The 144,179-nt window shown below is 36.6% G+C and overlaps 2 protein-coding genes across 6 annotated transcripts; both read left to right on the top strand.

The window, feature by feature from the left end:
• The first annotated feature begins 21,261 nt into the window (after positions 1 to 21,261).
• On the top strand, positions 21,262 to 21,614 carry LOC129512422 (apolipoprotein C-I-like). Its single transcript, XM_055329627.1, is given in 2 exon segments — positions 21,262 to 21,400; positions 21,403 to 21,614. Coding segments are annotated over 2 exon segments (351 nt in total).
• Positions 21,615 to 31,535: 9,921 nt separating this feature from the next.
• HACE1 (HECT domain and ankyrin repeat containing E3 ubiquitin protein ligase 1) lies at positions 31,536 to 142,486 on the top strand. Of its 5 annotated transcripts, XM_055329966.1 has the most exons (25): positions 31,536 to 31,788; positions 39,451 to 39,505; positions 40,626 to 40,715; positions 41,497 to 41,601; positions 48,584 to 48,659; positions 57,544 to 57,675; positions 70,002 to 70,084; positions 79,666 to 79,762; positions 81,020 to 81,121; positions 81,936 to 82,042; positions 88,611 to 88,761; positions 95,644 to 95,978; positions 96,422 to 96,490; positions 96,733 to 96,820; positions 100,485 to 100,550; positions 111,850 to 111,961; positions 112,051 to 112,148; positions 112,356 to 112,443; positions 116,720 to 116,869; positions 117,389 to 117,585; positions 123,603 to 123,734; positions 130,758 to 130,856; positions 131,143 to 131,213; positions 140,013 to 140,126; positions 140,674 to 142,486. In XM_055329966.1, the coding sequence occupies exons 1-25, from the start codon at positions 31,713 to 31,715 to the stop codon at positions 140,774 to 140,776; spliced, it is 2,796 nt and encodes a 931-aa protein (XP_055185941.1). In that variant the 5' UTR covers positions 31,536 to 31,712; the 3' UTR covers positions 140,777 to 142,486. The 5 variants fall into 5 exon arrangements, with proteins under 5 accessions (XP_055185941.1, XP_055185943.1, XP_055185942.1 ...); XM_055329968.1 differs by lacking the exon at positions 57,544 to 57,675; XM_055329967.1 differs by lacking the exon at positions 100,485 to 100,550.
• Positions 142,487 to 144,179: the final 1,693 nt, after the last annotated feature.

Genomic DNA, 144,179 nt, shown 5'->3' with positions numbered 1-144,179 from the left:
AAGACATGACATGCTATTTTCTCCATCTTTGGCCTCTGGAGTATGGATGGCTGGGGGTGGGGTGGCACGGTGCAGGGTGGGTTTTGCCAGTGTAGGAAATGGGGGTGGGGGAAGCAAGTTAAAAATCAGGTCCAGATATGTCTAAATGCTGGAGCTTTCTTCTTAATGGTTTAATTTAATTTTATGTATTTATTTTTCTTTTTTAAAGATTTTATTTATTTATTCATGATAGACATACAGAGAGAGAGAGAATGGCAGAAGCAGACTCCATGTGGGGAGCCTGACATGGGACTCGATCCCAGGACTCCAGGATCATGCCCTGGGCCAAAGGCAGGCACTAAACCACTGAGCCACCCAGGTATCCCCTGGTTTAATTTTATTTAAGTAGTCTCTACACCCAATGTGGGGCTCAAAATTGCAATCCCAAGATCAAGAGCTGCTTTTCCAACTGAGCCAGCCAGGCCCCTCTAAACTAGCTGGTTTTAACTCACTAAGGGCCCACTACATCCAGTAGGTAAGTGAGTAACCTTCAGTTTTTTCCTACAGCAGTAAAAACTGGTCTTATTTAAACACTTTGACCTAATTCTCATTACAGAGATGAGATATCAGAGCAGCGCATACGGAGATGGTCTTTGGTTGCCTAAGGAAATTAAAACAAGTATTGAATCATATTGCCTAATAGCTTAACTTTTTTTTTTTTTTTTGGTCAATTATCTTTCTCATTCTATTTCTGAATCTGGTATTTTTGCTTTTGTGAAGATTGAGAAAGGTGCATGTGAAAGGCAGGGAGAAGTACAAAATAAAGAACCCTGTCTTTTTCCTTCTTTGAGATAACTTTACCATTAACTGAGGCATAGACACTAGCATGTGAAGCGAATTTTATAAAGAGAAAAGTGAGGTGCTGAGAGGCTAAATGTCTTATTTCACAAAGCCTCTTAAAGGCAGAAATGAACTAAGGGTCTATGTCTCTTAGCTCCCTGTATCAGTAAACCCTCTGTGTTGGCTGCTTATCACCTTATTTTATCTACTCAAATCATAAAGTCCTACCTGCTCATAAATATTATGAAGGACCATCTTCGTGTTACATTTTGGTATTTGTTCATGACTGCAGCCCATGTAGTTTTTGAGGGTTTTCATGTTCAGAGCCTTTTTACGATGGATATTAGGGAAATCATGAAAATCTTACAGAATGGGAGAATCTTTGGCCAAATCACAAACCTCTAGGAATGCAGTTCTGTTAGTGTTTTTACATCTTTTATAATTCTCCAGACTGTAATTATATTCACATCTGTTATAGTTCTTGAAGACTAGCAAATATATGAAAATTAAAAACTTCAAAGGTTTAAGTTCCAACACTGCAGAAGCCATTGGATGATTTAGTTCAGGCGGGGGGTTTGTAGGGCTTGGTTCTAATATTAGACAAATCAGTTCACTCATCTCTAGCTGACCTATTTGTTCATCCATCCAAGTCATTACCCTAATCTCTCTATAGCTTCCGTGTTCTGTAAGGTAATTAGCACATATGAAAATCATTCGTAGCAGGCAGTGTCACCTCCTTGACAATATTTTTTTTATTTTACTTTTGTTTTTCACATGAGCTTGAACCCACAACCCTGAGATCAGACCTGAGCTGAGACCAAGAGTTGGATGCTTAACTGCCTGAGCCACCCAGGTGCCCCTCCTTGACAGTAAATTTAATCTAAACACGTACATTTATGAAAAACTTCCTCTTACAAAAGGAGCAGCTGATTGATTAATAGAAATGGGTGTTACATACCCTGACAGTAGTTATCAAGCAAGTGTAGAACCCTCATTGCTCTAGATATGAGTACTACTCTATAAAATGACACTGGTGACCTCTTTGCTACATGAGTGTGTATGTCCAGTACCTTATGGGCATAGGAGGCAATAATTGACAAAACTAGTTAATTAGATGGCTGAGCAATGACCATTCCTACTCATTCAATTATACTCTATTAGTTCCCTTATATATATTTTGAAATTTATATGAAAGCTGAGTTCTGCAAAAATAGGACCTAAGAGCTAGAGAAATATATTTGTAAATTTATTTATCATCTATACACATTTTATAAATTATTACATATGTAAATGTGCATACATTTCATCTATTTCCTAAATGCACGCACACACATATCACATACAAATATTTTATACATAATATGGAAGGAAAGTTTTCTTTCAAATCATTGCTTTAAAAAGCTGTTATGGGGATCCCTGGGTGGCGCAGCGGTTTGGCGCCTGCCTTTGGCCCAGGGCGCGATCCTGGAGACCCGGGATCGAATCCCATGTCAGGCTTCCGGTGCATGGAGCCTGCTTCTGTCTCTGCCCCTCTCTCTCTCTCTCTCTCTCTCTCTCTCTCTCTCTCTCTCTGTGACTATCATAAATAAATAAAAAAAATTTAAAAAAAAATAAAAAATAAAAAGCTGTTATGAGGAGGAAAATCAAAGTGGGTAGTGGATATTCCACTTGAGTTTGTCAGAAGTCTTTCTTACTGGTTTACTTCTATGAACATCATTGCTTGTATGGCATGGACAAATCATATCCTTTTCCAAAAACAAATTAATTTTAGTTGTCCAAAAATTAATCAAAACCTAATTTGTCAAAAACCAAAACCTAGATAGCATTCCTTTGAAAAAAATATCACTTTTTTTTAAGGAAGTTATTTATGTTTCTCTGGTTTCATTGATGTGCCCTCATCCTATTCCTTTCTGTAGGTCAGGCAACTCTGATCTTCTGACCTTTTTCTTTGCATGAGTTGGTAAACTATGTCCTATGGGTCAAACTGGTTTGTAGTTTAAACTAAGAATGTTTTTTACATTTTTTTAATTGTTAAAAAAGTTTTAAAAAGAAAGAGATTACGTGGTGGAGAAAAATATGTGGCCCACTAAGGGCGAGAAATATTTACTATTTGGCCATTTACAGAAAAAAAAATATGCTGACCCCTATTCTAGAAGTTCACTCAAAGCCCCTAATCATTTTCTTCTCTGTAGAGAAGAAAAATCTTTATGGTCCATGTGTGGCCCTTGATCTTCCTAAATATCAGGCAAGACCTGAATGTGCTTTAAGCAGAATATAGTTTTTTGTGTATTTCTGAACAAAGAATAAGTCTCTTGTCTAGGAAGGTATTCTATAATCAACAAAGCATTAATTTGGAAAAAGTGCACAGGGAGGGCTGAATAAGTTTGAGAGCATCCAAGTAATCAACTCATATCAAATCTATTATAAAGTTTGATGAGGAGACTTACCTTAGGGTCAGACAACATTTGCATCCATGACTATTATACCAGTGATGCAACAAAATCAAAAGGGCATATGATCTTCCACTACTTCTGTTTGCTTATTTTCAAACTTCTATTTACAATTTCTTCCCACTAATTTGTCAGCATTGTCAATCTCTGAGAAAGGAATCTCTGATGTTAAGAGTCTGACCCACTATATTCTTGGGTTGTTTTTCTAATGAGTCTGTCCTTTATTTCGTATATTTAAAAATAAAGTGTAAGGAGTCTCTTACTCTTAAGTAAGAGGTGCTTTTCTTATTGCGTGGGAAAAATGTATATATTGTGCTTAATTGTCTATTTCTGTCCATTGTGTTGGCACCCCTTTTCTGTTTTGGATAAAATAAAAACAAAATTTCTCAATTTATATGCACATGTACATATACACAGACACACATGTGGTTTTCTTCCTAAAGGAGGTCCATATAAAGTCACTTTTTGTCTAGAGACATTGAAAAAAAGTGTTAAAATGAAATACCTAATAACGGGGGGGGGTAATCATGTCAGTACTCATCAATCTCCCCTTTCTCACTGACCTCATTCTTCTTTTCATTCTGTTTTCTTTATCCTCTCTGAGTTAGTACTAAAGAATTGTTAGTGAATTAAAGTACTTCTTCCAGATGTCAAGATCTTGAGGCTCCAGAAGAGCTAGGTCACAGGTGTAATCAGTAGCATCTGTTCAATCTTGTTTATGCCTCTGAGCAGCGAAAATCTGTTCTCTTTTATCTGTCCAGACCAGGATTACTGCCTAAAACCACTGTCTCACTATCTGTGTACATTGAGCGCTTGTGCATTTGAATGAACTTGAATTGAATTCAGATCCAAAGGCAAGAAGACCTTATTCAAGACTTGAAAACGCTATTTCTAGTCCCCAACTTTAATGCTTTCCCTTCTCTATTGTATTTGGTCTTAGCTTATACTGCAGTCCTTTTTGACCTTAATTTTTTTATTTTTTAAGATTTGGTTATTTATTCATGAGAGACAGAGAGAGGGGCAGAGACACAGGCAGAGGGAGAAACAGGCTCCATGCAGGGATCCCGATGTGGGACTCGATCCCGGGTCTACAGGATCACGCCCTGGACTGAAGGCAGGCGCTAAACTTACTCTGAGCCACCCAGGGATCCCCCCTTGACCTCAAATTTTACCTTTTATTTCCCTGTGATTCCTGCATTTTTCTCTTTGGATTTTAAGGCCTTTACCATGCTTCTCCCTGGGCTCTGTTAATGCTAGATTGGCCTCTGCAGTTGGCCTCTGAACCTTGTCTGTGGCTTGGCTCTAGCCACTCTGGACACAGAGTAACGACGGCTTTCTGTAGCAGGAACCTACTACCACAGGGATGATAAGGGAGGGAGCACCACTGTCCATGGTTCTGAATCACCACTGAACTGAACACCCTGACATTCCATTCCATTCAACTTGCTCTCCAGTCTAATTCATGGTCTTGATCTCTTGAGTTCCGCTCTGCCTTGTATTAGAAAAGAACACTATTTTAACTTGCAAAGCACTCCAGGAGGATGCTATGTGGAGCCACTGAAATCATGAACTGGGCTTGCATTTTCCACCTGGCTTATTTTCATTTACCTAAAAGATGCTTAAAACCAAAGACCTTGGAAGAAAATGTTAAGTGTGGAAAAAAGCTTTTAGGTCACTTTCCCAAATTATTTTCTTTTCTGATCCTATTTTGTTCAAATCAATCTGTCAGTGTGTACTGATAGCTTTAAATACACAATTATCATTGTAGTTCTTTGCATGGGTTTTTATATTTTTGAATTGTCAAAGAACAGAGAAAATCTTCGGGGATTCAGATTTTAAATACGTTCGCCCCAGATAGTTGTGAAACTCTGATAAATAACCATGTTATTAATGTTATTAATGGAAGATGATTCTAAAGGTTAATTAAAGTTGTTGAGAATGGTGAATGGACCAGAATCCAGATATTCATTAAATCTCTTCTTCATCTTTAGATAAAGATGATTACAAAGAGAAAAATGTTATATGAGTAGAGAAAGCCAAGTTTTCATTTAGCAAAACTGGTTGGTTTGGCCATAAATTGATAATCATTGAAGCTGGGTTATAGATACTTTGGGATTTCTTATATATATGCTATCTAATTTTGTTTTTTGAAAACTCCATGATAAAACGTTTTAAAAATTGTTTTAAATATTTGGAAACAAATTTTAAAAACTTATGAATAAAATTATACTATATATAATAAAATACCAGAAACATTAAATTACTTCTAGACTATGTTATTTAAACATGCTCATAATATAATTGTGTCATAGTAACAGAGCTACTAAGGGCATGGGAAATTTTATCTTGTCTGAGTCCAATTCTGCTCTACGAAGTCACAAATTTTTTGTTGTTTTATTTTTTTTCTTTTTTTTCTTTCTTTTTCTTTTTTTTTGTTGTTGTTTTAACTGTCAAGATTAATACTTAATACAACTTGTGAAATTTTGGCAAAAAAAACTTTAAAAATATAGAGATATGTAAAGCATAAATTGCTCCATGTGACCTTAACTTTTCTTCTCTCAATATGATGTCTCGCCTCAGAGGTGATGCCATTATCAGGTTTATGGGTATTATCCGTGTGCCTTTTTAAAAAATGAATTAAGATTGATGTATACACTTAGGAATATGTAATTACATACATATATGTTATATGTTTTTCTTCCAACTGATTTTTAAATTTAACTGTATTTGAGAGCTAGTAGTAGTCATTAAATAGGTATTTACTCCTCTATTTAAAATACCTGTTGCATCCGTTAAATGACAAAATTCAGCCAAGTAAATTTGAAGATCTAATTTGCTTTATTGAATGAATTTATTAATTGGGCAGCACCCCATCTAGGAAATAGGTGTTCCAAGGAGTTGTAGAAAATGGAAGGCTTTTATAGAAGGATGGTAGAGGCAAGAAAGTTATTAGCAAAAGAAAAGGATTGGTCCAGAGGAGACCACTTTTAGGGGAAGAAGCAAAGTGTCTAAATGTTTTATGCAGATTACCTCATCTTTTTTCTGGTAAGTGAAGAGGACCCAGGTGGCAGATTCATGGGTGCAGGTTGAAAAATTTCAGGCTGACCAGTTAGGAGTACATTCCTGGAGGAGGTTGAAATTGCAATTAGATTATATATTAAGCTCTGGTTTGGGAACTTGGTGTAAGTGACATCATATTGGGCCTCTGGGTTTTTTTGTTTGTTTAAACACATTTTAGGACTAAATCTGTTGTCTCATTCTTTTTTTTTTTTTAAGATTTTATTTATCCATGATAGACCCACAGAGAGAGGCAGAGACATAGGCAGAGGGAGAAGCAGGCTCCTCAGAGGGAGCCCAATGCGGGACTCGATCCCTGGACCAGGGATCACGCCCTGAGCTGAATGCAGATGCCCCACCGCTGAGCTACCCAGGTGTCCCTGTGGTCTCATTCTAATGACAGTCTTCTGAGCCTTCCTGCTGTAGAAAACAAAGGATGAAATTTCAAAGGTAAAAGAAAATATTTATTGCCCATTATTACTGCAGACCATGTAGGTATGATGATTTGTTACCGTGAGATTAAATCACTGAGGCAGTAATAATTTGGAAATACTTCTTTAATTTTCCAGGAGCTATGGTACTGAGCTATAATTAGACTTCTAGTCATGGTGGATTCTGCTCTGATCTTATAATTATAGCCTCACACGCAAAATCTAACAACTTTGTTCTGGATCATCCATATGCTTATGGCTGCTTGTCAGTTGCTTAATCACAAATAGTGATTAAGCTGATATATGTGTATAGAATAAGCTATGTTCCTTTTATTTTATTTATTTGTTTGTTTATTCATTTATTTATTAAAGTAATTTCTACACCCAACGTGGGGCTTAGACTTACAATTCCAAGACCAAGAATCGAATGCTCTACCAATTGAGCCAGCCAGGCACAACTCTGTTACTTTTATTGAACAATTACTACAATTACAGCATCTAAGGACTGGAGGAAATATAAGCACTTGTCTGATTTGCTTAACAAGAATGATAGAACAAAGCCACACCATTTTATTGACATGTCATTGCCTTAAAACTTAACTTGCCACATTAAAACCCAGGTTTTTTTTTTCTTTGCATCAGCTTTTTTATTCCTTTATTGAGATATAATTGACACATAACATTGTGTAAGTTTAAGGTGGACTGGATATTGATTTGATATATTTCTAAATTACAAAATAATTATCACCATATTATTAGCTACCACTTCCATTCCATCACATAGTTGACCATTTCTCTTTCGTGATGAGAATATTTAAGATCTACTCTCTTAGCAGTGTTCAAGTATATGATATAGTATTAGATCCCCAAAGTTGTTAATTTTATAACAAGAAGTTATATCCTTTTACCGGTATCTTTTCAATTTCCTCATTTCCTATGCTGTACATTAGTTCCCTGAAGCTGTTAATCTTTTATCTAGAAGTTTGTACTCTTTGACCAATATCTCATTTCCCCCGCTCCCCAAAGTTGTGTCTCTTCCAATCAGATGAGGGCCCCCAAAAAGGGAGGCGATCCCATCAGGTGGAAGCTGGTAGTGTGGGCAATGAAAGGATTCACTGAGGCAGAACAAAAGAAATAGAAATTTACTGAATACAGTGCAAGGGGGCTGTGGGCAGGACAGCAATAGAGAGACTGCCACAAGGCAGTTTAACAGAATATTAGCAAACTGAATTTCACAATACAGCAAAAGTTCATACATGATGATCAAATGGGATTTATTCCAGGGATGCTTATGGGTTGGAAGAATTAATATTGTTAAAATGTCCATACTCCATGGGTAAGGGGTATTTTTAAAGGGAGAAGGTGAGTAGGTATGGGGACAATTGGAATTTTCCCTTATTTGGAAACTGCCTGGTTTCCATTGGTTAGTGCCTATGGATATTTTGAGGTGGGTTGCCTGATGAACTTGTCTGTATTTAGCCAGGGGGCCACCATGGGTCCTTTCTACTTTACACTGCTCAAGCCTATTGCCTAAAAGAGCCTCTACACCCAACACCTGGTATTCACCACTCTATTCTCTATTTCTCTGAATTTGTTTTTTTTAGATCACACATAACTGATATCATACAATACTTGTCTTTTTAAGAACTCAGATTTTTGCCTTCACATGAGTACCATCATTTCAAACATTTCTAAGGCGGATCAGCTGACTACATTATAAGATGGTGACTTTTAAGTATTTTATGGTGGAAAGAATTTCTATGTATGAAATTAATTCTATATTTGAAATTAATACTATTTGGATAACTTTTCCTGGGGTACTATATAGCTTCTTACTCATAAGAATTGTTTCTGGGGCAAGATCTTTGAATATTTTCTACTTAAAATCATACATATCCCTTCTGTATGTCCAATGGAAACTCTTTTCTGCTTCCAATAATGTTTTTTATCTTATCACCAAATATTTATTGAATATTCAAGACAGTGAGGATATAGAGATAGCAAGTCTCTATCTCAAAGAAATCACTAGTAAGGGAGACAAACAGTAAAATAACTAACAAATAATGATTAAACTGATATACGTGTATAGAATAAGCTATGTGATCAGAGAGGGTGGGTCCCTAACTCATCTAGGGGAGGCATGAGCTGAGTCTTGAAGAAAAAGTAAGACTTAAGCAAGTAAATGAGGTTGAAAGGACATTCTGGAGAGAAGCAATAGTATATGCATAGATACGATGTGTGAGAAAGCACTATGTATTTGGAGAACAAGTATTTTGTCATGACTAAAGTGAAGGGTTCATAGAGCTGAAAGGAGATGCAGCTGAAAATGAGACCTCAGAAGGGCCTTGTGTGCCATTTCCAATAGTCTGAACTTTATTCTAAGCGTGATGAAGACTACTTGACAAACTTTAATTAAAAGACTGACATGATTGAATATTATTAGAAAGACATTTGTGTAATGTCTTTACAGAGTGTAAATGACTGATTGAGGGGGGTAAAGGCCTGGCTCAGGGTAACCAAGTAGGACACTATAAAAAGAGTATATTGCAGAGGAAATGATGAAGCCTCAATTGTGGCCATGGTAATGGGGATAGAAGTAAAAGGCAGGTAAAAGAAGGGCTTGGGGGGTGGGGGGTGGGCAGGAGGATGGTGAAGGTGGTCAAAACATACAAACTTCCAGTTGCAAGAAAAAGAAGCTTCCGGGGTATAATGTATGGCATGGTGACTATAGTTAACAATATTGTGTTGTATAGTTGAAAGTTGCTAAGACAGTAGATCTTAAAAGTTCTCAACATAAGAAAAAAAATTTTTGTAACTATGGAAGATGATGGATGTTAACTAAACCTATTTTAGTAATCATTTTGCAATATATACATATATCAAATCATTATGTTGTGCACTTTAAACTAAGACATGCAACACATCTCTTAGTTTTCCCAATAAACCTGGAGGGAAAGAAGAAATGCTTAAGGGGTGGTGGTCAGTGAGATACAATGAGACCTGTTGGGTATAGGGGTGAACAATTCAGAGATGCTGCCATGATTTCTGGCTTATGCATTTGGATAGATATAGATAAAGACTGAGACACAGGTAAATAGCCAAATAGTGGGCATTTCTTGTTTTTGTGGTTGCCCAGCATCAGAACTCCCTTTGTTTGGTGGGGGTGGGGTGGGCAACTCCCCATAGTAAAGTCTTAGCTATAGTCAGCACTCACTTTTCACCATAGATGCGAAAATGACAGATTCACTTTCCTAGCCTTCTTTGCAACTTGGGCAGAACCACATATTCTAGGCTCAACCACTGGAAACCTATGACATAAAGAATTGACTCTCTAATCTATTCTTATAGTAGGCCTGGCAGTAGCAGAAGTCCTGGTGTGGCATCCAGTATTTGCTCTCAGCAGCTAACAGCTGATAGTAGCTGTGTGGCTGTGATGCCTGGCATTCATCAGCAGTCATGTCAGACTTGTTCTGTGGAATGATCTTGGTTGTAACCCTGATTGCTGTTCAGACCTCCTTGCCTGGTTTTCAAGCCTGGCCGTATGCTTCCTCATGACTCTTTAGCTTAAATCAGTCGGAGTAAGATTCTGATGCTTGCAATTAAGGTTCTTGCTGGATGCTAGCAAATTTGGAGGGTAAGATGGTAGGGGCTGTAGAGAAAACATTTTTAGGTTTCTGCATAGCCAGGGATTTCTGAACAAAAGTTACTGAAGCATGGTTCCAGCAAGCACTGAAAGGTAATTTATGACTGATTAGATAATGAGAGACTTCCAGATTTACCTCACAGAGGCATGTGTTTATAGTTGTGTGTGTGTAGGGGGGAGTGAAAGCCAGAACCATGGAGGCATGGCTGTGTTGTAAAGCTGAAGACAACGATCTTATCTTCCCCTACCTAAGAGATTTATTTATAAGAGAATCCAGGATCCTCTCCATCCCATCTCCAAGGAGATTTTCAGTGGGGAAGGGGACAGCGCCTCTCCCTTTTATATAAATGCCCAGATTCTTTTTTGGGGGGAGAGGGCATTAGTCTGCTACAATATAAGCCCTGTATTTGTAGAGTCATATATGGCTTTTGTTGTATCATTCCAGGGGGAAGAATTGAGACATGGAACACCATTGGGAGGTTATTTGCTTTTAAGTGAATAATAACAATCTGTCTCTACTCTAGGAACCTAGAGTGTGTGCATTCAGGATAATATTAGTAAACACACAGAAAGAGGAAGAAATAGTCAATATGTTAATGTATCTTGGACACATCAATGAACTGGAAGTAGCAGTTTTTAGGAGGTCACTGAGGAAGGACAAGGGGACTACAGATTTAAAATGGTGTAAAAGATAAGAAATTGGATCAAAGTTGCGTTAAGAAAAAAGTTGTGCTGATCAAGAACTGATAGATGGGGAGAAATAGAGACAAAGGAGTAAGGGCTCAACTCCTAGAGAATGTACATCCTCAGGGTCAGAGTCTAATCCATCAACCAGGAAATTAAAATAGGAGTGCATTTCCCCCTGAACTTCATTCATGCCAACAAATATTGTGCTGCTACACTTGCCAAGTATTATGCTAGATTCTGAGGATATAGCAAAAACAAAACAAAATATACAAATGTCCTGCCCTCGAGGAGCATACATTCCAATGGGGGAGGGGAGACAGATAAACAACAATATGTGTCAGGTGGAGATAAATGTAATGAGAAAAAATAAAACAGGATAAAGTATCTAGAAAATGGTAGGAGGGGTTGGACAGGTACAGTTAAAAGATAAACTGAAGTATATTACAATTTTAAGGTTTATTTGAGCAAAAATATATTCAAATTGGGCAGCATCCAAAGTCTAAAGGTGGCTAGAAGTACTCCACTAACAGGAGTTAGGGGCAAGACTTTTATAGAGAAGACATAGGAGAAAAGCAAGGAAATTATTTGGCTATAGTTGCCTTAAGTTTGGGGCAGCCTCGTTGGCTGCTCGTGACTGGTTGTCCTAAGGTTTTTATTTCTTAACTTTGAGACATTTACAGGCTTAGTATCTGGTTTTCTTACATAGGCTGCTAAGATATAAGAACGACCTCAGCTTAAAGGCTGTCTTATTTAATTAATATAACACCATTAATTTATATATGATGGTGGTCAAAAAACACCTCTTTGTCATAGAAACAGAAAATAGAAGAGTGTTGCCAGGGGCTGAGGGAGGGGATTGGGGAATGATGGGTACAAAGTTTCAGTTTGGTAAGACGAAAAATGTTCTGGAAATAGAGGTGGTGATGGTTATACAACAAGGTGGATGTACTTAATTCCACCAAACCGTTGACTTAAATATGGTTACGGTGGTAAGTTTTGTTACATAAATTATACCATAGTCTTTAAAAATTACCTTTAAATGTTATTTTACACATATTCAAGTATATCTACAGGATAAATTCCAAGTTGAATTGCCAGGTCAAAGGCATGTGAGTTTGAATTTTGCTAGCTATTGCCAAACTGTCCCTTAAATGAGTTATACGAATGGACACTATATTGAGCGATATAGGAAAGATGTTTCATTTCTCACTAAACCCATTCCAATCAGGTCACAACTGGAGTCACACTGGTCACTCCAATGAAATTGTACTTACAAATAACACAATGACCTGTGTGCTGCCTCATTAAGTAGTCAGTTTTGAGACTTTCTACTCTCTCAGGTGCACTGTAACTACTTTCTTCACTTCTGGCCTACCGGCTCTCACTACTGCTCCTTAGACTGCTTTGCTAGATCTACACCGTCCTATCCATAATATATTACATGGCTTATTACCTCAAATTTCTTTATTCTCAGTCATTTCCTAAAGGGTCTCATCCAGTTCTGTGGTTTTAATACTACAATGCTGATGAGATAGTTACTGTACATATGGTAAAAAATGGAATGTATTGGGCAGCCCAGGTGGCTCAGCAGTTTAGTGCTGCCTTCGGCCCACAGCGTGGTCCTGGAGACCCGGGATCAAGTCCTACATCAGGTTCCCTGCATGGAACTTGCTTCTCCCTCAGCCTATGCCTCTGCCTCTCTCTCTCTCTCTCTCTCTCTCTCTCTCTCTGTGTGTGTGTGTCTCATGAATAAATAAAATATATTTTTTTAAAAAATGGAATGTATGTAGTATTGACCTCTTAGCTCCATGCCAGATTCATCTATCCAGCCTCCTACTTGACATTTCTTCTTAGATATCTAATAAGCATCTCAAAGATGAAGGACTGGTAATTAATTATTCCCCGCCCCAACCAGCTCCTCCTCCAGAGTCCTCCACATCATTAAATAGCAACTTCAGTCACCCAGTAACTTGGGACAAAATCCTTAGGCTCTAAATCTTAGACTCTTGACTTCTTTGTCTTAAACCCCTCATCCTATGCACCTGCAAATCTCAAAAAACATACATCTCACCACTGTCACTGAAGTACTCTTGGTGCAAGCCACCACTATTCCTCTACTGCATTGTTGGCAATAGTCTCATAACTGACGTCCTAGCTTGTGCTTTTGACTCCTACAGTATGCTCTCTACTCAGTAGCTAGGCAAATATTTTAAAAATATACATGAGATTATATCACTCCATTGGTTCAAACCATTTGGTTCCTCAGACTATGTCTACCTACCAATACCTCTTTGACCTTATTTCCTACACTTTCTCCTAAACTCATTGTATTCTAATGACACTGGGCTTTGTGCTATTCCTCAAACACCCCAAGCTCTTTTCCACTTAATGACTTTTGTACTTGTTCCTTCTGCCTTTTTTCCTCAGCACTTTTATATGGCTAATATCATATTATTTATTTTTAATTTTCATATTTTAAGTTTTCTCCACTAGAGTGTAAACCCATAGGATAGGAATATTATTTGTTTATTGCTATATCCCCAGTACCTAGAACAACACCTGGAATGGAATTGATAGACAATAAAAACGTGTTCAGTGAAATAAAATATGCATGTCTTAATATGTTTTCCACCATGTGTTTGACTCTCCTCTGTCTCCACCACCAGTTTTCATTTGTTATTTTTTTTATAGACTAGGACAACACTTACATTTATCATGATCTCCTTTAGCATGAAACACAAGGCTCTTGTACTTGTTTCATCTGTTGAACATATGAAATAGGGATTTGGAGAGATAAGGAGATGTCAAAAGGATGAAGGGCTATTTCTTTTAGCCTTACAGTCTTATGATATCTTCCAAAAATATTTGAATTATAAAAAGCTATTCAGAATAGACTAGTTACTATAGCTAATACTATAGTATTATAGTATAGGAGCTATTCTATAGCTATAGTAGAATAGTGCCAGCCTAGTGGCACTTATCTGAGTATCACTGTAAATAGTACGTGGACATGTAGGTTCCTCGGTGAGAATCAGACCTCTTTCTACCTTCAATACTTTTGGGAAGAATTCCTTCCAAGAATGAGGGAATCAGGGCCATGTAATCCTCTAACAGAAAGCTCTTCCAAGTATCACTGGGTCTTAATAGAGGAATGATCAGCAGCCCCAGATGATCTCTCCCTCTCCCCACTATTTCTCAGGCATCCAGTCTAGAGCAACCGCTTCCCCCTTTATGTGCCTTCTGGTCCCATCTCACCAAACTTTTCTCTGTAATAACCCAGGGAGTATAACTGGATCTATTGCATTAAAATTCAGAGAGAGAAACTAAGGATCCTTCATAGATTTTTTAGGAAGATGAAAAAAAAAATCACCCCTCTCCAATTGATTTAATGATCGGCTAAAAAAGAACTGTTAAGCAACAAAGATTTGCTACATTCTATTTCTAAACCAGTATGCTCGCATTCCCAGGTATCTACATTTCAGGTAATTGTGAAGAAAAGATAGATCCAATCATCTTTATTGTTTTTCTTCCAGGATTTCCATATGAAGCCAAGCCCTGCCTTTGTGAATGCTATAGGCTATACTAGGTTATAGATGTAATTTGAAGAACCGATGCCCCAAATGTTGAAATGCAGAGGTTAAATTGTCACAGTAGGATAGGGTAGGAAGCAGGTTGGGGCTCCAAAATCAATGGTTAATTAGGTAGAGTTGAGGTTAAATAAGGACTTTGGAGCTGTGATGAGTGTCCAGGTCAAATAAAGCTCTAAGTTCAAGTTCTACTCTTCCCTTGATAACATGAATTCTATGACTTCCAAGGCTCAGAGTGGAGAGGTGGATCAAGTATTCTTGACTCTGTCCCAAATGGCCAATTTGGGTCAAGAGAGTGGTGAGAGGGCACAGTCTTCTACAGTGGCTATTGTGGAGGAGAGATCTCTTAGATCAGTTCGGCCTTCTTGTTTTCCTAAAAGCCACAAATGCTAAGATACTAAATTAATTGAGGATTCCTGGGGGTGTGGTAATGCTAAAAATGAAGAAGGATTCAGGAGATAAATGTAGGCTGGAAGTACAAACAAAAGAAGCAAATACTTTACAGAACACTTCGAAAGAATACATGTCAAGGATGTGCCAAAAAAAATGTTATTTCCCAGACACAGACTTTTAGAGTTGAAAAAGTAAGTTCACATCCTCTGTATTGGCCAAATTATTTTTTATCTCTCAGCTCCCATTTTTTTGGGGGGAACTACATCTCTCATGTACATGGCTCCTGAGAGAGCAACCTATTTAAATAGCTTGACTCTGTACCCTGGTCCGAGAATGGGCCATCAAGGAAAGCTGTAAGATGTGAAACTAGGTATCTTTCTGTGAAATACAGAATGAAGTAATTGAAAAAAAGACAGATACTGTAAATGAGGCTTCCAGGAGTTAGGGAAGTTTTTTTTGCAAGACATACGGTTAGTAGGAATTGACCCATGAATTCTAATCCCAACTTATTTCCCTCTAGGACAAATCCTGGTTGCAGTGAGTGCTCAATAAATGCAGGACTGAAAAAGTGGTTTGAAAACAGATTGTGTCAGGTTTTGAACAGTATGCTTAGGAGTTTAGACTTTAAATTATGGAGAATGGGAAAACAACATAGATTCTGAGGTGGAAAGTGAAATGTTTCAAGTTGTTCTCTAGAAAAATTTATCTGACAGACCAGAGAGCGTTCTAATGGTGCTTCCTCCCTTGGGGAGTTCATAAGGCATCCTATTCTATTAATAAATTCCTTTTTTTAACATAAGATGGCTGAAGTCACACTTCTGTCACTTGCAAGTGAAAAAATCCTGTTAATAAATTTCAGTTTGCAGATGAAGAAACTTGAAACTGGACAGTTTGAAGGAATCACAGTGTTCCAGTGTCAGTGTCGGCACTAGAATGCCCACCTCTCCATTCCCAGTCCTAAACCACTCTACTCTGGTAAATTAGACCCTTTACTTTTTCACTGCATGATTTGGCTTAAAGAAAAGGTGAGCAAATCTATTCTTCTTCATGGTTATTTAAGGTGATTTTATGTAAATTAAATGCAACTGAAACATGGGTGTGGAAAACCAGTACTCAGATGACAGATGCACTTATTAAATGTCTCTTTAGATTGTCCCATACTCCAGGCTCAGCCTTGAGAAGGCTCTTCCAACTCTGCAGTCTATGATTTAGAGTTGGAGACACGGCATGTGCACATAAATAGTAAGAAACATGGTGACATGTGTTCACCAGTAAGTCTGCTGCACCAAGTGGAGGGGAGACAGAACCAAACATTCATAACACTAAATTTGAATGTCTCAGACCTAGCTTTATGAGAAACGGAGGACCTGAATTTAAAACGATTGTCAAGGGATCCCCGGGTGGCGCAGCGGTTTGGCGCCTGCCTTTGGCCCAGGGCGCGATCCTGGAGACCCGGGATCGAATCCCACGTCGGGCTACCGGTGCATGGAGCCTGCTTCTCCCTCTGCCTGTGTCTCTGCCTCTCTCTCTCTCTCTCTCTCTCTCTGTGACTATCATAAATAAAAATAAAACGATTGTCTAAATAAATAAATAAATAAAATGCCTTCCTTTATGGAAATCTGTTTATTGTTTTTTAAATTTTTTATTTATTCATTTGAGAGAGTGAGTGTGAGAGAGGCAGGAGCAGAGGAGAGGAGCAGAGGGAGAGGGAGAAGCAGAGTCCTCACTGAGCAGGGAGCCCGATGTGGGGGCTCCTGGGACTCCAGGATATTGACCTGAGTGGAAGGCAGACATTTACCCGATGGAGCCATCCAGGCACCCCTGTTTAAAAGTCTTCAACAACTTTTAAAAAATATTTTATTTTTAAGTAATCTCTACACCCAATGTGGAGCTCAAATTTACAACCCAGAGCCATCCAAGTGCTCTCGTTTTAACTTTGAACAAGCTTTTCTCCCTCAAAAGAACTTACTCCTGACTACCACTAAGTTTGGAGTCATCTTTAACTCTTGCCCATGTAGTCCACAGCCCCTCTAGATTCTAGATTCTGCATCCTGTTAATCCGGAGTATCCACATCCATCATTTTTCTTCACTCCAACCTTAATACCATGTTTTGTTTGCACTCACCTGTATAATTGTAGGGCCTATTAACTTACTCACTTGTTACCATCATCATCTACTACCATCTAATTATGTCGTTCTTCACTGCTCGCAGAGCTGGCCTCAAGCTCCTCCACAGCATCAAGGCTAAGTAAAATCTGGCTAACAAATGTTAGCCTTAATGCTCCAATTGCCCATAAGCCTCAGCTAAATGAGCTATTAATGCTCAACAATTATCAGCTGTTATTATTTGTTGTTAATCAGATTGTCCTGCTTGTTTCTATTCCCCATGTGTTAATGTGACCTCCTTTTGGGCATGAAAATTTCCTTGATTCCACTCCCTCCCTGCTATGAAGTGATCATTCTCCCCCCTCATATCTCCAGGGTTTTTATCACAACTTGAAGGAAACTCCACAGTTTGCCATGTATTACTATTATATTTGCACATGTCACAACTTTCTAGAATTTGTTCTCCCTGAGAGTAAAATAAAAATGGCTATTCTTTATTGTATGTCCACCTTCACTTTGCATATAAATATTTGTTTGCATCGCATTTGGGACTAAGCTACTGATGACGACATGGACTCATTAACATATTTTATCTAACTCAAACTGAATGTTTAGAAAAGGCAGAATTTTACTGAAATAGGAAAAAAGAATATGTATAATTTCAAATATACACAAGTTCAATAATACTAATTTTCTTGACACTATTATTTTTTGTTAGGAAACATCTTTCACGCTATCAAGTGATCACTAAGGGCACTAAACCTGCTACAAAATTCACAAAATTCTTTCATAGGACTGATTACTGATTTCATTTCGTTTATAATGAAATTCAGAGACTTCTGCTAGTGCTTTAGAAATTTAAAATTTTGGGGTGGTTGGGTGTCTCAGTCGTTTAAGCGTCTGCCTTCTGCCTAGGTCATGATCTGGGAGTCCCAAGATGGAGCTCTGCATTGGGCTCCCTGCTCAGTGGGGAGTCTGCTTCTCTCCCTCCCCTGTTCCTGCTCATGCTTGCTCTCTCAATCACTCTCTCTAAAGTAAATAAATAAAATCTTAAAAATATATAAAAGTTTAAAAATTTAAAATTCTCAGAATGAGTCTCACTTTGGAGGTTGCCTATCTCTATATTCTAATGCATCACTTTGTAAGACCTTTTTCTTTTTAAAGATTTTATTTACTTATTCATGATAGAAAGAGAGAGGCAGAGACAGAAGAGGGAGAAGCAGACTCCATGCAGGGAGCCCGACATGGTACTCGATCCTGGGTCTCCAGGATCAGACCCTGGGCTGAATGCGGCGCTAAACCTCTGACCCACCGGGGCTGCCCTAAGATTTTATTTATTTATTCATGAGAGACACACAGAGAGAGGCAGGCTCCCCGTGGAGAGCCTGATGTGGAACTTGAACCTGGGATCCTGGGATCACGACCTGAGCCAAAGGCAGCCGCTCAACCATTGAGCCACCCAGGCGCCCCCTAGGACTACTTTTAATATTAGCGTAAACCATGAAATTTTTGCAACAGTAATTGAGATTTTAAACATCAAAATTATTTTAGTCAGCCAAAAGCTTCTACTTTACACAATCACTATTTATGAGATTTATGGAAATCCCATGATTTACATCTCTCCCAAAGTGAATACATTTAATTTAATTTTAATCCTAAATTTCATGTAGGTTTGCAATAATCTACTCCCGAGAAAGTAGATTGCAATATGTACTTTGCAATTTGTATCTGCAAGCATTGGCTGCTGTTGGCATGTACTTACTATGGTTGATACGTGGGGAAGAGAATTGGTATCTATAGTACTTTGAATTCATAGAGTTAGGTATGGATTTTTTTTAATGTATATGTCCTCAATATTTGTAGTATGTTATCTCAGGACTCAAAAAAATTATTTTACTGCAATTAGGTTTTTCCAGGACTAATTCTCTCCCATATGTTAAGCATGAATGTTGTCTGGAAAGGAGAACATCTTCCAACCTATTCCTATATTATTTCATTTTAGTCTTAGAGAAAAAGGCTCATGCTTTACTAGAATAATACTATCTTTGTGTGTCATAAAAGATATTAGAATGTCGGGACACCTGGTGGCTCAGTGGTTGAGCATCTGCCTTCAGCTCAGGGTGTAATCCCGGGGTCCTAGGATCAAGTCCTACATCAGGCCCCCCGCAGGGAGCCTACTTCTCCCTCTGCCTGTGTCTCTGCCTCTCTCTGTGTCTCTCATGAATAAATAAATAAAATCTTTTTAAAAAAAGATACTGGAATATCTTTCTGTCTCAGGGGTGATACATTTTCTGAGAGTACTATAGCACAAATATCTCCAATTTATTAGGTCATCTTTTATTTATTGCTTTAAAAAACTTTCTTTTAAGCAAGCTCTATGCCCGATATGGAGCTTGAACTCAAGCTCTGAGGTCTAGAGTCTCATGCTCTAGTGACAGAGCCAGCGAGGTATCCCTACTAGATTGTATTTTTTTTTTTGAGATTTTATTTATTTATTCATGAGAGACACACAGATAGAAGCAGAGACACAGAGGGAGGAGGAGCAGTCTCCATGCAGGGAGCCCGACATGGGACTCAATCTCAGGTCTCCAGGATCAGGCCCTGGGCTGAAGGCAGTGCTAAACCACGGAGCCACCCAGGCTGCCCAAGAAATTCTTTATAATATATGTACTTTATGATTATTCTTTCCCATGGATAATTTGAGCACCAGCACGATGCTCAAATTCACCACCCTGCGATAAAGATCTGAGCTGAGATCAAAAGACAGAGACTTAACTGACCAATCACCCAGGCGCCCCTCCCATGGATGATTTGCCTATTCATTTTCATAATGGTATCTTTTTTTGTTTGTTTGTTTATAATGGTATCTTTTGATGAGCATGAGTTTTTAACATTGAAAACTAACATCAAATGTCTGCTTTTATATTTTTTTGCTCTCAGTGACCTGTATAAGAAATCTTTGCCTTCTCCTAGACCACGAAAGTAGTCTCCTGTATTTTCTTCTTAAACCTTTATAGTTTTAGCTCTTATGTGCAGATTTATGATCTTTCCCAGATTAATTTGTATGATGTGACATAGAGATTGGGATTCTTTTCCTTTTTCTCCAAATGAGTATCAAATTATTCTAATCTCCCTCTGCCCCTCCCACTCATGCTCTCTCTCTCAAAAAAAAATCTTAAAAAATTGTCAAAAATGTCTAAGATATACATATTTATTTATGCATACACACAATGGAATATTACTCAGCCATAAAAATGAACAAAATCTTGTCATTTATGACAACATAGATGACCCAGAGAGTTTTATGCTAAGTGAAATAAGATAAAGAAAATGCCATATGATTTCATTTATATGTGGAATCCATGAAAACAAAACAAATGAACAAACCTGAATTTAGAACAGACTCATAAAAACAAAGAACTAACTGGTGGTTGCCAGAGGGGAGGGCAGAGGAAGAGATGGGTAAAATAGGAAAAAGGGATTAAGGGTTACAAACTTTTGGTTGTAAAATAAGTCACAAGGGTAAAAAATACAGCATAAAGAATATAGTCAATAATATTATAATAAGGTTATATGGTGACAGATGGTAACTATACATACCGTGGCAAGCATCAGGTAATGTATAGATTTGTCAAATGTTTTATACCTGAAACTAATGTAAAAGATACCTGGGTGGCTCGGTTGGTTGACCATCTGACTTTGGTTCTGATTGTGATCTCGGGGTCCTGGGATTGAGACCATGTCCCCTCATACTTAGCGGGGGAGTCTGTTTATCTTCCCCCACCCCCGCTTGTCCTCTCACTCTCTTGCAAATAAAGTCTTTTTAAAAAAGATATGACTAAAAAAAAAAAGATATGACTAAGACAGTTGAGAAAATGTGAACATCATCTGGATATTTGACAATATCAATTTGCAAACATTTTATAATTATAGTAGTATAATTATTTTGGGGAGTCCTTTATCTTTTGAAGATACATGAGAAATGTTTACAGATAAAATGCTACAATGTCTGCAATTTACATTAAAGTAATCCAGTGTAACCCCGTGCTGTCCTGAGACTGAACCAGACTCTCCCTTGGACCTAACCATGAGGCTCATCCTGTCGCTCCCGGTTGTGGCGGTGGTTCTGTGGATGGTCTTGGAAGGCCCAGCCTTGGCCCAGGTGGCCTCACAAATAACCAGAACTTTGGAGTGCATCCCAGATAAGCTGAAGGAGTTTGGTAACACCTGGAGGACAAGGCATGGGAGGCCATTGAGAGCATCAAGCTGAGTGGCATTCCTGCGAAGATCAGGGACTGGTTTATGGAGACTTACAATAAAGTGAAAGAATGGCTTAAAACTAACTACCTTCTCTTGAGTGCCAGAAGAGCTGCCCCCTCCTCTGTGGCTGTGCCCCAGGAGGAGGCTCCAAAATTTCCTATACCCTGGCTCCTGTGCTGAGAACTTAATAATGCCCCCATGTTCACCTCCATCCCCTAATAAAAATCACATAGAAGGGGGAAAAAAAAGTAATCCAGCATGAGGGTGGAGTGTCAATGGGAATATTGACAAAACAAGATTGATTGGATGATGAATATATAGGATTTTATTTTGCTATTTTCCTTACTTTAAGTAAAAAAAAAATCCTTAATAATAATTTTAAAATCCTCTACCCTTGGAAAAAAATTAAATAAGGATTCTCATAAAAGTATAGGGAGGTTGAATATTTTGGGGGAAACCGCAAATACTTTATATATTAATGCTTTACATATTTATCATTGTTTCTTGTTTCACATTATTTACTATGTTTATTTTCACAGTGTTGAATAAGAAATGAATTCATAGAGGTGAAAATTAGAAAGAGTTGTAGAGGGATAAAGTGATAAGTCTCACTGCCATTGCTGACCTTTGTCACTTAATTGTCTATCCCCAGAGCCCCCTCCCGCCTTGCCCTTCCTGGGATCAATGCTGTCCTTTTCTCATACACACCATTTGTAATGGCTGCAAAACATTGCATTATGTAGACATACTGCAATTTGTTGGACAATTTTCTTATTGTTGAACATTGAAGGAGTTCTCATTTATTTACGAAGCTTCCCATGCTTTAGATCTTACATTATTAATTATTCCTCATTATTGACCAAATGTTTGTGTTTCTCCAAAAGTTATATATTGAAATCCTAACCCCTAAAGTGATGGCACTAGGAAGTGGGGTCTTTGGGAGGTGATTAAGTCATAAGGATGAAGCTTTGTAAATGGGATTAGTGCCCTTAAGAAAGAAGCTTCACAGAGCTCTCTCGCTCTTTCTGCTGTGTGAGGGTACAAGGAAACAGCAGTTTGCAACCTGGAAGAAGGCATCATCAGAATCCCACCATGCTGGTACCCTGATTTGACCTTCCTGTCTCCTGAACTGAGAAATAAATGTTTGTTGTTTAAATCACCCACTCTCTGAGATTTTTGTTATAGCAGCCTGAATGGACTAAGACTTTCCTTTATTTTCTGGATTATTCTATGAGTTTCAAGCAGAGCATTTAAAACATCTTCAGGGACACCGGGGTGGCTCAGCGGTTTACTGCCCGTCTTCGGCCCAGGGCGTGGTCCTGGAGACCCGGGATCGAGTCCCACGTCAGGCTCCCTGCATGGAGCCTGCTTCTCCCTCTGCCTGTGTCTTGCCTCTCTCTCTGTGTCTCTCATGAATAAATAAATAAATAAATAAATAAATAAATAAATAAATAAATAAATAAATAAATAAAATCTTTTAAAAAATTAAAAAAAACCCATCTTCAATTATTTGATTACTTGAAAATACAAAACAGAAAAACCTCTTAACCCCACATCCCATTCCAGCTACCTCCCTCTTACTCTTCACTCTTGCACACCCTGATCCAATACCTCGATATTCTGTTGGAATACACTACCTTTACCGCTCAGATTTGTCCAGTTTCCATCGAGCTTTTCAGGAAGATTGCCTCCCCTCTGGGAAGTCAGCCTGCAGGGATCAATCTTTGATAATTTAGCTCTAGTTTTCTATTTTATACTCTTTTTCTTTTCTACTTTATACTCTTAAATTGGGTTTCAAACACCATCTATCCAATGATATCTCCAAGTATTTATCTCTAGCTCAGAATAGCTATGTGTTCACATATCTACCTGATATCCCCACTTCACTACCTCAGAGCTACTTCAGACTCTCATGACATGATCTACTCTTTTTTCTTTTTTAAAATTTTATTTATTCATGAGAGACAGAGAGAGAGAGGCAGAGACACAGGCAGAGGGAGAAGCAGGCTCCATGCAGAAAGCCTGATGTGGGACTCGAACCCAGGAATCCGGGATCACGCCCTCAGCCAAAGGCAGGCGCTCAACCGCTGAGCCATTCTAGTGTCCCATGATCTACTCTTCTAAACTTGGTTCTGTCCTTGTGTTTTCTGTTCCAGGCAATGATACTGTCAATTACGCAGTTGCATGATCCACCTTTCTCATATTTTCCATACCAATCCATCATCAGTTATTGATTTTATCAGCAAAATATTTCTCAATCCAGTCTGTTCTCTCCACTTACAGAGTCATTATGCTAGTTCAAAAGACAATCATCTCTCACTTAGACTAACTAGTACCCCTAACCAGTCTTTCCTTATGTACTCTACCATGAATCCAATTCATTCTTCGTACTTTGGGAGGAGAGTTTTTATTTTTTCTTTTTGAAGATGGATCTGATCATATTATTCCCATGAGCTTCCAATTCTTTAATTCCTTTCCACTGCTGGAAACTGTTTCATCTCACAGGGTACTCCCTTTTACTCCTTAGCTTTTAGTGACATAACTGAAAGACTTTCTTTACGTTTCTTAAACATTCCTTGCACCACAAGATATTTGCAAATACCTTTCTCTCTGTTCAGAATGTTCCTCACCACCCTTTCTCCTATGTGTAGGTATCTCCTATTCATCTTTTTTTTTCCCTGTTGATCTTTTGATTCTTAGATTAAAAGTCTGTTTCTTGGGAAAGCCTTTCTAAATGTTCTCAGTCTGTCACAGAATGGTTTTCCTTTCTTTCAGAGCATTTATCTCTATTTATAATGATATATTCATAAGTGTAATTATTTGAAAAATATTTAAGATATGCAGTATAGTGCTTGGATCATGGGAGGTACTCAAAACATACTTCTTTATTTATTTATTTATTTATTTTTTTATAAATTAATTTTTATTGGTGTCCAATTTACCAACATACAGAATAACACCCAGTGCTCATCCCGTCAAGTGTACCCCTCAGTGCCCGTCACCCATTCACCCCCACCCCCCACCCTCCTCCCCCTCCACCACCCCTAGTTCATTTCCCAGAGTTAGAAGTCTTTATGTTCTGTCTCCCTTTCTGATATTTCTCACACATTTCTTCTCCCTTCCCTTATATTCCCTTTCGCTATTATTCATATTCCCCAAATGAATGAGAACATACACTGTTTGTCCTTCTCCGGTTACTGTGGCCAAGTTCTAAAAGGGTGTTGCCTGAGTTCTTCTCTGGGATTTTGATGGGATCTTGTCTCACATTTAGATCTTTCATCTATTTTGAGTTTATCTTTGTGTATGGTGCAAGAGAGTGGTCCAGTTTCATTCTTCTGCATGTGGATGTCCAATTTTCCCAGCACCATTTATTGAAGAGACTGTCTTTCTTCTAGTGGATCGTCTTTCCTCCTTTATCGTATATTAGTTGAGCATAAAGTTCAGGGTCCACTTCTGGGTTCTCTGTTCTGTTCCATTGATCTATATGTCTGTTTTTGTGCCAGTACCACACTGTCTTGATGAACACAGCTTTGTAGTACAACCTGAAATCTGTCATTGTGATGCCCCCAGATATGGTTTTCTTTTTTTAAAATTCCCCTGGCTGTTTGGGGTCTTTTCTGATTCCACACAGATCTTAAAATAATTTGTTCTAACTCTCTGAAGAAAGTCCATGGTATTTTGATAGGGATTGCATTAAACGTTCAAAACATACTTCTGAATGAACAAATTAATATATTTATTTTGGGGCAGCCCTGGTGGCTCAGAGGTTTAGCGCCACCTTCAGTCCAGGGTGTGATCCTGGAGACCCAGGATCGAGTCCCAGATTGGGCTCCCTGCATGGAGCCTGCTTTTCCCTCCGCCTGTGTCCATGCCTCTCTCTCTCTTTGTGTGTCTCTCATGAATAAATAAATAAATAAACTCTTTAAAAATATATATATTTATTTTTAATTAAAAATTTTTTAAAGAGTTTATTTATTTGAGAGAGAGAGAGACAGAGAGCATGAGCAGGAGGAGGGGCAGAGGGAGAGCAAGAGGGAGACAAGCAGACTGCTGAGCCCAATGCAGGGCTCGATTCCAGGACCCTGAGATCATGACCTGAGCCAAAGGCAGATGCTTAACAAACTGAGTCACCCAGGCACCCCAGAATATATTTACTTTTAAATCCTTGTCTTTATTTTAGATCATTTCTTCGGGCTATATTCCCAAAGGTGAAATGAATGGATTAAAATGTGCACAATTTTTTTTTTTTTTTTAGTGGCTTTAAACAACATTTATCATCTCGGTTTCTCTAGGTCAGGAGTCAGGGTAGAGCTTAGATGAGTCCTCCGCTGCAGAGTCTTTCACAAAGCTGCAAGGTGTCAACCAAGGCTGTGGTCATCTGAAAGCTTGACTGGAGGAGATCTGCTTCTGAGCTCACTCATGTCATTGCTGGCAGGATTCAGTGCCTCACTGGCTCAAGGCTGGCCTCAGTTCTTACCACACAGGTCCTTACTCTTCACAGGGCCAAAAGGTGCACAATCATTTTTACATGGCCTTTAATAGATGGACAATTAGATGTATTCATAAATGATGAAACATTCTCCCCAAAAGAGCCCATTAATGAATCAAAGATAATCTAGGAAAAGTCTTAAGTGGCAATTCTAATAACTTTTTTCTTTGGCCTCCTGTCATATTTGTGCTTTTATTTGACTTAAATCTCTGAAGAGTTTGTCAAATCCACATATGATATAGATGATAGGATACTGAACACCTGAGTGGTAGTAGATGCAGGATCCAGAAAGGTCTTTGCAGGTATAATAATGGCTTCAATATTCTGAAGTAGTGAAATCCCATATGGCAAGTGGGGGATCCTAAACCTTTTTTTTTTTTTTGAAAGATTTTTCACTTATTCATTTTAGAGCAAGAGCGAGAGAGAGCGAGCGAGCGCACACATGAGCAGTGGGGAGGTCCACAGGGAGAGAGGGAGAAGCGGACTCGGATCCTGAATTTTAATTTAAGAATTCTATTTCTTGTAGGGGCACCGGGTGGCTCAGTTGGTTAAACATCTCCCTTTGGCTCAGGTCATGATCCCAGAGTTCTGGAATCAAGCCCTCCATCAGGCTCCTTGCTTGACCAGCAGTGTGCTTCTCCCTCTTCTTCTGACCCTCCCCCCTGCTCGTGCTCTCTCTCTCTCTCTCTCAAACAGATAAAATCTTTAAAGATTCAGTTTCTTGTATACTGAATGAGAGAGTATGGTTTAATGAAACCTGTCGCTGCTTCTTGTGGCTCAGCTCCAGAGTTTATGTTTTTCTAGTTCCTATGTCCCCTGCATCCCTTGACCGCCACCGCCCACCCCAACCTTGCTTCGTTTTCCTTTGATCCTGCCTCTGTCCACTTCATTCCTTGGGGTTCCCACTATACCCTTTTTTTTTGTTTGTTTGTTTGTTTGTTTTATCAATGGGTTTTATTTCCTGGAACTGAAATAGTTCAGTTCTCAACTTCCAAAGCTACAGTCAACAATTTTTCATCAGAGCTCATGGGAGAGGGGCAGGAGTGAAGGAGACAACAGGGGAAAGGTACGTGTTACATTTCAGGTCCGGTGACAATGCTGAGGGGGCCATGGTGTGGAAGGTGGATGGGAAATGGCACTGCCCGGGAACACCAAAACCTTAACTACAAAAAGAAAGTCATTAAATCCCTAACACCCCGGCTTCTCTCATGGTATCATTAGTTGTCTCCTGCCTGATACTGTTTGGAAGACAAGCACTACTGCCCTTTGTGTTTTTTGATGTAACTCATACACTTTAAAAGAATGTGTTGGGGACCCCTGGGTGGCTCAGCGGTTTGGCACCTGCCTTTGGCCCAGGGCATGATCCTGGAGTCCTGGGATCAAGTCCCACATCGGACTCCTTGTATGGAGCCTGCTTCTCCCTCTGCCTGTGTCTCTGCCTCTCTCTCTCTGTGTCTCTCATGAATAAATAAAATCTTAAATAAATAAATAAAAGAATGTGTATTCTATGTTAGGGGGGTGAAGCTTTCACACATGCCCTTGATGAGGCTTGTATTTCGATGTTCTGAATCTTGTATCTCCTTACATATCTTTTTCTTCCATCTCTATCAGTTTCAGAGAGAAAGGTATTAAACATCTACTGTTTGGGGAGTCTGCTTACAATCCTCTCTCCTCCTCTTGTTGTCCCCCATCCCAAATAAATGAATAAATAAATCTTTTTAATTTAACTTAACTTTTAAAAGAGGGTGCTTGAGTGAGTGTCTGACTCCTGATTTTTGGCTCAGGTCATGATCTCAGGGTCATGGGATGGAGTCCCGTGTCAGGCTCTGCGCTTGGCAGGGAGTCTGCTTGAGATTCTCTCTCTCTCTCTCTCTCTCTCTCTCCCTCTGCTCCTCCCCGCCCCCCCCCAAATAAATAAATAAATCTTCTGAAAATTCTGTTTGTGGTAGAACTATTTTTTGTAATTCTGTCAAATGTAGATTTATTTTTAGTCTCTGTTGTCAGGTATAGACTATTACAAACTATTGGTGATTCTTCTCTTTGACTCTAATTATGTTTTTTTGCTCTAAAGTTTATTTTGCTAATCTTAAATGTGTTTGTAGATAGTTCATTTTATGTGTCCATTTGGAGGATTTTTTGGATGAGATGAAAACTTAAATCAGTGAACTCTGAATAAAGCAGATTGCCCTTCATAATGTGAGTGGATTTCATCCAATCTCTTGCAGGCCTGAAAAGAATGAAAAGACTGGCAAGAGGGAATTCTTTGGCAGACTCCTTTCAGACTTGATCTGCACCGTCTGCTCTACTGGGTGTCCAGCCCCCTTGTCCACACTGCAGATTTTCAACTGGACAGCTTCCATAATCACAGGTGCCAATATTGTGTAATAAATCTCTATAAATGTACACACAGTTTATTGGTTCTACTTCTCTGGAGCACCCGGACTAATATATAACAATATTGTTTCTTTAAAATTTATTTGGTTTGTCTTTTTTACCATTTTTCTCTTGGCATGGTGGTCTCCTGTGAATGGTGGTCTTTTAGAAATAGCAAATAGTTATTTTGTTTTACATGTTTATTCAATCTAAGACTTCTGTTTTTTAACCATTAAGTTTCCTCTTTTTATTTTCTGTGACTATGGCCATGGATGTATTTGGACTGATTCCTACTGTCCTATGTTTATGTTTTTACAATGATGTTCCTTGTTCTTTACTTTTTCCACCCCCTGCTCTCTTCCTGCTTTTTGTCACATTGATAGTTTTCTTCTTTCAAATGGAGAAACTTAAGCTTTGGTATCTCCATTAGAACCAATTTCCAGGTAGAAAAAAAATATTCAGAAATAGAAAAAAAGAAAGCTAAAATGGGGCCACAGAAAAATCTGCCTATTTATTTATTTACTTACTTAGAGAAGGAGGAGGGTGCAGAAAGGTAGATGGAGAAGCGAGAAAATCTTAAGCAGTCACCATGCCCAGTGCAGAGCCCCACATAGGGCTCCATCCCACAACCCTGAGATCATGACCTGAGGAAAAATCAAGAGTCTGATGCTTAACCAACTGAGCCATCCAGGTGCCCTGAACATTTCTATCTTTGTAGAAAATTCTATTGGACAGGAGGTGATAAGCTTGTAATAGGAATGTAGCTTCATACACCTTGGAGCCGAGACTCTGTATCATGTTGCAGAATTTAGACCTGATAATCCATAGCAGCATTTTTTTTGAAAGATTTTATTTATTCATGGGAGACAGAGAGAGAGATAAAGACACAGAGGGAGAAGCAGGCTCCCTGCAGGGAGCTTGACACAGGACTTGATCCCAGGAACCTGGGATCACAACCTGAGCCAAAGGCGGACGCTCAACCACTGAGCCACTCAGGTGTCCCTATAGCAGCGTTCTTCCAGTATCTTCTGCTCCTGTGGTGAACAGTGACCGGCATAGGGAGCAATGCCCACTACGGAGGCTGCTGGGCAATCTTGCCTCTGTACTCAGACGTTCAGGCTTGGTGCTCACAGGACGCTGGAAGTAATTTGTATGGACTAACAGCTTCGGGAGTGGTAGTGCTAACAGGGGCAGAGGTGTTAACTTCTCTACAGTAGTGGTCTTGACCTGAATGGAGGAAGAGAAAGGCTGAAGCATTTCCAGTTGAAACCAGGTTGCAAAGGGTTGGGTATGACCCAGACTGGGCTGTAGCATTTGGGATTCCTTTGGAACTTTGGCCTCCCAATCCTGTTGTTATTATTTTTTAAAGATTTTATTTATTTATTCATGAGAGACACACAGAGAAAGGCAGAGACACAGGCAGAGGGAGAAGCAGGCTCCATGCAGGAAGCCCGATGTGGGACTTGATCCCCGAACTGGGATCACGCCCTGAGCCAAAGGCAGATGCTCAACCGCTGAGCCACCCAGGCGTCCCTCAATCCTGTTGTTAGACTGGTTTAGGTCTCATCTGAACCAACTAGTTAGAAGGTCTGCCCTGAGCCTGTTGCACCGCTGACAAAAGTGCCTCACAGTTGCAGTCTAGACTGAAGCTGATTTAGGTTGGTATTGGCAGGGAACACCATGCAGCTACCATGTGCCCCAGCGTATTCTGGATGGGCAGGTGAGACTCTTTACTGCTCTCAGTCAGTCAACATACATCATCAGCACACATCTGCCCCTTTATTGCAGCAACAGCTTTGCCCCTTCCTTCCTTCCTCCCTCCTTCCCTCCCTTCCTTCCCTTTCTTTCTGGGAACAGCTTTGCTTCTTTGAAGAAGGTGAGAAAGTCCATGCTGTTTGCTTCTTTATTACTTCAGCATCCAAGAAAATCCCTCCCTCAACTTTTCACTGTTAGAGGCGTAGCCAGGTTTGTATTTACCTGGATTGGATTCTTTCATGTTTCAGCTGCTCAAATTTCTGTTTTTCCCTTGGCTTGTGCTCAAGTTCTGTGCAGAGCTGACAAATATGATTTTCCCCCACTGATTTCCTCATAAGTCGTTTCTTCCACACTTGGTACTGTCAAGTTTCTTTTTCTTTCTTTCATTTTTCTTTCTCTCTTTCTTTTTTCTTTCCTTTCTTTGTTTTTCTCTCTTTCCTTTTTCTCTTTCTTTCACTTTCTTTTTTCTTTCTTTCCTTTCTTTTTTCTTTTTTTCCTTTCTTTTTTCTTTTTTTCTCTTCCTTTTCTTTCTTTCTTTCTTTCTTTCTTTCTTTCTTTCTCTCTCTCTCTCTCTCTCTCTCTCTCTCTCTCTGTCTTCTTTCTTTCTTTCCTTTCTTTCTTTATCTCTTTCTCTCTTTCTTTCTTCCCAACTCACAAAGTCAAAGTCTGCATTCCCCACCGGGATCTGCCATCACTTTGACACTTCAGCACTGTATCAAAGAAACCACAATTCTCTTTCAGGATGTCATCATCGGGATCCCTGGGTGGCGCAGCGGTTTGGCGCCTGCCTTTGGCCCAGGGCGCGATCCTGGAGACCCGGGATCGAATCCCACGTCGGGCTCCCGTGCATGGAGCCTGCTTCTCCCTCTGCCTGTGTCTCTGCTTCTCTCTCTCTCTCTCTCTGTGTGTGACTATCATAAATAAATAAAAGTTTAAAAAATATTAAAAAAAAAGGATGTCATCATCTAGATCTTCCTTAAAGTGTCGTCTTCTGTGTGTCAGGTGATAAGCATGGGAGTCCAAGACACGAGACAGAGTGGTGCTTTGCCCTCACGAAGCTTTGCATTTGTTTGAGTTTAATCTTAAGTTTGATGCACGAGAATAAGCTCTTTGGAGAGTTTATGCATCTGGAAAACCAATGCACCCCGCCTAGGGTGGGGAAGGGGAAGGATGGATTCGAAGAACAACTGCGCAAAAGCCCAATCGGCTGTACAGGAGGGGGAGAGAACTGGAGGAAGCTGCTCGTCTGCAACCCTGGAGGGCACCGCGAGCCTCGCCAGGAACTCGGGGGCTCGCGGGGTCCCGGCCTCGCCTCCCGCGCTCCGCTCTCTCCCCGGCGTCCGCGCACCCAGCGTGGCTCCGCCTCCGGCGCGCGGGTGGGCGGGCTCTGGACTACAGTTCCCAGAAGGCCGTGCGAAGCGGGAGGGAAGCGGCGGCGGCGGCGGCGGCGAAGGCGGCAGGAAGCGCGCGGGCGGCGGCGGCGGCGGCGGCGAGTGGCCCGTCAGTGGCCGGTCCGGCAGTGCCCGGTCCTCCGCGCAGCCCCGGGCGTTAGGCGGGGCGAGCCCGTGCCTCCGGCCGCCGAGCCGGCCCGGGGCGGGATGTAGGGCGCTGGGCGCGGAGGCCGCCGGCGCGGCGGGGTGGGCGCGGAGGGCGCGCCGAGGATGGAGAGAGCGATGGAGCAGCTCAACCGCCTGACGCGCTCGCTGCGCCGCGCGCGCACCGTGGAGCTGCCGGACGGTGAGCGGGGCGGGGGCGGGGGCGGGGCCGGGGCCGGGGGCGGCTGCCCCGCGCGGGGGACGCGCGCCTTCCGCGTCCTCGCGGGGAGCTCGCGGCCGTTCCGGGCCTGCGGGCCTGCGGGCGGGAGAAGCGTCTCCCCACGGGCGCCGTGCGGTTTGGCGAAGGGACAAGGCGGATACCAGTCGGGTGGCCCGGACCCGGAGTCGGAGAACACCCCGGCTGTGGGGCACTTGACGGTCGTCGCTAGCCCGGGGTCCGGACGTTCACCGAAACACATTTTTTTTTTTTTTTTCGAAGTTTAAGCTGCAGAGTGGGAATTAAGCCTTTCTTTTCTTTTCGGAAATGCAGAGCATTATTGTGTTTTGATATATATATATATGTATATACTTAATTTTATTTATTTATTCATGAGAGACACAGAGACAGAGGGAGAAGCAGGCTCCGCGCAGGGAGCCCGACGTGGGACTCGATCCCGGGTCTCCGGGGTCACGCCCCGGGCTGAAGGCAGACGCTCAACCGCTGGGCCACCCGGGCTGCCCAAAGAAATGTTTATTTTATTATATCTTTAAGGGTTTTATTTATTTTTTCATGAGAGACACACACAGAGAGAGAGAGAGAGAAAGAGAGGCAGAGACACAGGCAGAGGGAGAAGCAGGCTCCGCGCAGGGAGCCCGACACAGGACTGGATTCCCGGTCTCCGGGGTCACGACCCGAGCCGAAGGGAGGCGCTCAACCGCTGAGCCACCCCGGGTCCCCGTGTTCTGGTATTTTGACGATGAATAGATCGATTAAAAGGGTGTCAAGTATGTACTCGTCCAGTACTGGGGTGGGGGGTGTGTGTGGGTGCGTCCGCGCATACACGCTTTGAAACGGTGCCGGCCTGCCTTCATGCCTCATGGATTCGTCAGGCGGAAGTGCAGGTTGGGGACCTTCCACAAAGGAACCAGGCATGATCCCTGCAGCTGAGGGATTATAGTCCATCGTGCCAGGGTTTCTTTAGAACGGGCTAGAGAAGGCACCAGCTCTAGAAGGAGGTGAGGAAGCCGTTTTTGTTCGCAGCCTCACGAAATCCCCCCGTGCGAGTGGCAGCGGGACACGGCAGTGCCGCCCTTTGGTTCTGAAGGCCCAGTGACAGAAGGGTTCGCGGGTTATGGCTGCTGATTTTTTTAATACATTGTGTTAGTGTATCTTTTTTTTTTTTTTTTTTTTTTAAGATTTTATTTATTCTGTGAGAGACACAGAAAGAGACACACACAGGCAGAGGGAGAAGCAGGCTCCATGCGGGACTCGATCCCGGGTCTCCAGGATCACGCCCTGGGCCCAAGGCGGCGCTAAACCACTGAGCCACCGGGACTGCCCTTCATTCTTCAAAACTTTCTTTGAACTGCCGCTGGAGAGGTGATTTGCAGGTTATAGGAGGCCTTGGGAGAGAGTCATCAAATAAATGTGGGACTGGGAACTTTGGGGATAATTTTCATGAAAAATTTACCCCCTGGTCTCTACTTCAGATTAAGAACAGGGATGGTTTGTGTGACTTTCTGAAAAGTGATTTTCTCCTTGGTGCTCTGCTGGTGTGAAGTAGTTGACCGAAAATAGTGATTTTAGTAACTGGACTTGCAGCTTGAATGTCTGCTTTCAATATTTTCTTTGCAGTTTTTATGTTTGAGTCCGTTTGGTGCATGCTGGCCTCACTCGTTTTCCACAAATTGTGGGTGTAGGTTGGTGAAGACCACAGCACGCAGTTTCATTGACTTGGCAGTTGTGTTGCTTAGTTTAAATCCCACTATTTTTTTTTTAAAGGTTTTTTTTTTATTTATTTATTTACGATAGTCACAGAGAGAGAGAGAGAGGCAGAGACACAGGCAGAGGGAGAAGCAGGCTCCATGCACCGGGAGCCCGATGTGGGATTCGATCCCGGGTCTCCAGGATCGCGCCCTGGGCCAAAGGCAGGCACCAAACCGCTGCGCCACCCAGGGATCCCAAATCCCACTATTTTTTACACAAATATGATTTAGAAGACTTTGATAATGTTTCCTGGTCCTAAAAATATATATTTTCATTGTAGAAAATTTCAGGAAGAAAGAAAAATTTAGAAATCTGTTTTTCTATCATTCAGTAATACACAGGTGTTAGTATTTTATGTCTATTTTTTCTCTTTGTCTACCAAATTAAGATCATACTGCATATAGTTTTTTATTTTGCTTTTAGAAAACATTACTTTTATTTTTTTATTTTTTTAAAGATTTTATTTATTTATTCATGAGAAACAGAGGAGAGAGAGAGAGGCAGAGACACAGGCAGAGGGTGAAGCAGGCTCCATGCAGGGACCCCGACGTGGGACTCGATCCCTGGTCTCCAGGGAGGGTCACACCCTGGGCTGAAGGCACCCGCAAACCCGCGGAGCCACCGGGGCTGCCCAGAAAACATCACTTTTAAAAAAATATCTTTAAATATGCCAGATGACCTTGCAGCATTTCATACGATAATGTAACAAATACTGGACTTGATTTTTTTTTTTTTTTTGATAATAGATTTTATGAGGAGCAGCTTTGTAGTTTTTAAGACTTAGTCTTCTAAGTTTTTCTTTAGGATTAATAAGTGGAAGAAGAATTATAGATCTAATTAGGTCAACATTTTTAAAGCTCTGAGTATCGGCCTTTCTACTTATTAGAAAGTTCCACCAACAGTCTTGAGAGTCTCCAGAAACTAGAGTAGTAAATAAAAATGAAACATTTTCCCACATCGCTAGGCAAAAGTGGCATTTTGCTTCCCTTTGTTTTTCTTTCATTATAATGGATTTGCTCATCTTGTCTTTGTCCCTAATTTTTTTTTTTTTTAAGATTCTATTTATTCATTCTTGAGACACACAGAGGCAGAGACAGGCTGAGGGAGACGCAGTCTCCCCACAGGGAGCCCGATGTGGGACTCAATCTTAGGACCCCCAGGATCACACCCTTAGCTAAAGGCTGACACTCAACCACTGAACCACCCAGGCATCCCTGTCCCTAATTCTGATGGATCTTTCTTTCTGAATTCTTTGAGATTGGCTCTTTCAAGTATGTATGTATGTATATGTGTTATAAAAAAAATCTAGCTATAAAACTCCAGCTTGTTGTGCTTTCATTTTAAAGACTGCACGGAAATTCTGAGGTCTCTCTAAATTTAGAACATAATGAGATATTTATTTTGCCATGTTATAATTCAGTGATTATCATCTAATTGGAACACATTAGAATGTTATTTAATCAGCTTTTATTCTAAAATTAACTTGTTGCATAGGATTAAACCTCAGATTTGATTTACTGGATTGGATTCTGGTAGAACACATTCGTGTTTCTTTGGTTGGCTGTTTCTTTTGCTGTGCAGAAGCTTTTTATCTTGATTAAGTCCCAATAATTCATTTTTGTTTTTGTTTCCTTTGCCTTTATAGATGTATCCTTTTTTTTTTTTTTTAAGATTTTATTTATTTATTCATGAGAGACAGAGGCAGAGACACAAGCAGAGGGAGAAGCAGGCTCCATGCAAGGGAACCTGATGTGGGACTCAATCCCGGGACTCCAGGATCACACCCTGGGCGGAAGGCAGGCACTCAACCGCTTAGCCACCCAGGGATCCCTTTATGGATGTATCTTGCAAGAAGTTACTGTGGCCAGGTTCAAAAAGGGTGTTGCCTGTGTTCTCCTCTAGGATTCTGATGGATTCTTGTCTCACATTTAGATCTTTCATCCATTTTGAGTTTATCTTTGTGTATGGTGTAAGAGAGTGGTCTAGTTTCATTCTTCTGCATGTGGATGTCCAATTTTCCCAGCACCATTTATTGAAGAGACTGTCTTTTTTCAGTAGATAGTTTTTCCTGCTTTGTCAAATATTAGTTGACCATAGAGTTGAGGGTCCACTTCTGGATTCTCTATTCTGTTCCATTGATCTACGTGTCTGTTTTTGTGCCAGAACCACACTGTCTTGATGACCACAGCTTTCTGGTACCACCTGAAATCTGGCATTGTGATGCCCCCAGATATGGTTTTCTTTTTTAAAATTCCCCTAGCTATTCGGGGTCTTTTCTGATTCCACACAAATCTTAAGGTGATTTGTTCCAACTCTTTGAAGAAAGTCCATGGTATTTTGATAGGGATTGCATTAAATGTGTAAATTGCCCTGGGTAACATTGACATTTTCACAATATTAATTCTGCCAATCCATGAGCATGGAATACTTTTCCATCTCTTTGTGTCTTCCTCAATTTCTTTCAGAAGTGTTTTATAGCTTTTAGGGTATAGATTCTTTACTTCTTTGGTTAGGTTTATTCCTAGGTATCTTATGCTTTTGGATGCAATTGTGAGTGGGATTGACTCCTTAATTTCTCTTTCTGCAGTCTCATTGTCAGTGTATAGAAATGCCACTGATTTCTGGACATTGATTTTGTATCCTGCCACACTGCCGAATTGCTGTGGGATGTGACTTTTAATGGGATTTAAAAAATTGGTTTATATTGTCAATTATGTGGAAAAAGTAGTGTTAAGTTACTGATTTTAACGGTAAATGTAGCTTGTTTTGTAAAATAATAGAACTTGAGCCCATATTAGCATATGTTTGAATGCTGATTAGGTTTTTTTTAAAAAAATTGCTCCCATTTGATGGTTTAAAGAGAAATAGTATATAATATAATGAATCAAAGCTCCTTGTTTAAAGTTTTCCTTTTAGTTGTAGAGTTCTGGAACTTCATCAACTAATCAAAAGTGGGCAACACTGAAAATCTGAAAAAGTGAGAGATTAAACATTTTTTATCACTCTGAGAACTTCAATTATATACCTAGTTCTTAAGGTGTCTTCCTGAGTGTGGAGAAGGAAGCAGGTGACAACAAATTTTATTCTATTCTTCCATAATATACTGTTTCCTGAATAGTCTCCTTTTAGCATCATAGTTATGGTTATATTTATTTCCTCATACCATTTAGTATATGTGAGCTATGTTTTTACAAAGTTATATGTGACTTAAAAAAGTGAGATCTAGGGACACCTGGGTGGCTCAGCGGTTGAGCATCTGCCTTTAGCTCAGGATGGGATCCTGGGGATCCTGGGATCCAGTCCCTCATCAGGCTCCCCGCAGGGAACCTACTTCTCCCTCTGCCTATGTCTCTGCCCCTCTCTGGGTCTCTCATGAATAAATAAAATCTTTAAAAAAAGGGAGATCTATATCTAAATTTTGTCTAAATAAACACCCTATAAATAAAACCCATGTGAACCTTATAAAACTTTTGCTCATTTAAAATTATGTACTAACTCGATTTATAAGTTTAAATTAAAAATAAGGGTACTTCCTTTTTATGACTTTGTTTATTATGGAGCAACTTAATGAAATTGTCATGGTTTGGAAGTTCAGATGTTTAATGAGGTGTGTATCATATGAGAGATAAAGAATGTTGCCATGCCCAGGGAGGCTTAGTGCAGTATTTTTCAACTCCTGGTGGTAACTCACTGGTAGTTAATGAGAACAATTTATTGTAGTCAGCATTAAAAAAAAAAAAAAAAAAAGAAAAAAAGAAATAGAAGAGAATAAAACAAGTTAGAGTGTACTGCATATAAAGGACTAAGTATGGTATTATAAACCTTTTGGTTACTTTATGTAGTGCACTGTAAGATTTTTATTGTGTGGGCCCTGGGATCAGCCACATTTGAATTCAAGCTTAACCACTTAATGCCACTATTGTGCAGCTTGTTACTTAGTGCTCAGTTTTTTCATTTATAAAATGGGGATAGTAATAGTACCTACTTTTATAAGGTGATTGTGAGGATAAAAAAGATGATACACATAAAGTGTTTAGAGAAATGCCTTTCAGATAATGATTTAAACATGTGGGCTGTGAGGACTAGGATTTTTTTGGGGAGAGTTTTTGTTTTGTAGTGAAAGAGTTGTGTCTGCATGCTGAACTTGTATATAGTCATGACTAGGACTAAATTGCTTTTCATGGATATACTTACAAATAGTGAAATAATGAACAAACTTGAAGAAATGGTGATAACTTTTTTCCTTCTCTCTGTTATATATTTCTTCAGTTTGTATTTCAGAATATGTAAACTGCTTTTTTCAAACATAATTACAATACTATTGTTGGAGCCAACACAAATGACAGTAATTTTTATTATCATCAAATACCCACTCCCTACGGAGCTTTTGTCTCTCAGAAACATCCTCTTACAGTTGGATCAGTACCCAAAGTCCACACCTTATACTTGGTTGATCATCTCTTAAGACTCTTTTAACGATAACAATTACCCTTTTATCTTCTTTTGTTAAAACTTTTTATTTTTAAGTAATTTAAGACTTACAGAAAAGTTGCGTAAATAGTATAGAATTCCCATGCATCCTTCTCCCGACTTCCCATAATTTTCCCATCTTGCATAACCATAGTACGGTTATCAAAACTAAGGAATTAACATTGGTGTAATACTATTAACTGCATTACAGGCTTTATTAGAATCTCACAAGTTTTCTCACTAATGTCCTTTTTCTATTTTAGCATCCAGTTGATAACATCACGTTTCATTTAGTTGACCCTGTTTCTTTACCCTCCCCAAACTGTAATGGTTCTTCAGTCTTTTCTTGTATTTCATGGCCTTGAGACTTTTTAAGGGGACTGCTCGGGCATTTTGTGAAATTTCCCTTAATTTGGGTTTGTCTGATGTTTTTTCATGATGTGCTGTGCTATGTGGATCATATCAGAGGTCACATGATATTACATGATATCAGTGTGTATTACATCTGGTGATGTTACCCTTTATCAATTGATGAAGGAGATCTGCTGGTTTCTCCACTGTGGTCAGTATTTTGGGGAGATACTTTGATGCTATGCAAATACTCTTTTTCTTCCTGAGACTTTAATTTTAGCATTGGCACTAATGTTTTAAGAGTATCAGAGTTACTTCTCTGTAAATGACCTATAAAAGATCATAAACCTCTAAAATGCATTGAATTGAGAAATGATCGTTAGTAACCTATAAAAACAAATCCAAACAAAGCTGAATTTACATAAGTATAGTCTCATTTCATAGATATTGTTGACTTTTACCCTTTTCTTTTAGATCATATATCTGTGAATTCTATAAAAGATATAAGTTACAATGTTAATAGTGTAAAGTAACAGGGAAAACTAAGACTTTAATGCTGTTCCATAAAAGTTTCTAAAATAACTTCCTTTGTTATAATATTGGCAAGAAGCAAGTACTATGTATATTTAAGGTTTTAAAATTATTTTACCATATATATCTATTATGCCCATATACTTAAAAATTCCCCAAAACTACATGTAAGCCTGATAAATCATGAAGTTGATAAACACTCTTCTGGAAGTAAAAGAAATTTCTGTTGTTAAAGCTACAGAAAATATCAGGCCTCTCATTTTCCCCATCAAATCCGGAAGCTAAGCACTTTGGTGATGATGTAAAGCAACCTAGCATTAGGATAGGAAATTCTGCATTGCTGCAAATTTTGCAGTATCTCTGGTATCCTGCACTATCTTTAATCTCCTTCCACCTCTTCTCATCTTTTATATGAAATTAGGAAAACTCTAAGGTGGTTTTAAGTATTGCCCTTTGGGAAAAAATAGGACAAATTAAATATTTTTCTGTTTTTTGTTTAGTTTTTGTTTTTTGTTTTTTACTCAGATAATGAAACTGCTGTTTATACATTAATGCCAATGGTTATGGCTGATCAACACAGGTAAGTGTCTATTTCGAATTTATACTCTTTGTATAAATATACAGGACAGGGGTGCCTGGGTGGCTCAGTTAAGTGTGCAGACTCTTGTTTTCAGGTCAGATCTTGATCTCAGGGTTGTGAGTTCAAGCCCTGTGTTAGGCTCCATAGGGAGCCTACTTTTAAAAAAAGAAACGAATAAAAGGACTCCTCAAAAAACAAAACAAAACACCAAAACCCAAGAGAAGTACATTTATCTATGTTGTGTACACATACATATACACACACAAACACACACACAGTTTGGACACAGATGTTGTCCTGGGACACATTATTTAACCTCTCTTATAGTTTACTGCCTGTGAAATAAAAGCCAACGTTTTCCAAGATCCATATCAATTGTAAAATTCTTTGGTAAGAGATTTTCTAATGAATTATCAGATATTAAGTCAGGTATTTTGTTGGTCACTGATGATTTATTGCAAAAGGTTGCGGCTGATGGACAGCTTACTTCCCTAATGTTCTATTTTGATGTTCTTTTTATTGATGTAGTGTGGACACTTTTTTTACAGGGTGCATATGCGATACAGTTATCTGGCTGGATGATGAGATGTTTATACTTGTAGCAGGCTGCTCCGCTGTGGTTAGCCAGTGGGTAGTTGGTATAATAAGAAAGTGACAAGGAATCTATTTTGAAACAAGTTTAAAATATAAGTAATTTTTTGCTTTAAACTTCCTGTGTGATACAACTAAAACATGTTTAAATCTGCTTTTCTTATTTGGCCGAAATTAATATACGTAGGCTATACTTTTTGCAGGGGGAGCAACCATCCCAACTCTCTTTGTTCCTCAAGAACCTAGGGAGAACTGAAGCCAACTTAAGTATCTTCAGAGCAGATGATAATATAGATCAGCAGATGAGGAAACCTTTAACATCAGTTTATAGGTCAGTGCAGTTGTTTTTTGGATGAAACTGTGCTGGCTACCATGCTGTGCTCAGAAAATAGTGCTTTGTTTTTTGGTTGATGTGGGACAGAACTTTTTGGATCATTGGTTAGAGTAACTAAAGGGATATAGACTTGAGTTACTGTGTTTTTAAAAACTTTTTTTAATGTATTGACTCATTAATTTTCTTTTGGCTTAGGTCTGTTTCTGAGCTACTATCAAATTCAAAATTTGATGTCAATTATGCATTTGGACGTGTGAAAAGAAGCTTGCTTCACATTGCAGCAAAGTAAGAAGAAAGATTTTTGAATTAAAATCTGTTCTAGCACAGTGATCAGTAGGCTTTGGGCCAGTGTTGTCCCACAAGAGGTATGGGAATAGATGAGAACAGACTGCTGAATGGTTCATTATTCTGTTGAGAGCATAGTGTGCTGTGTTTGCATCCTTTCTCTAGATATTGTTAACCTTGCGATCAGATTCAAGTCTCACATCTACTCTTTTAACTTGCTCTAGATCAGATCAGTAGGTTTGTCTTTCCTGGATGTACTTAATAAAGGGTACATTCACTGAAATTTTTCTTTTATCCTACCAGTATGAAATTTTACACGTTAACTGCACATGAAGCCATTGGCTTTATATATTTTAGTTAGGTGTGAGAATGATTTTTACCCATAATCTCTCAGTATGTACTTAATCAATTAGTTGATATCTAACTTCCTTTCAGGATTTAGATATATGTTAAAATTAATTTTTCATAATAAATTTGGCTTCTGTAAAGCCAAAGGATTGAGAGTACTATGTGGTTTCTTTATGTATTAATACTTTATATGAACATCTCAAATACTTCATAGCTTTCATAGTAGAATGTACCTTCTTGAAAGTAGAGGAATATGCTATTTTTTTTTTTTTTTGGAATATGCTATTTGTGACAGAAGTTAAATCAAATTGTAGATTAATAATGGACCTCAAAAATAATATGTTTAGTAGAGCTTTTTTGTTTTTTTTAATTAAGGTATTTCAACTGTGGCTGTTTGTTGAATGTATGTAAACTGTTTTTAATATTGTTTTAGTTGTGGATCGGTGGAATGCTTGGTCCTGCTATTAAAGAAAGGAGCAAATCCTAACTATCAAGATATTTCAGGATGTACACCCCTTCATTTGGCAGCTAGAAATGGGTAAATATTTTGTCTTCTTGAGTAGCTTAAGTTGTAGTATCAGTGATGACTGACGGTATTCAAGGCACTCTTGATTGGTGATTTTTTTGACCAATATTTGCCTTGGGAAGAAATTTGTGGGTCATTACATTCAATTTTGAAATAATTGTCATATTTATTTAATTGTTTACTAATATTTTTTTCTTGAAAATATACTTGTTTAAGTTTGTTTTACTTGTATCATAATGATACTTTTTTTCTGAGAAGTATCATTGTTACCTCTTTGTTTTGGTGTTCTTTTTCCTGCTCATTTTTTTTTCCTCATCTAATTCCTGGTCTTATTTTCCACATTGCTTTTCAGTTAACTTTATTAATGGAATTAAAGACAGTGAATATATTATACCCAGCTTATTTATGACTTTGAGAATGAGCTATACTATAGTAAGCTTTCTAAATAAGAGTAGCTTACTCCTTTCAGTGCCAAAACTTATTTTTCCTTTTAATTATGACATGAGGTTTTCTAAATAAATAATTTGTTTACTACCCTTCCTTTTGAATTTTCTTAGTAAATTTTTTCCCCCTGGGATCCCTGGGTGGCGCAGCGGTTTGGCGCCTGCCTTTGGCCCAGGGCGCGATCCTGGAGACCCGGGATCGAATCCCACGTCGGGCTCCCGGTGCATGGAGCCTGCTTCTCCCTCTGCCTGTGTCTCTGCCTCTCTCTCTCTCACTGTGTGCCTATCATAAATAAATAAAAATAAAAAAAATCTTAAAAAAAAACAAAAACATTTTAAAAAAAAAAAAAATTTTTTCCCCCTTATAAAAGTATTTCCAAAATGTAAATATATTTTTGCCTTTTTTTTGATTGCTCTGGTCATCTTTATGAACATCTTCATGTTATTGTTTGCTGTTTTTTTTTTTTAAGATTTATTCATTTGAGAGAGAAAGAAAGAGCGCTTGAGAGAGTGGCAGGCAGGGGCAGAGGGAGAGAATCTCAAGCAGATTTCCTGTTGAACATGGGGCCCGATGACATGGGGCTCTGTCTCAGGAGCCTGAGATGTTGACCTGAGCCGAAACCAAGAATCAGATGTTTAACCTACTGAACCTCCCAGGCACCCCCATTGTATGCTATTTTATACCCTACTACACTTCTTAAGACTTTCTTTCTCCCTTTTTTTTTTTTTTTTGAGAATTTCAGATGTTACATCTCTGTGTCTGCCTCTACTTACCACTATTTTTATGTCTTAAGATTCCGTTGAACTGAGGGGCGCCTGGGTGGCTCAGTCGGTTAAGCATCTTGACTCTTGATTTCAGCTCAGATTGTGATCACAGAGTCCTGGTTTTGAGCCCCACATTGGGCTCTGAGCTCAGTGGGGAGTCTGCTTGAGATTCTCTCTTTTTCCCCCTCTGTACCTCCCCCTGCTCTTGCGCTCATGTGCTCTCTCTTTCTCTCTCAAATAAATACATATTAAAAAAAATTCTGTTGGACTGAGAAACCATACCAAATTGCTGGAATTCTGTTTAAAATGAAAAAATAGTTTTTGACTCAGGGCTTGAAGAACTTATATTTATAAATATGTTTCAAATGCTTATAAAACTTCCATATAGAAGCATATTCCTGGGGTACCTGGGTGGCTCAGTTGGTTAAGCTTCCAACTCTTGATTTTGGCTCAGGTCATGGTCTCAGGGTTGAGATCCAGGGCTGTGTCATGCTCTGTGCTGGGCATGGAGTGTGCTTAAGATTCGCTTTCTCCCTCTTCCTTTGCCTGTGCTTAAGATTCGCTTTCTCCCTCTTCCTTTGCCTCTACCCCCCCCCCTCAAAAAAAAGGTATATTCCTATGTGTCTCTTTTTTGAATTACTCTTTTTAAGATTTTATTTATTTAGTTGATTCCCATGTGTCTCTTTTTTGATTACTCTTTTTTAAGATTTTATTTATTTGAGGGAGAGGGTGTGTGTGTGTACATGAGCTGGGGGAGGGGGGCAGCATGCCAGAGGGAATGGGAAAAGCAGACTCCCTGCTGTACAGGAAGCCAGATATGAGGCTCAATCCCAGGACCCTGAGAACATGACCTGAGCTGAAGGCACACACTTAACCAACTGAGCCACCCAGGCGACCCCCCCCCCTTTTTTTTTTATTACTTTTGAAGATACTTTTGTTTCCTGTTTGACTTGGAATTCTAGGTAGTTGAGATAGATGCCTACCTGAGATAGTTATGGGGCTAAAATTGTGCACTGTGTCATTCTGAGACCAAATTTTTGCATAAGAGGATTAAAGTGGAGCCAAAAGCATAAGAATCCTAGTGATATCTAGGTTGGACAGAGGAAGGCATACTCCTTTGACCCTGACTGGTCTGATCCAGTTCTTGATTTAGCATGTGAACTGTTCTGTTCACAGAACAGAATTCTAGGTAGTTGAGATAGATGCCTACCTGAGATAGTTATGGGGCTAAAATTGTGCACTGTGTCATTCTGAGACCAAATTTTTGCATAAAAGGATTAAAGTGGAGCCAAAAGCATAAGAATCCTAGTGATATCTAGGTTGGAAAGAGGAAGGCATACTCCTTTGACCCTGTCTGGTCTGATCCAGTTCTTGATTTAGCATGTGAACTGTTCTGATAGGTAACAAGGTAACAACATGCTGATTAAACAACTTTTTTATAATAATGAGCACACTGGTTATGTTTGTAGGGTGTTATACCCAAAGTCCTAGATTTGGTCGAATTCCCTTCCTTTCTGAATTGATCTCCAATCTGGATACATTATCCCAAGTATTGGTAGGATAGTGACAAAGCTTTTTCAAAAAATTACACATAGAAAAATACCTTAGTACTCTATCTCAGCAACTATAAGTGAAAGGAGGGATCAGTGTACAGCTGGGGTAAAATGCCTACTGCCATTTTGGTCAGAGACTTAAGTCATTTAGGAGATCATAACTTTTTTTTTTTTCGTAGCTTTGTTGAGGTAAACCAACAAAATTGTAAGATTTTTAAAGTGTACATCATTATGATTTGATAGACCTATATACATTGTGAAAGGATTCCTTTCATTTGCTATCCATCACTGTCACCTTACACATTTATCTTTCTTTGGGTGGGGGATGTGAGAATGTTTAAGTTGGAGACCGTTACATTTAAAGATGAAGAAATATGACCGAAATCACTTGATCACATGGTAAGTCAATGAAGAGAAAAGGAATAAAAAGAGTTTGTAACTCTAACATAACATCCAATTTGGATACCTTTCTGTTTCTGTAAAGATTAATATTGATATTCAATACTTGACTATTTTAGTTTTTATTATTGGGTGCCTTGTACAACTTAGAGTTGCTCCATAAATGTTTGCTGAGTGGTTTTGAGTACATATTACTTCCTGTAGCTTCTGATGTTTTCAGAAGTAGCTTTTTATTTTAATTTTTTATGAGTTCAGATTTGTCTAGAGGGAAGCAAAAGTCATAGGGGGAGTTCTGCCCCTTTTGCTTGTCCATGAGTTTTTGGTAGTTTTTTGTTCCTCAGTTATTGTTAGATGAGTAGTGTAATTCTCTTGGCCTGCTTTAGCATTCCTCTCTCTAACCATTAGTGCTGGGTTGCATTGGTACTGAATTGCCCTCCTTTCCAGTAGAAGACCCATTAAGCTACCACAGAGCACTAGGATGATTTGCTCCTGTGTCATTTGGGTTACCATAAGCTTCCTATAATTGTTGCAATATCTGGGCAGGAAAATAGTTGCTTCCTGTACAGGAGGATCTAGTGTTTCTCATGATTAAATGAGATTGTTAGAAGAGAAGACTTTACAATTGTTATGTATTCTTAGGCTGGCTGCATGTTGGTCAAATTTGAAACATGATTTTTTTCTTTATTTTTTTGGGCTAGATTGTGACCTCATAAAGGGTGGAGCCCATGTGTTAATATTTTAGCTCTAAATCTTGGCAAAATAGTGCCCATTTAGATTGTTTTGACAGAGTGAGATTCTCTAAAGTAGCAATAATGTGGGGCGCCTGGGTGGCTCCGTCGGTTAAGCATCTGCCTTCAGCCCAGGTCATGATCCCAGGGTCTTGGGCTCGAGCGCTGTGTTGGGTTCTCTGCTCAGTGGGGAGCCTGCTTTCTCCCTCTCCCTTTGCTTCTGCCTGCCACTCTGCCTACTGGTGCTCTCTCTCTTTCTCCCTCTGTCAAATAAATAAAATTTTGAAAGAGTAGCAATAATGATTGTTAAATGATAAAAAACGATATATTTCTCTCATACCACTGTCTTTTGCAGTTCATTTTTGGGATGAGGAGCATTACAGATTGTTGCTTTACCTCAGCAACCTCCCCAAGTACCCCTCTAGGACTATTCCTTGGCGCATTCCCAACGGAGTGTTTATTTTGGCAATAGGCCAGTGGCCTAAGACAGCTTTTAAAGAGGTTTTTGAAATCCAGCAATACGGATAAAGGCACACACATACATATCTTAAACAATGTATTCATTTTAATAGGGCTGTCTGGTCTGTTGTCTCAGGATTATTGAAGGTTTATATTCTAAAGTTTTCAGAACAGTGTATTAGATAAGCTTTGTAAATGTTTACTCAGAACTTTTTCTTTCTTTTCTTATTATGCTGATTTTAGATGATGTTTAATTTCATTTCGGATACAAAACCCAAAGCTAGAAAAGTAATTTGTTCTCTTTTAAAAAGATTTATTCAGTTATTAAAAATTTTAGCTGTTAACTTAAAAAATAGAATAATTAATAGTCAATAAAGTTTTATTGAGAGCAGCTAACTATGCTCAGTACTGAGTTTATTAAAGAAATACACAATTCATGGCATGAAGAATTTTGTGATCTAATTGAGTAAATAGTAATATATGCTATCTATTCTTGTATATGTTATATACAGTACTATATATGTAGTATGCCCGTATATTAATACTGTATATATACTATATGTACCACACAGTACATAATTTGTTATTACATATACACTGTTACATGTTTTTTATACTTATAACTGTTTACTCAGCCAAATCACGAACTTCTTCATGCCATGGATTATATCTTGCTTCCTTAATTTAGTACTGAGTATAGTCAAGTATATATGTGTGTGTGTGTGTAAAATGTATATCATAAATATATGTATAGTGTGTATCACTTGCAGTTTTTGAAGCATGATTTTTCATTATTTAATGAAGCAGACATTGAAATGAATATTGAATAGTGAGTAGGAATGGATCAGCGTAAAAGGAAACATTGTGAGCACAATGAAATGGATAGGCAATTCACAAGGAGTCAAAGGACTTGAACAGACTACTCCAAAGATGATGTACAAATAGCCAATATGAACATGAATAGATGCTCAATATAAATAATCATTAGGGAAACGCAAATCAGAACTACAACAAGATACCAACACACACTCATTAGTATGGTTATCTTTTTTTTTTTTTTTTAGTATTATCAAAAAGTAGAAGAAAACGACAAGTGTTGGCAAGGATGTAGAGAAAATGGAGCCCTTCCACATTGTTGGTGGGAGTGTAAAATGGTACACTGAAAAACAATTTTTGATGGGTCATCAAAAAATTGAAAATAGAATTAATGTATGATCCAGCAATCCCCCTTCTTGGTGTATACCCAATAAAATTGAAAGGAGGGTCTTGAAGAAATATTTGTACACCCTTATTCATAGCAGCATTATTCACAATAACTAAAACAAGCAATAGAAGTGTCCATTGATATATGAATAGATAAGCAAAATGGTATGTATATATATATATATATATAATGGAATATTATTCAGCCTTAAGGAAGGAAATTCTGATGTATGCTACAACATGGATGAACCTTGAGGACATTATGCTAAGTGAAATAAGCCAATCACAAAAGGATAAACACTGTAAGATTCCAATTTTGTGAGGTACTTAGATAAATTGTAGAGACAGAAAGTAGAATGGTGGTTGCCAGAAGCCAAGGGGAGAGGAAATTGCAAATTACTGTTTAATGGGTATAGAGTTTCAGTTTTGCAAGATGAAAAGAGTTTTATGGATGGATGATGGTAATGCTTGCACAGTAATATGAATGTACTTAATACCACTGAACTGTACACTTGAAAATGGTTAAAATGACAAATTTTATGTTCTGTGTATTTTACTGCAGTAAAAATTATCAAAAAGAGAAATGAAATAGGGTAGGAGGATGGTAGACATGCACTTCATTAATTCTATAGTTATGTTTTTACGACTCATCTAAGTATTAATTTTTAAGTATTTTGCAATCAAGAATGTAGGATACTACAGCACTGAGACATTTTGCTATATCCATTCCCCTTCCACCTGACTTACATTGTCTTATATTTCTTTTTTTTTAATTTTATTTATTTACTCATGACAGAGAGAGAGAGAGAGAAAGGCAGGGAGAGACATAGGCAGAGAGAGAAGCAGGCTCCATGCAGGGAGCCTGACGTGAGACTTGATCCCGGGACTCCAGGATCACACCCTGGGCCCAAGGCAGGCGCTCTACCGCTGAGCCACCCAGGCGTTCCATGTTTTATATTTCTTTCTTTTTTTTTTTATAAGATTTTATTTATTCATGAGATAGAGAGAGGCAGAGAGACAGGCAGAGGGAGAAGCAGGCTCCATGCAGGGAGCCCGATGTGGGACTGATCCCTGGTCTCCAGGATCTTGCTCTGGGCTGAAGGCGGCGCTCAATTGCTGAGCCACCCAGGCTGCCCCATGTCTTATATTTCTAAGGAAGATTACTATTTCAAGTATTTAGTCAACACTAGAAATTTCTTGGCATTTTGAATGATGAATTTGTCTTAATGACATGAAAACCTCTCATTGTACCTTTTCTTTATCCTGTTATTTTGAATTATAGAAATGATTTTTCATCTTATTTCAAATGTTATAGCATTTGTTTAAAAACCTACAGATGGACACTTGCCAGCAACTAATGTTGATTGTAGTCAGTATTTCAGTAAAATAATTGTCATTTGCTTATTTTTCTCATACCGGTTATCTGTGTCTCTTTTCTTTTCAGGCAGAAGAAATGCATGAGTAAATTATTAGAATACAGTGCTGATGTCAACATTTGTAATAATGAAGGCCTTACAGCAGTAAGTGCTAAGACTTTGAGAGTTTTAAAATACTTCTTAGAAAATAATATTGAAGGTGAAGTAATGCAAAGGGCAGTACAAGTGTTTCTGCTAGTTACTTCTTTGTGCAGAAAGATTTGGGGCATAGTTCTCTGCTGTATTAAGAGAAGTTATGGTTTCACTGTGTTTTTCCTTTCTCTTTTTTGTTTGTGACCTTTCATTTATTTTGAGGACTTATTCCTCTAGCTTTTGTCACTGACTTTCAGGGGATTTTTAAGGAGCATTTCTGCTGTGTTATGAGTTCATTAAAGGAGAGCTATTTTTTATTACATTCTTTAAAATTATTTTAATAGTTACATTTTAGGAAAATTGGATGGCTAGGCAGAAAGGAAAAGTAATGAATGGAATGATCACTCACTGTATCTTCTGCACTCAGAGATAATCACTGTTAATATTTTGGTCTGTATCCTTCAGACTTGTATCTCACCTAACCTAGTATTTTTATCCATTTTGCTGTGTCACTTTTTGTTCAAAAATAAGTTAATATATTTTTGATCCATATAGATGTTATTTGGAGGTGGTGTGGGACCTTTCTGAAAAGATTGTTAAAATCCACACATTTTAAAAAATTTATTTATTATTTTTTGTTTGGTTTGGTTTATTTTTATTTTAATTCTAGTATAGTTAATATATAGTGTTATTTCAGTTTCTGATGTACAATATAGTGATTCATCAGTTCTGTACATGAAATCTAAAAACTTTAATCATTGTCATTATTTAATGGAGCATTATTCATTTTAGAAGTAGAGATAAATTGTGATTATTGAGAAATTGTTTTGAAGTTGTAATGAATGTCAAATTTTATATATTAACTTCTACCTTCCTGTTTGTGAGGTGAGGTATGTATTGAGTGGATGATGAGAATCCTTTTCCAGTGTCTATCAGTATGTTGTATACTTCAAATATTCTACAATTTTGTCAGTTATAACTCAAGCTGAAAAATTTTTTTTTTTTTTTTAATTTATGTTAGGCACACAGTGAGAGAGAGAGAGGCAGAGACACAGGCAGAGGGAGAAGCAGGCTCCATGCACCGGGAGCCCGATATGGGATCCGATCCCGGGTCTCCAGGATCGCGCCCTGGGCCAAAGGCAGGCGCCAAACCACTGCGCCACCCAGGGATCCCTGAAAAAATTTTTTAAGTTTTTAATTTTAACTCCAGTATAGTTAGCATACAGTGTTTCTTAGTTTCAAGTGTACTCTATAGTAATTCTGCAATTCTATACATTATTCATTGCTCATCATGATAAGTGTACTCTTAATCTCCTTCATCTATTTCACCCATCACCCCCCAGCTTCATTCCCTTTGGTAGCCATCAGTGTGTTCTCTGTAGTTGAGTTGGTTTCTTGATTTGAAAAAAAAATTTTTTTTTTTACCTTTTTTGGTAGTATTTATAGATTCTGAATCATTTAATTTGTAGATAAAGAAGAGTATTATTTACAGACCATGTCAGTTTTCAGGATTTTCTGTTAAAAACATTTGGAAGGTAGAGGGTGGTAGAGCATTAAAAAACAGCTTCCCTAAGATTTGCTTTATTCTTTCTAAAGATAAAGAATAAGCTCAGTCATGATAATTATTTGGAATCCACAATTCCTGTGATAGTCTAGATTTTGTTATATAATTAACAAGATAATGCCACTGACTCTAAAAAGAAAAACTATAGTCTTGATATGCTTAGCTACTGCTGAGGATTATAAAACTGGAATTTACATAGACCTGTCCTTAGGACACTCTTTAGTATAGGCAAGATAAGATGTTCAATATTAACATAATTTGTTTAACCACATACATTTTTATCTGCTAATTTCTCTTTCACTCCTGAATTTTAAGGGAAGTAGAGTAGAAAAGTTTTAAAAATCAAATTTTTACCTAAAATATTAATGCACATATTTAAAGAGTCAAGATATTCTACAACGCTTGTTAGAGAAAAATAGTCTCTATACTCTTTCTGCCTGGGACCAACCTTGGTGTTTTCTCCTATGGCCCTGACTGGTATAGTGTGTCTCCTGCTCTTGAAAACTGTTGTGTCCACAAAGCATGATTCCACCTGCTCCCAGACCACCATGATGGGATTAATTCAGCAGCTGAGCCCATTGACCCCATCAGCTGAAGGAAGGTGGGATGGTGAAAATGTGTTGCTGAAGAACTGAGTAATTGCCACCAAACACGTGGGACAGTAAAGCCACTGGCTCCTGAGTTGGAGGAAACCTTGAGTGAGGAGCCAGGAGCCCCAGGATTTTTCTTACAAAAGGAGAGAACTGTTGACTGCATGCATTCTAGGCTGCTTATCCTCACAAAGGACTCCTCATATTTCTTCCTTCATTTGTTCTTTCAACAGGAATTTCTTGAATACCTACTATGTGTTAAGCACTTTGTTGTTGTGGGATAGAGCCATGAATATGACTGATTGGTCCTTGTTGTCCCCAAAATTCTAAGGAATTTTGTTTGTTCCTTCCAGGAAAGTTTGTTTGTTTTTTTCCTTCCAAGTTTTTATTTAAGTTCAAGTTAACATCTCATGTGATATTGGTTTCAGGAGTAGAACTTAGTGATTCATTGCTTACATACAACATCCAGTGCTCATCACAAGTGCCTTCCTCAGGGGCTCTTGGGTGGCTCAGTTGGTTGAGCATCTGCCTTCAGCTCAGGTCATGATCCCATGGGATCCCTGAGCAGGGAGCCTGCTTCTTCCTCTCCTTTGCCTACTGCGCCCCCTACAAAAAAAGTTCCCTCCTTAAAGCCCGTCATCCATTTAGACAATCCTCCCATGTAACCCTCTTGTTTGTTCTTTACTATTAAGAGTTTTTTATGATATGCCTCCCTCCATGTTTTTATCTTATTTTTCTTTAGAAGACTGGAAAATTACCAGGCAGTGGTAATACTGTAATGAATATCAAGATAGGAGAAGGAGATGCTATGGAAGTCCTTGCAGGGCTCACATCCTCACCTAGGGCATTGGAAGTGGTATCCCAGGGACATATCACATGAGTTGAGGCCAGAAAGACAAACAGAAGTTAGACTGGTGAAAGTGGTGGTAGTAGGCTTGGGAGAGGAGGTGAGGAAGAGAATTTTGGCTCTACAGAATAGATTTTGTGAAGGCTTGGAGATGAAAGAGAGTGTGTTACATTAGAGTGGTGAGCTTAACTGGTGTTCAGGTACCTTGGGATTCATGGAGACTTCCCAAAGATCTTTGGCATGAATAGTTATGGGGATCAGTTTCCAGATCTTTAGCTTCTATATGTGCTTTTTCCTCAGATGATATGTTCAAGAACATCCTGCAGTAGAGAGCCTGCCCTTTCCACCTTCACCTTCAAAATCACTGTCCTAGTACTTTTTAAATAAAGTACATTTTATGCTCATCCATCCTGAATATTATTAAGGCACATTGTCAAGGATGGCCTGGGATAGTGGCAAATAAAAGAACAAGCCAAAGGATTGGTGTCTGCAAGGCTCTGTCATTCAGCATCATAAACCATAAAATCATGGCAGGATTTTGTAGACTTTGCCTTGCCTTGTACATACTGCTGTTAGGGGCGAGGTAATTAGACTTAAGTTGGTTTGTTTTGAACCCAGCAAAATTATAAAAAAGTGAAGCAATAGGAGTGATGGGATATTTGATTATGCTACCTCTATCATCCACCCACTACTGTCAGAGAATTCATTGCCTCTAACAGGTTTACAAGAACAAAGCAAAAACAAAAATCAGTTAAACATATTAAAGGTGTTGTTAATTTATTTTACCCATTTGCAAAATCAGGGTGAGACATGTATCAGGACAAGGGAGGAAATAGACAGTGACTGCTAATGGTACTGGGTTTCTTTCTGGGGAAATGAAAATGTCCTATAATTGATTGTGGAGATGATTGACAACTGTGAATATACCAAAACCCACTAAGGTGTGTACTTTAAATAGATGGATTGTATGGGATGTGAATTGTATGACGTTATACCTCAGATAAATACACATCTATATTGTTACACTCCCCCCAGAAAAGGAAATACTCTCTTGACTTTGCTCCCCAGGCTCTATAAACTTCTAACTCTGTATTAGCTCTTCTCAGCTATTTTAATGTATGTAAAAATTTTGTTTCCTCACATCTAAATAACATGCTACTATTATTTTTTGATTTTTCAGTTTTAGGCATCACCAGTTGACTTTATGGAAGATAAGGTTATTTGCTCTCTTTTTCAGCTCCATTTCCCCTTATCCCATCATGTACAAGCACATTTCCCTCACACCTTTCCAAAAATATAATTGTAATTTTAATTAGATCATGTTTCAGTATTTTAATTTTTTGTTTATATACATACTATTCATAGGCCAAGTAGTTTGCTATAGTTACTTTCCTTTACATAGCATTTTTCATGTAGTTAATAATTACATTCTAAAAAAAGTTGAGACTATTGTACATTCATTTATACCTGTAAGAATACAGAGGAATGCCCTGTATATATATTACCCAATTTCCTTCAATGGTAACATTATACAGAATGATAGTATAATATCGTGACTAGGATATTTATAATTTGTCTTGTTCTGATTTCCCCAGTTTTATTTGTTTATTTCTATTTATTTATTTTTAAAGATTTTATGTATTTGAGAGGAGAGAGAGCACGAGCTAGGGAGAGACAGATGGAGAGGGGGAGAGACAGACTCCCTACTGAGCAGGAAGCCTGACGCTGGCCTCGATCCCAGGACCCTGAGATCATGACCTGAGCCAGAGGCGGACGCTTAATAGACTGAGCCACCCAGGCGCCTCTACTTGTTCATTTGTACCTGGTTTTATTTGTGTGCGTGTCTGTATAGTAAGTTCTGTACAGTATTATTACCTGTGTAGGTCCATGTCTCCACTACCACAGTCAATATTCTGAACATTTCCAACTCTGCAAAGATGTTTTTGTGTTGCTCTTCTTTTGTAACCACACCTTTCCTCCTCTTCACTGCATGCCTAACCATTGGCAGCCAACTAATCTATTCTCCATTTCTAAAATTATGTCTTTTTTAAGAATGTCCTGTAAATAGAATGATATTGTATGGAACCTTTTAGGATTAGCTTTTGTATGTTCCTCATATTTTGTGGAAATTGGCCTAGGTTGTTGCATGTATCAGTCGTTTGTTCCTTTATATTGCTGACTGATATTCCTTGGTGTAGATGTGACTGTTTAACTGTTTACCTGTTGAAGGACCTTTGGGTCATTTCCTGTTTGGGGCTATCTTGAATAAAGCTGCTATAAATGTAAACATTAGTGTACAGGTTTTTGGGCTGTTTCCATAGTTTGGCTGTTGTGATAATGCTGCTATAAACATTGGGATGCACATATCTCTTTGAATTAGTATTTTTGTGTTCTTTGAGTAATTTTGCTATCTGTGTATCTTTCTATGTGAAATGTTGGTTCATGTCATTTGCCCATTTTTTAATTGGATTACTTTTAACTTTTAACTGTGGGGATTCTTTATATACTGAAGATAGAAGTCCTTTGTAAGGTATGTGATGTGCAAATACTTTCTCTAGCTTGCCTTTTTAATTCTTAACAGGATCTTCTGTATAAAAGTTTCAGTTTTGATGAAGGCCAATATACGAGTTTTTCTTTTTGTGGATTATGCTTTTGGTATCAGATTTAAGAACTCTGCCTAACTCTAGATCTTAAAGATTTTTTTCCAAATATTTTCTCAAAATTTTTATAATCTTATATTTCACATCTAAATCTATGATCTATTTTGAGCTAATATTTGTGTGACCTAATATTTGTGTAAGATGTGATGCTTCAGGTTCATTTTTTTTTTCTCATCAAGTCCAATTACTTGAGCACTGTTTGTTAAAAAGACTATCCTTAAAAAAAAAAAAAACTATCCTTTCTGTATGAAATTGGTTTCACATCTTTCTCAAAAATCTATTGGGAATATTTATATGGACCTTTTTATGGGTTCTTATTTCTGTTTCACTGGCTTTTGCCTATACCACACTGTCTTGATTAGTGTAGATATACTAAATAGTAAGCCTTAGTATGTGGTTGAGTAATTCCTCCCACTTTATTTTTCTATGTCAGGATTGTGCTAGCTCTTCTGGTTTCTTTGTCAGAAATTTTTTTTTTCTTTGTCAGAACTTTATAGATAGAATAAACTAATTTATGGAATAAACTTGACTATGACAAACAAACCTTGCTGGATATTTACTGAAATTGTATTAAACCTATAGATCAGTTTAAGGAGAATAGACTTCACTACTGTAAATACAGTATGTCTCCCCACTTATTTAGGTCTTTGATTTCTTTTTATAAATGAAATTTTACATCTTGTACTGTTCATAGAGATCTGTGCATGTTTTATATGTATAGCTAAGTTTCATTTTCTTTGGAGCAATACTAAATGATACTATGTTTTTAATTTCAGTTTCTGCATGTTCACTGATAGTATGTAGAAATGGGATTCCTTTCTTTGTGTATTGATCATGTATTCTTATGACCTTCTTGAGCTTACTTTTTATTAGTTCTAGGAATTTTTTTGTAGATTGCTTAGGGTTTTCTATGTAGACAGTCATGTCATCAAGTAGAGATAATTTCGTCTTTTCCAGTTTCTATGTTAACTGCAGCTTAAAAATTAAAAAAAAAAACTTTTCTAAGCTAAGCTCTCTACTAAGCTCTCTCTGAGCTTTGTTTATATCCTCATGATAAATATTCACTGTCTTTCATCTTCTTGATTAATTTTGAAGGACTCTTTTAATGGAGACTTCTGTCCTCTCTAAGATGGATTGGGTGATTTGTAGGCTCCTTCACAGTTGTTTGGAATGTCTCTTCACCATCATCCTAGAGATTTCTTTTGCCTTTCTCTTGTTTTGGGTTCTTTTTTATGTGGATTCTGTGTCTGTCTTTGTAGATAACTATTCTGTCACTTTGCTGGAGCACATTTCCAATAGTTAACTGAGAAAGAGTTAATGGGAGGAAAATTTGTTGATACTTTGTATTGATTCTTGTGTTGATACTTGCATTACTTGAGTTTTGAGTCTGATTATGTAATCATTCATTTGGATATTGGACCTGTTGGGCTAACCTTTTGATTTTCTCACCTTTTCTCTTGCTCTTCTCCATTTCTTTGTCTTTTTTGTGCTTCCTGGAAGGCTTCCTCAATATTATCTTCTAAATCTTCTTTTGAGTTTGCATGTCTCTATCACAGTATTAATTTCCAGGAGTTTGTTTTTCATTGTCTTTTTAAAAAATAATATCCTGTTCTTGTTTGAAGGATGCAGTCTGTATGTTTTCTCTCTGAGAGTATTCAATATATAGCTTTTTCTTTTGAAACTTTTTTCTTGAATATTCATGGTTCCTTTTCTTCTCTGCTATTTGCTTTTTGTTGTTGCTGTTGTTTGGTCTTTCAGACTAGATGCATTTGTCAAATGTTTGGTGGAATTAGGAAAAGCTATTTGAAAGCTCTGTTTGAATGAATAAGATTATTCATCATGGGCTTCAGTGTAGGGTGATCTGCTTGGGCAATTGCCTTTAGGATCCTTCCTGATATCGGTTTCTTCAGGCATTTATTCTCAAGCTGGTTGGATTCCTCAGAGAAAGCTCTAACAATTGCCAGGAGGGTGTTAGCATCCTGGATGCTAGGTAGAGGAGAACGGTTTGGGATTTCAGTATCATATATAAACTTGCACTTCATCTCCCTTTTTAATTTTTTTAAAAAATATTTTATTTATTTATTTGACAGAGTGAGTGAGCACAAGCAGGCAAAGCAGCAAGCAGAGCGAGAAGGAGAAGCAGGCTCCTTGTTGAGCAGGGAGCCCAGTGTGGGGCTTGATCCCAGGACCCTGCGATCATGACCTGAGCTAAAAGCAGACGCTTGACTGACTGAGCTACCTAGATGCCCCTCATCTCCCTTTTCAATATGATATTCTTGCTTCATTGTGCCTGGTGTCACTTATCTAAAGATTGTTTTCAAGCCTCTTGTAGTCTCTCAGATTGGGAAGGGGCAGTCATTGGCCTGGAAGAATTGAGGAGGGTTGGGGATTTAAGGGTCTAAATCCACTAGTTCATCTCTACTTCAAGAGATGCAAGGTGCACTGATTCTTGAGCGTTTTAGGATTTCAGAGATCTGAATCACCTTACTAGTTTAGGATTCAGCTTTCTGTTCTGACAATTCAGACAAAAGCTTTTATCTTGTAAAACTTGTTGCTATTATAGTCTCTTTTTTTCTTTATTGTAATGGGTCTGTTCTTTTAAGAAAAAGTATTCTTCATTGTGGTGTTTGGGGGTAGAATCAGAAGTTGATGCATGTGTTTAAGCTGCCATCCTAAAACAAATTTCATGATGTATTTTTTGATGGAAAAAAAGTCAATTGAAAAATGCATGGATAGCATAGTCCAAAGTTTTAACATTGATTATCTTTGAGTGGTAGAGTTAAGATGTTTTATTCTCCTTTTATATTATTACTTATGTATGATACATGAGTTACTTGGAAAATACAGGAATTAAAGAATATGTCTATTGTATTAATTACCTTTTTTTACTCATGTTTGTTTCTGGGGAAGGAAATGTATCCAGTACCTTTCCTTTAGAGACAAACTATGCATAGAGTCCAGAATCATCTAGGAAGTGGAGTATTTGGTGGTCCTAAGTCTAGGATATTTAACTGTAATGATCCATGAAATGCTTGATTTTGAAGTACATGGTGGTATAACCTACATCTTGATGCATATTTTTCCCCATTAAAAAAAAAAAGGAAAAATACAGGAAATATATGGGCTTTTATTTTAATCTTTAGTATGTGTACTATGCTCACATTTGAGAAATAATAGCATTATTTATCTGCTGTCTTTATGAAACACAATGTTAAGTAACTAAATGGCTGTACAGATACACTGGCTCGCAGTGAATGGGCGGACAGAACTACTCCATGACCTTGTGCAGCACGTCAGTGACGTCGACGTTGAGGATGCGATGGGGCAGACAGCACTGCATGTCGCCTGCCAGAATGGTCACAAGACGGTAAATTCAGCCATGAGGACTTTAAGTTGCATGTATTTATTTTGAAAACTTTGAATTCATGAAAAATTTTCCACTCTGCATAATTGGCAGCATGAAGCATTGTAGCAAAATCTCAGAATGTTTTCTGCATCATATGGGTTCATGATTACTATATATTCTTTGTGGATAAAAGGAATAGAAAACAGTGCTTTTAAATCTGTTTAAAATATTTGGATTTTAAATTTATTTCTCTTCCATAGATTTTGATAGCTGAATATACTAAAATTTAAATGTATGTTCACATGTAATAATGATCTTATTCTCAGTCTTATCACATAACTTTTTTATATTTTACTTTTTACCAGTAAGCCTCAGTTATTGGGATTGGATAGTAAGAAAGTGAGCACTGACATTGCTTAAATATTTCAGCTTGGATTATCATATTTTTTTTTTTTTAAAGTCTATTTAATTTTTTTTTTTTATTTTTATTTTACGATAGTCACAGAGAGAGAGAGAGAGAGGCAGAGACACAGGCAGAGTGAGAAGCAGGCTCCATGCACCGGGAGCCCGATATGGGATTCGATCCCGGGTCTCCAGGATCGCGCCCTGGGCCAAAGGCAGGCGCCAAACCGCTGCGCCACCCAGGGATCCCGGATTATCATATTTTTCTGCTGTTTTGGAACATGATGCAAGATTAGAATGGTGGTGGTTTTCTTTCTTAGATTTCTAAAGTCTTATATTTGTTTTATGTCAGTACTTCCTTGTTACTCCCATGTAAAAACGTTTAGCTTTAAAAAATTGCTAACACTTTTCTCTTTCACTAGGAGATGGCTGTTTTATATAAAAATTGTTAGTTTAGGGCAGCCCGGGTGACTCAGCGGTTTAGCGCTGCCCCTTGGCCCAGGGCCTGATCCTGGAGACCCGGGATCAAGCCCCACGTCGGGCTCCCTGCATGGAGCCTCCTTCTCCCTCTGCCTCTGTCTCTCTCTGTGTCTCTCATGAATAAATAAATGAAATCTTTAAAAAAAAAATTGTTAGCTTAAAATTGAAAATCTGCTTTGTTATAATTTCCTATCCTGGTTAGTTTTGAGGTTTTTTTTTTTTTCACACTTAACATTATTGATAATAGAAAGTTACTTATTTACTTGTTTACCATAACAATAACAACAAAACCCAGCCAAAAGCAAAAAAATATCAGTAACTGCAAGATATAGAAATTTGTGTGTTTGATATGTATTGTTTTGTACACTCTCTGAGTCTTATCTTTGTGTTGGGAAAATTCTACTGGAATCTAGATTTTCACCTCTGCAAACACTTTTTCCCTAATCTGGGTTCAGAATGTAGGATCCTATATGTTTAGATGCTTTATGTAAGACTTACAATTCACAGAATATTGTACTACTTTAAGATAGTGAGGCCAGGAGTACCATTATCTTATGTTTAATGAATTGGATAAGAGGAAGGATATAGCATTTTTTTCCCCCAGAGTTTCTTCTGAACACCAATTATTCATTTATTATTATTTTTTGTCTTTCATCATCTGAAAACTAACCCAGTGTTTTCAAGAATTATTTTCCTTCTCATTAGTTTTACTTTCTGAGAATCAACATTATTAACTTAAAAGATATTCCGTGTGAAGAAAAATTATCTGAAATGTCCTAATCTTGAATGGCCCAGGTTATTTCATTTTTAAGATTTTATTCATTTATTCATGAGAGACACACAGAGAGAGGCAGAGACACAGGCAGAGGGAGAAGCAGGCTCCATGCAGAAAGCCCGATGTGGGACTCAATCCCGGGATTCCAGGATCAGGCCCTGAGCCGAAGGCAGACGCTTAACCACTGGGCCATCCAGGCTGCCCAAAATGGCCCAGGTTTTTTTTTCTTAAGGATTTTATTTTTTATTTATGAGAGACGGAGATAGAGACACAGGCAGAGGGAGAAGCTGGCTCCATGCAGGGAACCCGACATGGGACTCGATCCCGGGTGTCCAGGATCACGCCCCTGGCACCCAAGGCTGCCCAGTGGCCCAGGTTTTTAAACAACTGTTGCATATTAGAGAATGAGTCCTGCTGGTAGTTGTTATAGGACAGAAAAACACCCACTTTAATATAAACACTGTGCCATAACAGGAGTGGAGTGTCATTTACTAAGATTATAAATGCTACCTGTTGCCCAAGAATTTTCTACAAAAAACTAGGATTTAGATTAGAAGTGATCTACAAAAGCTCATTTTAGCTGCCTTGAGCCAGTGAAGAAACAAGAATTGCTGAGAAAACCTTATTTCAAAACATGTGCATTACAGGCTGCATTAAAAATTTAGAATTGTCCTCTGAAGTTATTGAAGAATAGTTAGTATAAGTATAATATACTCCATATGGTTTACAACCTAAAGCAGGTGTGGTGAAGTAAGGGAGGATTCCTTATAGTCAGATGCCTTTGAAGAATTGTATTCTCAGAAGATTTATAAGGGGGCTTGACTTCACTGCAATGATGAGTTTCACAGAGTGAGATTTTGCAGATATAGCAGTGGAGGAAGGGTACAAAAAGCCATGTTGACTTGCGGTTGATTGTATTAGTGAGTGAGATTTCATTGTCTTTTAGTTGGTCAGTTATAGTTATCTGTGAGGATCATGAACAGATAAAGAGTATGTTTAGCACTAGCTGTTTTGTGAATTATTATATGCATCTTTAATTCTTCATTAAGGCAAAAAGAAATATTGAAAAGTTAGTCTATCTTTGTTGGTAGTTGAGCTAATATTACCAGTGTCTTAAAATTACTTGTCTATTTCTGGGACATGGTCAGATCTCAGCAGTTGAGCATATGATAGAATAAATTTTTACAGGGTAGGGATTATTGATTTGGTTTTTTTTTTTTTAGCTCTTTGTATAGCTCTCTGTAAGTTGAACACTGAATCTAAAATGCTTTGTCCAGGTATCCTGGTGACTTATTTTAGCAGCAAGTAAATACGGCTTTTTCATGGTCTCCAAGTAGTCAATTCATGTATAAATTCATTAAAAGGACCTCAAAACTTAGTTCCATGTAGACATACAGCAGTGCTCACAGGTTTCAAGATTTTTTTTTTTTTAAAGATTTTATTTATTTATTCATGAGAGAGACAGAGAGAGAGAGAGGGAGGCGGAGAAGCAGGCTCCGTGCAGGGAGCCCAATGTGGTACTTGATCCTGGACCCCAGGATCACAACCTGAGCCAAAGGCAGATGCTCAACCATGGAGCCACCCAGGTGCCCCAGCCCCTTAGTATTTTAATTTTTTTTTATAACTTTCCCAAGGTCAGCTGTTATTTGCTGTACAATAGCAAAACTATGGTTTGTCTTGGGATATTGATTTTAAAAATCCCTTCAGAATTTGGTTATTCAGCTGGCCTGTTATATAGTCTTTCGCAAATTTTTCTTCCCCTGCCCTTAACTACCTCCTAAGGTATATTCTGTTTACTGTTTATGTAATTTATGTTAAGTGTTGTGAACACCTTGGAAGATACTTAAGAGCAATAACAATGAATAAATAAAATCTTTAGAAATAAAGAACAGTAATAGTATTGGTACTCTTTCTTTCTTTCTCTACTACCATTATTAATGTGTATGATGTGATTTTGCAAGGAAAGTACAGAAAGCACTCTCTGGACCCTTAATTCCTTTAGTCTTATATAGTGACCTAGAACCAGTATCTTGTTTGAATCTTAATCTCATTTTTAGAAAGTATAGTAAAACCTACATAGATATAACAACTTCAGTTTTTCTGGCCATAGGCTGAACTTACTTTTTGGTGACTTTTTTCTTTGCTATTAGTTCTTTAAGATTTAGTAATGTGTAAAATTGCCACAAATGGTTGATTACTGTTTTCTTGGAATAACTTGAGTTTAGAAACCCTAGCGAGTTGTCGAATGGTTTAGTCATAATTTATTAGAATAAATTGGAATACACAGAGGGATTAGTTTATGGACTAATTTCACTTCATTAAAGAAGAAATTTTATTTTTATGAGAATAAACTTTATGTTGCTAAATTTATAGAGCTAAATATGAAACTTCATAGACAATATAAAATGATCGTTACCCTGCTTAGAGTAGATTTAAGCTCCTGAATCTTAAAAGCATTACTTGATGCTGGTATTATAAACTGTCTTTGGTAGAACTGACTGCATGTTTTACTGAAATTGTGGGCTTGGTAAGGAACAGTGCTTACCTACGTTGTCAGCTCTCTTGATATCTTTTAACCAGCTTTCAAGCTTTTCATCTGGAGAATTACAGGACAGCCATCCAAACTTAATTGAATGCTTTTGCAAAATCATTTGTTGGATTCAGCCTTGAGGCTCAAAGGTAGATAGACTAACATTTTGGATTGTATTTTTAGATTCAGAATAATTTTATTTATTCTAATGTTAGAATTCTCCTTTAATAACATCTGGAAAATGTGAGGAAATAAATAATAGAAAGTTGTTACTGTGATTTTCAAACACAAGTGGGTAATAATGATTTTTATTAGATGTAACATAAGACTTCAAAGCTTTGGTAAGCTTAGAGAAACATATAAAACAGTCATTGATTAGTGAGTTGGCCATTTTCCTTAGTGCATAAGTAATTTGTGCGCTGCTGTGAAGTCGTGTCATCAGAATTATTTTTAATAAAAGATAAAGATGCTTTTTTGTTTTGTTTTGTCTTTTAGCAAGTAATAATGCCACAATTCGTATTTTTACTTGTAATTTTAATATTGAATATCTATTCCTTTTTACTTTGATCAGTGTCGTTTTGATAGTTGATATTGATAAAGTAGAGCTGCCTTGGATTTCTTGCTTTGTAATCTTCAGTGTTTTGGGCACAGGTGGTCTTGGTTAGTCACTGCCTTCAATTTAATGGCTTTTGAGATTGACTCAAACTTTAGCTTGGCACATTTAGTTTTCCACTCAGAATATTGTTTTACCACTTGAAAAGTCATGAAGTTTGTTGAGAATGTGTTGTTTCTTCTCAAGGATTTCTTGAAACAATTTGAAAATCCTCTTTGAATGCTTTTCTTTCAAGGTTACTTCCTAGCAGTTTCTTACACTGTAAGGAGGAAGGACCCCTCTCCCCCTTGTAGATAATCTAGGAAAAGGATAGTTTTTTTTGTTTGTTTTTTGCTGTGTTTTTGCTGCTGAGAAATATTGGACAGGGAATTTGAAGTTTTGAATTACCTTGAAAGCATATTTTTGGTTATCTAAACTAGGCAAATGATTTCATTCTTAAAATTATTATATTGGAAAATGTAGATAATCAACTGTCATTTACAAATATTTGTGTTGGCATACTTTTATATGTCTGCTTTCATACTGTAAGCTGCTGACCCTAATTTTTTCAGGTGAATGAGAAGTCATAAAGTTTTTAAAACAGAAGAATAATCACCATTGTAAATCACAGGTTTTTTGGATTTCATGGTTTATAGTCTGTAAAACCGACAATGCAATTTTTACAGAAGTATTTGTAGGTAGGGGTGTAGGTGTGAGGAATTTGCTACAACACATTGAATGCAAATCTATCATAGAGAATCTTATTAATTTTTCTGGATGTGACTAGTCACTGTCTCGCATACTACATGTTTTTGTTTTGTCTCTTGGTCTTCCTTTTCCACTAGAATGTAAGCTTCATGAGGATAGGGATTCTTCTTTATTGCTATCTAACTCTGGCATCTAGAGTAGTCCCTAGCACATAATGGATATTGGGATTCTTTTTGAAAGATAGAATGGGCAAAAAAATGCAGTACCATTTCAGCCAGTTTTTCTCGGCCATTTTCTTTCCATTTCTGAATGTTTGTCACTTTTAAATTTGTACTTTTAAATGTTGTATATATTGATAGTGCTATTTTTTTTTAAGATTTTATTTATTGAGAGAGTGCATGTGTGCACACAAGAAGGGGTGGGGAGGCAGAGGGAGAGAGAAACACATGTCCCGCTGAGTGCGGAGCCTGATGTCGGGGACCCTATCCCAGGAACCGAGATAATGGCCTGAATGAAGTCAGATGCTTAACCAACTGAGCCACCCAGGTGCCATGATAAATGCTATTTCTTAAAATAATCAGACACTTATAATGTGTCTGATTTGTTCCTATGGGTGAAAAATCTCTGCTTTTGAAACTCTATAGGGATTTTAGTAGTTAAATCCAGAATTAATTTCTTCAATTATGTTTTTCCTTAGGCTTCTGTATAATTTAAAGTCCTCAAGGAGTATATTTTCTTTTTTTTTTAAATTTATTTTATTTTATTTTATTTTATTTATGACAGGCACACAGTGAGAGAGAGAGAGGCAGAGACACAGGCAGAGGGAGAAGGAGGCTCCATGCACCGGGAGCCCGATGTGGGATTCGATCCCGGGTCTCCAGGATCGCGCCCCAGGCCAAAGGCAGGCGCCAAACCGCTGCGCCACCCAGGGATCCCAGGAGTATAGTTTCTTCAGGAGCATACATGTATTTAATAAATGCTCAGAGTTTCTTCCACCTGAGTTTTACTAGTTTCAAAGTTATTTTACCCTTTGTATACATATAAGTAGTTCTACATAGACTGGAATTTTTTTTAATTGTGATTTGGATTATGTCTGACTTTCTTTCTTCTTTTGTTATGCCATTTAACTAATTCTGCATTATTATTTTTTCTCCTGTTTCCGAGCTTTTACAAAAAGAAGTCTGCACACAAATCTTTTTTTTTTTTTTAATCCTAAAGATTGATGACTTTTCATTCATTTCGGTGCTACAAGGCAGTTTCTTTCCTTACATTCACATCCCTTTATATATTATTTATCCTTACTCTGAAGGAACTAGCTTTTTCTTTTTGTTTGTCTTCAGGCAACATTTTATCTACAAGTGGAATTTTTGAAAGTTTTAAAAAATATGTTTCTTTTAATAGATACATAATTCAATGATGTTAATTTTGTTAGAAAAGCAGAAAGATTTACAAATGGAAAAGAAAATGCTAGAATGAGCTACTTTACTTTCTAATCTTTTCTCAAGAACAGAAATAATTTTTCATATCTTTGTCAGGTATTTCCCATAAGTGAGGGTATGCTAGGAACATAGGATGGTGCATGTAGTGAGACATGTTTTCTTGCTATGATTTGCTCAGAGTTTGTCTCACCACTTTGTTGAAGAGAACAGTAGAGGGATATGTTAGTCTAATGGCTTAATTGTTTTTGTATTCTAAGTTCTACAGTATAAAAAAAGATACGGAAATACTGTAAAAAGTGTATGATTTAAAATGACACTATTTTAAAGCTAAACACAAATAGCTGTCTAGGCACTTAAGTTTGACTCTCAAGTAGTTATTTAGTGGGGAATTAGTAGATTATAATTAATGTAGTTTATGAAGTTCTGCCAATTAGCGTTACTTCTACTTAGTAATCCAAATTCAGAAAAATTAGAATTCCTACTTTTTGGTAGGTATCATAGTGGTTATGAACATGGATTTGAGTTTAATCCTATTTCTCTATTAATTTGTGTGTTGGGATGCACATTACTTCTTTGAGACTCAGTTTCCTACTTTAAAAGTAGTGAGAATATCAGTTTCCTTACAGGATGTATTAAATTTATTAGCACAGTGTCCAGCTACATGTTAAAGTTACATTATTATACCATTATGTATTTTAAACAACTTTATAACTTTTGTGAATTAATAGAATGTTTTATTAATAATTTATTTCTTCTGGGACGCCTGGCTGGCCCAGTTGGAGCATGCAACTCTTGATCTAGCAGTTGTGAGTTCAAGTTCCACGTTGAATATAGAGATTAAAGTATAAATATCATAATAATAATTTATTTCCGCTTCTATCTGGATTGCTTGGCTTTAATTGTATATTAGTATATATTTTCAGTATATATATTGCTTTCACTTCTCCTGAGCCTTTTCGATTATGGCGTTTTGTCTAATTTCTATAACAGCTAAGAAACATTATTGGTGCTGTCCATCTCATTCTTGTTTTGGGCCATGCAGACACAGCTTCTAGGTCAAAACTCAGAAAGGAAAAAGCCATGATCAAAAGGCTCAAATAGGCCTTGTTGTTTTTTTTTTTTTTTCCAAATAGGCCTTGTTTTATAAAAATATGACTTAAATGCTTATTTTTCTTTTTTTTTTAATTTTTATTTATTTATGTATGATAGACACAGAGAGAAAGAGGCAGAGACACAGGCAGAGGGAGAAGCAGGCTCCATGTACCGGGAGCCCGATGTGGGACTCGATCCCGGGTCTCCAGGATCGCGCCCTGGGCCAAAGGCAGGCGCCAAACCGCTGCGCCACCCAGGGATCCCAAATGCTTATTTTTCTTATTTTTTTTAAAGATTTTATTTATTTATTTATTTATTTATTTATTTATTTATTTATTTATTTATTTATTTATGAATGATAGAGGCAGAGGGAGAGGTAGGGTCCCTTTGGGGAGCCCGATGCAGGACTCAATTCTGGTACACCAGCATCACTCCCTGAGCCACCCAGGTGCCCCTTATTATTTATTTATTTGTTTGTTTGTTTATTTATTTATTTATTTATGATAGTCACACAGGGGGGTGGGGCAGAGACATAGGCAGAGGGAGAAACAGGCTCCATGCACCGGGAGCCTGACATGGGATTCGATCCCGGGTCTCCAGGATCGCGCCCTGGGCCAAAGGCAGGCGCTAAACCGCTGCGCCACCCAGGGATCCCTTTTTCTTATATTTAAATGCTATGCTTGACCACTTGTCCTCAGTTTAAAGGAATTCTATAGCGGATAATAAAATTTTATGTAACAGTGTTTCTATTCCTCTTGGAATAGAAGTAAATTCAATTAGCAATACATGAATACTCTATCTTAAAATAAGTCTATTCTTACCAATCAGAATCTTTGCAATAAGAATGATAGTCCCTTAAGCTACCCTTTCTGTCCAGTCGTGATCATCAGGCAACAATTTTGAGCTCTTTTAGTGTTTCTTCTGGTATCTATTTCCAAATAATATACTTCTATTGCTCTTTCTCAACTTTCAGATGTCACTGAATCATTTCTTGTCCTGGTGAGTGAGGATATAATCCATTTAAATCTTCTTCCCATGCCTTCTCCCCTATTTCTAAGATTAAATTGTAAATTTTAACAGAGAAGATTAGGTGTATATATAGTTAGGTAACTATTATTTATTCCTGACTCAAGTAATGAATTACTTTTTTATTTTTTAAAGATTTTATATATTCATGAGAGACAGAGAGAGAGAGGGAGAGAAAGAGAGAGACATAGGCAGATGGAGAAGCAAGCTCCCTGTGGGGAGCCTGATGCGGGACTCGATCCCAGGATCCCAGGATCATGACCTGAGCTGAAGACAGATGGTAAACCACTGAGTCACCCAGGTGCCTCAAGTAATGAATTATGACAACATTTTCTATCTAGGATGACTATTTTTCTTAAAGTCAATAATTGGCTTTGTTCAATTTATTTTTTATGAATCAGTAATTCTTCCTATATGCGCCAACAAAATATCTCAGTTCTATTTTCTACAAAGACAAATTCATTAGATAATATTATTTCCATTTTTTAAACTTAGAAATTTCTTAGTTTCTCCTATGTTCAATCCCTAATAATCTAGTTTGCATATTTTGATATATTCCTTTACTTAGTAGCTTCTTGAGAAAAGGTGCATTGGATGTACTTTTTTTTCAACATCTTATGTAGTTAAGCGTTTTATTTAAAACCATATATTCTAATGATAGTGTGGTTGGCTTTAGAATTCTGCATTGGAAGTCATTTACCTTATTTTAAAGGCAGTTAGTGTTTTAAATTTCAGTGTTGCTGTTGAGAAGTTTAGTGCTAATCTGATTTCTGTTTATTTCTGTAATCTTATATGAAATTATGAAATAATTATGAAATTTCACTTTGATGTGCTTTGTGGGCCTTTAATTTATTACACCAGACAGTTGGTGAATCTTTTCAGTTTGGCACTGCATGTCTTTCAGTTGTGGAAATTTTTGGACATTATTTCTTGATTACTTCCCTTTGGTCTCCCATCTCCTTCATTCTCTTTATTCCTGATTTCTGCAGTGTCTCCCTGAATTGATCTACTAATTTCCCATTCTTCCTGTTTTGTCTTTTTGTTTTACTTTATTTCTTGTGGAGTTTTTCCAATATTGTCTTTCTAAACTATTGAATTTGCAGAGTTCCTGGGTGGCTCAGAGAGGGGTATGCTATTTTTGGCCTCGGGGTTGTGAGTTTGAGCCCCATGTTGGGCGTGGAGAATACTTAAGCAAATAAATCAAAATAAACTTTAAAAAATGTTTAAGTTCCTATTGAATTTTTACTTATATTTTTAATTTCTTATTCTCTGAATATTTTTCTCCCAGCATCTTGTTCTTGTCCTATGGATATAATATCTTTTCTGTTTGAGGTAATATCTTTTCTAAATTTTGTGGCTTTTTCTTTGGTTTCTTTATTATCTTTATCTTCCTGACTTCCTTTTTCTTTTGTTTTGATTTTTGTTTTTCAGGATAGAGACCTGCTTTTAGTTAATCAAGTTAGTTGTCTCTTAAATGTTGTCTGCCCATTTGTGTAGAGTGGTGAGGCACTAAAATATTGGCAGGAAGCATTGTGTACATGGGTTGGGTTTATTGGCTGGCCCCACAGTGTGCTATGGTTTCTCAATCTTGCCTGAGATATTTTGGGCCTGAAAATTCTTTGTTATGGGGGCCGTCTGTAGAATGTAGGATGTTTAGACCTATCCCTGACCTCTCCCCACTAGCTGCCAATTGTACTCTCCCTTCCCCAGTCATGAAAAAATAATCTCCCAGCATTGTCAAATGTCCCCTTGGAGACGATTGGGCTATTTCATGGCCACTCTGTAATGCTAGTATTTGTAGGGCTCTATTCTCTTGCCAGTCTCCAGAGAGGAAACTTGGAATCTCCATCTTTTGAGGTTTTAAGCCTGGCTACTGGATTTCTGGGAGTCTAGTGGAATGTAGGGGCTAAAGATTTTCACTTAACTTTGTTCATCATGGCTCCTTATCTCTGCTTTACTTCTGTATCTTGTCTGCCAGTCTAGAGCCTCCCTATTCAGTTTGTCCAGAGAATAAACCTTACTATTTTGAGACAGTGTAGGGAGAGATAGTGGCTAACTCTCTGCCATGGGGAAGAAGGGCTCTAGGGTAAGGTCCAACTCTTTCTTTTACAGGCTTTCAACTACTATTTCTGTTTAGAGCTCTTTGTAACTATCTTTGTCTTCTAAGTTACCTGGTACTTCCAATTCCTGTATTTTGTATGTATGTTCTAAGGGGAGAATTTGATGGTTTGTTGGAATCCACGTTTGCAGGCATGTAGACTTCAGCTGCCTTTGATCTGCTAAGTCGGCTTCTATCCCTCCACTTGTTTGCCACTTTCCCAAAACTGATCAATTTGTCCAGTATACTGTTCTGTTCTTTCCTCTTCTTCCTTGTGAGTTTATAGTCTTATTATTTTACTGACCTTGTACTAGGTATTACAGCAGCAATAATGAACATGTGTTCAGTCCAGAAGTAATATTAAATGGTGTAATTCTAAAAACTTAGGTTTTTACATGTTTTCTTCCTTTTTTGTAGGAGAAATTCAAATGAAGACTAAAGGAATAAAGCCAGGAGAGATGCTTTTTTTTTTTTTTTTTTTTTTGAGGTTTTAGGCAAGCCTCATTCTATCTCTAATTATGGGATATATGTTTTTAAGGTTTTATAATAACTTGCTTTTCCTTAGTATATGACTCGAATGATTACAGAAGTAGAGCTTAGGAGACAGAGTATGTATGAATGAGACTATCAGAGAAACTGAAATCAGTATTGATTGCTGTTAGTAGTAAGAGGACTTTATAGCTTTTTTAACATTTTGAACTTTAATAATTATGTTTGAGTTTAGAAAATGATAGTTTTCTTAACTATCTGTTAAGAATACCTGTTTTTTATTTTTAGAGGCAAAAGAATTCTGGTTTTTAAATCCAAATATTTAGAATAGTTCTGTCAACTTTACTAGCCATTTGTGGCTATTTAAACTTAATTATTATAAAATATATTAAAAATTCAGTTCCTCAGTTGTTCAAGCCTGTTTTCAAGTCCTTGGTAGCTACATGTGTCAGTGATTTTTTTTAGAACCTTCCCAGATTCTAACAGGTTATATTTCATTGATAATTACACATGTATTATTTAGTACCTGAGAGTCTCAAGAGAGCTAACCAAAAAGTTGAAGTAGTTCAGCTATCATAATTGTCATGTTCCTACTTGTTCTACTTTAAAATTTCAAGCTGTGGTAAGATCATTCCTTCTATCTATTTAAATCGTGATAATTGTGTCTTTGTTTTACTTCTCTGGCTTTATTTTTTAATTATTTCTTTTCCCTCCAGACAGTGCAGTGCTTGCTAGACAGTGGTGCTGATATTAACAGGCCAAATGTATCTGGAGCCACTCCATTGTACTTTGCTTGCAGGTATGATATTTTCTATTTTCAGATGCTCTCATTAAAGAATGTGTGTATTTATTACATTTCCAAACACAAACATTTCTGTATATTTTCTAAAGTTCTCTTGTTTTCCCACAAATACTGTACTCACTTAACTGCACAAGGAAAAATATTTTCTATTATATTGCCAGTGTTTTTATATGTTAATAGGTGGGAGCTTTTGATTTACTTGATTATTTAAATTTTAGACTAATTACTTAATAATGAAAAAAGGTGTCTGTATAATCCTTTAATTTCATAGTTTTCTTTGTTAAGTACTATGTCAGTTTCAGAGGGATTAAATATTAATATTTAATATTAAAATATGTCTTAGACCAGAGCCGTGTCTTTGCTTTCTTTGGATTTGTAACTTAAAAAAAAAAAAAATCTTTGCATTTGTCTGGTTAGATATTAACTTATAGATTAAGTTATTTTTGTAGTTCTGTCTTGGTTCATTTTCTTGAAGCATACATTTTGTTCATTGGTTCATTTGTGTAATAAGCAAACATTTAGTTAGCTACTCAGTGTGTGCCATATATTATGGCATTAGTGATACAGTAATAAATAAAACCTGAGTCCATATGGAGCTAACAACATAATAATTATACATGTACTCCTCCCCGTACATACCCATACATATGTGTGTGTGTGTGTGTGTGTGTGTGTATGTGTGTGTTCTATAAATGTAGTTTGCAATTAGAAGCAATTTACAATATACCAGTGTTTCTTGTCTTTGGTTTAGATGATATGAATTGCAGTATTTATTTAGTCTCTTAAATGCAGATATAAAGTTCTCCAGAAAGCTCCTCTTTTTTTTTTAATCCCTTTTTCTGTTATATGTCATTTTCCTGGAGGTTTGTTTTAGACTAAAAGATCTGCTTTTGTTCTTGTTTAGCTTCTCTCTAGGGTCTCTGATGTTACTTTGATTACACTGCTTCAAATCATCATTGAACAAATTGAATTAGCATACAAGGACTTTTGGATCTCTAGACTTCTATCTGAATCCAGCCATTTTCTTACATTATATTTATGTTTTGGTTGCTTGGTTAGAAAACCCATTCTTTCCATAGTATCCTGAATATATGAATAATGTCATTGTTTGATTCCCTGAAATCATATCCTATCTTGAGGGATTATCTCTAGATCAGTCCTTTCTTTGAAGCTTCAGATTTGAATGGCTACCTTCCTGATTTACATCATCACTCCCAAGTTGTATAGAATCTCAGATGTCAACACGTCCAAAACAGAGTTTCTGATTTCCCTTTTCAAACCTTTTGTCTACCTTTTCTCATCTCAGTCATTGGAACCTTTATCTTTTCAGTTGTTTAAATAGAAACTAGATCATTATTTTTTTTTTCTTTTTCTCTGTCTCTCTCTGACCCTGAACTTGGAATTTAGTAAATTCTGCCTCCAGAATATATTCTGAAACTCATCTCTCCAACTCACTGAAATGATCATAGTTAACGTTGATACCTCTCGTCTAGAATACTGCTTCATCTCTTAACTGGTCTTCTTGGTTTCTCTCGTTTCCCTTCCATCTGTCCCTTCTTTAGCAGCCAAAGCAATCTTTTAAAGAAATGAATCTATTTTGGGCACTTGGGTAGCTCAGTTGGTCAAGTGTCCGGCTCTTGATTTCAGCTCAGGTCATGGTCTCATGATTGTGGGATTTAGCCCCAAGTTGGGCTCTGGGCTTTGCACATGGCTTGGAGTCTGCACGGGATTCTTTCTCTCTCTCTTTGCTCTCTCTCTTTCAAAATAAATAAAATCTTGAAAAAACACAGCTTTTGTCATTTTGTGTTTAAACTCTTTATTAAAAAAAAAAAACAACTCTTTATTTAAAAATTCTGGTGCCTCTGTTGCATTACAGATAAAATACACATTCTGATTTTGCCTGTGAGACCTTTGTGGTCTGACCCTGTCTTAGCTAACTGTGCTTCTGTCACAATGGTTCTCTCGGGGTTCACAAATGCAAGGTACTCTTTCCAGTAGGCTTTTCTGCATATTGTTTGTTTTCCCCAAAATGATATTACTTTGGCTTTTTTATGTGGCTGACTCTTTCTTTATATCAATGCTTAATTGTTACTTTTTCAGAAGGCAGTTCCTGGCCAGTGTGAGTATGGCCTCTCCCCAAATTTTATTTCACAGCATCACAGTTATTTCTTTTTCCCTTTCTTTTTTTTTTTTTTTTTTTTAAGTAGGCTACACACCCAACTTGGGGCCCAGCAGAGGGCTTGAACTCATGACCCTGAAATCAACACCTCAGCTTATTAAGATCAAGAGTCAGACGTTTAACTGACTGAGACACCGAGGCGTCCCACAGTCATTTCTTTTATAGCACTTTGTATTTTGTAATGGTTTATTTATTCCTTTATCGTATGTCTCTCTTACTAGACTGAAAGTTCAAAAAAGGGAAGAATCTTACCACTTTATATTCAATGTGTAGTACAGTGCTTTGCATTTAGATGCTTAGTAAATGTTTTTGAATGAATGAATTGCTATAGTTACATGTTTGAAAAATATCTTCTATAAAATGATAGCATGTGTAATAGTTAAATATTGGTATATTAGTGTTCAGAATGCAGCTATTCTAGTTTGAGCATAGAGGTATGGCAAAAAAAGGTTTTTAGAAGTACTTTCTGTTAGTATTATATTGCCATCATTAACCTTTATTTAAAAAAAATTTTTAAGATTTTATCTTTAAACTCTACACCCAACGTGCAGCTCGAATTCACAACCTCAGTATCAGGAATCGCATACCCCACTGACTTAGCCAGCCAGGCACCCCTCCCATTATTAACTTATTCTAGCAAATATTAGGCTTCTTTGAACAGAGATAGTTAAGCTTTAACTTAAAATTGAAATAAGAAATGAATCATTATAGCAGGATGATAGATATGGAACATGGTTCGCTTGTATGTAGACTTTTTTTTCTTAAAATTTTATTTCAATTCTGTTTAGGTAACATATAGTGCAATATTGATTTCAGGAGTAGAATTCAGTGATCCATCACAACAGCTAGTATTCATCACAAGTGCTCTGAATGCCCATCACATATTTACCCCATTCTCCACTCACCTCCCCCCATCAACCCTCAGTGTGTTCTTTATTTTTAAGTCTCTTAACATTTGGTTTCCTCTCTCTCTTTCCCCTTTCAGCATATGTTCATCTGTATTCTTAAATTCCACATGAGTGAAATCATATGGTATTGGTTGTAGGCAGACCTTTAATTGTATTTGCGATACCTAGATATAGATATACATTAAATGTATAAATTATTCCCATTGTATCATCTATGATAAATGAAAAGGGGAAAGGAATGTGGGAAACAGAACAAGTTGACCCTATAGACAAAGTATAGAAGTCTAAAAGGCTGGGGTATTTGGGTGGCTCAGTGGTTGAGCGTCTGTGTTCAGCTCAGTGCATGATCCCGGGGTCTTGGGATCGAGTTCCACATTGGACTCCCTGCATGGAGCCTGCTTCCCCCTCTGCCTGTGTCTCTGCCTCTCTCTCTCTCTGCCTCTCATGAATAAATAAATAAATAATTTTTAAAAAAGATCTAGGGGATCCCTGGGTGGCGCAGCGGTTTAGTGCCTGCCTTTGGCCCAGGGCGCGATCCTGGAGACCTGGGATCGAGTCCCACGTCGGGCTCCCGGTGCATGGAGCCTGCTTCTCCCTCTGCCTGTGTCTCTGCCTCTCTCTCTCTCTCACTGTGTGCCTACCATAAATAAAGTAAAATAAAAAAAAATAAAAAAAGATCTAAAAAGCTAAACATAATGTAAGTTTTTATTGGTTGAGAGGTATTATTAGATATACTATCATATGCTTTTTTAAAATTTTGAATTACATTCAAAAGGTATTGAGCTATATAGGAGAAAGAGCCTTGGAAGCAGGGTTCAAATCTTAGCCCCAAAGCTGTGCAACTTTAGTCAAATTCCTAGACCTCTGAAGCCTTTGTTTCTGAAATGGAAATGCTGCTATCTGGCTTGTGAGACTATAGTAAGGATCAAAGGAGATGGCTTATAGAAAGCATCTGGCAGAGTATTTTGCACTTAATAAGTGCTCGCTAACCTGCGGTATACGTCTCCACTCCTCAGTATGCACAAAGTACGGTTGTCCTCATTTAGGTTTATTGCTATACAAGATTTTCATACTGAGAAATAGGATTCTTCTCCTACCATACAGACTTTTTTACTTTGTGTTGCCATATTTAATTATGTAGTGCTTCTGTGAGTGAGTCATTTTCAAACTGATTTTGACCTAAAATTATGACAGGAACTATTTTCCAGCCACTTGTTTCCTCTAAGTATTTTGCACAAGACATAATTCATTAGCTTTCTTTTCATGCACACAATTATTTCCCCATCACCTTCCCATCTTTAGGCACCTTTGTTTATAGGGCTTTTTTGGAAGAGGGTCATAGGGAGAGGGAGAGAGAGAATCTTAAGCAGGCTCCAAGCCCAGCGTGGAGCCTGGTATGGGGCTTGATTTCACGACCCTGAGGTCATGATCTGAACCAATATCAAGAATCAGATACTTAACCAACTGAGCCACCCAGGTGCCCCTGTTTTTAGGGCCATTTATTTATTTATTTATTTATTTAGGGCCTTTTTTTAAAAAAAAGGATTAATTTAATTTTTTAAAGATTTTATTTATTTATTCATGAGAGACACACAGAGAGAGAGAGAGAGGCAGAGACACAGGCAGAGGGAGAAGCAGGCTCCATGCAGGAAACCCGACATGGGACTCAGTCCCAGGTCTCCAGGATCACACCCTGGGCTGAAGGCAGACACTCAACCGCTGAGCTAAAGGCAGATGGTCAACCACTGAGCCACCCAGGTGCCCCTTATTTTATTATTTTTTAAGGTTTAATTTATTTATTTGACAGCATAAGTAGGGGGATCAGCAGGCAGACAGAGAGGGAGAAGCAGGCTCCTCACTGAGCAAGGAGCCCAACAATGTGGAGCCAGATCCCAGGACCATGACCTTAGCTGAAGGCAGATGCTTAACAAATTGAGCCACTCAGGCACCCCTATTTATTTATTTATTTGAGAGAGAGAGAGAGAGAGAGAGAGTGCGCGTGCAAGAGAGAGTGCAAGAGAGTGTGAGGGGAGGGGCAGAGGGGGAGAGAGGGAAAGTCTTAAGCAGACTCTTCACTCAGTGCTGAGCCCAATGCAGGGCTTAATCTCATGACACTGAAATCATGACCTAAGCCAAACCAAGAGTTGGTTGCCTTAACTGTGCCATCCAGGTTTCCCTAGGACTTTTATATAGTATTTACAAATGCCTCAAGTCCTTAAATTGCTAGATTGGTTTTATTTTCAGTTTTATGCTTCTCATTCCCTTAAGTGAGTTCTTTAAATAAAGGTTTGGGTGTATAATGATTTTTAAGTGTTTTCTATATCTGGGATACCTTTTTTCCTATTAGGAAAAGCAAGGTTTAGCTGGGGTTATATAGATACAGTAAATTAGTGAGATGTTTATGTAATTATGGATGTCTGCAATAGAGAGAAAAAGGTGTGATTCTGAACATGGATTCGTAGCTACTGCCAAGTACCTCCTTTCAATTAGTGGAATTCACAAGCAAAGTGTTGTGCCCAAGATTGCGAATCCGAGAAACCACCAAGGAGCCGACACCGATGCAAACACACGAGGGTTGATTTACAAGCTCGAGCTTGGGTCCAAGTGTACCTGACACAGCAGAGCAGGGACTTGGACCCCGAGACTAAGAGGCTTAGCAGCTTTATAGGGGCCAGTGGCCCATGGGATACACAAAGTTGCACAGTCCTGTGGGTCCATACTCCATACGCAGGTGGCTGATTGAATTACATCTTACCCTATAGTATCCATTTGAGCTGGCCTATTACTTTGGTCAGATTGGCGTGCAGTTTTGGTGGGCACAAAGCAGGGTTACATTGTTATGAGCCGATTTCCGATTAGGGTGTGCCCAGCCGCTTGACTAGGGTGGGGCCCCGCCTTAAACAATAAGCAGGTTATGTGGGGGTCATACAGGAGGTGGCAGGTGTAGCACAAAATGGAATCAGTCCTGCTCTGCTTGTCCAGGGGTAGGGGATTTTTGTTAAATTTCCTGGGTCCCACACAAAGCCCAAAGACTCAAAGTTGTAAACTTCAGAATAGGAAAAAGATCATTAGAAAATACGATCTCTTTATGAGTTGTTCTAAAAAATCCTGCAATATTTGTACCATATGCACTTTAGCCAAGTTTTCAGATCATATTGCTTGAAAGAGCCTAAAATTAGGAGTCTGAAAGTGCTTGAAAATCACTTCTAAGTATGTTAGAAGTACTACAACTTTCTTATTAAATCTTTGCCAACTTCCTAGTTTCCAGAAAATGCACTGGCATTTCCTTGAAGGGACTATAATCTCAATCAATATAAAAAAAAAGAAAGAATTTAATCTTTTAATATAATTCCTTCATTCCTCTCCCTACATATTCCATTGTCATATCAATGAGACTTCTGATAACATGTATATCTACTTCTTGAAAAAAAACCAAATATATAAAAAAAATAGTTAATGGGACGCCTGGATGGCTCAGCGGTTGAGCGCCTGCCTTTGACCCAGGGCGTGATCCTGGAGTCTCAGGATCGAGTCCCACATCAGGCTCCTTGCTGGGAGCCTGCTCTCCCTCTGCCTGTATCTCTGCCTCTCTCTCTGTCTCTCATGAATAAATAAATAAAATCTTTAAAAAAAGATAGTTAAACTGTAAAGAATATTTGTTCTCTCAGCAAATTTTTACAGTTATTTGAACTGAAAAATCTTTTTTATGCAATATTCTTGAGAAGTTTGTTACAGATTACTCTTAATGTCGTGCAATATTGTAAGTGGAGCACTTGAGGCCTAAGTCGGTTTGTGCAGATTTTATATATTATTTAGTGCCTGTTTCTTGATTTTAATTTATTTTTGAAATGAAATGTTACTTGCTCATAGATGACATTTTAATGTAGTTTTAGAGATTACTCGATCATAGATGACATTTTAATGTAGTTTTAGAGATTACTCCAGTTTTCTAAAAATGTCAAAATGGAATTCTTTTTCCTTCATGCTAATTATCCTTTTGGCTATATTTGATAAATAAAATTATTTGGAGACATTTTAAAAACCACATATATTCAACAGTGTCCCATTTGTACATCGTGATCTTGTCTGTCCATTGTGTGTGATCCCCATTGTATTTTTCTCGGAGCATATATCCCCTTGCAACTTACACCATACTTTCTTGAGTACTAAATACTAAATTGTTTATGCTTTGAGAGCAAACTCTATGTTTATTCATCTTTTGGAATGATATGATACAGATGAAAATTTTGGATCAGATCGACTTAGATTCAAATTCTACTCTGTCATGTAACTGTTGATCTTGAGTAACTCCGTGGTTTTCTCAAAGTCATAGTTTTTGCTACTGAAAATGAAATGAATACTTATTATTACATTTTTTAAAATTTTTATTTTTTCATGAGAGACAGAGAGTCAGGGACATAGAGGGAGAAGCAGGCTCCCTGCAGGGAGCCTGATGTGGGACTCGATTCTGGGACTCCAGGATCATGACCTGAGCTGAAAGCAGATGCTCAACCACTGAGCCACCCAGGCGCCCATGAATACTTATTTTATAAGAGGGGCAGAGTTAAATCAGACTTTGTACAAGGAACTGAGCATTATGCTTGTCATTTAGTAGATCCTAAATAAATTATGAATCAGGTCTTTTTTTTGTTGCTTTCTGTGTATGTTACTTTATTTAATACTTATTTGTCAAATGAATGGTACCTGAAGTTAAAAACTATAATATAATTCAACAAATGTATTGAATACATGTTATAAGCCAACTACTGTGCTTAGTGCTATGGAATAAATACATGGTGAAGAAGTTTACAGTTTAATTGGAATGATTAGACACATGGATGTTAAATAATTATAGAAGAAATGTCATGAAAGTTGAACATAGTCACTTTGCAAATTTTTTCCAGAACCAAGGGTAGTAGCACAGTTATCACTGTCTCTAAATAAATTAAGGTTAAGTTAGTTTCTTTTCACTTAGCTTTCATTTCTAGGTATTACAAAGAAAAGAACAGTTTCAATTGTAAGCTATTTGCTATTAGCTGTGATATGTAATGTGTTGACCAGCACTCCTAGCTTAATGACAAATGACATCTAATGAAGACTTTTCTTGATGTATAATAGTGAAACTAGCTACTGTTGCTTTTGGAGAGATTGCTGATTTCCTTGGTTTCTTGGTTTTCTCTAATAAATTAGATTTTGTTCTTGACTCAGTTTTGACCTCTTGATACTTGTATTAAGCTAAATAATCAGCATGACAATAGAGTATTGTGAGAGTGATACAGCTATAATATCTGCCATCAGATTCATGGTAGGATTTTATTAAATTAAAAAAATTTTAAATTAAAATTGTTTAATGCTATTTGGTTATAAATTATACTTTATGCAGTGTCATTTTGTGGAAAAGAATGAGTAGGCTTTTTTTTTTTTTTAACTTTCTGAGAAATCTTTCTTTTTGGGAAATGACGTACCTTTTTAGGTGTAATGGTATTGTAGGAAGAGTATTGGTATGGAAGAGCAGAGATTTGAATTCTAGTTTCACCTGTGCTTAAGTGAGTAGCTTTTATCAACTACAAAATAAAAAATTTTGATCACATACTCTTCCAAACCATATGACTTCCTTGGGCATTTGGTAAAATTAGCTTTAAACTATAGTATCTTTGGATTGCAATTTTTTTTTTAATTGCCTAGACTATCTTGGATCAGATTAGCTCACTGAGTAATAAGACCCTAGAGTCTAGTGGTTACTGTCCTCCAAATTAGATTCCTCCTAGCTGAAAGAGTGATGGTTACTAATTTTACTACTTAAAAGAAAATGGGCATTTGGATAGGAGCATTGTTCATTCTACCTCAGATTAAATAACTGTCAACAGAAGCCAAACTGTGTGGGTTGATAAAATGAAAGTGGAAAGCTGGATAGTATTTTTGGGTATTAATCCTTACCCTACCCTCATTCTCTTATTTTGATATTTGTCTTCCTTCCTTCCTTTCTTCCTTCCTTCCTTCCTTCCTTCCTTCCTTCCTTCCTTCCTTCCTTCCTTCCTTCCTTCGTTTTGTATTTATTTATTCTGCCAAGTATTAAAGTGCCATAAAATGTACTTTTGTTTTGAATATTGAGGGGTTTTTTTGACTAAAAATCTAGACTTGGATGGGTGTGGTAGGAAGGGTCAGGCTAAAGTTGAGAAGGAAATTATTGGAAGAAAAAATAGCACATAAGCCTGAATAGTAGCTGCCTATCCCAAGATATTATGATTTGTTATAGGTAATGTGTCCTAAGTTCAATTTTAAGATTTTTAATAGGTCAGTTTATCTACATAGTGAAGGTATGATTTAACATTGGGAAATGTTTTCCTAGATATTGAGGATGTAATTCAGATCTCTTCTCAGTTTTTAAAAATTGTTAATGCTCTGTTGATTCATACTGACTGTCTATAATTCATAGAGAAAAACTTTAAATTAAAAAGGTTATTTTTTAACATGGTTTTACTTCTGTACAGTCATGGTCAGAGAGACACAGCACAAATTCTTCTGTTACGAGGAGCTAAATATCTGTCAGATAAAAATGGAGTAACGCCTCTGGATTTATGTGTACAGGTATGTTGTTAATGCATATTCTTAGCTCTTTACTTTATAATAGAAACTGACACTGGTAAAGTCACTTTTTTCCCTCAAATGAGAGGATAGATGCAAAGATGTTTATTCTGTAAAGAATATGATTTTTTATTTTTATTTTTTTGTTTTTATTTTTTATTTTTTTAGAATATGATTTTTTAAAAAAGAATATGATCTTGAAAAAGGAACTGTGATATTATAAGAAATATATATTGGTCTTTTTTTTTTTAAGATTTTATTTATTTATTCATGAGAGACACAGAGAGAGAGAGAGTGAGAGACACAGGCAGAGGGAGAAGCAGGCTCCATGCACCGGGAGCCCAACGTGGGATTCGATCCCCGGTGTCCAGGATCACGCCCTGGGCCAGAGGCAGGCGCTAAACTGCTGCGCCACCCAGGGATCCCTATATTGGTCTTCATCCCAGTTCTTAACACAAGAGTCTCTCAGGCACTTGGACTCTCCAGAGTGAAAAGAATGTTTTTGTACACTAATGAGGTGGCTGGTTGCTTCTGGATAGGTGCTGGTTGTCAGGGAAGCCAACCATGTGACTACAGAGCAGTGTTGTATCCCACTCCCAGGGAGGTAAGGAGGACTGGAGATTGACTTTAGTCATCAGTGACCAATAATTTAATTAATCATGCCTATGTAATAGAAATTCCATAAAAATCCTATATACAGTGGGGTTCTTAGGGAGCTTCCTGGTTGGTGAACACATCAGAGTTGTGGGATGGTGCCACACCCAGAGAGGATATGGAAGCTCTATGCCCCTTCCCAAATACTCTACTCTGTGTATCTCTTCCATTTCGCTGTTCCTGAGTTATATGCTTTATAGTAAAGTGTCTCCCTGAATTCTGGAAGCTTTATCAAACAGCAAATAGCAGATCATCAAACCTGAGGAAGGATTAATGGGAACTCCTGACTTATAGCTGGTTAGTTAGAAGTATGGGTGGCCTGGTCTTGTGAATGGCTTCTGAAGGGGGGGCACTTTTATGAGACTGAGCTCCTAACCTGTGAAGTCTGTGTTAACTGTGTGTAGTTAGCATCAGAATTGAATTAAGTTGTATGACACTTAGTTGGTGTTTATAGTCAGTTGGAGAATAGCTTGGTGTGGAAAACCTACACATTTAGTATCAGATTGGTATGTAGAGGAAATAAATTCTCCATTAGGAACTTTTTCAAAAATTTAGATAATTTGAAATATCTCTCTCTCTCTCTGTCTCTCTCTCTCTCTCTTTTAGGGTGGCTATGGAGAGACTTGTGAAGTATTAATTCAGTATCACCCTAGGCTTTTCCAGACAATTATTCAAATGACACAGAATGAAGATCTCCGAGAAAACATGGTAATGTAATTGTACTATAGCTTTTAAATGAACGAGCTTTGTTCATGCTTAGCATATATGGTATTTTAAAATGTACTTAGTAATTTTATTATTACAAATATTTTAATGATTCAAATTTATCTGCATTATAGGAAAGTATAAATAGTATACTAATAAATTTTGTGCTATTATTTAGCCCTATGAACCTTCTGGCCTCTGGGTCTTTGTTTTGTTTTTAAAGATTTTGTTTGTTTATTTGTTTGTTTATGAGAGAGCATGTTTAGGAGGAGAGGGAGGGAAAGAATTTCAAGCAGACTCTGCACTGAGCATAGAGCCAACCTGAGGCCCAGTCCCATAGTCCCATAGCCCTGAGCCAAAACCAAGGGTCAGATGATTAACCAACTGAACCACCCAGATACCCCTGGGTCTTTGGTTTTTGCTTAAAAGAATTGGAATTTTCTCCATAGATAGGGGGAAAATAACTAAGGAGGAATATCATCGTATCATTGGTAATCATTAGTTTATAATAGCTTTACTCTGAAAAATTGCAGAGCTTAAACTTCTCATATATTAAAGTTTGGAATTCAGATTGTGTAAATTAACTTGGTGATTTCTATTTATATTTCTTATTGCTTTTTTACTGGGTGATTTTGAAAAGATTTTATGTCATCTGTATATTAGCTTTTGAATTTATGCAAGACAAAATAACTGTAAAGGACTTGATTTTAGCTACTTGGCTTTGGGATACTTTTTAAACTAATAGATACTCAATTTCTTGATAAAGTTTAATAGATTATTGTATAATCACATTTTGTTTTACTTGTAAAAAATTTAGTTACGGCAAGTTCTGGAACATTTGTCTCAGCAAAGTGAAAGCCAGTACCTAAAGATTCTAACAAGCCTTGCTGAAGTTGCCACAACAAATGGGCATAAACTGCTTAGGTAAGTGTTTCAAAATATAGACAAATCAATAGGTAGTGGTATCTGTCAGCTTTGTGTTTTTTTTTGGCTTTTCTGGGAATGGTTTATTTTGTTGGATGTTTTCATCAGTGGTAAGATGTTCTAAAAATTTGCTGACTTATTCTTTCGTTTTAAAGGACTAGGGCAGTCAGCTCTTACTGGGAGATATTTGTCTAGAGAGACTAAAAATATTTACTTAAGTGGATTTGGACATAGGTGTCTAAAATTTTATAAAATGATAGATTAGTCATCTAAGTAAATATACATAAAGAAGAATCAGAAAGTTTAGGAGTCTTTTTTTTTTTTTTTTGGTCCCTCCTTCAAGAAAATAGTTTAGGAATGTTGATCACTATAGAACTGTGTATGGACTACTGTTCAGCCTCTCAATATATCCACATGATTCCTTATAAAGTTTTTTCCTTAAACTGTCCTCCTCTGTTCAATTCTTTATTCTTTTTTTTTTTTTAAGTTTATTATTTATTCATGAGAGACACACACAGAGAGAGAGGGGCAGAGAAAGAGGCAGGCAGAGGGAGAAGCAGGCTCCATGCAGGGAGCCTGGCATGGGACTCAATCCCAAGTCTCCAGGATCAGGCCCTGAACTGAAGGCGGCACTAAACCGCTGAGCCACTCGGACTGCCTGTTTAGTTCTTTATTCTTTCAAAAGATGCTGTGAGGGGATCCCTGGGTGGCGCAGCGGTTTGGCGCCTGCCTTTGGCCCAGGGCGCGATCCTGGAGACCCGGGATCGAATCCCACGTCGGGCTCCGGTGCATGGAGCCTGCTTCTCCCTCTGCCTGTGTCTCTGCCTCTCTCTCTCTCTGTGACTATCATAAATAAATAAATAAATATATATTAAAAAAAAAAAAAAAAAGATGCTGTGGTTTTAATGACTCATTGCTGTGTCCATGGAGGTAATGCCTTTATATTACTTGTGTTTATATATATATTGCATTTTCCTGTACCCATACTTCACTGTATGTTAGCTCCCCTTAATCAGGAATAAACAGCCCCAATTAGGTATAAGCAGCCATTTAGGGGCACCTGGGTGGCTCAGTTGGTAAGTGTTTGACTTTTTTTTTTTTTAAAGATTTTATTTATTTATTCATAGAGACAGAGAGAGAGAGGCAGAGACACAGGCAGAGGGAGAAGCAGGCATCATACAGAGAGCCCGACATGGGACTCGATCCAGGGTCTCCAGGATCAGGCCCTGGGCTGCAGGCGGCGCTAAACTGCTGCGCCACTGGGGCTGCCCCAGTGTTTGACTTTTGATTTTGATGCAGGTCATGATTTCAGGGTTGTGAGATTGAGCACTGTGTCCAGCTCCGCACTCAGTGTGGAGTCGGCATGGGATTCTCTTTCTCTTCCTCTGCTCCTCACCCTGCTCCCTGTTCCCGCACATGTACATGCTCTCTCTCAAATAAATAAATCTTAATAAAAAAGGAATAAACAGCCATTTAGAAATGGTTCATGTGTTTTTTTCTTAGCTGATAAATTTGGCCCACTTCTAATTTGGATGCTTTCTCCTTTGCAGTTTCCTTCTCATGTTTTTTAATACTTTGACAGTCTTAGAATAGGTCATGGTCTTCTCTGTCTCCGTGTTTGCAACTGGAGTTTCTTCCTCCCGACACTCTGCTGTTTCTATAAATCAGCTACATTTTCAAATCCATTAAGTTAGCCCTTTTTTTTCTCTCTTCCTTGGGCTTTTCATATACTTTATTCAGATTGGATCATGCTCTATACCATTTACTTAGAAGGGTTTTTGCTAGGCCCCTTATCTTTCATGGTACCAACATTACCCTCTTGTGTTTTTCCATTAAGTCTTTCTTCAGCATTTCTACTCACTATACCATCTGCTAATTTTTTTTTTTTATTCAGTTTCTACCTTTGAGACCACTTTAGATTCTGTTTATGGGATTCACTGAATTTCAGCTTTATGTAATGCTCTTGTTTTAATTAGTCATATCTGTTAATCCATTTATTTGATGAGTACTTTCAATTCAGACATACTAAATAAAGGCATGGCTTGGGAGTCAGCCAGACTCAGGTTTAACTCCAGATATCACTATTTACTATGTGATTTCAGCAAGTAACTGTTCTGAGTTTCCCTTTATCATCTACCCATGTATCTAATATATGTTTCTGAGTGCCTACTATCCACCAGGCCACCTATAGCTGATTGTGAATAAAACAGACAAGATCCCTCCTATATTTAATTTACAACCTATTCAGGATTTTATTTCCATATTGGAAAATGGTATTAAATATCTTCTTAATGAACTATTGTAAAATACAATGATAAGGTACTAGAAAGTGCCAAGCATAGTGTGTGGCACATAGTAAAGATGATGATTATGATTATATAAATGGAAAATGTCAGAGATAATGCTTTTGGTTATTATAAATACTCTACATTTCTTACATTAGAAACTTAACCTATTTTTTTGTTTAAGTCTTTGTCTTATTTTTTGCTTTTCCACAGTAATGAGAAAGTCTGTTTTTATGTATTTATGTTAAGTTTACCTTTAATAGTTATTAACCACGCACTCAACTAAGGAACATTCAAATACATTATTTCATTTAAACCTCACAGTAATTTTGTTATTTAGAAAGTTATTTCCATTTTACATAGAAGAAAACTGAAGTTTAACGATTTACCAAGCTATACACATTAGAAGAACCAGGATTTCTATTATCATTAGTAAAGGGCAGATTCTGGATTCCAATTTGGAACAAGTAATAAAGGAGTTTAGTGGAACAGAAGTAGGGTAGGAGAAAGGGAGCTATAAACATAACAAGTTTTTTTTTTTTTAAGATTTTTATTTTATTTATTAGCGCACATAACAAGCAGGGGAAGTGGCAGGCAGAGGAAGAGGGAGAAGCAGGCTCCCCATGGAGCAGGGAGCCGACATGTGGCTTGACCCCAGGACACTGGGACCTGAGCCAAAGGCAGATGCTTAACTGACTGAACCACCCAGGTGTCCCATCGCACAACCATAGAAGTTTTAAAACTTTTTGCTAACCTGCATTGCCTCACGACTTATAATGCTACTTTTCATATGTTCTGTGAAATCTGTTAATTATGGCCATTTTGGGGTTCTGTGTATCTTTTTCTTGAGATTGGTAGTGAGTATTGGTTATTAGTATTTTATTGGAATTTACTGTATTGTTTTCTGTTTTGGGAAATCCTGTGTTTCTCCTTTACTCTCACACTACTACCACACTTACCAAGATATGTGGGTTTTTTATTCCTCAGACCAAGAAATTCTTTAGACAGCAGCTGTGTACAGTTTAACTCAGCTTTGACAACTGTCCATCTAGAGATACATCAGATCTTAGAGGTTAAGGGCTTATTCCTGTGAGACTGATCCCACTTTCAGATGCCAATTGCAAGTAGTAGGTCCCCAGATTACCTATAGGCTCTGTCTGACTTCACTTCGTATCAGATTCTCATGACCTTCTTCCCCTTAGATTTATTTTTTAGAATAGCTCAAAGTATTCAAATTGGGACTCAAAGTATTCTTATTTCGATTTACCACTCTATTAAAGATATGATAAAGAATGTAGATGATCAGCGAGGTAAAGAGATATGTAGGGGAAGGTGCTGGAGGATCTTGAGCACAGGAGCTTATGTCTCCATGGAGTTGAGGGTGTTGTCTCCCTCCCAGTATGTGGATATGTTCAGCAACCTGGAAGCTTCTTGAATCCCATATTTTTAGGCTTTTTGTGGAGGCTTTATCATGTAGGCATGTTGATCATTAACTGCATTTCCAGGCCCTCTTCCGTTTCTGGAAAATGTGAAGTGGGTCTGGAAATTCCAAGCTTCTGATCATGGCTTCATCTTTCTTGTGGCCAGCCTCCGTCCAGGAGCCCACCAAGAGTCACCTCAGGAGAACAAGAAACACTGCTATCACCCAGAAATTATAAGAGGTTTAGGAGCTGTATATTAGGAAGTGGGATCAAAGATCAAATATTAGAACAAAAGATGCTCCTAGTGCTCTTATCACTTAGGAGATTATGAGGATTTTAGGAACTCTGTGTCAGGAACCAGGGGCAGAGACCAATATATATATTTGCTGTTATCTCCCAACTGCCAAGGTAGAGTCTTAAGAGGATCTCAAATACAAATTATTCCTCCCTACCAGTTTATGTTTCATGGTACTTTTGCAAATTGTTCCCTTTCTGTTTATTCATTTGTGAATCATTTTATGTTTCTTAACCCATAATGTGATATAATTTTGGCCATTTACTTTAACAGAAATTTTAATTAAGGAAAACTGATACAAATATATAGTGACAATTGAGATATTATTTAGCTTACCCTTAAAAAAATGGATAGCCTTTTGTTTAACTGATTCTAGGGATATTTACTAAGGACAAATATTTATTAAAGGCCCTTTTGCGGATAATGTTGTGTTCTTCTAAATAAGTACGTTATCTTGCTTTCTGTATACATATGGTTAAAGATAAAGATAGTTATCAATGTGTAAATGAACAGAAATCACAACTGTTTGCTTAGTAAGGCACTGAATCAAAGTATACTCTTATGTAAATGAAAGGTAAGTACATTGATAGGACTTTGAAATAGGAAATTAATGTTAAAACTTTTATATTGAGACCTCATGGCTTGGGAAGAAATTATCATTTTATGATTAAATGGAGGATATGATGAAGCTTGGATTTTATGATCTTTTTGTATAATACTAAAGAGGTATTTCACAGGTTGTAAAGTGAAAAATAACATTTTTTAGATCCAGTGAATTAGCTTGAAGAACTTTAAACTGGATATAGTAATACAAAGTTTTAGACTGTATTAATAATAGACAGTGATATTCAGATTCCACTGTGTAAGAAAATACTTCTTAAGATGTCTCATGAAGTGTTTCCTAGATCAGGTACTTAATTAAGTTTTTATATCTATGGTAATGTTGCAGAGGATTTACCTCTTTCTCATGGAAGAATTTGAGAATCATTATAGTTAAACTTTTCTGAGTGACAACACAAAGAAAGAAAGAGTTTCAGCTAAACTACATTTCTATTTTATCAGTCTTAACAATCTTTGGCTATAAAATTAGAAACACTTCATAAAGTGTTTCAAAATCAGTACAAGCTAAAGTAGTGATTTTATACACATTTAATTCAAAGTTACTAAAACAAAAAGTTTTGCTAAGTAGCTTTCCCAGTTTAATACAGTGTGGATAGCAGCAACTGTTACGTTTCACTAACAATTGGAACTGATAGCTAATTTTTATTGACTACTTTTAACCATTTAATAATTCCTAGAATGAGAAACAACAGGAATATTGAAGTGAAAATGTCAGAAAACTTTGGGTTCACATGTCACCAGGTTAGAAAATACCCTCTATTTGGCATTACCACACTGAAATTCTTAGAAGTAGGCATTTGTCATTTCCACATTACTAATTCCCCCTCTTTTTTTTTTTTAATTATCATTATTGACATACAATGTTACATTAGTTTGTGTACAACATACATAGTGATTCAACAATTCTGTATGCTACTCGGTGCTTATCATAAGTAGAGTCACCGTATGTCACCATATAACATTATTAAATATTATTGAGTTGACATACCATCTATCTATCTACCAATTGATGGACATACCATTCTGCCCAGAAGTTTATGCAACTCTTTACTCTATTGAGCAACTATTGTAATACAAGATAAGTGATGTTAGAGATTTCAAAATGAAACCACCACTTGAATGACAAGAGGTTTTTTTTTCCTTAGGATTTGTCATTGGATTCAGTACAGATTTAGCCTAACTCCTACAGTTTCTCTGTGGAAGGGTAGTTGGTTGATATTTGTAATGATTAACAATCCCCAGGCAGTGAAGAATTCTAAAGGTCTTTTTGATTTGTCAAAGGTTTGTATTATATTCAGTATTATTGTGTTAGTTGGATTTGAGTTTTTCTTTTCTTTTTTCCATAGTGGGATATATCCTATATTTATATAGAGTCATAAGACTACCCATTATGTGAGAACCACCCTTGCTGATAGTAACTTTAAGATTATTCAATTTGTAAATGTTCTACTGTACAGAACAATTGGTTACTATTCTGGGGAGTGGAGGGAAAATGAGGTTATGGATAGGAGAGTAGAAAGTTCAGCTTCTACAATTGAGTTGTGGGTTGACTTAACATAATCAACATTTCTATCATTGTTTCTCTGTGAAATATTCTCAGAGTTCTAAAGACTCAGTGTAATTTACATTATATACTTTGGGAAGTGAAAGTTCGAATTTGCCTTAAGTTGGTGCCTCAAGAAACCATTTTACAGTGGTGCTTTTCTTCATAGTTTTATGCTTTGATTATCAGTTTTATTCTGATTGCTTAAACATTAATAATTCATTCATATGCAATCCAAATAATGTATAGCAACTTCCTATTAAAACATTCCAACCCTGTCATGGTAGGAATTTGCTCCTTATATTAGGAAACCTGCATGGTCAGTGTAATTTGAATGTTTTAAATTAAGATGTAATTTGTTTTATTTCACCTAACCTGTTCATATTTTAATTTTTATTTTCAGTCTGTCTAGTAATTATGATGCTCAGATGAAGAGCCTCTTAAGGATTGTGAGGATATTTTGTCATGTCTTTCGAATTGGTCCATCCTCTCCCAGTAATGGAATCGATTTGGGCTACAACGGGAATAAAACTCCAAGAAGCCAAGTGTTCAAGGTCAGAAAAATATATGACATTATTAGGAAGATAGATGAAAAAGAGATGAATTGGACAAAGCATGCTTTCATTAGTCAGAAACCTCATAAACTAAGTTTACTTCCTACTCATATCACATTTTAAGTTAGGTACACTTTTCTCCTTTCATTTCTGTCTAATCATTAGAAATCCTAAGTGGTGAGCTTTCTTCTGTATTTTTCTTGTAACTAACATTGTAATTCCATTAGTGTATTTTAAGATTAAAGATACTTAATTTTTAAGTCTACTTTTTTATTGGGTTACAGGTAAATGTGACAATATGCAGCCATCATGTGTTTTTTTTTTTTAATTTCTTATTCAGAAGGAAAGAAAACATCTAGTTTTCTTTTTTTCTCTTGTGTCTATTTTTTTAAAGTTTTAATTTTAATTCTAGTTGGTTAACATACAGTGTTAAAGTTAGTTTCAGGTATACAGTATAGTGATTCAGCAATTCCATACGTCTCCCTGTGCTCATTATGACAAATGCACTTCTTAATCCTCATCACCTATTTAACCCGTCCACCTCCCCTCTGAACATAATTGTTCTATTTAGAGGTTATTATCATGTGTGTGTTATGTATGTGTATGTGTTTTTGAAGTAAGCTTACGTTCATTTCCTGGATTTACTACCAATTCTTGAGATCACTTCAAGGAAAAATCATTGAGATATTTTCTTTGCTTTTTTTTTTTTTTTTTAAAGATTTTATTTATTAGAGAGCAGGAGCAAGATGGAAGGTGGAGAGAAGGATGTGAGGGGAAAAGGGCAAGGGAGAAGCAGGCTTCCCGCTGAACAGGGAGCCAGACACAGGGCTGGATCTAAGCGGAAGGCAGATGCTTAACCAACTGAGCCACCACCCAGGCGCCCCATATATTCTTTAAATATTTTGTATTGCATCAGCTGCTTCCTGTAAGACCCAAGACAATGTTGCCACCCAAATCAAATTAAAATTTTACGAACTAAGCAAAATGAACGTGGCTATAATTGCTATTGTTAAGGCTTTTTTGTGGCATTTTATTTTTAGACAACTCAGATGTTGGACGAATGTGTAATTTTATAACTGTTTTTGTGTTATTTTTTAAAGGTAATTTAAGGGATTTTCATAGCATAAAATTTGCTTTTGGGTTCACAAAGGCTTCTATTTCTTTAGTCTTTTGAGTATAAATACAGGTTATCTATCCAAAAAGTGATATAAACATTTTTATGTGCCATTTCCTCAGATTGATAGCTTTACTGTCTGTAAAATTTAAAGTAAAACTAATGAACTATGCTAAATGATTCTTTTCTTACACAGAAATTTTTTGGGCACTTACAGATAGGTGTTTTGGAAGTATTTTGACACTAGTAGATTTTTTAATAACCTAAAATGGATATGATAGGCTTTCAGAAAGGTTTGTCTTGCATCTGTTTGCTTCACTATTTTTTTTTAAAGAATTAGTATAAGAAAGAGTTTGCAGCTGTGTGTGTGTGTGTGTGTGTGTGTGTGTGTGTGAGAGAGAGAGAGAGAGAGAGAGAGAATGTTTCTTATTTTTCCTTCCCTTTTTTTTCCCTTATTGTGCCACCTCCTGGAAGAAGTCAGTTATACATCTTCTTATAATTCAAATTTTGGCTTTTTACATACCACTTCTTCAGCACTTCTTGTGTCTGTTTTTTAAAATAGTGTTTGGAGTGATAACTTGCTATCCTTGCAAATTTTGAATCTAAATATTGTTGCACTGTTTTGTCAGTGTTGTTTTAAGTGAATTTTACTGCTTAAACATTCACATTCCATGCAATTATTCTTAATGTATTCTTGTGTGGCCCAGGCTGTTGGTTACTGAATCTAGGCTTGATTTCATTTTCTGCTTATCCTCTCTACTTATGTATAATGATGAATACAAAATAAAATCAGGTATAAATAGAATCACTGTTACCCAAATTGCATGTAGGTTATATTCACTCTTGTCTGATGTCTTTGGTGCTGTCGTTAAAATTTAAGTCTGCCATGTGTTTGCTAATGACATCAGAAAATAAGTTGTGTGCTAATTAGTAGCCTCTGTGTGGGAATTTAATGCTTGACTTAAAATGTTAGTTTTCTATCTAGCCCATCATTACAGGTATAATAGAGTAGAAAAGGCTATCACTGGTTTTCTTTGTGCTTTTCTTTTATGAAATCTAAACTCTGTTTTTGATTGTCATATATCAATGACACATATAATATAAAAAGTTCCTTTTGTTAGTTTCTTTTTTCTTTTTTTAAGGTAATTTTTTTTCCATCATTGACAACTACTTATACCTCTGACCACTCATTTTCTCTTAAAATTTGACCTTGCACATTAGTAAAATATTTTTATTACAAAACTCACCTAATTTTTAAAAAACATTAGATGTTACTATTAAAACATATAGGCTCTTTCATATAATTGTGTGAGTTAAATGTAGACTGGAGGATGACAAAATGATCTGCCCTCCAACTTACAAGGATAAAATATAGAAACTGTGTTGTCATCTGTGTATATAAAGTCTTCGGTTCACTGTGGGGTGATTCACAGTTGTAAAGATCATAACCATTTCCTGAGTTCCTGCAATGCTAGATTGGAAATACCATCTTAATTTTTACCACATTTTGTCTAAGGTAGCAGGTGATCCCTACTTTCTATTTCATTAACTAGGTACTCTGACATGTCACTTTATTGTTAGGATTAACTAATGGGTTTTCCATTAAGTATGAGTGGATTTATAGGCCACGTGGTTTTAGTAGGTGAAATTGTTTAACATCCTGTTACTAGTTTTCTGATTTATCTAAGAAATCCTTTAAGTTAATCTTAACACTTAGCCATTTTTTTCGGTGTTAAGAGATATATATCTAGTGCCTTGGGAACTTTGGGGCATCTGAGGGAGAAGGTAGTTATGGTTATTGAAGCAGTGGGAGCATGGGGAAGACAATTTAGGCTTCCTGAATCTTGATATGGGGTGTGTGTGTGTGTGTGTGTGTCTGAGAGAGAGAGAATAGTAAGCTGTGACTATTAACACTTTCATAAAATTATAATTGGGTCTATTTGGAAGACAGAAAAGATTGAGAAATTTTTTACATTAAAATCTTATCTTTGGGGTTATAACTTTTGATATTATCAAATTGAGAATAGACTAAGAGAAAATTTCAAGACACTATTAGAGAACTTAAATTAGTAATGCTTTCCTATAAAATCTGTGTCTCACTCTGGTATATGGATATTAATAATTTTTTGGATATTAATAATTTTAACATTATCCAACAAGTTGAGATTTTTATATATAACAGCTTTGAAATAGGACCTAAAATGTTTTGAAAATCATGTATGATAGTCACAGCATTGTTACTATGTGTAAAATATATTTCTGTAGTAAAGACTATTCCGTAATATGAAATGAAGCAGTATTTCACAATGCCAAGAAGCCTGCTAATGGCTTCTATAGTCATTGATCCATTTTCCATAGTCATTGACTCATTTTTCAGTAATAGTTGATATATTTGTATCTTATCTAATGTTTTTATCATTATTATTTATAGATATAGAAAGCATCATAGATAAGCTTTGCAATAGTTCATTTTTTGTCTGAGGCTGCTACACCACAGTTAGAAATTAAAGTTATTTTCACAGTTTTCTTTTTGTTATTGAGGCATGAACTGAAAAAAATCTTCAAAGGGACAACTCTCTACGTAAAGATACCTTGAGGTTGGAAATTAGTTTTAATGCATGTGTGAATGAAGAACGAAAAGATAGGGAAAAAGATAGGGAAAAGAGAAAAGTAAAGAAAGGTCTAAGATGACTTACCACTTCTTTTTTCCCTCAATCTCTTTTAATTTTTGCTATGTTCCTTTACCAAAAACTCTTTCTAGAACTATTATTTTTACACAGATCTGGCTTTTAAAAAATTGTTTCTGGATTATTCAGAATTGACCTTTAATTTTTATGCATTGTCAGTGTTTAAAAGTAGGATTGTTGTTGATTCAGTCTTAGAGCTCTCCTCTGTGTGAGCATTTAGGTATCATTTCTTGCCTTAGGCTTCATCTCCATCCAGTGTGGTCATTTTCTAGGTTTTTAGCCCATCTCATTTAGAGGCCAATTATTCCTTTTGCCTTTTGTTTCAAGAAGTCTTACATTCCCACATGTTCTTTCTTTTTTGGAAGTTCATTTGGTGACGTAAAACTAAAAGTTTTGCTAGCATAAAAAGTTCTTTTTCATCTTTTACAGCAGGTTTAATGTTTTGCTCATGAGGAGAATAAAGACATTTTCGGTGCAGGTGGCACATCAGTGTTTATGGCAGCTGGTACTTCTTGCACTTCCTTTCAGCATCTCAGGGATCCTGGATCTCCCAACTGCTGTGCCTGACCATGGAAAAGCCTTCTTTGTGGGGGACAGGAGTGCTTATTTCAGCCTCAGAGTATAATTAGTTTCTTACTTTGCTTAACTGTTGCCTAGTGTGTACTAACTAAATATTTGTTAAATGAAGCAAATAGGTTTTTGTTGGTGATAGTGGGGGCTTTTTGCTTTATTTTGTTTTGTTTGCCTCTTTTGGTTTGTTACAGTGATGACTTGGGCTGATCTAATCATTTGCAAATGCAGTAAGTCAAATATTCTCAAAAAGAGAATGTTCTGGAAATCTGAAGAAAGGCTGAACATATAGCAGATGAATTTGTTAGAAAATAATTGTAGGGGGGATGAGTTAAATGGGTGATGGGCATTAAGGAGAGTATGTGATGTGATGAGCACTTAGTGTTAAACACAACTGATGAATTCTGGAGCACTACATCAGAAACTAATGATGTACTACTATATGTTGGCTAATTGAATTTAAATCTTAAAAAAAGAGAAAATAACTGTAAAGAATTTCCTGGAAGAACAGGTTGTTTAAATATTCCCTAAACTTCCAAATATATTTGTAGAATCTATTTCCATAAAGTAAGATTTTAATATTTTAATCTTAAAAAGTAACATTATTTCTTTTGGTTGAAATATTGTAGGCATGGGTCTTTCTGAAGCACATGGTCTAATGTGTAGCATTCTGTGATCCTATAAGAAACAAAAAGGAAGAGTAACTTTTATATTTGCAGAAAGACAATTCATCATTCTCAATAGGAATGTTTAAAGTAGGGATCCCTGGGTGGCGCAGCGGTTTAGCGCCTGCCTTTGGCCCAGGGCGGGATCCTGGAGACCCAGGATCGAATCCCACGTTGGGCTCCTGGTGCATGGAGCCTGCTTCTCCCTCTGCCTATGTCTCCGCCTCTCTCTCTCTCTCTCTCTCTCTCTCTCTCTCTCTCTCTTTCTCTCTCTCTCTGTGACTATCATAAATAAAAAAATTAAAAAAAAAGGAATGTTTAAAGTAGTGTAGGAATAAAGGAGCATTTAACTGCTATCCTTGCCACCCCCCCATAATTGTTAAGTTTTTATTTGGGGTTAAAAATGTTCTAGCGGTCTTTTTTCCCCCAAGTTCTATTGAGATATAACTGGCCTATAACACTGTGTAAGTTTAAGGTGTACAAGTGTGATAATTTGGTACATGTGTATAAGGTCAGTTAACACATCCTTCTCTCATATTATTACCATTTTCCTGTTGTTATGATGAGGACATTAAAGCTTAACTCTCATAGCAACTTCCAAGTAAACCGTACAGTATTACTAACTAGTTATGGTGGTGAATACTAGATCACTGCTAGCTTGTTGTTTGATAGTATTTCTCCTTGTTAAAAATTAATGGGGGACGCCTGAGTGGCTCAGTGGTTGAGTGTCTGCCTTTGGCTCAGGTCGTGATCCTGGGGTCCTGGGATTGAGTCCCACGTTGGACTCCCCACAGGGAGCTTGCTTCTCTCTCTGCCTGTGTCTCTGCCTCTCTCTGTGTCTCTCATGAATAACTGAATAAAATTTTTAAAAATTACTAATTATTAGGGATGATGTATGTATTTAATTTTTTTTAGTACTTGGTCCTATTGTAGCTTTTGTGATCACATAATATATAAAAAGGAATTTCATTTGTTGTTAATTTACAAAAGATATTTCATTATTCTTAAAAGGAATATTTTAAATAGTGTAGAAATAAGAAACACTTTACTCTCTCCCTCTTTTTCTTTTTTTAAGCTGTTAATCTTTACTTGGAATTAAGAATTTGCTGGTCAGTATTTGATAATTACTAGTTATTAGAGATGGATTTTATGTATATGTGCATGGAAACATGTATGTGTATATATAAATATTACATCATATTTTTAACTTTACCATAAAATTTTCAAAATTCTGTGAATTACTTGTAAAAAAAGAGCACAGTAAACTTTTTTTAAAAACTTATTTCTTTTAGTAATCTCTACACTCAGTGTGAGGCTCCGAACTCTGAGATCAAGTTGCATGCTGCACTGACTGAGCCAGGCAGGCACTCCAAAACTAAGCTGTTTATTAAACTTTTTTAGAAATTCTAGTTTTTCTAATTGAGAAAAGATTTATAATTGAAAATTGTTGACACATGAATATAGTAAAGGTTGGGGGATTGTATATATAGAAGTAGTATATGTTTTTAAAGCTAAGTTTTTGAAAAATTTTATTTATTTATTTTTTATTATTTTTTTATTTTTTTGAAAAATTTTAAAAGAGGATAGATTGCTTATAAATTTTTTTGTTAGGCTTTAGTTTTACCTTTTTATCCCAAGGAATAAATTTTTGCTATAAGCAAAGAAATTGTTATTTATGTGGCATTTATGTTTTTGTTACTTACCTTTAGGCATTGTTATGACATTAACTTGGGAAAATAGAAATCTCTAGAATAAATTTTCTCTTTTATATTATTTTTTTGTGTGAGGTTTTTTTCTCCTGGAGTTTAAGAATGATGTTTAAAAAACGCTTCTGTTTTTCTCCTAGCCTCTTGAATTGCTTTGGCACTCATTAGATGAATGGCTAGTTTTAATAGCTACAGAATTGATGAAAAACAAAAAGGACTCCACGGATATCACTTCTATTTTACTGAAACAAAAAGGCCAAGATCAAGATGGTACTTCCATTCCTCCATTTGAACCTCCAGGACCTGGGAGCTATGAAAATCTATCCACTGGCACAGGAGAATCTAAACCAGATGCTCTTGGAGGGAAACAGGAAGCCAGTGCAGACTGTCAGGATGTTATTTCTATGACAGCTAACCGGCTAAGTGCTGTCATTCAAGCTTTTTACATGTGCTGTTCTTGTCAGATGCCTCCAGGGTAAGATTTCTGCTTATTATTTCCTTTTCTGATAGATGAAGAAAAGCTATGATTTTTTTGTAACTTCAGTAACAACAGATAATAATTTGTTGATTTTAGGTTCTGTGTTGATGTTTTATGATACTTTACTAATCTAAAAATATTTGAGTTTTAAGATTATATAAGTTATTAATTAAAGATCCTCACTTTGTATAGGATACTTAATTATGTATTCAAAATGTATAGAGCAAAGATGTTTAAAATTTCAAGATTTTTAAACAGTTACTGTTTTATCTTATAAATTGACTAGGTATGCCTCAGTTTCTTAAATTTTTGTAAAGACAGTCCAAACCCATATCCTTTTTTTTTTCTGTATAGAAGCCAGTCCATATCTGTACATCATTATGAAATTTGCTGTATCATCAATTTCTCTGTGTTCTGATTGGTTTTTTTATCACCCACAGAATGACCTCACCCCGTTTCATTGAATTTGTCTGCAAACATGATGAAGTTTTAAAATGCTTTGTTAATAGGTAAGGCTTTCTTGGATTCATGCATTGCCCTCGTAGACTTTTATTTCTTTACATAGTTTGTATCTCAACAGAAATAATGTTATTTCTATTACTATTCAAAAAATGCGCCATGACAAGTAAAACTATTATAAGTGTGGATTAATATTTTTTCCTGCTTCAGTATCTGTATATCTGAATTTGCATTTGACTTAATAACAACTCATTCTTCCTGTCCATTCAAACAAATTATATTTTTCTTTTAGAAATCCCAAAATTATATTTGATCACTTTCATTTCCTCCTTGAATGTCCTGAGTTGATGTCAAGATTCATGCATATCATAAAAGCACAGGTAGAGATTTCTCTTAATCTTTTTAGTCTGTCTAATGAAAATTTTTAAAATTTGAGTGCTATTTAATGATGTTAATTATTATACTTGGACCTCCTGCTATAAGAAGAGTGAAATTGCCTTATTCTTTATATTAGTATGTGGAATTACATTAGTATGTTGCTTTAATATGAGGAGCATTTTTTTTTTTTTATCTTTAAGGAGGTGTGTATTGAGTGCCCACTGTGCGCAAAGACAACAGAATACATTGCCACATTTCCTGAAATGGGTTTCATGGAATATTTGTCCTATAAGATTAATGATCCTTGAGAAAAGGATTTTATCCCCAAATGCATTTGGAAAATATAATAATATCTCTGTTGGAGATTTATAAAGCATATCAACAGCTTGTTAAAAGGCTTTGAGAAGCCCTTTGCCTAAAATAGTGATTAAACTTTTTTAATCCTCCAAATTTATTTGACCTGAGAGCCTTTTCCCTAGTAGCAAAGTTCATTCCTCATATCTCATGTTTCATGACATTCTAGGGAAAAGGTTGTTTTTGCCAGCTGTGTAATTTGGGGCACGTTTCCAACATCCTTGAGTCTTGGTTTCTTCATCTATAAAATAGAGATAATGATACCAATTTCACAAAACTATTGTGAAGAATAAATATAATTGGTATGTATGTTCAATAAATGGTAGTTATTTGGAGATAGAAAGCATATGTCTTTTTTCCAGAAAGATCTTAATTCATTCTAGCAGGGGAGATAATAAATGTACCTATGAAACAGTAATTATATTATTATCTAGTTGTTTAGAAGTTTAAGGGAGGAAGACCTTGCTTTTGCCTGTTGTAGTAAAGGAAAATTTTGAAGAGGAGGTGTATTTTCTGCTGGACCTTGAAAAATATTGCAGAATCTTGCTGGGAGTAAATGAGGAAGATGAACATTCTAGCCAAGATATGGGTCAGGGCTTGTAAATGGAAAAGTGTATAAAATTACAGTGGCTGAAACAAATTTTGTGTAGGTGAGGAATGAGATGTAATTCTGGAAAGACAGGTTGGGATCATACTTTGTTAAACCTTGATTGCCACATTGCAAACCTTTGTTTTCTAGACTCTCAGCAGCCCCTGGTAACTTTGCTTCAGGAGAACGATACGAGCTTGGCAAAACTTCAGGAAATAATTTGTCAAAATTGTAGGATAGACTGGAGGCTCTGGTTTGGTTAGTAGTCATAGATACTGTAGGTGTTTTTAAATGTCTTTAGGGACACTGAATCTTTCAGAAATTAAAGAAAATTAAGAACTACTTTTTATAAAATTATACATGTGTATATAGCTATCCTTTGACGTGTTAAAAACAATAATGTAAAAGAGAAGGTAGTAATAATAACTTATATTTATTAAATGCTAACTCTAGGTCAGATATATATTTGCTTTACATGGTTTTTTTTTAAAGATTTTAATTATTTGAGAGACAGAGACAGCGACAGAGAGCATAAGCAGGGAGGAGAGGGAAAAATAGGCAGCTTGCTGTGCTGGGACCCCAATGCGGGGGCTCGATCCCAAGACCCTGGGATCATGACTGAGCTAAGGAACACGCCCAACCAACTGAGCCACCCAAGTGTCCGACATAGATTATTTTCATAGCAATCATGCAAAGATAGGTACTCTTTAACTGAAGAGATTAAGTACCTTGTTTAAGTCATTCAACTACTAAGTGAGAGAACAAGATTTTAAAAGTCTGTTTTTTATTTTTTTATTTTATTTTATTTTATTTTTATTTTTTTATTTTTTTTTATGATAGTCACACAGAGAGAGAGAGAGAGAGAGAGGGGCAGAGACATAGGCAGAGGGAGAAGCAGGCTCCATGCACCGGGAGCCTGACGTGGGATTCGATCTCGGGTCTCCAGGATCGCGCCCTGGGCCAAAGGCAAGCGCCAAACCGCTGCGCCACCCAGGGATCCCAAAAGTCTGTTTTTTAAATTCAAACTATGTAACTCTAATCTAGGGCAAATGAGATTATGGGTGAAAAAAGCTTCTAGTTTTTTTTTTTTTAAGATTTTATTTAGTTATTCATGAGAGACACACAGAGAGGCAGACATAGGCAGAGGAAGAAGGAGGCTCCATGCAGGGAGCCCGATGTGGGACTTGGTCCCCACCCTGAGCCAAAGGCAGATGCTTAACCGCTGAGCCACCCAGGCATCCCAAGCTTTTAGTTTTTGAAAGAGATAGTTTGTTATTTTTAATATTATCTCTGCTTTTCACTTCTGTTTTCCTCTTCCTTTCCTGGACAATTTAGTCAAAAGCATCTGCATTAAGCTGTCCACCTCTTTCACCACAGAGGAGGTTTTGTTGCCTGGCCAGGGTAAGGAAGGGGTTCACATGCATAGTGGTAGCCAGCCTAGCGTGGGATTTTGGAGCTTGTGTGTGGTAAGGAGATTGTGTCGAAGAGGGGCCCAGCATAGAGATGTGAGTTGGAGCAGCACATGCTGATGTCCAGTGTAGGGGATGGTGACAGGTGCTCAGAGTAGACTGACAGAGCCTGAGTAGGGTAGAGGGCATCCATGCAGTAAAGTGTCCATGTCAGTGACAGGAAATTGGGTTATATACAGGGTGGGGCAGTTTATCAGATAAGTAAGTGTATTTATTATGGGAGCTTGGTTTCTTAGTATTGGAGAAAGGAGTTTCAAAATGGAGGAGAATAGAGTGCACTGTGTGCTGTTATATTAGAATTGAAGATATCGGTGTGAACTTAAAATTTTTAATGTAGATCAATAGGTAAACCAAACCTGGCACCCAGTTCTTGGCCCAGAAACACCGTTCTGAATTAACCAGGGCTTTTTGGACAAATGATTAATTTCAGGGGTAGGTCAGGGAAGTACAAAATGAGCCTGGAACCTCTTTTTATGCAAGAAAGTTGTTCAAAGAGTGATAGGATTATGTCAGAATGACACAGAACCAGCTTGAATGGACACTACTGGCCAAAGGTGAATAATTTGAATATCTAAATAAATAATGATGGCAAAGTATTATAAATAAAATTAGAATCTGTAAGTCTATATTGAAAAAAATTAATAAATGGGAAGTTTGATGAGGGGTGGGGTGTTTTTACAATCTCAGGGTATCTACTAATAGGATGCTTAAGAATTACAAAGATTAAAAACCTAAGTGGAAAACTTGGCAGTGATCAAAATAGGCATATGAATATGCCAGCTGATAGGATGCACTGAGGAGAATGTGGCATCACTTCCTTGATATTCCTGCCAAAGATATACACCCTGAATTTAATTATGAGAAGAACATCATCAGACTGACTACAGTGGAGGGACATTCTCCAAAATAACTGACCTGCAGTTTTTAAAAGTATCAATCAAGGTCGTGAAAATTAAGACACTGAAGAACTGTATCAGGGTGAAAGAGACAGGACAACTGAATCCAATTCAGGAGTCATTTACACTGTGAAGGACATTATTAGGGAACAGATAAAACTTAAAATGGAATCTAAGAATTAGTTATAGTAATGTATCAGGGTTAATTTGTTGATTTTGATGGTTATGTTTTGATGGTTATGTAGGAGAATTGTCTTGATTGTAAGAAATACACACTGAAGTATTTAAGGGTGATTGGATATCATGTTGGCAGCTAACTCATATCAGGGAAAAATGCTTTGTACTCTTTTATATTTAGGAATTTTCTGTAACTTGGAGGTGGTTCACAAAACCCGAAAAATATAAAAGAACAAAATTACCTGTGGTAAGGGATTGACTTTTTGTTCTATTGGTGGCTTTTAGGTGGCCTGTAGTTAAAGGGAGAGACATTTTGTATTGCTGTACAAATGCTTTTAAGAGGAACCTCTGTTGGGTCGCCTGGGTGGCTCAGTGGTTGAGCATCTGCCTGTGGCTCAGGGCGTGATCCCTGAGTCCCAGGATCGAGTCCCACATCGGGCTCCCTGAAGGGAGCCTGCTTCTCCCTCTGCCTGTGTCTCTGTGTCTCTCTCTGTGTCTCTCATGAATCAGTAAATAAAATCTTAAAAAAAAAAAAAAAAAAAAAGAGGAGCCTCTGTGATCAGTCTTGTTTTACAAATTATTTTATGGAAATGCAGGTACTCAGAAACTTTACATACAAAACGTGCTCTTTGACTATTTAGGTGTATATAAATGTGTGTGATGTTTTGATTCTTACAGATCATTTATTAGCTTTTGAAGGTAACATTTTGTACTTTTTATTTTTAAAATTTTTTTATTTTTCTAAATATTTCATTTATTTATTCATGAGAGTCACAGAGAGAGAGAAAGGCAGAGACATAGAGAGAGAAGTAGGCTCCATGTGGGACTTGATCCCGGCCCTCCAGGATCACGTCCTGGGCCGAAGGCAGGCGCTCAACCACTGAGCCACCCAGGTGTCCCACATTTTGTACTTTTTAATGTTTCATTTGAATTATTTTAAAAAATGCCATTTGCTATTATTTCTTGGTTCACTTGTTATAGATAAAGGTTATAGTTTATTATCTTACAATGGTGAATAAGTTTTCTGTCATCTTCCATCATGTTAAATAATTTTAACACTGTTCTGAGTGATGAGAACAATACTTACTTTTTGAACATTCTGGATATTGAGTATTTTCACATGTTCCTTAACCTCTTGGTGCTACATTTTTCTCCTCTGTGACCTGGGGATGTTATGAATCCCTTTTTCTCAGTGTTGGGAGGATTATGTGTAAAAATATGTGTAAAGTGCTTAAAACGGTACCTGGTTAAACAAGTGCTTTAAGAATTATTAGTTAACTAATTATTGCAATTATTGTTATATTCTGTATTTGCATTATTTCATTTAATCCTCACAGCTCTTGAATTTCCCTATTTTACAGGTGGGAAAACTGAAGTTCTGAGAGATTTAGTAATTCCCCTAAGATCACAAACCCAGTAGTGACAGAACCAGGATTCCAAACCATATTTATCAAACTTCAGAACCCTCACTTGAATGTATCACCTCTGTGTAATGTTTTTTTCTCTCCTCTTTTACCAGAGTTTTAGAAATAATCATTAAAACTGCAAGCACTTTATATTCTAGTTTGTTTATTAAAATTTATATGCCCAGTAATTATATGATAACAGCAGTACTTTTTCAGTGAAAGAATATTAGAATTATGGACAAAATTGTACAGTTAAGTCTTATTTATTTATTTATTTATTTATTTATTTATTTATTTATTTATAAAGTTTATTTTGGTAATCTCTACACCCCAAATGGGGCTGGAACTCAAGACCCAGAGATCAAGAGTGCATGCTTCTCTGAATGAGCCAGCCAGATTCCCCAATACATTTAACTTTTAAAAAGAGAGCATTTACTCTTTTTTACTGAAAGAGCAGGTATTAAAAGGCAGAAGTTAATCTCTCACCAGTTACCTTCATAATAATATTTTTATTAAGACTTAATAAAGTAATGTTTAAGCCTTTTGAACCAAAACTAGTATATAATTTAGCTCACATGAAGAAATTTACTAGTGTTCTACAAACTGCCTCAAAGATACCCTTTGTGGTCTTGGATATTGATCATACTTAGTTTTAAAACTCTTGGCCTTGTGTTATTGCACCACCTTGGTCCTCCTTTGTCTTTTCTAGCTATGTGTATCATTCAGTAAGCAGATTCTCAGTCCTAACCTGTGATCGTAAACTCTGTTCTAGGTGTTCTCTGTATCTTTAATCTCTTGAACAAAGAACCTTACTTTGTGTCCAAATCCAGATCTGTTCATGACTCTATTTCCAGTGCTTCAGCTACAGCACTTTCCAGTGCTAATTTCCAAGCTCTTAGTAAGTACTAAGTTACATCCCAAATAACCCGAGATTCAGGTTATATAAAACCTCATTAATTATCCTTCCACCTCTGCCCCTAGGACTATGGGGGTAGATTGTGAGGGGAGAGTATTCCCCGTTTAAGCTGTTTCTATCATTAAGTTCTATCCCTAGAGATCATCTCTTTTCATCTTTATTCAAAGGAGTAATGTCTTTCAGATTTCCTTTTTGTTTCTCTTTCATCCTATGACCAACTCCTTATCACCCAATACTTAATAAACTGCCACTTAGATGGTCTCCCTTTAATATTGCTTCTACTCTCATTTTAATGACCACATTTATCATGTTATATCCCTCTGACCAAATACCCACAATGGTCCCTGTATTCTTCACTTGATTCTAAGGATCCATAATTATGTCCTTAAGTGTACTTATACAAACTTATTTCCTTCATTATGTGTAGGGATAGGACTCTGGTTATGGCAATTACCTTAACTGCATCTTCTAGGGAGACGTACAGTTTTTCTTTCTGTGCCTTTTTTTTTTGTGTGTGTGCCTTTTTTGTTTTTGTTTTTTTTCTGGACTCCCTTAGCCTGGTGTGTCTCTTCTCCCTGCTTGAGCACATCTTACCCAGCTTTATGTCCTGGCTCAAACTGTGACTTCATGAGTTTTGGACTCTCCTCATCTGCATAGTTTCCTACATTCTTAGTGCGCTATACCATGAGAGTGGAAGTCTGTACTTCACCATTTAGAACGTGATATTATATACATATTGTTTGTCCTATGTTGGCCTTATCTCTTTAACTGTATTAAGAAGTTAAGCTGTATTAAATAATTTTTAACAATGAAGTTGAGATTTTTAAAGCTGTTATGTTACCTGCATTAGGTATGTAATACTTCCTGATTAATCATAAAAACTACAAGTCACTTGCAAGTTTGCTTATCTGACATAAAGGTAGAAACTTCTTTACTGCAGGAGATCTTATTATTCAGTTTTTAGGGTGGAGGAAGGGAAGAAAAAGGGTAATAGTTCTTTTCTAGTTGCTGTATGTCTTCTGTTGTGTGTCAGTCTCATCTTACCAATAACCAGTGTCATGGCTACATCTGCCCTTGTGGTTCTGAGTGATACCCTTCAACAATAACCATGAAGACTTTGAAAATATAAAGGTTTATTACTTACAGGACCTGGAAATTACTCAGCATACCTAGGGCCATGCTCTGAGGTCACAGGTAGAGAGAAAGAGCACTCCTGAGCCTGGGGTTGAGTTAGGAGCTAGGGTTTTGAGGGCTCACTCTTTATTGGTGAATTTAAAACATAAGAGCAGGAATTTAAAGCATGGGAAGAGAAAAAACAAATTCCCCAAATGGTTAATGACTAAAATTAACCTAGATCTCTAAAACAAAGGAACCTCAGTATGTTGAGGTGGTCTGGCACTCTTAATCTAGTTTTGTGGCTGGCAGTGTGCCCCCTCCCCACCCCCTCCTCATGATAGCCCATCTTTGGAGCGGCTGCCACAGCAATCAAAGTTTAAGTCAGGCACTTGCATTATGAAAAGGAAATAAACCCAAACAACTGTCAGTTTTACAGACTACTCTGAGGCATTGGAGTCAATAGTGAGGACCTTAAGTGCCTGGGTAACTGATATGCTAAAGTTTATTGCAGGGCATTTTGTAACCCACAACATACACATCTAAATATAATTATAATTGCAAAACTTAATAATTATGCAGGCAGTAGTCCGAAATCCAGTCTGTAGCCATTGTCTCAAACTTGAAAGGTCCAGCCATGAAAATAGATCAGTTAATTAAAAAGTTGTATCTCATTTCAGGAGATGGTCATGCAAGTGGATTCCCAAAATTAGGCTTGTATTTGTAAGAAATCAGGTATTTAATAAAAGGCATTTCTATGGAAACAAAGGAAAAATAAAGGCTAATGGTTGGAGCAAATTATAAACCAAATCTGAATCCTGGAGGCAGGATTTCTAGATGTTAGGCTCAAAGCATCTTTGCAGTTTGGATTTTCTGATGATGCCATCAAGTGTTGAGATAAACTCACTATTGCCCACACAGCAACACGTGCAAATATTGTCTATATATGAAGTATTGTAATGATTTTTCTGAAGTTTATATCAGGTTATTCCATTCTAGCTCTCCTGGCTTTGGGAAAAGGGAAATTTTAATTTCTCTGTGATTCCAAGTCAGAAGGGTGGGAGAAAAATAGGAAGTGTCAGTTTGGAGAGTTGTAGCCAAATACTGGAAGATACTAGAAGAGTTCCTGATCTGGTTCAGTTTACAGGTGAAAAACAAAACCTCAAGGACAATTAAAAGCACTAAAATCTGATATTCACAAAGGTGTATTACTGAAACATAATTTTTACTCTCTGTAGTCACCCTCATTTCTATCAGAGATGAGGAAAATAAGGCTAAAGGGTTTGTTAAGAAAGGCCAGTCTCTTTAAACCTGGCCTGCTTATTTATGTAAGTGCAGCATGAATAGCTATTGATCATGTAGTAAGTCAGCTCTGGTGGATTTTTTCATAAGGAGTCTCAGATTGAATTTTTAAAAGCTACTCAAGGCTGGGAAGCCAAGCCAAGGACTTGATGTCAGACTTCACCTATAATACCAATAGATTTGGGTGAATTCCTCATTTTTTGAGGTTCTTAAAATATTCTGATGTTCCGGGCCTGCCAGGAAGTGACTTTCCTCACTCATCTGGTAAGGCTGCTGGGAACCCTATAAGTAAGGTAAAACTTATTTTCCCAAGGGGCTTAATTGGTTCCATAAAGTCAGCCTTACTTTTTTAAAGCTGTTTGGTCATATCTGAATCTATGCATATCTCTCTCAAATACAACATCCCGTCCAAAGCCTTTTTTTTTTTTAAGATTTTATTTATTTATTCATGAGACAGAGAGAGAGAGAGAGAGAGAGAGAGAGAGAAGCAGAGACAGGCAGAGGGAGAAGCAGGCTCCATGCAAGGAACCTGACGTGGGACTCAGTCCCGGGACCCCAGGATCACACCCTAGACTGAAGTCTGTGCTAAACCGCTGAGCCACCCGGGCTGCCCCATTCAAAGCCTTTGATAGTATAACCATTGTTTCCAGTTGTGTCGTGATACAAGAACAGATTATGTTAATAACTATGCTACTGTGAAAATTTAAGAATACTCAGAGTTTCCAAATTCTGGAAGGATCTTCCAAATTCTGGAAGGATCAGATGAAAGGTAACAGTGATTGTTTCATCTTTGTTCACAAAGGCATTCTTTACCAAATTGCTGTAAGTAGCTTAAGAGAAAAAGTTTCCTTAAGTTTGGAAAACAGAAGATTAAAGAACCAACAGTGTTTCAAAGAAGACTCATAAAAAATTATAATCATTCTCATCAGTTCATTCAGTGCCAGTGATTCTTCATCTTAATCTTTTGTTAGCAGTTTTATGAATCTAGTTTTTCCTTAGAGTTCTGTCCTTTCTTACCCAGTTCAGTGATATGATCTGAAAGTTATCAGAAACTTGGGTTTGTCAGTGTCCTTTCCAGGAATCTTCTTGAAGATGAAGAAGCACTTGTACAAAAGCATCAGAGTGAAACAGTAACTGGAAAGGATAAAAAAACTAAAAGACTTAAATATGATAAAGATAAAAGACTTGAAAATGCCCATGTTTAAAGATCTGATGAGAGTTAATTATAACACAACTAATAAGGAAATTTGGCTATTTCTGTGACACATTGTAAGATGATAACTGGAGTGATGGCTGAAAACATTTTGTATCAGATTTTTCGGAATTCAGTAGAATTTCTTGAATACTTATATTGATAGCATATATCCATTCATACAAGGATATCCAAAAGGAAGGTTCAGCATTCTTATTTGACAGTGCTTCTTATGTAGTTATCATAGCAAATAAACTAAATTCACTGTTTCTCTTTTTATAAAGGGAGTGAGCAGATCTTTTGAGATGTTCCAGGGGTTCTGTAGAAAATTCCAGAGTTATTTCCAGGTCAGAAATACATTAGTTAGAATTTGATTTTGGGAATTTAGTCAAAAACATCAAAAGGTTTTGGACATTTGACTAAATAGGATCACAGATAATTATGAAACAATAATTATCTACTTAGCCAAAATGACAAAAGATTTTTAAAGGTATATACAGAAGATTACATAGTTAAGAGCAAAATTCAACTACTTTAATATTGAGAAGATGCTGTTTGCTTAAGTAATCAAAGACCTGATCAAAACAGCATGAAGTACAGGTTAATTATTTTGATAAAACACAGAATCTTTGCTTTCTAGCTAGATTACTTAAAAGGTAAGTCAGAAGCTTTCATAATCTGTTATCAAGAACTGACCAGTACTTCCAAGAAAACTTTGTCCTTTTAGCACATGAAAGAAAATTATATAAGCATAGTATTGATATTAAAGCTTATAAAAACAAACAAACAAACCCTTGTAAACAACAATTCGATTTTAGTCAAGTCAACCACAAGGTAAAATTCATTCTTTCTTCTCTACTTTCTGTACCATTTTATCCTTTATTTTCCTCTTTGCCATTCTGAAATAACCAGTTTTACTTTAGACAAATTTACTTTCTTTTCCCTTAATAAATATACATCTTCATACCTCATACCTTCTCTTAGCTAAAGATATGTCCTACCTTCCTTGCATGCAGAGAGATGTTTCCCATATTATTTCTAGTAGTTGTAATTACATATATTAATTAGAACTCTTAGCCCTCAGAAACCTTAATTTCTGATAAAAAGTAAAAAGCAAAATTTGTGAATTGTTATACCAGCATTCTTTAGGTTGGCAAATTTATGTGTTTATATTTCATAATTTCTATCAATATATATTTCCTCATGGTACAACTTTTCAGTGTCACAAGACATGCTTACCAACAGACCCAAATATCTTCAGTTTCCTCTGTGATAAGAGGTCAAAAGTAGGTAAACTTCGACTTGTTTTGCAATTAATGTTTCAGTATTTTATTTGGAAATGATTTAGACATTCAATGAATTCCCTTATTCAGCAAAATTCTAGGGGTGAAAGTTAACAAAAATTTTAGAAACTAGTTTTAGCTGGACATAACACATAATTATTCCTGAAAAGTTCATCTAGAAACTCTTATCCCATTTAACATTTATCTAAATTACTTGATCACACCAATTATGTTTAGACTGTCCGTGAAAAACTTCATTAGGTAGCATCATGCCCAACTACTTTACTTGCTGACAGATTTTGTAATAGAGATAACATGAATTTATTTGACTAGTAAATCCAGGTACATTTTTATCTGCATTTATTTAACATAATTCCCATTATATTTATATGATCTCTGTGTTTAACATACAGTACATATATGTGCATGATATAATTATGTTAATTATAGATTATATAGGTTAATTATATATAATCTGCATTTTATTAAATATGTGTATATCTGAAGACACTTTAAAAAATTAAACCACATTTTTTTTTTTTTTAGATTTTATTTATTTATTCATGAGAGAACACACAGAAAGAGAGAGGCAGAGATACAGGCAGAGGGAGAAGCAGGCTCCATGCAGGGAGCCCGATGCGGGACTCGATCCTGGGGACTCCAGGATCACGCCCTGGGCCAAAGGCAGATGCTCAACCACTGAGCCACCCAGGCATCCCATAATTAAACCAAATTTAAACTAGCTTTTACTTCCCAAAGATTATCCCAGGTCATGTGAACTTGAAATATTTGGGTTAGTTTCAGTATTACAGAGTTTTAGGAAGACTTAATTCATAAGTGCTTATTTTTAAGCTAATTAAATAGAGTTCTTTTGCAAATTAATTTTGGCAGTACCATCTAGAGGTTGAGAGAAGAAAAAAATCATACACATATAACATACGCATAGATACACATAAACATACAGGCAGACACAGAGACCTGCAGCATCAATTCCAGCATTCTAGTCATGAATCAGGTACAACAGTATAAAATTCACTATCGTATAAATAACAGCTGAATCCAAATTGGCAGACAGAATAAGTTAAGGTTGCCTGCTCCAGTGGCTAAAGCTTTGTACTAGTATTTGTGGAGACTTTTAAGGTTTGTATTTATCCTTAACAAATAATCTTAAGGAGGCTGGGACTAGAGTTTGGGCAAAAGAGCTTTTATAGCATTTTGTATTTTAAAAGGTTTTCCCCTCTTTTTTCCTTTCAGTCTCTGGCAACTCTGGGCAGAGTTTTAGTTACCTCCTAGGGTGTTTACTTTTCAAAGTCACTGTAGTATTTACATCTTCAAGGGATAGAGAAAGAATATAAGTTTTCTCCTAGGAGTTCTAGTGCTTTTTTGATGGTTTCTGATGTCAAAATAAAATGTAGTAGTGCAACCCTGTATTTAGGGGAAGTGCCTTGTGAAATAATCCTCTAGACTCAAGGTCAAATGGGGTTTCTTCAGGTTGGAAATGAAGAAGGGGTCATCTGGATCACTGTGGTCATAGAAATGATGAACCAGTTGGACCATGGGAATTTTGTGTAGTAGGAGATGGGCCACTTCTGGAAGCCTTAGCAATGATCACTGTGATGGAAGGATGGGTACGGTGCCAGACAGCACATGTCCAAGTGAGAAGAGGGAGGCCTAGAATATGAACATCAATGGCTCTAGGGGCCTTTGTCTTCCTATTTCCGTCTTCTTTCTCAAGAGAGGCCTTGATAACCCTACCCTGTTTGCTCTTCCCTTGATAGCAGGGAAACCTCATGAAGCATGTTTATAGTTATGCCCTGTTCAGCAGAAAGCTGAGAGGGCTCAGAATCTGTACTCTCTCAGAAGGAATGAGCATTATAGCCCAGATGGATCTTAAAGAAAGCTATGGGTTTTAGAGTCTTGAGAGATACCACCCAGTTGGTGCATTTTAGCCGCTGCGAGTAACAACAGTTCAGAGCCTGTTCCAAACAAACAGGAAAACCTGCAATAATCAATTAGTTCTCCTTTCTCTTTCCTGCTGCATAAAATATTTAAGAAAGGTTTGAATTTATATCAGTTAAGATATAGCTTTTGATCTCAATTTCTACTTCTTGTTTTTATCCTGTTACCTTAATCTTACTGGAAAACTAGTTAACCAGGAAATTTTGGATGACATCACTGTCAGGTAGGTGCTCTTTGTAGGTGGCGCTTTCCTTTTCAGGGTGTCTCAAGAAACCTCTTTGGAGTTGGAGTCTGCCTTCGGTAGCGTGATATGCTCAGGGTCTTTGGGAAAAGCCTCTCGGCCTCTGGAGCATAAACCAGAGTCTTGGCATTTTGGTGTGCATAATTGAGTAATACCTAGGAAGTGTCCATGAGGTTTTGTATTTATCAAGGAGCTGCTATGCCTCCTCAGGGTTCTTAGATTCTTTAGGACATTTATGTTTGTCCATTAATTTTTTAGCAGTACCACACTTGGGATTGAATCCATAGTATCCTATTGGGTCAGGGGACAAGTAGCAATGGTGGTGAGTGAAGTGGTGGCACAGAGGCTGTAGGCCTCTGTTATATGTTCCCCCCTGTGGTGCTATTGGCTTCCATTTGCAAGACTGTTTCTCTCTTCTGAGTTAGGACATCTATTTGGGCACAACCCATTTGACTCAGTGGTTGCAAGTGGAAATCTCCAATTCCTCCTTAGCTAAGGGAATTATTTCTATCTACCTTTGGCCCAGAACCCTCCTTGGGCAGTGACAGTAGCCTTGCAGTCTAATCCACCCTCCCTCAATCTCCTTGGCTTTGGAGGACCCTTATACATATTGTCAATTAAGACCTTTACAATTAGTAGTCTGATCATCTCATTAGACCATATGGCTTTAATCATGCTGCTCTGGGGATATTCTTGCATTATTATGGCAGCTGTGACCTTTTAGGTTGGATACTTCAGGCAACACACAACACAGGCGATGTGTGAAAGCACGTAGCAACACAACAGACCCCAGCTAAAGCTGCTTCTTTCTCAGATGATGAGTTTGGCAATTAATAGGCAAATTGTAGGTAAAAGCAGTCCTGTTGGTTAATTGCAAGGGCAATCAAGCAGTCCTGCGAACTATGGCAATGGTTGTATATTGGTCTCAGCCTGTCGATAACAAGCCTCAGCTTGTGCCTAGACCAGCCCTTGTGGTTCTTATTATGATTGCAAAATGCCCTTTAACATTAACCATCAGGAAACTGAAAAAAATATATAAAGGTTTATTACTTATGGGATCTGGATATTACGCAGCACACATGGTGGAGGTGGGGGAATGGGAGAGTGTGTGCATATGTGCAAGCATGATAACACACATGGGCCTGAGGTTCTGCTTTTACTGTGGTTGAGGTGGGAGCCTAGGGTTTCACAGACTCACTATTGAATCTAAAACATACAAGTGGGAATTTCAAGCACGGGAAGGGGAAAAACAGGTGGGCCAAATGGTTAGTTATAGAAATCAACCAAGATTTCTAAAACAGAGGAACCTCCATGTGGGAAAATGGCCTGGCTCTTTATCAAGTTATGTGGCTGGCGTTCTATTTATTTGAAATAGCCATCTTTGGAGTAGATGCCTCTTTGAAGTGGTTGCCTTGGCAATCAAGGTCAGGCACCTATATTAAATAAGAAAAAATATCCCAATAGTCAAGGTTTACAGTACATATTCAAAGAATAGAAATAAGAGTAAAGTTAGATAGGGGCGCCAGAGTGGCTGAGTCGATTAAGCATCTGACTGTTGATTTCAGCTCAGGTCATGATCTCACGGCCCTGGGACCAAAGCCTGTGTCAGGCTCCAGGCTCAGTGCAGATTCTGCTTGAGATTCCCTCTCCGCCCTCTGCCCCTCCCCCAGCCTGAGCACGCACTCTTTCTCTATCTCAAAAAAAAAAAAAGAGAGAGAGAGAGAGAATAAAGGTAGAAGATTATTTTCATGAAGAATTAAGTGTAACATGCAATGTAATTTTTCTGGATTTGGAAATTCATTCCTAAAAGCATTGTTGGGCTTAAAGGAAATTGGGAGTAATGCCATCAATTACATATCTGATATTAAGTTTTTAGACATAACCCAATTTATCAAGTCTTTTCTATTAAAAATGTTGGTTATTTAAAAAAATACTCTCTGTGATCAAAGTATTTCAGCTAAGATTTGCCTTTTTGTGAATAGGTTTTGAAATGTCAGAACATTATCTAGAACTATTTATTACAAATAAAGGTCTAAGAATGATTATTTGTAGAAAGGGCATTAGTAGGCTCATCAAATAATCTGATAGTAACTGAAATACTGCTAACATATTTTACTGTCATTTGTTGGGGTAGCCATTTAAAGATCGCTGTGAGTGGTTCTATGAACATTTGCACTCAGGACAACCAGATTCTGACATGGTGCACAGGCCAGTGAATGAAAATGATATCCTGCTTGTTCACAGAGGTATGTTTAATAAATTGATGTGTGTGAGGCACAAAATATTAGTTCTTGAAAGTTCTAATATATAAAATTAACCAATGCTACATATTTAGATTCTATTTTTAGGAGTAGCTGTGAAGTTGTGTCAAAAGCAAACTGTGCAAAGCTAAAGCAAGGAATTGCTGTACGGTTCCATGGAGAAGAAGGCATGGTGGGTATAAAAATAAGTGCTGTTATATAAAAGATATAAAAGATATAAAATCTTTTATATATAAAAGATTGAAACGCACACTTGAATAAAGTTTAGTACATAATTAAAAGGGAAGAAATTAGAAATGATTTTAATTTATTATTATTCAGAAAAAGATTTCCCCATAATATATTTTGTTGATACTTAATTTTGTTTTCTTAAACTCAGGGCCAAGGTGTTGTGCGTGAGTGGTTTGATATTCTGTCTAATGAGATAGTGAATCCTGATTATGCATTGTTCACCCAGTCAGCTGATGGTAAGTTGTACAGTCTACATGACTTTTTCTGTGGCTTCTCATATTTTCAAACTACTTCAGTGCACTTTATCCTTTGATTCCCATAGTAATTCTATGAGCTAGGTGTGGAGTATTCCCATATCATAGAAAAGAACATTGAAATTCAGAGTTTTTATCTACATTAACATAGTTAATGAGCAGTAGGATCATGAGTGGAACCTGATTCAGTCTAGCATTCTTTTTTAAAAAAATATTTTATTTATTTATTTGAGAGAGCGAGAACACAGATGGAGAGGGAGAGGGTGAAGCGGACTCCCTGCTCAGCAGGAGTTCGATACGGGGCTCAATCCCAGAACCCTGGTATCATCATGACCTGCCGAAGGAAGACATTTTACTGACTGAGCCACCCCAGGGGCTCCTCAGTCTAGCATTCTGTTCTCTAAATAGTTGGTTCTCAAATATTTATCTCAAGGACCAGTTCTGGCTCTAAGGAAGCTTTCATCAGTTCTTTATAAAGTAAAACTAAATTATCCAATTTAAGGATTGTCCTTAAACTACTTTTTTGAGTTAAAATTTCCTTTTCTGAAATAGTGCTAGTAGATGGACTTAAATATTAATTTGGAAAAATTCAAATTTGCTAACCCTATTTGAGTTTCCAAGTCTTAAAATTTTTTTTTGTATATATATTTTTTTGGAGTTCAATTCGCCAACATACAGTATAACACCCAGTGCTCATCCTGTCAAGTGCCCCTCCACCCCGTCAGTGTCCGTCACCCAGTCACCGCACCCCGTCCCCCCGCTCACCTCCCTTTCCACTACCCCTTGTTTGGTTCCCAGAGTTAGGAGTCTCTCATATCCTGTCACCCTCTCTGATACTTCCCACTCATTTTCTCTCCTTCCCCTTTTAATCCCTTTCACTATTTTTTATATTCTCCGAATGAATGAAACCATATAATGTTTGTCCTTCTCTGATTGCCAAATCTTAAAATTTAATTGGTCATAAAAAACAGTCTAGAAATCATGGTATTAAATCTTAACTTATAATCTACTTATGTATAGTAACTTAGTTTTCAGTCCTTTTAAAAGATTGAAACCTGGCCAATTAAAAAAAGCTCTTCTTATTTTATAATACAGATGAACTGTTTATTGAAATAGTGCTTCCGACTTGCATAATTCTAATTTGATATTGTAGGCTAAATGGAAGTGGTTACCACCTCATCTATATGAGGAATACTTGACAATTCTCTAACTTGAGAAAGACATATACAAGTGAAGAAGGGATTTCAGATTTATTTATTTATTTATTTGGGATTTCAGTTTTAAATGCTTTACACAGTTGCTTTTATTTCCTGAAAATCATTTCTTTCCTAATGTTTAAGTTGTTTTGTTGTTATATATATATATATATATATATATATATATATATATATGGAGAGAATGCATCATTAATTGTACCTTCTCGTCTCTAACCAAACCAGCAGGCAAAACTCCACTAAGAAAGATGACTTTAGGAGTGGTAAGGTGGTGGTGGGCTGCAGTGATGGTAGGGAACAGGTATTCACCTGTGTGCTGGGCTCCTCAGACACACATGGTCTGTTTGAAGGTATTGAGGAATATGTGACTATCTGTTTTAATTCTGTAACTTCTGATTATTTGTGCTGAGGTGAATTTGGTGTCTTGGTTGTTTTTATGACAAGTTTGAGGAGGTGCTGAGTTTAGTTAGGCCTGATCTCTGAAGAAAGATTTAGCATTAGAGCATTATATTTTAGGTTTATTTCATTTCTTTATAGTCCCTTATTCTGAGTCTGTTTAGTTTCATACCTGAAAAAAAAAAAAACAGATTTGGTGTGGAATCTTCAGTCAAGGTAATTTCTCTTACTATGACTGTATCAGCAGAGCATATATTGAAGCATAGAGATCATAAAGATTGTGATTTGTCCTTTTTTGTAAGCCATGTAAGTCTTCTCTTTGGGGTCACAGTATTCATAAATTAAAATCTCAGTGAAATAGTTCCTTGTTTTTAAGTTTAGTTGACATGAAGTGACTTATATTAAAATTTTCAATTAAAAATTCCAAAATGTAGGAAATGTTTGGATAGTCCTCATGTCTATAATAATTTCTTTAAAACTTGCTTTCTAATTAAATTAAGATGCTTACTGTAGCATCTCAGCCTTTGACCCTGGGTGTGAGTCCTGCTCTGCTCCTCTTGTTATCTTGGGCCAGTAAATGTAACCTTTCAGGATCTCAATTTTTTCCATTTGAAAATGGTGATAATGAATGTTTTGTAATGTGGTGAGAGACAAATCAATCAGCTGTTACATAAAAAGTGCTTAGTCTAGTGCCTGGCACATAAAAAGCAGAAATAATTATTAGAAGCTATTATTGTGTGGAAAATGATATTTTCTTCTTCACTGGGATTTTTCTCAGGTAATGAAAATAGCTGTGTCATAGTTACATTTATTTTGAACTTAAAACAGAACCCAAACTTTGTGTTCTGTTTTAAGTAGTTTTCAAGTTAAAAACCTATTACTTCTTTGCTGAGTAGTTTTAAACTATTACTGCAGGAAAAAAATAGATTTTTCCCCCCATTTGTTTCCTTCTTTATTTTTTTTCATTTCTCCTTCTCCTTATCTGTTCTTTTTAATAACATAGATTTCCAAGAAAGTACTTAGCAAAGGAATCACAGACCTAGGGGACAAGGTTGAGTTATCAAAGATCTTTGCTGATCGATTCATCGATAGCCTTAGCATTCACTATTTTTAATAGCCTTAGCATTCAAAAATATTTGTGACTATTCTTATATTACTATATTTTTGGCATTATAGTTATGTTTGTCCTTGAAGTCTTTTTTCATCTAACAAAACTTTTCTTTGACTTTTCATACCCAGTCTTTCGCATGACTGGGAATGATTCTTAAAAGGTACTTGACAGTGAATGACTAGCTTCATGTGGCACTTTTAAGTCAATAGACCATAAGCTTCTAAGTTTTTACCTTCGATCTAAGTAAACTGATCTCAGCAATGTAGTCTTGTGCCAGTAGTGAAAAGTCAAAGATCAGCAACGCATAAAGTGAATTATTGTCAAAATATATATACCAAATGACCAAACATCTCACTTTCCACTTTTCCTTTATTTTATGTTATTTTTGGATACTATTTCATTAGATTAAGCAGTTATTCTTTTGTTGGGTGTAAGTGCCTAGAAGAATAGTAAACAGCAAAAGCTCAATAAATATTTGTTGAATGTATGAGAGTTGTGTTCACAGTTAGTGATCATTACAGAAAAATACAAAAAGAGTTCTTTAAAGTTGAGGTCTTGGTATTAGATTTTCCACTGCACTAGATTGTTTTTCGACTTTTGTTTGCATCATCATAAAATATAGAACATAAAATCTATTTTAAATTCACTAGCATTAAGTATGTTGGCAGTGTTGTGTAACCATCACCACTATCTATTTCCAGACCGTTTTCCATAATAGTGGAATCATACTAGGTTTTGACAGTAATTGGTACCTCTTGCCTTTGCCAGTGGGTGGCTCAGTTGCTCAAGTGTCCAACTCTCGGTTTCGGCTCAGGTCATGATCTCAGGGTTGTGAGATAAGCCCAAGTCGGCCTCTGGGCTCACTGGAGAGTCTGCTAGAGATTTTCTCTTTCCCTTTCCCTCTGTCTTCCCCCTGCTGGCACATGCTCTCTCACCCTCTCTCTCTCAAATAAGTAAAATCTTTTAAAAAAATAAAGTTGATTACTTGTTGGGAGGAATAATCAGTTGACTTGTGGATTTAGGTGATTGGTAAAAGGCATCGAGATAATCACTTAAGAACAGTTGTAGTTTAAAATTTTTAGTTATTCTTTTTTAGTGCTCTATTCCATAAGGAGCAAAAAGTGTGAAAATCTACTGCACTGGGTGTGTATAGATGAATGAAACTATGCCTGCCCTAATTCACAGCCTAGTATTTCTATACTGCTGAGGAAAATGTGTTAGGTATGTTATCTTTTAGTATATTATTTCCAGGATCTCTCTGACACATCTTCCAACTGCTTTCAGTTAAAAGTATTCTAAAATTTTCTCTGCAAAGATTTACTCTGATAAGTATGTGTGAATTAATGATTATCTTCTGACAATTCCATTGTCATATATTCCACAAAGAACATTCTGGTGGAAGTTTATACATAATGTAACCCTGGTTTTACTGAAGTTGTATATGAACTGATTTATCAGCACTGAAAATGATCTTTCTTCTGCATCTGGATTCCTAGAAATAAATTATTTCATATTTATTTCATATTTATTTTAATAGGAACAACTTTTCAGCCTAATAGTAATTCCTATGTAAATCCTGATCACTTGAACTATTTCCGGTTTGCTGGACAGATCTTGGGATTAGCTTTGAACCACAGGCAGCTGGTCAACATTTACTTCACAAGATCGTTCTATAAGCACATTCTTGGTATGGCTCTACTGTTAATTCCATAGGCATTTATTCAAAATGTTTTTCTTAGAATCTTAAGGAAAAACTAAGTAGATAAGTGGTGGTGTTTTGGATGGGGTAATTTTTATTTCACTTGGAAGCTATCTGTATATGTAAGGCATTTGGGAGCTTGGGGGAGTAAAAAAAATCTACTTTTTTTGCTGAAAAAATTGTTGATCATTTTAGTGTATATATGTTTATGCTGAGGATGCATTTTAGTATGAATACACTTAAGAGAATTGGCACTTTTTGAAGGATCTGATAATTTTCCTGTGTAGCGATTTCAAAGAAAGATTATATTATAAAAATGTGGAAAAACCCACAAACTTAAAGTTAACAGACTTCCAAATCCAGTAATTAGCCTCCATTTTAAATCATGCTGTGAATTGGATTATATTTTGCAGTTTTATGTAATATCTGTAGAGGGCAGTATTTTACCATTAAACAAGGAAAGGCAGACACATTTAGACTCTAACTGCTCTATGTTTGCATTTTTAGGTATCCCTGTAAATTACCAAGATGTGGCATCCATTGATCCAGAATATGCCAAAAATTTGCAGTGGATTTTAGATAATGACATTAGTGATCTGGGTCTAGAACTAACCTTTTCTGTTGAAACTGATGTGTTTGGAGCAATGGAAGAGGTGCCTTTGAAACCTGGGGGTGGAAGTATTCTTGTGACACAAAATAACAAAGTGAGTATTCAAATATTTATCTTAGCCATTGTTTGTAACTTGGCCCTGATAGTTTGCTGATTACTCTAGCCTCCTGACACTAGCTAGAAAAACTTTGCTGTTAAAAGAGTTTCATAACATTTTATAATAGATAAAATATTTAAATTAACTAAACCATCAAATATCAAACTTTGAGTTGGGAAGAATCATTTTACTATTGTGTTGGATAGATGAGGCAGTTCCTGAAACAGCCTTAGAGCACAATTCAGTGGATATGTAAATTGGGCATCTCTTTTTTGAAAAAATTGACTAGAGATAGAAGTTTACATCAAGATCATCACATTCGTGATGTTTAAACATTTAATGCTTACTCAATAAGCAACCTGATTAATTTTTTAAATAAAAAATCTTTAGAAAAATACCTGCATCTTAAATTGATTGCTTGCTTTAAGATTGTTAACATATTCAATTTACAAATAAAAATTTCAAACCATGTTTTTTAGAGATTTTGTTATTTTTTAACATATATTTCTTTCATGAACTTTTTTGTTACTTTAGAGCTAGCTTTTTACTTCCTTGTCTCTATAGGTATAAAGTTATAATGTCCCATTTGGAGCTCAACTTCAAAATCTGTAAGCATATTGAAGCTTAAATGAGTTGCCAAACTTGTTAGTACGAGAAAATCTGTGTAAGCTGATCTCCACATGGGGGAGTCATTTATTCCTAAATTTTATGGAAAGGCTTTGGGAATTATACAGGGAAAATTTTCATCCGAATAGATGAAAATACCTTTGTTTAAAAAGGAGTACATTAAATAAATACAAATGTTGTAGGCAGAAGAATGTATATCAGTTCCACATTTGAAACATAATGCTCTTTTAATTAATTTTGTATCTGTCAATTTGTTTAAAAATCTTAAAAAATAATTAAACTCTGGTGTCACTTTTGAAAATGGCTGAATTCCCAGAAACTGAACATTTACATTTAAATAGTATTTTCTTCTTTCTTTAAAAGTTTTGCTTTTACTTTTCACTTTCTCTTTTTTATTCTTGACCAAAAGCTAGAATCATGGAACCATAAATTTTGAGTTAGAAGTGACAGGTTTTCTTACAACTTCAGTTCTATCTCCTAGAACTGAAGAGTAAGCTACATGAGTTTTAAGTGCTAATAACATTTTTACAGTGAATCATGAAGTTCATTCTGCCTGGGAGAGAAAGAAATAGGGGTGGGGTAAGACAGGATTTCAGGGAATAGAGGAGATGGCATAGGAGTTGAATTATAGAGGAGAAGCATTAAATGGCCAAATAGGAGTAAGGGGGGGAAAACAGAAATGTTCTAGGCTTATAGGAAGTCAAGGATGACAAAGCATGATGTGTTCAGGGAACCACAGGTATTTAAGAGTTGTCTTGGATTGCAAAATAAATGAGTGGTAAAAGATGAGGGGAGTAGTCAGGGGCCAAATTCTGAAAGACTGCATCCACAATTAAGAATTTGAAAATTATTCTGAAGACTATAGGGATGATTGCAGACATTATAGAGGCAAGTTTCATCAGTGGATTCTGTTTATTAAAAACACACAAAAACAAACTGTGCTTAGAGTGTGAAGAATGAATTGAAGTGGGGCAGTACTGGAGTCAGGGCAACTGATAGGTGGTTTTGGTATTGATGTGGGGAGCATTCATGAGGATTTCATAAGACAATGGCAGGAGGGATGGAGAAAATGAGATAATTTCTTGCCTTTTTTGACATATCTGCTTATTCCTACAAAAGAAATCTGGTTATCCTTTGGAGTTCTCAGTAGAGAAATTTTCAATGAGAACTCTTACATACTAGAGCAGTAATAAGTGGATAAACTCAAGAAAGAAGCTTTTATCACTAAAGGATATATATTCAAACAGTAAATTGAATTATGCCAACAGTAATGCCATTTAAACTGTTAATTATTAAAAAAATAACTATTCCAAACTGTTCTACAAATGTGGCCCAATTTTTTCCTCTGCTTAGAGGAGGGGAAAAAAAGAACATCTTGTTTTCACTAGTAAAAGTTAACTTATTTAAGTAAATATGGTTTATTTAGCTGTCTTTCAAAAAACAAGATTTTCAGGGGAAAAAATAGCTTAAAAATGTGTTTATTTTCAGGGCACTTGGGTGGCTCAGTTCATTAAGTGTCTGCCTTCGGCTTAGGTCATGATCTCAGGGCCCTGGAATCGAGCCTCACATCAGGCTTTCTGCTCAGCTGAGAGCCTGCTTCTCCTCCTCCCTCTGCCTGCTGCTCCCCCTGCTTGTGTGCTCTCTCTCTGTCAAATAAATAAATAAAATGTAAAAAAAAAAAAAAAAAGGTTTTTATTTTCAACATCACTGCCATTCCTCAGAAGAAGACATAATTTAGGTTCAAAGTCTGAAAAGAAGTTAAAATTTTAAGGAATATTTCTGAGAATTGATCATTATTTATTCCACATATGCAGAAGACTAGGAGATTATTAAAACAAAATGTTTCTATAAATATGGACATATAATTTTACTGGAACATAATGTCCACAAGTTCAGTCTTCCTAATCTCAGTGTTACGTTTTTCGCTGAACAGTTTCTTTTTTGCTTATCTATTTTATATCAGTTACCAGAGTCAGAGTTAAGCCAGAAAAAAGTTGCTAAGGCTCTTTTTTGTTGCTGTTGTTTCCATGCTGAGGCTTTCCAATTGAAAGCTTTCTATGTATTAATATACTTCACTAGTAAAAGTATTAAGATTCTTTAATATGATTAATTCTTCAATTTAATCCTTTGGCATCTGGTATTATTTTATGCCTTCAAAGAATAGACCATATATCTCAGGTGGGAGCAAATATGACTCCTAGGATATGCCATCTGTTAGGGATAAAAAAAGATCCCCTGTCCCCAAGTTATATCAATCTCTTATAATAACTTGAAAGAAAATGATAGTTTAGGTTTAATTGTGCAACTCTATGTGAACTGATTGTTTCCTTTGTGAACTGATTGTCATCTGTTTTCCTTATTGAAGCATGTAAGATATTTGATGTAGTTATGCAGGAGCATAAAGTGTGGGGAGGCAAGTCACTTGGATTCATAGGTAGTGGGAATGTAGCCAGCATATTTCTGCACAGTATGAATTGTCATACTGTTAGTGTGTAATAATAGTGGATGTTCATAGTAATATTGTATCATCAAGAAAGTGTTAATTGATGTTCCATTTGAGGATGTGTAATGTTTAAGGAAGCAGGAAAACATTTTAGCTCAGTTGGATTTTTTAGCTCAGTTGGATTTGTATTTTCTTCTGTTAAACACAGTTATCTTTCAGCTTTATGGAAAACTTTATTTTACTAAATATCTCAGTAGGATTTGTGATGGTTAGGATTTAATTATTTTTCTGAGAAATAATTTAGACCAAGATTCATCCACATTTAAATTAACTTAACATGGAAACTAGTATTTGAAGGTGCTCATTTCCACAAATTGATATGCAATAACTATGAGTCAAAGTTACAGAAATAAATGTTGAAAATATTTAGAATATTAGAATAATATTTTATATTAGAATAGAAGGAAACATGTAAGGAATGATTAGTATACTCGTGGAAATTAATTTTTGAAAAAAGAATGTGTGGGATCCCTGGGTGGCGCAGCGGTTTGGCGCCTGCCTTTGGCCCAGGGCGCGATCCTGGAGACCCGCGATCGAATCCCACATCGGGCTCCCGGTGCATGGAGCCTGCTTCTCCCTCTGCCTGTGTCTCTGCCTCTCTCTCTCTCTCTCTCTCTCTCTCTCTCTCTCTCTGTGACTATCATAAGTAAATAAAAAAAAAATTAAAAAAAAAAAGAAAAAAGAATGTGTGAGGAAATAATAGGAATTAATTTATTGAAAACAGAATGTGTACTATTCTGATAAATATGAAATGCGGTGGCAAATTAAAATAGGTAAAGTATCTTGAGCAATTCACAAATCTTTTCTTTTTGAGAGAGAAAGTGCTTGTGCACATGTGTGGGGTTAGGGGAGAGCAGAGGCAGGAGAGAGAATCTTAAGCAGCCTTTATGCCCAATATGGAGCCAGGCGTGGAGCTCCATCTCACACCCTGATATCATGACCTGAGCCAAAGTCAAGAGTCAGACACTTAATTGACTGAGCCACACAGGCACCCCACAAATCTTTTACTTTTATGCTTCATGATTTAAGGTCTTAAACAATAATTATTGAATAGCACCGTAAGATTCTAAGAACAAAACCTTCTGGAAAAAAGCTACTCTTGTTAAGGGAAAAGGGGGTCTCACTAGCGCCTTAAACATTAATGAATGAATGGAGCAGAAAAATTGTAGTAGTGTAGTCAGTTTAGTTAGAGCAGACATAAACTAAAAGGTAATGATGTGCTAATGTTGAAATCACTGCTGGTTATCATTTGGAACAGTGCTATATATATTATTTCCTGGATGGGACCTGAAAAATCTAGTTTATGTTTCTGTTTGATTGGCACACAATTTTGTCTCCTTCTCTCTAGTAATGACCTAAATGTAGTAACTGATTAATTCCTGTGCAGTAAAGAAAAGCTTTTGGATGGTAGGGCATGGGATTTGGGGGTGGGAGTAGACTGAATAGCAGAGATGACAGCTTTTCCTGTGCTAGATTGCACCAGGGGCCACATGGGGCTTGGGGAGAACTGTGGGGAATCTACCATGACACTTCTGTAGCTTTGACATGTATGGGGGAATCCATAGCCAGCGGTTATATATAATTTGCTAGCTCAGTGGTTGTGGTCTTCCTTTCCCCCCTGGAGTATGTTTGGGGAGTGGGGTTGGACAGAGCATCAGATTAGTGCCAAATAAATAAAAGAAGGAACCTAAAACAGGCTTTCTTTACTCTCTTTAGAACATTCATACCTGGGAGGTGAGAACTATGTATGGTATATTGCTTTTAAGTCACAAAGTTTCACTTAGATATAATTATAAAGTTATAACAATTGATAGAATTGACTGATAGATATGGTAATTGATCCTTGTCTGAGCCAAAATACATTCTTTATTTCCAGTTAAATTTTAAGTGACACTGTTTTCAGGAATGCTGTATTTTTTGTTTGTTTGTTTGTTTGTTTGTTTTTGGGGGGATGTATTTTAAAATGAAATGTGTAAAAATAATTTACCTTAATTCAGAATCAAATCGACTATGGTTAAACCACCCATGTTATCAAGTTCTGAGTATATATTACATGCACTTGTTGAATGTGTGCATTCCCTCAGATATTTGTTGAACATTTACAAAGTGACAGCCACTTTTTTAGGAGCTGGGAATATATACTGGTAAACAAAACAGAGCCCCTGCCTGCAGAAAGATTATATTCTAATGAGATATTTCAGTCAGAGGCACCAGGAAGTATAGACACTGAGGTCTGAACAAGCTTATGTTTGGGGAGTAGAGAGAATGAACCAGGGGGAGAATGGAAAGAAATGAGATAAGAGAGCAAAGCAGAGGTTGGATCATTTAGGGCGTTAGAGACTAGGAATGTGATTTGAATTTTACTTAAGTCACTATAGGGTTTTTGTTTGTTTTAGGGAGGGAGAGAGGTGACTGAACCGACTGAGCCACCCAGGTGCCCCTCGTAGTGTTTTGAGGAGTAATGTGATCTGAATTATATATAAAACATACTTATATATTTTTAAAAATCACTTGGTGTTATGGAAGAAGCTGTATAGAGGGAAAAATGGAAACAGAGATACCACATGTTACAGTAATCCAGGTGAAGATGATGGCTTGGACCAAGGTGCTAGAAGTGGAGGTGGTGAGATTGAGAATGTTTTTTGGAGGTAGTTCTGATAGCACTCACTGATACAGCATATGAGAGAAATCATGGGTGATTGATTCCTAGGATTTTGGCCTAAGTAGTGTAGCTATTGGTAGATTATGGGTTTACTGTGGTTTATGAATAATGGTACCAAATTAATTCCAAACCTTCACCTCTTCAATGAGAAATGATTGTATCAACAGTATCTTTATGTATGTGAAATTGAAAAAAAATCCTCACTTTTTTTTTTCTTAATAGGCGGAGTATGTCCAGCTTGTTACTGAACTTCGAATGACTAGAGCCATTCAACCTCAGATCAATGCTTTTTTACAGGGCTTTCATATGTTCATTCCGCCTTCCCTCATACAACTTTTTGATGAATATGAATTGGTAAGGAAAAACATCAGTTCTTTGTGGTTGCAAAACAACACAAGACTCCAGTTGCTATAATTTAGAAATAATTTTGGAGTACTACGATGAATGAAATCATATATAATAAGACATTATAGTCTAATGTTTATGTTTAGAGACTTGTTACAAGATTTGTGAATGTGGTTCTCTTAAGTTTAATAACCAGAGTAACAATTCCTTAGTGTGAAGTGGGGTGAGGTGGTGATAAACAAAGATGAAACACATATAAAAGTATTTTACATGGGAGATATTGAAGGCCAGTCTTCTCAAAAGCAATATTCATATTACAGTTCACCCTTGAACAGCACATGTTTGAACTGTGTGGATTCAAACTTAAACGTGGATGTTTTACAGTATAATGCTATAGCTTCTTTTCTTCCTTTTGATTTTCTTTACTTTTTAAAGATTTTATTTATTTCCTTGAGAGAGAGAGAAAGAGAATGCATGAGTTGGGAAGGAGCAGAGTGGGAGGGAGAAGGAGGAGGGGAAAGAATCTTACAGACTCGGCACCGAACATGTGTAAGGTTCCATCTCACAATCTTGAGATCATGACCTAAGCCAAATGAAGAGTCGGACACTCAACAGACTAAGGCTCCCAGATGTCCCTTCCTTTTGATTTTCTTAATACTATTTTCTTTTTCTAGTTTCCTTATTCTAAGAATATGAAATGTAATACAAATAACAAAATATATATTTATTGTTTATGTTATCAGTAAGGCCTCTGGTCAACAGTAGGATATTAACAGTTAAGTTTTAGGGGACTTCAGATGTTACACATGGATTTTGACTTCATGGGGTCAGAGTTCAAGCAAAAATGAACTGTACGTAGGAATTTTTTATTAGATCATATGAGGTATAAGATAATGATAATAACTTCTTATCATTCTGAATAGAAGAATTAGTTTTTATTGTATTTAATTTCTCTAGCTTCTTATTTTACCATATATATCATTTAATCATTTTCCATTTTAAATCTATATGGAGTCCTCTCTTTGCCAGCCTCCAGTTCCTAATAAATGTTTGTTTTGCTCTTTTAATTTGCTTGCTTTTTACTGTGACCTAACAGGATTTCTAATTTTATATGATTTATGTTTGTATTTTCCCTCATATCCTTTTTCTCTCATTATTGATAATAAATTATTTTCAAACTCTTTGAGTTGTCTAACTCCTTACTAAAATGTAGTATTTTAAATAGAATATAGCTATTTTTTATTTAAAAATTATAATTTGGAATAGTAAATTTTAGAGCAATGGAAAAGTATCCTTTGTTTTTTATTATTCCCATAAAGTAGTTTTACCCTATGCCTTTCACTTTACTGTATGAATAAGTACATTGATTTATACCTTTTAATTTTACATATGTGCCAGTATTTTTAGTTTATCACTCATAGTATATCTTGGTATAGTAGTGAATGGAATTTACTAGTTAATTTTGAAGCCCATTGTGACTTAGTTTCATTAAATGTCAGTTCTGAGGGGGTTTTTTTGTTTGCATTTTTAGGTTTAAGATTAATGGTTTTGTTTAGTATATAGACTGGTCTAGTTTTTGCGTAGTGATAAGTTACTTTTAGTATTTAGAAATGGAGGAATATTTAGGAACTATTATTAAACATGACTGAAATGACTTTCTGTACTGTACTTACTAAATTCGCCTTGTAAAGTTCAGAACAGAATTTTACATTATTTTCTGGACCTGTGTATAAAACAAATAGCAACAATGTAAATAATTGACGAAAACTTTGCCTCCTAATTTACTGATGCTGCTAAGTTTTACGAAATTTATTATTGATTTACAGTGTATGTAGAGAAAAGTATACGCATCAGAAAAGTTTGATGAATTTTTACAAACTGAATGTACCCATAAAATCACCCAGATCAAGAAACAAAAATCCTAGCACCCCAGATGTCCAATCCTGTCCTCTTCATCACTATCCCTCTTCTTGGGGAACCACTCTTCTGACCTTTATTTTCCATTAACATTATTATTTTTAAAATTTATTTAAATTCAATTAATTAACATATGGTGTATTGTTAGTTTCAGAGGTAGAGTTCAGTGATTCATCAGTCTTATATTTGTTTTTTTAAGATTTTGTTTATATTTTAGAGAGAGCATGAGTAGGGAGAGGGGTGGAGGCAGAGGGAGAGAAAGAATCTCCAGCTGACTCCCTGCTGAGCACCAAGCCCAATGCGGGGCTCCATCTCAGGACCCTGAGATCATGACCGATCCGAGTCTAATGCTTAACCAACTGAGCCACCTCGGTGCACCATTCTGACTTCTAAAAATATCATAGATTAGGTTTCTGGTTTTTTAACTTAATGTAAATGGAATAATAACCTAGAACATATCTGACTTCTTTAGTTCAACCTTTTGTGAAAACTGTGCGTATTGTTGCATGAAGGCGTAATTTGTTCATTTTTATTGCATTCTAGTATTTCATTGTGTCGTGTGTGTGTGTGTGTGTGTGTGTATGGAGAAGTCTATTCTACTCTTTTTTTTTTATAAAACTGGTTATTTATTTGTTTGCTTGTTTATTTATTTATTTATTTATTTATTTATTTATTTATTTATTTATTTATGATAGTCACACGGAGAGAGAGAGAGGCAGAGACATAGGCATAGGGAGAAGCAGGCTCCATGCACTGGGAGCCCGATGTGGGATTCGATCCCAGGTCTCCAGGATCGCGCCCTGGGCCAAAGGCAGGTGCCAAACCGCTGCGCCACCCAGGGATCCCCTATTCTACTCTTGATTGAACATTTGGCGGGTATTTTTCAGCTTTGGGTTATTTGAAATACTGCTATTTCAAACATTCTGGTACATGCCTTTAGGAGGATATATGTATACATTCTTGAAGTGGAATTACTGGGACATAAGGTGTACATTTATTCTATTATAGTAGATATTTGCAAATAGCTCAAGTGGTGTGTCAGTTTACATTCCCACCAATAAGTATAAGAGTTCTGGGTATTCTATATCTTCAGTAACATTTGATACTTTGTCTTTTTCACTTTTACCATTTTTGTGTTTCATGTCCCAGTGACCAATGAGTTTGAGTGCATTTATGTGTTCGTTGGCCACCGGTATGCTGTTTTTTTTTAAAGTGTTTGCTCAAGTAGTTTGTACATTCTTCTGTGGTTTTCTGGTTTTTTCTTACTGATTTATGATTCTTTATAGGAGTCTTTGTTATCTATATTGTGAATATCTTGTACTCTGGTGTCTTTTAGTAAATAGAAGTTTTTAGTTTTAACACAGTTCAACATTTATCGCTTGCTCTTTCTTTTTTTTTTAATGGATGGAGCTTTTTTTGTTCTTTTTTTATGTTTAAGAACCTGTTTCTTATTCCAAGGTCATGAAGTTGTTTTCCTGTATTTTCTTCCAAAAGCTTTGTTCCTTTATCTTTCATATGTAGGTCTGCTATTGTTAAGTTTTCAATTGTGATTTTGTATTAGAAGTAAAGTCAGGATTCCTCATCTGTCTTAGACTCTGGCTTTACTATGTTGAGCTGATTTCAGATGGAGGGATTATTTGGGAAGAGCAGTGTTGTTTGTCAGCATGATCCTGATTTATGCAGTGATGAAAATTATTATTAAAAACATAGTATTTGGGCAGCCCGGATGGTTCAGTGGTTAGTGCCTGCCTTCGGCCTGGGGTGCGATCCTGGAGTCCCAGGATCGAGTCCCACATTGAGCTCCCTGCATGGAGCCTGCTTCTCCCTCTGCCTGTGTCTCTGCCTCTCTCTCTCTCTGTATCTCTCATGAATAAATAAAATATTTTAAAAAATAAAATTAATAAAAATAAATAAATAAAAACGTAGTATTTGCCAGGCACTTCATATGTATTAACTTTTAAAATTTCCACAACAGACCTCTGACATAAGTATTATTATTCCCATTTTATAATGAGGAAAACCAATCCAAAGAAGCTACAGAACTTCCTTCTATTCATACAGTATGTGTTAGCGCCACACTGGGAACCCATGGTCTGTGACCTAGAGTCCACTCTGTCTTCATCAATATGTCAAACTGTCTTTCAGAAGCATGAGTTATAAATGGGACCTGGATGACTTTATGTCTTTCCTAGGAAAAGGCTATGCTAGACTGGGATAGGAAACCTTTAAAAAAGTTGGCATTGACATCTACAGTAAATGTGTGGTACAAGAATATTAACACATTAAGCCATATGAATTCTAGATAAGCTAATGGCTATGAACATTTGCATGACTCCATCTCTGGCCATTCATATAGGGTATATATGTTATACCCATTTCCAGTAGACAAATTCATTTATTTTGTCATATTTTTTAAAACTACATTATTGATTAGGCTTGAAATCTTCTTGCTGTATGTTCTTTTTATTGTGGAATTTCCATTTCATCTACTTGTTTTTAATCACTGTGATAACTTTTTTTGCCCAGGTGTTAAGTGGGATAATAAAGATCTTTCATCCTCTTCACAAAAGTCATAATAATATGTTAATTGAATGCTTCAACTTTCTTGAGAGAATATAGTCTCAGTCATTTTGATTCATAATTATTAATAATGAAAGCATACTTAATATTATTAAAAGCTTATCTTCAGTCTAGAAGGGAAGAGGACTAAACTCTCATGGCTTATAAGAAATATCCCTGCTCCCTTTTGGCAGATCTGTATCAGGGTCTTGCCAGGGAACAGAATTTCCCCAGATGGTTCAAATAGAAACTTAACAAAGGGGCTATTACAGAAGTGTGGCAGTGTTAAGAATCACAAGAGTATGGGGAGACATCCAGAGACTAGCAACAGTGGAAAGCTTTATCATCCCTAGAATTGAAGAGACAGGTGGAGAAATTACATTAGTCCCACCTTATCAAGAGGGAATCGGTTCCCACACCCCCAGTGGATGCCTGGAACCACGGATAGTACCGAATCTTGTATATACTATGTTTTTTCTTAAATACACATACTTAGGGTAAAGTTTAATTTATAAATTAGACATAGTAAGAGATTAACAACTAATAGTAATATAATAACTAATAATATTTATAACAACAATAATATAACAGTATACTATACTAAAAGTTACATGAATGTGGTCTCTCTCAAAATGTCTTGTTATGTGGTACTTACCTTAGTTGTTGTGATGATGCCAGATAAAATGTCTATGTGATGAGATGAAGTGAGGTGAATGATGTAGGCATCATGACTTAGCATTAGGCTACTATTGACTTTCTGACAGTGTGTTAGAAGGAGGATCACCTGCTTCTGGACCACAGTTGACTGTGGTAACTGAGACCACAGAAAACGAAATTGTGGATAAAAGTAGGGGCCTTCCTATTGTATTGCCAGGACCCTCTGAGAGCCTGACGCACCAATGAGGGGCATCCTGGTAGTAGCCGTGGTTGAGGATACACGGTTACTACAAAGATGTGCTGAGGCAAGGTGGAAATAAAAAATATCCTCACCTCCATAGGCATGCCTGTTTCCCAGTGATGGAGCCCAGCCTAAAGCTGATAGGCAAGAAGAGCCAGTCAGTCTATAGGAATTGGTCTCCTGGGGTACAGAAAAGTGCAAAGAATGGTGGAGAATGTATTTGGATTGCTAAAATGAAGACTAATCAGAATATCCATCTAGGAAAAGTATTTTATAATACTGTGGAAACAAGGAACAGAACACACCCTAGACCAGCCATTCTCATACTTTTTGGTTTTAGGATACCCTTACAACAAAGTTTTTATCTATGTGGGTTATATTACCTGATATTTACTGTATTTGAAACTTAAAAAAACTGTTAAACATTTTCTTAACATAAAAATAGCAAACCATTATATATTTACATAAGTAACATTTAAAAATTGAAAATTGCCGTTTCTAGAATAAAGGTAAAAATAGTGGGAAGAGTGACATTGTTTTACATTTCTGTAGGTTTATTTAATATCTGGTTAATAGAAGGCAACTAGGTTCTCATATCTGCTGTTGCGTGTAATCACTTAAAATATGTTGTTTGCTTGAACTTTATGAAGAAAATCCAGACTCAGATATGTTGGAAAAGGGAGAACCTTGTAGACTCTTAATAGATCTTAGAAACCCCCAAGAGTTGTCACATCTCACTTCTTATTAGGTTTCATTAATTTTCCTCAGAACACACTTCTATACTAGTCAGGTGTATGTTATGAGTAGTTGTTGTAGTAGTTAAACACATTGTATCTACGTCTGTGACAACAAACTTAGCTGTTCTGGCTTGTTAGTACTTAGTTGAGTGTAGTGTATATTCATTCTCTTATTTGACCATGTAAACACATCCAACTGTGAGGTATGGGCTCATTGAGACATCTGGACAAGCTCCTTCCATGTTCTCTTTCCTCTTGGAAAACATATGGTAAATATGTTTTGACATTCTTAATTTTGTTTTTATTTATTTCATTAATATTTTCATGTGAAGAAAGGTGACAACCAAAAGTCATTAGGAAAATGCATTTTTTTTTCTTACACTGCGGAATGTTGGCTTTAAAGGATCCAAATCATTCCAAAATAGATTTCTTCAAGGCCCTGAATATGTTCTTTTTTTTTTCTTTGAATCACTTTTTATTACATTACCTGTTTTTATTATATTGCTCCTTTTTCCTAGTGATTAGAGTTTTTCAATTATCTTTTCCTTTGCTTAAGCCAGGACTTATTCAGGTCTTTGTTGTCACTTTTATGTTGAGCCTATGGTCTCTTTAGAATTTAACAAATTCATAAAATTATTGCAAATGTAAACTTGTTGCATATGTTTGTGTATTTGTCTCATACGTTTTAATGAAATTTTATCAATGTGAAGGCATTGCCACATCTCAGCAATATTTGAGATTATCATTATGAAGAGTTCTCTCCCATGGAGTACTTGTTATTGATGACATGCAGAAACTATCACAAAAATAAATCAGTTTTACATGGGATTAGTTTCTAATTAAGGCAAATTTACTATTTAAATGTAATTTTTTTTTTTTTCCCAATGAAGACTAATGAAATACTTTACCTCTTCCCCAAAGGAGCTACTGCTTTCTGGCATGCCAGAAATTGATGTGAGCGATTGGATAAGAAATACAGAATACACAAGTGGCTATGAAAGAGAAGATCCAGTTATTCAGGTAAAATCTCTCTAGAGTTTAGAATGAAGTTAAGTTTGCTACTTAATTTTATAAGCTTTTCAGCACTATTGGATGAAAACCTACATTAATTAACAAAGTAAAATTTTTCCCTAAACTTTTCTCCTGGGAATATTGCATCTGAAAACTTTGTATGAAAGCATTTTTGATAAATGAGTTTCATAGAATAAAATATGCTTTATGAATATTACATATTCTCGGGTATTAACAAGTCTACAATTGCACTGAAATATGAGTTAAGTTTTTTTTTTGTTGTTGTTGTTGTTAGTGGTTCTGGGAAGTTGTGGAAGGCATTACTCCAGAGGAGAGAGTTCTTCTCTTGCAGTTTGTTACTGGCAGGTAAGAAGTACTTTTATGCTAATGTGGAGGGAGATTAATGTGTTGCAGTTTTAATGGTTTAAATAGCCAAAATGCATTATTACTTTGAATTGTCAGTTTCTACCTCCTTTTCCATTTTTTTAGGTTATTAAGGATTTATTTAGCCATTAAAGGTAAACATATGGGGATCCCTGGGTGGTGCAGCGGTTTGGCGCCTGCCTTTGGCCCAGGGCGTGATCCTGGAGACCCGGGATCGACCACATCGGGTTCTTGGTGCATGGAGCCTGCTTCTCCCTCTGCCTGTGTCTCTGCCTCTCTCTCTCTCTCTGTGACTATCATAAATAAAAAATAAAAAAATAAAAAAAAATTAAATAAAATCTTTAAAAAAAAAAGATAAACATATGGTAGTGCTCAATAAATATTTAATGTATAAAAAATAAACTAATAAACCAATCAGGACAATCAGCAATACAGTACAATCAGCAATACAAAATACAATATATATATTGTATTTTGTAATTTGATAATCTTTTCATTGTGTAGGTAAGTCAGTGATAGTGCCAAATTTTTAATATTTTAAGGTTGCTGGACAACACACACATACACACACACGACATATATAATATCCATACTCAGCAGTTTTTCCTCCAATTCTTACCATTTTTTTTAAAGACTATTTATTTATTTGAGAGAGAAGCATGGGTGGGGGGAAGGTTGGAGGGAGAGGAAAAGAATCCCAAACAGATTCTCTGCTGAGTGAGGAGGCTTGATCCCATAACCCTGAGATCATGACCTGAGTTAAAACCAAGAGTCAGAAGATTAACTGACTGAGCCACCCAGGCGTTTCTCTTGCCAGATTTTAAAGTCTCAAGATGCATGGCCTAAAAAATAATTTGTGATACCACATGTCTTTGAAAAGTCTACCTTTGGGGCAGCCTGGGTGGCTCAGCGGTTGAGTACCGACTGCTGGATACCCGGGATCGAGTCCCATGTCGAGCTCCCTGCATGGAGCTTGCTTCTCCCTCTGCCTGTGTCTCTGCCTCTCTCTCTCTCTCTCTCTCTCTCTCTCTCTCTCTCTCTCTCTGTCTCTCATGAATAAATAAATCTTTTTTGGAAGTCTACTTTTAGGCTGATTAAAGCTTTAGAAAACTAGATGATTTTTAACCTTTAACTTTCTGAAAGATTTTTTTAAAAATCTAATTTTCATTCTTAGTATCTTACAGTTTCATCTTTGCTGTTCTCTTTATGGGACTCATAGTTCCTTTGTTACACTGTAAATGTACCTCATTATTCTAGTAAAGTTGGAACATACATGAAATTAGAACAAATAAGGAATACCACTCCCTGCTAGCAAAACTACTATAAGTAATTTGATGTATTCACTTCTGTATTTTTTCTGTTTATTTTAAAAACATAATTGTGAGCATGTCTCTATAAAAAATATATAAAATATATATGTAATTTAAAGTCCACTATTTCCTTATTTTAATAGTAGCCACATAACCATTATAGAAAATTTGGAAGATGAAGAATATAGATAAAATAAAATGAAAATCCATTAAGTAATTAGATATAATACTTTAACATTTTGCTTTATTTTCTAAGTCCATTAACTATGGAGTTAGAAAAATAGTTGAAGTCACACTGTACTACATTATACATCTAATTTTTTTTACTTAAATTCAATTTGCCAACATACAGTATAACACCTAGTGCTCATTCCATCAACTGCCCTCCTCAGTGCGTATTACCCAGCTCCTCATCCCCCCCCCACCTCCCCTTCACTCTTAAATCTCATTTTGAACAATAAATAAAACATGAATAATCATTCAGGGTACCTGACTGACTCAGGAAAGCTTGAGACTCTGTATCTTAGGGTTGTAATTGGGGCACCCCTCTGGGTGTAGAGATTACTTAAAAATAAAATCTTAAAAAAAGAAAGAATATGAATATTCACAGATCATAGAGTAAAGATAAAAAGAAAACCTTGTTTTAGTCTTGTGTTTTGGTTTCTTTGGCTTCTTAATGCCAAGAAATACCCAGAGATTTGAATAATTTAATGAAAAGACTTAAAAATTATATATTCCATGTAGGAGGGCTAGACAATTTCTTTTTTTATTTTTAAAGATTTACTTACTTATTTGAGAGAGAGAGCAAGAGTGCAAGAGTAGGGGGAGGGAGAGGCAGACTCCCTGTTGAGCAATGAGCCTGGTGCCATATGGGGCTCAACCCCAGGATGCTGGGATCATGACCTGAGCCGAAGGCAGATGCATAACCCACTGAGCAACCTAGACGCCCCAGGGTTAGACAATTTATTTTCTTTTTTTTTTTTAAGATTTTATTTATTTATTCATAGAGACAGAGAGAGAGGCAGAGATACAGGCAGAGGGAGAAGCAGGCATCATACAGAGAGCCTGATGTGGGACTCGATCCAGGGTCTCCAGAATCACGCCCTGGGCTGCAGGCGGCGCTAAACCGCTGAGCCACCCGGGGCTGCCCGGGTTAGACAATTTCAATTAAAAAAAAAAAAAATCACTTCTAATATCAGTGTCTCAGAATTTTCCCGACATACCTAAACTTTTACTTTTCTTTTTTTTTTTATTAAAAGATTTTATTTATTTATTCATGAGAGAGAAAGGGAGGCAGAGACACAGGCAGAGGGAGAAGCAGGCTCCCTGTAGGGAGCCTGATGTGGGACTCCATCCCAGGTCTCCAGGATCACACCCTGAGTCGAAGGCAGCACTAAACCACTGAACCACCCAGGCTGCCCTACTTTTTTTTTTTTTTTTAAGTTTTATTTAAGTAATATCTACACCCTACTTGGGGTTCTATCTAACTGACAACTGCACATTAAGAGTTGCATGTTCGGGGATCCCTGGGTGGCGCAGCGGTTTGGCGCCGACAGAGTAAAAGAAATCAGACCCCTGACTCCCTGTTGATATGAATACTGAGATCTTTCTAAAAGGGTAAATGAACAATATATATCAGGTTATAAAAATTTACATACTTTTGTATCCAAAAATTTCCCTTCTAAGAATTTTTTCTATATAAATAATCAAACTGGCCCACAAGTGTATAAGTACAAGAATTCCTTATTTGTTCAGCATTATTTATAAACAGGAAAATGTAGCAAAGAAGGACAGTACTAATTAAGAGAGGTCCATAAACTGAAGAATAAGCAGCCATGAAAAAGATTAGATCTATAAATGGAACAATTTCTAATAATATACTGCTAAATTAAAAGCTATAAAAGAGGAATGGTGTTTTTAAAAACTAAAATCTATGGGGCACTCGGCTGGCTAAGTTGGAAGAGCATGCAACTCTTTTTTTTTAATTTCAATTACTAGATGTTATCATTTCTATTTTCATCTAATTTTTATTTATATAATTTTTATGTAAATTGCTGGTCTTAATTTGAATGCATTATTCTATTGTAATTCATTTATTTATTTATGAAACATCTGTTTATTTGGGGGTGGGTTGTGGAGAGGGAGAAGAAGGAGGAGAGAATCCTAAGCAGACTCCCAGTTTGATCTCACAATCCCGAGGTCATGACATGAGCTGAAATCAAGAGTCAGATACTTAACTGACTAAGTCACCAAGGCTCCCCTATTGTCATTTTTAAAAAACTCAATTCTAAATGTTGTTTATGTGGGATATTAATTCTATAGATACTTTTCCTAGTTTATCATTTGCCTTTTAAGTTCATTAAGTTAAATATACAGATTTCCATGTAATTTAAAGTATACATGTATAAAATTGAAATGATTAATTTTGTAAGTTGATATCAGTACTTTGTGGTTTTTAGAAATCCTTCCCCATTCTCTCAAGGTTTTATAAATATATATATATATTTGTATACAATATATACAAATATATTGTATACAAATATATATTTGCATTTTTTTGTAGTTTCTTATAATTCCTATTTTTACATTCCAATTTTTAAGCCATCTGGATTTTATTTTGGTTTATGTATTGAGGTATAGAGCTCTTACTATTTTTCTAAATGATAATATCTAAACACCATTCAATGGATTATTATATCCACCCCACCCCTCACCACCACCATGATTTGGTTGGTATAAGTCTTTAAATTGCAGATAACAATTACAATTACTCAAGTTCTCTGGTACTAAAAATGTCTGTTAAGTTGCTGCTCTTGTAGAATGAAAAACTCTTATATTAGTAATACAGAGTGCGTCTCCCAAGTCAATCGTATAGTCCTTGTTAGCAGTACTGAAAAGAATTGCACTGTTTATTATTTAACTGGTCATGAAGTATAGCTTGTGAATCCATTTAAACTGAGGTGAATGATGTGAGTAAAAATAGAAGCCAAGGAAGCTGAGGGGAACAACACAGAGCTAAGCTTCAACACCATGCTGAAGAAGCCACCATTCAATACAGTCTACAGAGTCCTTGTTTTGAATTCAGACTAAGTTTTAAGCTTTTTAAAATCTTAACCTTCATTTAGTATAGGCATAGAGTTTGCCATTCTAAACTTAGTATGTATTTTTTTATTCAGCCCTTTCTGGAAAATTCTGATTATCTATTTGTTTATATATAGATGTTAAAATATCTTTTTCTATTATCCATAGTTTAGTGCAAACTTACTAAACAAATGTGTTCCAATTATTAGATCCAAGAGAATCAGTGCAAAAAAAAGTAATTTTTAAGTTTTTTTTAAGTATTTTTATGGTGTGACATTATTTTGTTGGTCTATCAGACTCTGTTAATTAAATGATTTACTCTATTTTGTCCTTAACCCTTAAGAATAATGAAAATCAGACTTGATTTGCGTATAAAATTTCTATTTTATATGCATGTCGTTTATAGTAACTGTAATTTTACATTATATAATCCAAGTGTCATAATATTCAACCAAAGACCATTTCATTTATTTTTCTCACACATGCTAAAGCTTGATGAGCCGTCTTAGCGTAAGATTCACTGCTTATTCAGGTATTGGAGCATGGTCATATTTGTAGTTTAGAAGAAGAGTAGTTGGGCAGCCTGGGTGGCTCAGCGGTTTAGCGCCGCCTTGGGCCCAGGGCCTGATCCTGGAGACCCAGGATCGAGTCCCACATCGGGCTCCCTGCATGGAGCCTGCTTCTCCCTCTGCCTGTGTCTCTGCCTCCCTCTCTCTCTGTGTCTCTCATGAGTAAATAAATAAAATCTTTAAAAAAAATTTTTAGAAGAAGAGTAAAGTTTCAGGGATTGCTAGTGAATATCAGTTTACAGTATAATTTTAGTTTAGATCTTAAAATTGGGAAACCTTCTGATTTTTAAGCGTATTTTTTTAAAAATTTATTTATGATGGTCACACAGAGAGAGAGAGAGAGAGAGGCAGAGACATAGGCAGAGGGAGAAGCAGGCTCCATGCACCGGGAGCCTGACGTGGGATTCGATCCCGGGTCTCCAGGATCGCGCCCTGGGCCAAAGGCAGGCGCCAAACCGCTGCGCCACCCAGGGATCCCTTAAGCGTATTTTTTAAAATTTAGTACACAAAAAACCTTAGATCTGTCATTCTGATATTGAAATACTGTGTATTAATTTGTGTAAGAAACAGTGTCAAGTCTCATTTTCTCACCTTATCGTGATAAAATAGTGTACTTACTTTTAAATTCTACCCTTGCAGGAAATTGAGAACAGCTTGGCTTTTTATCCCTTTTCATTTTTGGTTGCCTTTATTAAAGTTTTAGGCAAAGGTTAATATGCATGGACTAGTGTTGAATTTTATTTCAGTTTACCGACATGTCCAGGTCTTCTTTAGCTATTCTTTTGCCCTGTGTAGGAATTGCTCATGCATGAATGTTTATTAACAAGACTTTTTTTAATAGTCACTTGGATTTGCAAGGTAATCTCAGGCATTTCATCAGTAAAGCATTTAATAGCAACCAAATGACTTCCCAGTGATAAAAGAAAACTGCTGTTTTTAGAGATTTATTTATATTGGATTGTTATTATTCCTCCTGTGAACGTATACATACCATTTATGAGTTTAAACAGAAAATCTGGGGATCCCTGGGTGGCTCAGTGGCTTAGTGCCTGCCTTCGGCCCAGGGCGTGATCCTGGGGTCCCGGGATCAACTCCTGCATCAGGCTCCCCACATGGAGCCTGCTTCTCCCTCTGCCTGTGTCTCTGCCTCTCTCTCTCTCTGTCTCTCTCATGAGTAAATAAAATCTTTTAAAAAATAAACAAAATCATGGTGCATATTTCCACAGTTTTTATGTATATGTGGCAGAAAATAAATACCATTTTTAAGTACAGTTCTGTGATACTAAGTACATGCACATTGTTGTGCAACTATCCAACTCCCAAACGTTTTTATCTTCTTCTGCTGAAACTGTCAACCAACTAAACATTAACTCTTCATACCCCTTCCCTCCAGTTCTGGGCAACCATAATTCTATTTTCTGTCTCTATGAATTTGACTACTCTACGTACTTCATATAAATGGAACCATGCATCATTTGTCATTTTGTGACTGGCTTATTTCACTCAGAATAATGTCCTCAAGGTTCATCCACATTGTAGGATATGTCAGAATTTCCTTCCTTTTGAAGGCTAAATAATATTCCAATGTATACAAATATACCACTTTTTGCTTATTCCTTCATCAGTGGATGATCACTTCAGTTGCTTCTACCTTTTGGCTTTTGTGAATAATGCTGCTATGACTATGGATGTACAAATCACCTTTTTTAGTTTCTATTTTCAATTCTTTGGGCTATATATATAATTCTATGTTAATTTTTTGAGAAACAGCCATATTGTTTTCCATAGCTGGTGTAAATTTTACATTCCCACCAGCAGTGTATAAGCATTCCAATTTCTGCATATCCTTTCCAATACTTATTATTTTTTGTTGTGTGTTTTTTAAAATTTTTGTGTTTTTCTTTAAAATGATCATCTGAAGGGTGCCCCAGTGGCTTAGTCAGTTAAGTATCTGACTCTTGATTTTTGGCTCAGGTCATGTTCTCAAGATTGTGAGATTGAGCCCCATGTCGGGCTCCATGCTCAGTATGGAGGTTGCTTGAGAATTCTCTCTCTCTCACCGTTTGCCCCTTCCCCTGCACACACACACACACTCTCTAAAATATTATCTCCCTTTGCCCCTTCCCCAGTACACACACACACACACACACACACACACACACATTCTCTCTCTAAAATACATACATACGTACATATATTTTTTTTAATTTTAAAAGAAGATCCTCCTAATGTGTATGAAATGATATTTGATTGTGGGTTGGGTTTTACATTTTCCTAATACTAGTAATGTTGATTGAGCATCTTTTCATATACTTAAAAGCCATTTGTGTATCTTCTTTGGTGAAATGTCTATTTGGGTCCTTTCCCTATTTTTAAATGGATTTTGTTGTTTTTCGTTGAGTTGGAGAAGTTCTGTTTATTTTCTGGATATCAATTCTTATCAGACCTATGACTTGAAAATATTTTCTCCTATTCCATGGGCTGCCTTCTCACTCTGTTGATGGTATCTTTTGGTGCACAAGTTTTTTTTTTTTTTTTTTTTGTTATTTTTTTAAGATTTTATTTTTTCATGAGAGACACACAGAATGTCTCTCATGAAAGAGAGGCAGAGACACACAGGCAGAGGGAGAAGCAGGCCTCATGCAGGGAGCCTGACCTGGGACTCCATCCCAGGTCTCCAGGATCACGCCCCGGGCTGAAGGTGGCGCTGATATTATGGGGTCTTTGGAACAGAAATGTAAAGGATATTCTAGTTTTCCCACTGTGAAAAACAAAATAAAAAGCAAAAACCCTTTGACCTGTTGGGGAGGAAAAATTTTTCTTTACACTTCAAAGTTACTCTGCTTGGTGTAAGAATTAAATTGACATGGATAGATTAATAGGAAGAAAACCAATTTAATTCATATGTTTTGGAGCTCATAGAAATCTGAGTCTCAGAGAGGTAACCAAAGTAGGCAGGCTTGACACTTTTTAGACAAAAAGACAATGCATCTTTGAGGAATTGAGAAGACAAAGAAGTTTGTGCTTGGGGTAGTATATTGTTAAAGAAGTTAATGAGGTTTGTTTCTGCAGCTATCTCAGCCCTGAATCCGTCTCTGGTCATAGCATGTTTCTTCACCTCCAGGAACAGTAAGAGTACCTTTCACATGGGAGCTTTATTTCCTGCTTTCAGGGAGACAGGAAGATTAAAGTGTCCTTTTTGCACTGGTTGTTGTTAAGTAATTTAATTTAAAATAATCAGTATGCAAAAAAAAAAAAATCAGTACGCTTAAGTGGCATATTTAGGGTTGGCCTACCCTGAACCCCATCAAACCCTAGATACTTAGATATTTTTTCACAAATTGAAAAATCATTTGGATTATGTGTAACAGACTTTCTGTGGCTTGAATTAATCAAGCAAACATTCATGTATTCAGCAAATATCTAATGAATGTCAGATGCCAGTTTTTAGTAACCGCAGGAGTACAGATACAAATATGACACATTTAGATCCTCAGATTAGTCCCAGTTTAATTGGGGAGAGACACACAGAAGAAAATAATTGTACGTGCAGTATGCTATGTACAATAATAGAGGTATGTGTGCAGTGGCCAATTGAAAGCATAGTATGGCTTGTAGAAATGTGGAGTGTCTCCATGGAAGCGTGCTAACTGGCCACAAAGCATCTTTTAATAATGAGTTGGAGTTCTGCCGGGCCAAAGATGTTACCTTGTCAGTGCCCTGGAGTTGAATATATTCTTACTCTAACTTGTAATTTGTAATATATCTATCACAAAGATTTTCCTTTCATGATTACAACTTATTAAGATATGAACTCTTAGTTCCAGGGTCCCACATGGTGGATTTGCTAATATCATGGGTGGAAGTGGATTGCAAAACTTTACAATTGCTGCTGTGCCATATACTCCAAATCTCCTACCAACTTCAAGCACGTGGTATGTTAAGGTGGCTTATTTAAATGCATTGTGAATTGTCTTGATTACTTTTGAAATGATTAAAGGTCTAACTATTATACTGCTACATTAAAGGAAAACCTCAACAGTAATCTCTTTTTAGCTTTTTGGAATCAGTGATAAATAAGTATCAACATAATTCATTGCCTCTTCCTTTTCTGGTAGGGAAAATATTTGAGAAAATGACCTACCAATAATTTAGTTGAATGTCGTTCAAGTATCACTGAAGTTACACTGTCATAAGTATCACTGCTGAGTTATACCATCACTTCACACTAAATTCCCTTATTGCTTATTTATTTCAGACTGAAAAGAACTTATTTTCTTCCACTACATTTGCATGCTAAAGGAAACTGCAATGCAGCAGTTTTTTTTTTCTTTTTAAATACTACTTCAGGGTTTTCCAATTTGAATGCAAATTTGAGAGGGTGGTTTTATGTTAATTTTGAGTAGTGTTTTAACTGCTAGACAAAACAATAAGAAATTTCATAGATTTCCTTTTTAATGGTGGTATATTTTTCTTTTAAAGCATCAACATGCTCAAGTTACCTGAATACCCAAGTAAAGAAATACTCAAGGACAGACTTCTTGTGGCGTTACATTGTGGCAGCTATGGTTACACAATGGCTTAAAGAACTCTGGAAATTTCATCCGATTACTGATGCGCAATTCAGAGTGGCAGAAATAATTTAGGAAACTGTCAACAGAAAAGGAACCTAAATGCACCCCATAGGCAGGGCTGATGTTTAAAATTCATAAAGGATCACGCTTTCTACCCTCCCTTCCCGCTTCCCTTTTATGTTTTCTGTTTGCGGCACAATTAGAAAATATAAAATCACAGTGGTCTTCAATTTAAAAAGTGCTAATTGAAAGTAGTAGAAATTGTCTTTTTTCATATTTCTTTACTCTTATGCAAGATTGTGTTAAGGCAAAAATCTTATTCTACATTCCACCTCCACTATGTAACTGTCTTGTTGAAAGGGTGTTTTCTCTTTATTTTCCTATATATTAAATTATATTAGAACATCCAGCCTGGTATGTTCTGTTGCATGTAAAGTGCTGTTTATATTTTAGAAAACTATTGTATAGAATGTATTAATTTAGATTGTGTATAAAGCCACAAATATGTATTTTCCCATATTGAATCTATATTGCAATGATGTTTTTTAGCTTTTTAATATTTTAATATATAATGTAAAGTTTAGACTGATGTGACTAACAGCTGATGAAATGACAATTTATATATTAAAGCTTATATTGTATGGATTATTTGCATCTCTCAGTGGTCAGTTTTCCATATATGTATTGTAGTCTCAAAGTTTTTCTTATGCCCTATTTTAATTTGTATTTTAGGCAAAACTAAATGTAATATTTTGCCACGTTCTTTTTATTTTATCTGTGAGTTCTGTTAACATTTGAAGAAGTAATCCAGTGTGCAGATTACTATTTAAATATGTAATTTTTTATTCTTGTTTGTTTTTTGTGATTAAAATACTGAGATCAGGTGACATATGCCTAATACAGAGCTTTGGGTTCTTAAATTTTATGGTGATCTAATCAATATTCTTTTGAAAGGATACACTTGAGTAGTTGCAGCATACCTTTTAAGGGGAAGTAGGAATGCTTACATATTTAGAAGTGCTAACAGAGGAACTTATAATGTCTAGGACTTTGCCTTTGGAAACTAAAAGTACACTATCCAATGGTATTGATGTTGGTAAAATGACTCATGCAGATTTTTTTCTATGAGTGGCTAGTCATATTTTCAACATACATTGACAGCTTTGATACGTTATAGAGCTTCTTGAATATATGTCTTTTGGTCTTTTGTTATTGCAGATATATATATATACGTATATATATGTATTGATATATATGTAGAGAGAAAGCATTTCTGAACAAATTAATTTCAAAACTAGGAATTCTTTAAAAATGACAATTAGCTTTAAAATTAAGACTCAGATGCATATTTATGATAAATGAAGCTCATTAAAAATTTGTATTCTCAAAGTTCACTTGTTTAAGAGGTTGCCTTCTGGGTTTTCAAATAGGTAACTGACCGCTTTAATATTACATTCCTTATAATTTTAATGTTTACAAACATTTATTTCTGTTTTGTACAATACATTGGGTTTTGTCAGATTGGTCCTTCTGCAAGTATTTATGTAGAAGAGATATTAAAATATTAAAAATCTCATGGTATTTTACCCCTGAATTTGAATATTTTTGATACAAATTTAGCAAATTCAAGGTTTATTTTTTATGTTGTTTTTATTTTTTAACTATAAGAATGTAGTTAATATAAAATATTTTATATGGATTAAAAATACTATTTTAAGCAAGAGGAGCAAGTCTTTTTAATATACTGTAGTCCCATAATGTCTTCTGTAAGTAGATGGATACGTTGAATGCAAAGTAGTATAGAAAAATGACTAGAGATTTTTAACCCCTTTGGGTGAAAGATTACTTTTATAGGAAAATGACTCAGCCCTTAAACCATGTAGTGGTCCCATAAAATGAAGAAAACAGGAACACAGCACTCTAAAGCAATAAAAGTATAGGACAAAGGAGCACAATGTAAGAACCCATTAATAAAAACATTTGAGCAAGAGTAGATTAAATTGATCACATAGTTTGAAGGAATAGTGACCACATAGTTAATAAACTCTTGTAGTTTGTCCAGAAATAGTGTATTATCTAAGGAAATCCCAGCTTTATTTTTTTATTTTTATTTTTATTTTTTTATTTTTTAAAAGATTTATTTATTTATTCAGTCAGAGAGAGCGAGAGAGAGGCAGAGACACAGGCAGAGGGAGAAGCAGGCTCCGTGCAGGAAGCCCGATGTGGGACTCGATCCCGGGTCTCCAGGATCACACCCGGCTGCAGGCGGCGCTAAACCGCTGCGCCACCAGGGCTGCCCTTTATTTTTTATTTTTTAAAGATTTTATTTATTTATTCATGAGAGACAGCAGAGACACAGAGAAGCAGGCTCCACGCAGGGAGCCCAGTGCGGGACTCCAGATCACGCCCTGAGCTTCAGCAGCCACTCAACCACTGAGCCACCCAGGCATCCGGGAAATCCCAGCTTTAAAGAGTAGGTCACAATTTGGAGGCCTGGTAGGTGGTTTCCACTCAGTTTTGTTTGTCATGCCAATTCTAAAATTCTGAAATGAGTTGTCAACATATAAAAAATCCAGAAGTTTCATGCAGAAGTCTAGATTTTAGGCTTTTGAGAGATGAAGAAAACACTAACAATGTTGGGTATTGATTCCTAGAAGGCATAGTAGGTGCAATTGAAGAGAAGCTGCTTCTTTCAGTGACTGAATATGCTCTTCCGTCTTCTGTTTGCCTGTCCCAGCCTGCACCCCTGGTTTATGTTACCTTCCTGGCCATTGACAGCATTAGAGTTTGCTTTAAAGAATCTATATTTAAAAAAAAAAAAAAAAAAAAAAAGAATCTGTTGATTGGAAATGTTTCCCTGGAGTATAAATTGGCACAAATTCTTTGGAAGGCAATTTGGTAATGCCTTTTTTTTTTTCTTTTTTGTTTGTTTATTTGAGAGAGGGAGCAAGCACACAGAGAGGGAGAAGCAGACCCCCCCCCAGCAGGGAGCCTGATATGAAACTTGATCCCAGGACTCAGATTATGACCTGAGCCAAAGAATGGATGAAGAAGATGTGGTTTATGTATACAATGAAATATTCCTCAGCCATTAGAAATGACAAATACCCACCATTTGCTTCGATGTGGATGGACCTGGAGGGTATTATGCTGAGTGAAATAAGTCAGTCGGAAAAGGACAAACATTATATGGTCTCATTCATTTGGGGAATATAAAAAATAGTGAAAGGGAATAAAGGGGAAAGAAAAAATGAGTGGGAAATATCAGAAAGGGAGACAGAACATGAGAGACTCCTAACTCTGGGAAATGAACTAGGGGTGGTGGAAGGGGAGGTGGGCGGGGGGTTGGGGGTGACTGGGTGATGGGCCCTGAGGGGGGCACTTGATGGGATGAGCACTGGGTGTTATTCTATA

This window comes from Nyctereutes procyonoides, unplaced genomic scaffold (assembly GCF_905146905.1).
Source record: "Nyctereutes procyonoides isolate TBG_1078 unplaced genomic scaffold, NYPRO_anot_genome, whole genome shotgun sequence".
In the NCBI taxonomy this organism is placed as follows: Eukaryota; Metazoa; Chordata; class Mammalia; order Carnivora; family Canidae; genus Nyctereutes; species Nyctereutes procyonoides.
This window is presented reverse-complemented; position numbering and strand designations above follow the sequence as displayed.

Bases quoted from the DNA above. Each gene is read 5' to 3' on its own strand.
- HACE1 (XM_055329966.1), top strand. From the start codon at position 31,713: ATGGAGAGAGCGATGGAGCAGCTCAACCGCCTGACGCGCTCGCTGCGC. The intron at 70,085-79,665 runs GTATGATATTTT...ACTTCTGTACAG, and splicing joins CCATTGTACTTTGCTTGCAG to TCATGGTCAGAGAGACACAG. The intron at 96,821-100,484 runs GTAGAGATTTCT...TTTTATATTTAG, and splicing joins TGCATATCATAAAAGCACAG to GAATTTTCTGTAACTTGGAG.